This window comes from Microtus oregoni, unplaced genomic scaffold, assembly GCF_018167655.1.
Source record: "Microtus oregoni isolate MIOR12 unplaced genomic scaffold, Mior012 000052F_ref0000163, whole genome shotgun sequence".
NCBI classification, from domain to species: domain Eukaryota; kingdom Metazoa; phylum Chordata; class Mammalia; order Rodentia; family Cricetidae; genus Microtus; species Microtus oregoni.
Window position 1 is genome coordinate 10,317,734 of NW_024543828.1, and position 144,179 is coordinate 10,461,912.

The window sequence follows — 144,179 nt, forward strand, 5'->3', positions numbered from 1 at the left end:
TTCTGTTTTCTGTTTTTAAAGCATAACAGATGTACATTTATTAGCGAAAGTGAGAACAAACTCCCGAGAGAAGGAGGGGCTCCAGGAAATGGACGTCCTTGGTCCACTTGTGCGTTTGAGGCTTCCGAGCAGCTTTCTGACAGTATCAGAGGACAACAGTTAGGAGACCTGTGTGCTGTCATCACGTGGGATACCTCAGAGGACTAAATGCTAATCATCATTTGCATATGTAGAAAAGAAATCATATTTAACATGGATTTAACTCCTCCCTTGCTTCATCTGAATGGTCCAGAATACTCAAGCCCTGACATTGAAGTGAGGCAAGTAACTAACCGGGAGTTGATAAGCTACTGAATTAATGAATCCTGGAAGAGCTCTTAACCTCTGATCGCAAGTGATCTAACACATTTTATTACTTTTCCAGCTAGATGTACAGCTATTTGAAGTGATATAGCACATTTTATTACTTTTCACGTTAAACGTTCAGCTATTTGAAGCCAGAGGTACCCTAACGAAAGTAATGAGTAGCCGTTGACCACTGTCCTCCTTTTTCCTGGTTGCTATCTTCTAAGCTAGGGCTATGCTAATCAGCAATTGCAACCCCGCCTCTACCAGCAGCAGCTAGGCCAAGAGACTCAGCCTGAGGAAATTCTGTTCCCTCAGGCAAGGGCTCTTTCAGCGCTACTAAGAGAACTTACCTAAGTCTCTCCCCAACTAAAAACTCAAGATTCAAAGGTTCAGGTGGAACCCTGCTTTCCAGAGAGGCTGAATAGCAAGCTGCTCACCTCCTCACATCTCCCAAGAAGTCCTCATGCTTCTCCTCGCCCTTCCTTATAAACCCTTCTCCACCTGGCTCCTCCCTACAACTTCCTGTCAGCTAGTTGCTGACGCAGCCTCTGGACTGCAGGTGAATTTTATTTCATCAAACACATCTTTGCATCATTAAAAAATGCTCCAGAACATAAACAAAAGTAGCACCCATTAAAATAATTTTCTACACCAGTTAACATGGTCCCTTCGTCACCTAGACCACAGGCAGGAAACTGAAGAGCCCTTGTGTTAATGTTCTAGGCCTTGCTTATTTGTTTATCTACTTTTTAGCATTTCAGTTTTTTCCTTTTATTAAACAATAGATTCTTTTCTCATGTAATATAATCCGAATGGAGTTTCCTCTTCTGTTGACAGAAGTTTCTGTCCCAGCCAGTCCCGCAGCAAGTCCATCAAGACTTGTGGGGAATAATCCATGCAGGCCTGTCTTCCAAGATTCTGCTGCTTTTCTGACAATTCCCAGCATCCTTCCTTTCTGTTATAACACTCTAAGCTCTTCCTTCACCTTCTTATAGCGTTCCATTTATGCGTCTCCTCTCTCCATGTAAATGTCCTCTTCTTATTGTCTAGTCATACTGGACTAGAGCCCAGTCCACTGGCTTTATCTTAATCACCTGTATGCACTGACCCTGTCTTCAAATGTAGTCTAATTCTGATGAGTAGAATGTTAGGACTTGACCATATGAAATTGGAAGGGAGGACATACTTTAACCCATTACAGCCACAAACTTCAATTTTGTCCCTAGGAGAAAACTTTCTAAACCTACGTGTGTGGGAGGATATTTCTGAAAGCCACATTACCTGTTTTGACTAGCTATTCTAGTACCCACAGGAAGCTGCTCTAAGGAACTTGAAACAGTGTGTTGCTGCCAGAATTACCTTCATAAATCCTAGGGGAACTTGTTGTCAGGACAGCTTCCTAGACTCCCCACCATGTCAAAAACAACCACTCCACTTTTATCACCATGCCATCCTGGACCTTCCACACCAGATGTTCTCCCAAATTTCTCTTCCATTTCTGTGTCTTCAATTGGCCACTCTAATGGGACATCCCACGGTTCTCTGATCCAAAGACTTCACTCTTTTAGTCTGTTCCTAGAATACTTTTCAGTCTCTACCACTGAAAATATTGGTCAGAGATCTGCTGCCCAACCTCCTGAGATGGAGACATGAATGAAAGTCATTTATGAAGGAGACTGTCAGGACAGATGAGTGGAAGGAAAGAGAAGGAATCAGGAGTGGGCTGGGCTGTGGTATATCCCCAACAAAGACCTACCCATATCACAGGGACGTACAACCCTAAGATGGCCCGTCATGATTGTAGAGATTTGGGACAGGGACACCAGACCTTTATAATACTCTTGTAGCAAAGAACTCTGGAACTTGCCTAGTGATTTGTTCCTAATTAAATCACAAAAGGTGATAGACTGTAACCTTCATAACTATACAATGTTATATAATATCCTGGCTTGCTACCATAGTCATTGTAGAAGCTCCCCTTAATGGGATGACAAGGTAACCATGTTGGGATGCTAAATTCTAGGAACCAAAGGCAGATTCCCCAACCAATGAATAATAAGTTCTTTAAAAAAAACAAACAAACCAGAGGACAGGATGCCAGGTAAACCTGCAACAACAAAGAAATGAATTCCGCTGACCACCCAGCTTCAGACATGCATTTTTCCCCAGTCGGATATCTATATGAAAATAAAATCTGTCTGTATCTGTGACTGTAGCCTGGAAAGTTCCTAAACAGAAGACTTAGTTACACAATGTCAGAATTCCTCAACCACAGGAGCTAGGATGATTAATACGTATTGTTTTAACTCTTGTCAGATGCTTATTAATAACTAATATAAACCCCACGTTCACCAGTCTCTGGATGCAGGCTCTTTCCAGAAAGGGAACTTGACTTGGCCCCCTTTTCTACAGAGGCCATTCCCAGAAATGGCTGTTAACTGAAAGTCAGTGGATTACATAGGCCAAGCAGTTGGAGAAACAGGTCCTTTAAACCCGCAAGAGATGAAGACCGTGTCGCTGCACAGAGTCCACAGCAACCCTAGCCATCCTTCAAACCACGATCAGCAGTTTGCTGAAGATGTCCTAACATACAAACACAGAGCTGGTGGCTCAAGTAAATGGACCTTGATCACCTTGCCTTGAGTGGCAGAAGTCTGAACTCACAGTGTGGGCAGGACTGCATCAATTCTGACAGTGCTAGGGGAGAACCTGTTCCAGTTCCTGGTATCCCTTGAGTTTCCGTAGACTGTGGCTTCAGTGATCCAGTCTCTGCTTCTGTCTTCGCATTGCCTTCTTCTTTGTGTCTCTATGGTTTGTTTCCCTTTTCTGCCTCAGAAATATATGGCTTCTGTATCACTGAAATCCTTGGCTGGCACCTGCAGGATGAAGTTCCCCTTTGAACACTTTGTCCTACAGTCTTAAACTTGCCCAGCCTCGGCCTTATCCTTTAAGTTCTAATCAGATAATGGGCTCCAATTGTCTAATAAGTGCACTGTCAAATTCTTCCACTTGCTGGTGTTTATGATCTTGGAAAAGTCATTGATTTATTCATTTAACACACACTAAGTGTCTGCTATATTCCAGACACAAATGAGCAAAATCCCTTTAAGGGCTAATATTTTAAGAAGACAGACAATAAATAATACAAATGCACAGATTATATTTTATATACTCACATACTTTGTGTTAGAGAATGAACGAATGAATTTAGGAAGTTTGGACTGAGATGCAGTTTCAAATAGTTATTATTATGGGCCTTACTGAAAGATGGAGTCTAGTGAGCTAATGTCTTCATGGAGAAGTGAAGAGTTGGGTAGTAGTCCAGGGAGAAATCCATCTCGAGTTAACAGAACATTATGTGCAAAGGCCTGTCTTAGGGCCATGCTGGAAGTATTCAAGCATGACTGGATGGAGAGGCAGTAAAGATAAAGGAGAAAGAGACAAATTAGAAAATGAAATCAGAAGGGAAAAAGGAAAGTCTTAATTATTCAGAGCCTGTGGGGAATGTTAAGGAACCATGGCTCTTCCTCTGAGTGATGTGGGCGGTCCCTGGAGGACTGTGTGAGGCTAGAAATGAGAGGTACAAGGTCACACTGGCTGCTGAGCAGAGAAGAGACTGCCAAAAGATGCTTCCAAGGTTTCAGTCCTCTACTTATTTAACAAAACACTACTCTAAAACTAATTTGGCAAAAGTTTTTCAGTTCCAAGTTAGCAGAACTTATGACATAGAGATTATGTGGGTGGGCTAAACCCAATGAAGTGAATCTTTCCAGAGCAGGCGGTTTCCTTGTGTTGGTAGGAAAGGAGGACTCTCACGCTTCTTTGGAAAATGGAGAGAATCACATGAAGAGGAATATGGATAGCCCTGGAGAATCCAAGAGTGACTGACTGACCCCTGGTCAGCAAGCAATAACTAGAAAATGGGACCTCAAACCTGGGGACACAAGCACCTGGATTCTTCCAACACCCTGAGTAAGCTTGGGGGAGGATGCTTCCCCAATGGAATCTTCCAGGTAAGATCTCAGTTCTTCTGGTACCTGCATTTCAGTCTGGTGAAATCCTAAGTATAGAATTTACCCTGTCCCTCCAGACTCTGATTTATAAAACCAGGGGATAACACATGAGTGTTGTTCTAAGCAGCTAAGTTTGTGGTCATTTATTATGCAGCAATAGGTGCCAAGAAAAGAAGCTAGGAGACCAATTTAAAAGCTGTGGTAGTAATTCAGACAATAGGAGACCGCAACTAGGTCCAAAATAGTAGCCATGGAGACATTAGAAAGATGTGAGCATATCCAATAAGAACATGAAGATGGAATTGCCTAGCAGTTCATAGTGAGAATACAAGGAAATGATTTGAAGGTATGTGGGGGGCGACTTTGAGAACTCTTAACTAGGACCTGTCATTCTGGAGATACCTATTTAAGCCACCAAGTTCTTGCTAAAGACAGGAAACTAAATGAAGCCACAAAGAATATTATGACAAATAAATCCAAAGGCAAAGCCTGAGGCATTCGAGATTTAGGCGATCTATGAGATGCTATTGACAGGGGATGAAATGGAGCAGCAGTCAGCGCCTGTCTGAGTTTTGGTTCCCCTATTCACATAACAGATATTCAAATTATGCTTACTGATAGAGTTATTGAATTCAACAGTGATTATTTAGGTGCATAATTATTTAGATTCAATAACTTTCAACTCTTAGAGGAGAGAGTAGAGGCCATTTCTTGCCAATCTCCTCTTTCTTATCCCCTCCACTACCCTGCCTCCCTCCCCAGCCCTTAGCCAGCGCCGAGTGCAAGGGTTTTATATGCAATCATCACTGGATCAAGAACTGGTGGCGTGAATTTAGTGCTCTCTCTCTATCTTCGAATTCCAAAGCTAGGCTTGCTCTGTCATGCTGGGCAAAATGAGCAAATCCTTTTGGCCATTTGCACCTCCTCATTTGTGGACCCAAGAAGGAGAAGTGTCAGGAAATGAATTGCTTCCTTCCAACAGCCATTGAGGCCTCCTCACACTACATCTTCTCCCTAGGCTTCCGCACTGAAGCAGCAGTAAGTAAAAACAACATAGTAACAGAGAGAAATCTAATTCTGTTGACAAGACAAGGTTGCAGATACTTAGTTTTCAAATGAAGCATCCCTGCATGGAGTCATTTCTTTAGACTCTTGAGATATTTATAAACTCCTAACTCTGACAAACACTGCCCATGGCAAGTCATAATTCTTTCACACGTGTCTTGTTTGCAGTTCCAAACGGTGACCTGGACGGTGACTACTGAGAATGTTAGCACATTTTCCTCCTAACATCTCCTCTGAGACGTATTTACTGAAATACTTTATTGCCTCCGCATTGAAAATAATTTAAAACTGCAGTTAAGCCTGTAGCAGTTAAGTAAAAGCATGCATCATTTGGATTGAATTTGTTAAGAAAGAATCAGCTGTTCACTATCTGCTGTGAAATTTTGAAAATTCTGGGCAGTTGGATCCTTGAAAGGAAAAAACTGTCCTAATTTCCCCAGCTTCACAGAAATGCGCTCAGAAGGGCTATTCAGAACATCAACTTGGGTTGTCTGTGTTTTAAGGTAAGAACTCAATATCAGCAAAATGTGTGAATTTAATTAATGGTCCCCAAACAAAAGAAGCATTTCTAAAGTGCTCTTAGTCTATGTAACACCAGTACGTTGATTTGTTGATGTGAATTTAATTAGTGTCTTCAGGAATAATTTCCAAACCCCCTTTTATCTAATCACCATATGCTTACAAACCATTAGCACATAGTACTTGGTTTGAAATGGTTTTACTACATGATCCAAGCTGCTGTTCTACCCTGGGAGAGTGCCTAAGCTCAGTATGTTTCCATAGAGAAACTTTTGTATCTACCTTAAGTACATCTAGGCTCAATAGCACCATAGAAAGTGATGTAAAACCTGCTTTTGAGAATGTGGGATAGACGTGATTTCGTGTTCCTGCTGCCTTGCCATGTCTCTCCAATATGAGCAAAAGCAAAAAGGAATTAGACTGTGCTCTAACCAGTCTCAGGAAGTGTCCCCAATGAGTGACTAAACTGAGTCCCAGAGCTCCACATTCTGGAGTAACATTGACTAAAGAAGCCAGTTTGTCGGGCAATATTGGCTTGACAGCTTCAGGCTAAGAAATACGATTCTGGGTGTCCTAAGAATGACTTCCCAGTAATAAGAACATCTATCTCTCAGCTACTCCCAGTGAAAATAGTTCTTAAAAGCAAAGGATATTTCAATATGATTTTTATTAGCTACTGGATCTCTGTGCAGTTCTCAAACTCAAAGGGGTACATTTGGGTGGTGCTTCAACTCTTCAGGAAAAAGCAATTATATGTCATGTTTTTGTGAGTTTGGTATGTAACAAAACAGTAGACAGTGAGCTTCCTATAAGGTCAGAAAGAATTGAATTCCAATCCCAGCAAACTTCCTATTTACTTTATGACTTTGTACACACACACACAAACACACACACATTTATAGCTCGGTTTACTCATTTGTATATTGGATGATATGTACATTATCTTGTGTTAGTATGCTAGAATTGCCATTAAAAAGTAAAATACTGGAGGAGAAATTCTTCTCCTCCTCCTCCTCCTCTTCCTTCTTCTCTTCCTCCTCCTTCTTCTTTTGCTTCATTGTCTCTTTAATGGATTTGGATTTATTTTAACATATCAAGTAACTTCTATTTTAAGACTCATTAAAAAGTTCTGTGTTACTTTTTCACTTAAATAAAATATGTTATTAAATGAAAAAGTTGGTAAAAAAAACCCAATTGTGCATAAAAAAATCCCCCAGAATAAATTTATCTATTTATATGAAGAGTCATAATTTCAATGGTATCTTTTTTATTTGTTTTTGTTTATTTTTGAGATTGTATTTTAATTACAACATTTCTCCCTTCTCTTTCCTCCCTTCAAATTCCCATATACCCATTCCCACTCTTCTTCAAATTCATGGCCTCCTGGTATAGGAGGGTCTTCTGTCTATGTGTTACTTTCATTGGTCAAATAAAGAAACTGCCTAGGCCTTTTGATAGGGCAGAACTTAGGCGGGGAGGAAGAAGGCAGTCTGGCAGATGCCTTGGCTCTCCTCTCTGAGACAGACACTGGTTAGACTCAGTCAAGTGACAATACACATTAATAGAAATGGGTTGAATTAAGATGTAAGAATTAGCCAATAGGAGGCTAGAGCTAATGGCCAGGCGGTGATTTAACTAATACAGATTTTCGTATGGTTATTTTGGGGGTTAAGCTAGCTGGGCAGTGGGACACAGCCCACTGCTCCCCCCTACTACAGCCTGCTTTTTCATTAATTATTATTGCATGCATAAATGTATTTGTACATGAATATATAATAAAATATAACACAATAATATAATATATATTACAAAATATAAACTATTGAGCCCATATAGTGTTTTTTTTATTGAGAAAAGGAGAAAAAAAAACAAGTTTCCACCTCCTCCCAGCCTCCCATTTCCCTCCCCCTCCTCCCCCGCTACACCCCCTCCTCCCACCCTTCTCCCCCTCCCCCCACTCCTTTCCCCCTCCCTCTCCAGTCCAAAGAGCAGTCAGGGTTTTCTGCCCTGTGGTAAGACCTAGGTCCTCCCCCCTCCGTCCATATCTAGGAAGGTGAACATCCAAACTGGCTAGGCTCCCACAAAGCCAGCACATTACCTAGGTTCAAAACCCCCTGCCATTGTCCTTTGCGTCTCATCAGCCCTCATAGTTCACCATGTTCAGAGAGTCCAGTTTTTTTTTTATTTTTTAAATTTATTTATTTATTAAGGATTTCTGCCTCGTCCCCACAACCGCTTCCCATTTCCCTCCCCCTCCCCCGATCAAGTCCCCCCCCCTCATCTGCTCGAAGAGCAATCAGGGTTCCCTGACCTGTGGGAAGCCCAAGGACTGCCCACCTCTATCCAGGTCTCGTAAGGTGAGCATTCAAACTGCCTAGGCTCCCACAAAGCCAGTATGTGCAGTAGGATCAAAAACCCACTGCAATTGTTCTTGAATTCTCAGTATTCCTCATTGTCCGCTATGTTCAGCTAGTCCGGATTTATCCCATGCATTTTCAGACCTAGGCCAGCTGGCCTTGGTGAGATCCCAATAGAACATCCCCATTGTCTTAGTGTGTGGGTGCACCCCCTCGTGGTCCTGAGTTCCTTGCTCGTGCTCCGTCTCCTTCTGCTCCTGATTTGGACCTTGAGATTTCTGTCCGGTGCCAGGAATATTAACCTTCATCAGGCGATGAAAGGAGACAGAGACAGAGAGTCCAGTTTTATCCCATGCTTTTTCAGTCACAGTCCAGCTGTCCTTGGTGAGCTCTCAATAGATCAGCTCCACTGTCTCAGTGGGTGGGTGCATCCCTCGTGGTCCCGACTTCTTTGCTCATGTTCTCCCTCCTTCTGCTCCTCATTGGGACTTTGGGAGCTCAGTCCAGTGCTCCAGTGTGGGTCTCTGTCTCTATCTCCATCCATCACCAGATGAAGGTTCTATGATGATATGCAAGATATTCGTCAGTATTGCTCAAGGATAGGGTCATTTCAGGTTCCCTATTCTCAACTGCCCAAGGAACTAACTGGGGACCTCAGCTTGGGCACCTGGGAGCCCCTCTAGGGTCAGGTCTCTTGCCAACCCTAAAGTGGTTCCCTTAACTAAGAATTGTGGTTCCATGCTCCCCTGTCCAACCTTCCTTTATCCCAATCCTCCTGCTTTCCCAAGGCCCGACCTCCTTCCCTTCTAACTTTTCTCTCCCCATCTCCCCTTACCACCAACCCACCCCACCCCAAGATCCCAATTTTCTCCCCGGCAATTTTTTTCTACTTCCCTTAGCCAAGAGGATAACTGTATGTTTTTCCTTGGGTTCCCCTTCTTACTTAGCTTCTTTAGATTCACCTATTGTAGACTCTGTGACCCTTATTTATGGCTAGAAACCAATTATGAGTGAATACAACCCATGTTCATCTTTTTGGATCTGGGATACCTCACTCAGGATAGTGTTTTCTATTTCCATCCATTTGCATGCAAAATTTGAGAAGTCATTGTTTTTTACCGCTGAGTAGTACTCTAATGTGTAGATATTCCATACTTTCTTCATCCATTCTTCCATTGAAGGGCATCTAGGTTGTTTCCAGGTTCTGGCTATTACAAATAATATTGCTATGAACATAGTTGAACAAATGCTTTTGTCATATGATAGGGCATCTCTTGGGTATATTCCCAAGAGTGGTATTGCTGGGTCCAGGGGTAGGTTGATCCCGAATTTCCTAAGAAACCGAAACACTGACTTCCATAGTGGTTGCACAAGATTGCATTCCCACCAGCAATGGATGAGGGTACCCCTTCCTCCACAACCTCTCCAGCAAAGGTTATCGTTGGTGTTTTTGACTTTAGCCATTCTCACAGGTGTAAGATGATATCTCAAAGTTGTTTTGATTTGCATTTCCCTGATTGCTAAGGAAGTTGAGCATGACCTTAAGTGTCTTTTGGCCATTTGAACTTCTTCTGTTGAGAATTCTCTGTTCAGATCAGTGCCCCATTTTTTAATTGGGTTAATTAGCATTTTAAAGTCTAGTTTCTTGAGTTCTCTATATATTTTGGAGATCAGACCTTTGTCTGTTGCGGGGTTGGTGAAGATCTTCTCCCAGTCAGTAGGTTGCCTTTGTGTCTTAGTGACAGTGTCCTTTGCTTTACAGAAGCTTCTCAGTTTTAGTAGGTCCCATTTATTCAATGTTGCTCTTAATGTCTGTGCTTCTGGGGTTATACATAGGAAGCGATCTCCTGTGCCCATCTGTTGTAGGGTATTTCCCACTTTCTCTTCTATCCTTTTCAGTGTGTTCGGGCTGATATTGAGGTCTTTAATCCATTTGGACTTGAGTTTTGTGCACGGTGAAAGATGTGGGTCTATTTTCATTCTTCTACAGGTTGACATCCAGTTGTGCCAGCACCATTTGTTGAAGATGCTTTCTTTCTTCCATTGTATACTTTTAGCTCCTTTATCAAAAATGAGGTGTTCATAGGTTTGTGGGTTAAAATCCGGGTCTTCTATACGATTCCATTGGTCGACTTCTCTGTTTTTATGCCAGTACCACACTGTTTTCATTACTGTAGCTCTGTAATAGAGTTTGAAGTCAGGGATGGTAATGCCTCCAGAAGATCCTTTATTGTATAGGATTGTTTTGGCTATCCTGGGTTTTTTGTTTTTCCATATAAAGTTGATTATTGTCCTCTCCAGATCTGTGAAGAATTTTGATGGGATCTTGATGGGGATTGCATTGAATCTATAAATTGCCTTAGGTAGAATTGCCATTTTTACTATGTTGATCCTCCCAATCCAAGAGCAAGGTAGATCCATCCATTTTTTGGTATCCTCTTCAATTTCTTTCTTCAATGCCTTAAAGTTCTTGTCAAATAGATCTTTCACTTCCTTGGTTAGATTTACCCCAAGATATTTAATGCTGTTTGTGGCTATCGTGAATGGTGAAGCTTCTCTGATTTCCCTCTCTGCTTCCCTATCCTTTGTGTATAAGAAGGTGACTGATTTTTTGGAGTTGATCTTGTATCCTGCCACATTACTAAAGCTGTTTATCAGCTGTAAAAGTTCTTTGGTGGAGTTTTGGGGGTCGCTTAAGTACACTATCATATCATCTGCGAATAACGAAAGTTTAACTTCTTCCTTTCCAATTCGAATCCCCTTGATCCCCTTATGTTGTCTTATTGCTATTGCTAGAACTTCAAGTACTATATTGAAGAGGTATGGAGAGAGTGGACATCCTTGTCGTGTTCCTGAGTTAAGCGGGATGGCTTTGAGTTTCTCTCCGTTTAATTTGATGTTAGCTGTCGGCTTGCTGTATATAGCTTTTATTATATTTAGGTATGACCCTTGTATCCCTAATCTCTCCAAGACTTTTAACATAAATGGATGTTGAATTTTGTCGAATGCTTTTTCAGCATCTAATGAGATGATCATATGGTTATTTTCCTTCAGTTTATTTATATGCTGGATTACATTGATAGATTTTCATATGTTGAACCAGCCCTGCATCTCAGGAATGAAGCCTACTTGATCATAGTGGATAATTTTCCTAATGTGTTCTTGGATTCGGTTTGCCAGTATTTTGTTGAGGATTTTTGCGTCGATGTTCATGAGTGAGATTGGCCTGTAATTCTCTTTCCTGGTTGAGTCTTTGTGTGGTTTTGGTATCAGAGTAACTGTAGCTTCATAAAAGGAATTAGGTAATGACCCTTCTGTTTCCATATTGTGGAATACATTAAGGAGTATGGGTATTAGCTCTTCTTGGAAGTTCTGGTAGAATTCCGCATTGAAACCATCTGGTCCTGGGCTTTTTTTGGTAGGGAGGTTTTTGATAACAGCTTCTAATTCTTCGCGACCAACAGGTCTGTTTAGATTGTTCACCTGGTCCTGGTGTAACTTTGGTATATGGTATTTATCTAAAAAAGTGTCCATTTCTTTTACATTTTCCAGTTTTATGTTATACAGGCTTTTGTAATATGATCTGATGATTCTCTGAATTTCCTCTGTGTCTGTGGTTATGTCCCCCTTTTCATTTCTGATCTTATTAATTTGCGTATTCTCTCTCTGCCGTTTGATTAGTTTGGATAGGGGTTTATCAATCTTGTTGATTTTCTCCAGGAACCAACTTTTTGTTTCATTGATTCTTTGGATTGTTTTCTGTGTTTCTATTTTGTTGATTTCAGCCCTCAGTTTGATTATTTCCAATCTTCTACTCCTCCTAGGTGAGTCTGCTTCTTTTTTTTTCTAGAGCTTTCAGGTGGGCTGTTAAGTCTTCAATATGTGCTTTCTCTGTTTTCTTTAAGTGGGCACTTAGTGCGATGAACTTTCCTCTTGGCACTGCTTTCATAGTGTCCCATAAGTTCGAGTATGTTGTTTCTTTATTTTCATTGAATTCAAGGAAGACTTTAATTTCTTTCTTTATTTCTTCCCTAATCCAGGTATGGTTTAGAAGTTGACTGTTCAGTTTCCATGAGTTTGTAGGCTTTCTGGGGGTAGCATTGTTGTTGAATTCTAACTTTAATCCATGGTGATCTGATAAGACACAGGTGGTTACTAATATTTTTTTGTAACTGTGTATGTTAGCTTTGTTACCGATTATGTGGTCAATTTTCGAGAAGGTTCCATGAGCTGCAGAGAAGAAGGTATATTCTTTCCTCTTCGGGTGGAATAATCTATAGATGTCTGTTAAGTCCATTTGCTTCATTACCTCCATTAATTCTCTAATTTCTCTGTTAGGTTTCTGTTTGATTGACCTGTCCATTGGTGAGAGAGGAGTGTTGAAGTCTCCTACTATTAGTGTGTGTGGTTTGATGTCTGCCTTGAGTTTCAGTAATGTTTCTTTTACATACGTGGGCGCTTTTATATTCGGGGCATAGATATTCAGGATTGAGACTTCATCCTGATGAATTGTTCCTGTTATGAGTATAAAATGTCCCTCTCCATCTCTTCTGATTGATTTAAGTTTGAAGTCAACTTTGTTAGAAATTAGTATGGCCACACCTGCTTGTTTCTTAGGACCATTTGCTTGATAAGCCTTTTCCCAGCCCTTTACTCTGAGTAGGTGCCTGTCTTTGTGGTTGAGGTGTGTTTCTTGTAGACAGCAGAACGTTGGATCCTGTTTTCGCATCCAATCCCTTAGCCTGTGCCTTTTTATAGGTGAGTTGAGCCCATTGACATTAAGTGATATTAATGACCAGTGGTTGTTAACTCCGGTCACTTTTTTAGTAGTAGGGTTTGTGTGTTTCCCTTCTTTGAGTTGCGCTGGTGAAAGGTCTCTAGATGACTGAGTTATTGTGGGCATTGTTGGACTCCTTGGTTAGTGATTTTCCTTCTATAATTTTCTGTAAGGCTGGATTTGTGGCTACATATTGTTTGAATTTGTTTTTATCCTGGAAAATTTTGTTTTCTCCATTTATAGTGAACGAAAGCTTGGCTGGATATAGTAGTCTGGGCTTGCATCCGTGATCTCTTAGTTTTTGCAGTACATCTATCCAGGACCTTCTGGCTTTCATGGTTTCCATAGAAAAGTCAGGTGTAAGTCTGATAGGTTTACCTTTATAAGTAACTTGGCCTTTTTCCTTTGCGGCTCTTAATATTCTTTCTTTATTCTGTGTATTTTGTGTTTTGATTATTATATGGCGAGGGGATGTTTTTTTTTTTTTGATCCAGCCTATTTGGTGTTCTGTATGCTTCTTGAACCTTCATAGCTACCATTTTCTTGAACAAAAACGCTATCTGGTTTTTATTAATAATAAATAAGAAAACTGACTTTTTGTCTTGCTTTTGTGTGTTCCGCAATCAGTCCTTTTTTACAGTTGAGCTTCTAACCTATATTATTTTCTGTCTCTTTAAAGAACTGATTTTGGTGTTCCCTCTGAGGGAAGGGAATTGGCAATGCAGTCTTCCAATTTAGTTTGCTTGTGAAAGTCTTTAGTTTTCCCCCTTTGAAGAATAACTTTCCAGCATGCTAAGATCTAGGTTATACTTTTCTCTTAGTATTTTAAATATGCCATTGTACTCTTGATTGCACAGGTTTGGGGAAGTTAGATATAATGCCAGTCTTTGCTCACCAGCAGCTAAGGAAGATTTGTGTGTGTGTGTGTGTGTGTGTGTGTGTGAGAGAGAGAGAGAGAGAGAGAGAGAGAGAGAGAGAGAATGCAATCTCTGTGAATTCCATACATGTATACATTATATTTCAATCATATCTGTCCCCACTGCTCCTGAACTCCCCCAGATTCCTCCCCTACCACTTCCTCTCAAATTTATGTCCTCTATTTTTTCCATTGCTTTTGATAACCCCAAGAGTCCAGTTAGCGCTGCTGGTATGCTCATGGGTATAGGACCATCCACTGGAACGTGAGTAACTTACCAGTGGCCACATTCCCCCATTAGAAAAAAGTGGCTTTCCCTCCCTCAGCACCCATGAACTGCTAATAGCTCCTTAGTGAAGAGGGGGGGCTTCAAAGCCCCTCCTTTCCCCATGCTGGGATTTTGACAGGCTTGATCTTACCCAGTTAACCACTGCTATTGTGAATTCGCGAGCACAACACCACCAGACAACAGCATCTCAGTGCACTCCTCTCTATTCCCCTGTTCTTCTACTCTTTCAGTCCATTCTTCTGCAAATGTTCCCTGAGCCTGTCCCATTTAGGGCTGAGCACTCACAGTGACTTCTCCTTAGCAATGGGTGATGCATCTCTGCACTGACTGCTGCCCACCACAGACAGAGGCTTCTCTAGCAGGTTGAGAACAGCATGAACGCAGTTTGACAATATGACCAGTTAAGAAAACAACTACAGGGGGGCTGGAGAAATGGCTCAGTGGTTAATAGCACTAACTGCTCTTCCAGAGGTCCTGAGTTCAATTCCCAGCAAGTACATGGTGGCTCACAACCATCTGTAATGAGACCCGGCTCCCCCTTCTGGCCTGCGCGCACACATGGAGGGAATGCTGTACACATAATAAATAAATAAATCTTAAAAAAAAACAACTACACCATGACTCCCCTCCCCCCCCACACACTATGGGCTTATGACCAGGTTTAGAGTGGTAGCCATGAATTCCTTCCTTTGTGTTTTTCCTCAGTCTTGGCTTCCATTCATATATCATTTCCCTGATTTCATTTTGTTGTTTCTTGGTTCTCTAATTCATTGAGCACCTTAGAATGGTGACTTGTATTGTCTGACAAGCAACTCATATCTGTCTATTTTTTTCTCTTGTAAGTTCTGGTTTCAGAAGTTTCACTTACTGCTTTAGGGATGGGGGTGTAAGTCTGTATAGTGTGCTTGCCTAGTGTGTGCCAAGCCTTGCATCTGTCTCACGGGGAGAGGAAGAAAAGAGAAGAAAGAGGAGTAGAAAGAGAGAAGAGAAAGAGCAAGAGCGAGCGAGTAAGAGAGAAACAGACAGACAGACAGACAGATAAGAGAGAAGTGGTGGTGCTTTAAGTGCATCATATTTTCCTGTTTATCTGTCCTCTTAGCTTTGTTAGGATTTCAGCATCTAAAGTATTAGCTACCTCTCCAAGACCTTGTAGTCTGGTGTTGTTCAGGAAACATTTTAGCTATTCATTCTGGATAGTTTCTGGGTATCTCTCAAGCTTGTTTCTCGTTTTAATCCTTCCTGGGCTTGTGAGGGACTATACTTTTAGAGTGTTCTGTCACAGGCTTCCCCCTGGTGTCTGCCTGTAGTATGGCAGCCACAAAAAAAAATGCTGTGCTAATTTATAGTCCTGGGTTGCCACCTAGTGTTACCGCACATCCCGGCTCCTGTGTTTTGTTCAGTGACATCCTTTTCTAGGACATGGATGAGAATGGGAGAAACCAGTCCCTTAGTCAGCCCACCTTAAGGGGAGGAACAAAAGAGGTTCCAGACTGTCAAAGCTCCAGAAGAAAGTTATGCATCACATTTTCTCCAAGGATGATGTGGGGTGGCCAGCTGATAGCCAGCATGAAAACAGAGCCATCACCTTAAGGAACCATGAACACCAGAGACACTCAGCCAATCAGAGCTTTTGGGCTGGTAACCATCCCCCACCCCAACCCCCCGCTGAGATACAATACCATCTGTGTGGGTGCTGTTATTCAGCAGTATAAAAAAGAATGTGAGTGGTAACACCTGTTTTGCAGTCCAAGCTGCAACTCAGGCTCTAGTTGTATTTCCTAGGTACCTGGATAGAAGGACTGGCCCTTGAGCCCGCGGATAAGAGAACAGTGGTGTTCTCTTTTTGGCTAGAAGTAAAATCAGCAGGTTATTATAATAATTGGCAAATAGGTCACAGTGGTGAAAAAATTGGTTCCAAACATGTAAGGACTACTTATGAGATGGAGTTATAGACAGGCTATTGTAAGCCACGTGCTGTGGGTGCTGGAAACCAAACCCAGGTCCTCTGCAACTGCCAAGCCACTTCTCTGGCCCTGTCATCATTTTAAGCAGTCACTAAAGATGTTTACTAAATTGTGAACAAACACAATGTCATCTTATGACTGGGGCACATAGCTTCATACACCTACTGTGTGTTAAAGGAAACTGGGAAGCAACTTGACAAAGGAACATTGATTTACTGATAGTGTGGGCCAGTCCACAAAGAAAACTGTCTGGTTTCTCCAGCCTTCTCCAGGAGAGCTGTTACAATTTTATTGAAAAGATAAAAACAAAGTCAGAGAATTACGGGGCTGTGAATTCAAGCTTGCTGAGCTGTGTGGATTCCCTGACCTTCCCCTCCCAGCCCCAGCCTGGGATTCTTAGGGAAGTTTTTAGCTCTTTAGGAAACCATTGTTTTCAGGAGTCCCTTAGAAGAACGGAGCAGAATGTATCTCTCTTCAGAATAGTTCTCAGTCGTGCAAGATAGTTACAGTTACCCTGGTTTTGTGAAAATGTTTAAAATATGCCTGTGGGGCTGGAGAGATGGCTCAGTGGTTAAGAGCATTGCCTGCTTTTCCAAAGGTCCTGAGTTCAATTCCCGGCAACCACATGGTAGCTCACAACCATCTGTAATGAGATCTGGTGCCCTCTTCTGACCTGCAGACATACACACAGAATATTGTATACATAATAAATAAATAAAAGGAAAAAAATTTTAAAAATATGCCTGTGTCTGAAGCAAATATCATCCACATTCTACAGAAGATCCAATATTAGAAGATAATGGGTTAGTGTCAGGTAGCCATGCGGAACCACCATTACCTCTGGACTTCAGTTCCCTTTAGCAGGGCTGCCATAGCAATTCCATTTGGGTTGCTAGTTTCGAGACAAGGTCTTGCTACCTAAGTTCCAGGCTGAACTGAAACAAACCTTCTTGCTTTAATCTCCCAAATACTTGGACCATGGGCAAGAACCACCCCCCACCATGTCCCATTTAACTTGTTTTCGTCCTGACAATTGCCCTCCTTCTTCAGGGGGAAGCAAGTAGGCACCACTACATGCTGCTTGAATCTCCTTACATCTGGGTGACCTTTTGGAAGGTACCACCTCCTTTTTTTTTTAGGTTTCAATATTTTATTCAAGTTTTATTTTAAGTGATGTTAATTACAGCATTTGAAGGGGAGGAGCTAATTCCATACAAAATGGAACAAAATGGAAGACTCTCTAATGTACCTATTAAAGTGCTAAAAAAGAGTGGTGGGGCTTTAACAGGTCACTTTAGATCCCTGGTGTTGTCATGGTGACCACAATCACATGCCCAGATTAAAGCTGTCTCATGCTCTAGTGCAATGGTGAGAGAGGGAGAGAGAGGAAAGAAAAAAGAAGAGAGAAGAGAAACAAAAAAAACATGCCACAACACAAGGAAGAATGAAGTCCTAAATGACGGCTCCATTGGCCCACTCCTTCTACCCTAAAATGGCACAAAGGAAATAGCTAACCAGAAGAGTGCTTTTGGTGTAAAACAGGTAACTGGGCAAGGACGGGAAGAAGCCACGGAGATCTGTCTAAGAAAGGCCCTCTCACACAGGTGTGTGCGCACATGCTTCTCAGCAGTTAGGATCGAGACACCAAGGTTGCTCAGGAAGTCACAATTTCACCTATGGACTCGATACAGATTTACAAAGGGCCCGCATATCCTGAGCTCGTGGCCTGGCATCTCTAGAGGGTCTCTTCTCCAGCCCCCATCTACAGCTATAAAAGAACCCTTTCAGGAATGGGGTGTCTGCTGTACCTCTGAAATGGTAAACACCGGAAAGCCGAGTCACCCTTAACCTGGAGATCTAGCGTGGTATTTATCGATTCTCGCATCCCCCAACGTACAACATTAAAAGGTTCACTAAATTCTGAAGGTAGCTATACTGCAAAATAGTTTAAAATTAACAATTGTACAATATTCATTTATGCTTGAAATTCTAGTCCTAGACCAAGCTTGTGGCAACCCGCATTGACGTTCTTGCCATCCAGCAGAGCTGACAGCATCAGCTTGACACCTGGCCTGAGGGTCTGAGTGTACCCTTAAGCCAATTAGGCTAGAGTTGTTCACTTTGACCGAAAAGCAGGCGTCAGGGTCGACCTGGTACTTGGCTGCTATCCCAAAGCCAGTGTTACTGTTCCCGCTCTGTCCAGGCGAGGTTGACTGCAGTCTCTAACTTCTTGTTCACCTTCTGGTAGATGGAGCCACCAAACTCCGTCCCATCATTCACATTAGTATGAAGCTGGAATTCATCCGCCTTGTAGCCAACTGCAAAGTTGCTCTGGGTCACTCAGGACTTGGAGGTCTCAAAATACATTTGGTAGCCAACGAGCCAGCCCTCATAGCCAAGTACCAGGGCACCCCGGATCGAGGGCCCAGCGATGTCAAAATCCACATCACAGCCCAGGTTGATATGCTCCCTCTTGTACCCTGTCTTGATTTTAGCATTTTTCCCCCCGTGTTAGGTGAGAAGGATGAGTCAAAGGTCAGCTTCAGCCCATGTGTAAGCTGGTCTTCCACTGTGATCTCGGTACCCAGGGTGTTGTCTGCGTCCCACTTTTCTGTAAACGTCAGGCCGTACTCAGTCCATCGATACTTGGTTTCCAGACTGCCGTTCACTTTGGTGGTCTCTGTGTTGGTGGAGCCTGAACTGGTAAATTCCAATCCATTCTCCGACTTTGTTTTCAAATTAAGTTTTATTAAGCCAAAGCCATAGCCCTTGGTGAAGACATCCCTGGCAGACTAGCCAAGATCAGCATACGTGGGAGGCACAGCCATCTTCTCGGAGGGGTGCCACCTCCTTTGAGGGTCAGTCTCATTCCACCCCTGCCACAGTGAATCCTCTTGTCAGAAAATAGGGTATGGAATGTACTAGTTACTGGATGGGGTAGGGGAGCTGGGGGAAAGTACTAGGGCCACGTTAAAAGAAAAACAGTTCATATGGAGGTCATTACAAGGCTTAAAATAAAACAGATGTTAAATGAACCCCAACTTTGTTAAGACCCAAATAGTCAAAACCTGACAAAATCAGAGGAAAACATAGCAATTGTCGTAGCTGATTGAGATGATTCCATGGGGCAAGATGTCTGCCACCAAACCTGAGGACCCGAGGATGAGCCTCCAGACCCACGTGGGGAAAGAGAGAACCATTGCACACAGGTTGTCCTCTGATCTCCCTATATGTGCCAAAGCAAACGTACATGCGTACACACAGGAGCAACACTGTAAAAAGGAAAGCCTCGCTGGGCCAGCGAAGTGTTTCATAGGTAAAAGCACTTGCTGCACAAGCTTGGTCATCTGATCTATGGGCCCTACACTGGAATGAGAAAACCCACTTCTGAAGGTTACTGTCTGACTTCCGTATGCATTCTATGGTGTGTATATGGAGTGCACCTATACACATGATAAATAGATAAGATGGGAGGTGGTGGTGCATGCCTTTGATCCCAGCACTCAGGAGGCAGAGGCTGTCAGATCTCCGTGAGTGTGAGGCCAGGCTGGTCTACAGAGTGAGTTCCAGGACAGCCAAGACTATACTGAGAAATCATGTCCCCCCCCCAAAAAAAAATAAAGCTAAATAATAAAAATTGGAAAAATAATGCCTTGTTATACACAAAGAATTTGGCCCTCCCTAGTTTGACATAAATGCACTGAATTTTAATCATAGAAAATCCTCTAATTAAATTTATACTTTGTAACATATTTTAGAAACATTTTTTTATAATAACAACAATGAACATAAAAGAACTTATCTATTGATCATGAGTATACTTAACATGTGATGGCCCTATTTAATCAAAATTATAACATGGCCATCAAAATACATCAGCCTAAAGAGGAATTTTTTTAAAGATTTATTTATTTATTATGTGTACAGTATTCTCTCTGCATGTATGCCTGCAGGCCAGAAGAGGGCACCAGATCTCATTACAGACAGTCGTGAGCCACCCTGTGGCTCAGGACCTTTGGAAGAACAGGCAGCTCTCAACCGCTGAGCCATCTCTCCAGCCCCTAAAGAGGAATTTAAGTGAGCTCCCTGAGTCTGTTAAAAGCCTGACAAATTTACAGGAAACATAAAACATTAAGCATCTGTTTTTTAAAATTAAGCACTTTTTAATTTTTGCTAAAAGTAGATCATCATTTTAAGAAAGATTATGCCTTGGACATAAAGCATTAAACAAACAACTTTATAAGCAATGTCTTAGCCAAACAGTGGTGTTGCACATCTTTAATCCCAGCACTCAGGAGGCAGAGGCGGGTGGATATTGGCGAGTTCCAGGCCAACCTTGTCTACAGAGCGAGTTCCAGGACAGTCAGGACTGCTACATAGTAAAATGCTGTCTTGAAAAAACAAAAACCAACCAAACAACCAAACAACCAAACAACCAAACAACCAAACAACCAAACAAACAATGTCTTGGTTATGGTCAACTTTACCACAGTAATTTTATAATGCACATATATACGGAATTTGATATTAAGATATCTAATTTCTTACCATTACTTATAATACAATGTATTATCTGTTAACAATGAATTAATGCTGAGTAGCAACTTTATCATACCAATGGTGGAAACAACCAATCTCAACAAATGTATGAATATGAGAAAAATGTATGTCTATTTCATAGGGTGCGAAGCCCAGACACTACTCAAAAGTATCTATATACAAGCCAGTAAATTAATTTTTATGGTTTAAATTTAAATTTTAAATTTCCCTTCTATAAAGCAGACTATAAATTGTCTGCGCCTGTAAAGTTTAATCAACCTTTAAATGCAAGACATTATCTTCCTGGCAAAACCCAATAAGATAGCCCTTTTGTCTATCATATAAGGCTCCTAAATATTATATATAAAGGCATATCCTAATATTACTATGTGTAGGTGTTTGAATATCTTGTGATCCAAATATGAAAAAGGAACTTAGAGTGATTTGACAAATGTATTGTCTTAGGGTTTCTAATGTTGGAATAAAGCATCACAATGATAATCAAGTAGAGGAAGAAAGAGTTTAATTTGCTTACACTTCTGTATCACAGTCCCTCACTGAGGGACATCAGGGAAGGAACCCAAGCAGGATAGGATCTTGGAAGAAGGAACTAATATAGAGGAGTCTTACTTGCTAGCTTCCTCCTCATGGCTTGCTCACCCTTCTTCTTTCCTTCCTTCCTTCTTTCCTTCCTTCTTTCCTTCCTTCCTTCCTTCCTTTCCTGTTTGATTGTTTTCTTTGAGGCAGGGTTTTTCTGTGTAGCTTTCTGTGTAGCTTTCTGTGTTCCTGTTCTGGAACTCACTCTGCAGACCAGGTTGGCCTTGAACTCACAGAGATCTGCCTGCCTCTGTCTCCAATCCCAAGTTCTGGGATTAAAGGCATGAACCACCACTGCCTGACTTTCAGCTTGTTTTCTTAGACAACTCAGGACCACCTCTCCATGGTTGGTACCAACCTTTGTGGGATGGGCCCACCCACATCAAACATTAATTAAGAAAATGTATCACAGATTTGCCCACAGGCCATTCTGGTACCAGCATATTCTCAACTGAAGTTCCCTCTTCCAAAATGATTCTAGCCTGTAACAAGCTGACAGAAAAACTAGTCATCACACATGTGCTATCTTTGTTTGTTTTACAGCCTGTAATAGTTGGGGTCTTTAGAAGAACAGAATGAATATAGATAATTTATCTTAATAGAATTTATTAAACCTACTTACTTTGAAATAGCAACAACAGCTGTAGTTGCTCAATCTGGGTGGCTCTGCCATCTGAGTCATCCTCGCAAGGCTGACTCACACTAGAGAGGCTGACAACCTAGTAGTTGCTAGGTCCGCAAGGTTGGATGGCTCAGCACTCCCAATCTGGTGGCAAACATCTGGCGGGTTCCTGGAAAGCCACCAGTCCTCAGTCAACAGTAGAAGCCTGCAAGCTCCGGTTCTGACAGCGATGAAGGAATCAGCTACAGTAGCAACAGGGTAAATAAGCTTGCAGCAACAAGGCTGCCCTCAAAAGGCCATAATCTCCCGTCATGCCTTCTCTATCTGGGCTGCTGGTTTTCTCTGGTCTATTAAAGCAATCAGGGCAATTCAATGGCTTCCGACTAAGATAATTCTAATTCGTGGCAAGTTGCCATCAAAATCAACTAACACAAAATTGTAATAAAAATCTCATCATTAAGCCAGGTGTAATGGCCCATGCCTTTAATCCCAGCCTGGTCTATTTAGTGGATTCCAGGATAGCCAGAATGACATAGTGAGACCCTAAACCAAACAGAACCAAAAAGCAAAGAACAAAGAACAAAACAAACAAAAACCCCAAGTCATTGTTTCTTAAACTTCTCTTGAGGAGACGCAAATTTTTACTCACCTGATGCAGGGCGTCAACAACAGACCAAAGTAATGATTCCACCAAAGTCTAGCTCTGCAAAACAATGAGTTTACTGCATATTCTTGTATAGCATGGATGCAGAGTTCCTCACAGGAGCCTGGGTGATTCCCAAACAGCCGCCTCACGGAAGCATCTGATGATGGCTTCTCCACAGCTGTTTAGATGCCTTCAGTTACCTTCCATTTTAGCACCTCCTGGGAGCTTGGGCAAAATGTCATAGCACTGGGAGGGAGGTAGATAGGAAAGAGCGGCTGGAATCTCCATCGAGGGTCTAATGACTTTCCGGAACTCCTTATATGAAGGACCATCAACGGGCTGGATCTTGAAGGTCTCTTGAAAGTAGTCATGACTTCTCTGATGAAGGTAGTGACATGGTTAGAGGACAGCATTCTACAATAGTAACATTTTACTCATATTGAGTAGAATAGTATCGTATAAATACCTGGAAATTCCATTCATATTTATCATTAGTATATTTGAGACCTTCAGAAAAAGTAGCAATAGCCATAAGACACTTTCATTTTGTGACAGTCTCCCAATATCGCAGGTTGACCTGAACTCTCTTTGTAGCCAAGGACAGCAATGCGTTCTTTTTGTTTTATTTTGCTTTTAGAGACACGGTATCTCTCTGTGCTTAGCCCTGGCTGTCCTATAACTCCTCTGTAGACCAAGTTGGCCTCTGTCTCCCAAGTGCTGGGATTAAAGGCATGTGCTGCCACCACCTGGTGGCCTGGAATTCTTGATCCCCTTTACATCCATCTCTTGAGTGCTGAGACTTCAAGCATGTACCTATGCTATTACTTAAGAATCTTAATTTTTATCCCACAACACAGGCACCAACCAAATGACTATTTGGGCCTTAGATAGCACAGATAATTTATGTCATATCAACTGCTTCTACAAAGTTACTCCGGGGCCAGAGAGATAGCTCAGTGAGGAAATAAGTATGATTGTCGCCAAGCCTGACGCAACTTGAGCGTAACTACAGAACGATGTGGGTTACCCCACATATGTATGCTGTGCATATGTTTTATTATCATTGGTTAATAAAGAAGCCGCTTTGGCATGTGACAGTGTAGAATATAGCTGGGAAATCCAAGCGGAAGGAGAGAGGGAGAAAGAAGGCGGAGTCTGGAAGACATTAGCAGCTGTCAAAGAAAAAAGATGTATCTTGAGGTAACAAGCCACGAACTTCGTGGTAAAATATAAACTAACAGAAATGGGTTCATTTAAGTTGCAAGAGCAAGTTAATGATAAGCCTGAGCTAATAGGCCAAGCAGTATGTAATTACTATTAAGCCTCTGAGTGGTTATTTTAAAAAGCAGCTGCCTGATCAGGCAGAACAAGAACCGTCCAGTTACAACAGAACCCACGTGATGGGAGGGGAAAGCTGACTCCTACAAGGTGTCCCCTGGCTTCCACACCTGCACTGTGCGATACTCCCCTGCACTGTCTCCCAAATAAATGCTTCTTAAACACATTATTATGCTTATCTAGTGTTTATGGGGTGTGTGTGTGTGTGTGTGTGTGTGTGTGCCGGAACCATGCACACACATGAAGGTCAGAGGACAATGTTTGGTTTTCTCTTTCTCCTAGGTAGGACTCAGGGATTGAACTCAGGTTACCCAGCTTGATGGCAAGTGCCTTTCCCCCCAATCCATCTCAACAGCCTCCAAATCATTTTTTTAAAAAATGACTTTCACTTCCCAAACATGGAAATAAATATTAAAGTAAAACCTGTCTGGGATTTTGGGAGATAAAAGTCATCACCGCACCAACTGCAGGCTCTACAAGCTTCAGTGTTAAATTCCCTGGCAAGATATGCATACTGACGCAATAACGGCATAAAGATCCTGAGAGTGACCGACTGTTTCCTGATTGGAGCTGAGGCCTGCTGCGTGGGCAGGAATACATGCCTGGCACCGTTGAACTGACCAAAATCCTATGGTTAGGGAGGTCACGGGCCCTATGAGGGAATTTACTACTGATGTTTTGTTAAATGGACATGTTATCAAATTGTTCAATATCCATAGACTGTAGCATGGTTAATAAAAACCCAGAGACAGATATTGGGGTTCAACCTGAAGGTCAGAAAAGCAAAGCAGCCAACCACTGACTCTTACCTCAACCTAAGGCCAAAATGGCAATACTGCCTCCAGGAATCTCAGAATGAGACGGTGTCTGAGAGCTGTCTCCTCCATCTTATATTCCTCTCTAGGGCTGGGATTAAAGGCGTGCACTAAATAAATAAAGGCATGCACTGCCTGGTTTCTATGGCAACTAGTGTGACTACTGGGAGTAAAGTTGTGTGTTACCACTGCCTAGTCTGTAAGGCTGACCAGGGCAGATGTTTTACTCTCTGATCTTCAGGCAAGCTTTAGTTATTAAAATACAAATGAACTATCACTGCAATAGACTAATGGAGCTCTCAGTCTTGGTTAGAGAAGTCTCTCTTGGCAGCAGATAACTGTCAAATAGGGATCCATAACTGGTCAAAGTAGAGATAAGTGACTACTGAGTACTTGGCTCCAATGAGACGTCTCTGTCATGCCCGCCATGGCCCAGGGGACACTGAGGAATGGGGCATGTGGAAAGACAGCAGGAAACAAAGGCTGGGGAGTAACGCAGTAGGGTACTGTCTTCTGGAAATGGCACGGCCCTTGCGATCATGACCGCACGAGGCAGCAGTGGCTGCCTGCACAGGGCCTAACAGTTTAAAAGAAAAGAGTGAAAGAGGAGAATGATAGACATGATGACAGGAAAACGACAGACTTGAGAGTAAAAGGGAAGAAGGGAGTCAGCAGGAATGGAAAGAGGATGGGAGGGGAGGATAAATGTCACCACCATTCATTGTATACAAGTAGCATATGGTCAGAAACTATTTTAAATCTTAAAAAAATAAAAATAATTTTAAATCTCATAGACATATAGTAGAACAAAATCTATGTAATTCTCAAAACAAGTGTGACCGAAATAGTTTATACCAAATGAATTGTGACTGACAAATGAAAGCATGGGGGCTGGAGAGATGGCTGAGTGGTTAAGAGCACTGACTAGTCTTGCAGAGGACCGGGGCTGGAGTCCTAGCATCTACATGATGACTCACAACCATCTGTAATTCTAGTTCTAGGGGATCCCACATCCTCTTCTGGCCTTCTCAGGCACTGACTGCATGCATGTGGTCACATATATGCAGACACAATATCCATACATATAAAATAAAAATAAATAAACCTTTTCAACAAATTTTTAAGTTCTAACAGTTGTAAAAGGAAAAAAGAAAAACAAAATCTGGACTTTCTTGCCATGTAGCTAGACATTCAGCGAATGGATCAATGGAGGCTGGAAAACAGCAGGCGTCTGTTGTTGTTTGTTTCTTTTTTACTCTCTTGGCTCTCTGGGAGGTTCTGTCACCCAACTTCCAAATAAATACATGGAGATTTATTTTTCCTTATGAATGCCTAGTCGTAGCTTGGCTTGTTTCTAGCCAGCTTTTCTAACTTCAATTACCCTGTCTACTTTTTGCCTCTGGGCTTTTACATTTCTCTATTTCTGTGTATCTTTTATTTCCTTCCTAATTTGTGACTGGCTGTGGGGCTGGCTGTCTGGGCCTGGCATACTCCTCTCCTTCTCCCTTTCCCCTTGATCTTCTCTTTTTCTCCTATTCATTCTCTTTGCCTGGCAGCACCACCTGTCCTTTCTCCTGTCTTGCTATTGGATGTTCAGCTCTTTATTAGACCAATCAAAGTTTTAGACAGTAGTCCTCATTGTCCGCTATGTTCAGAGAGTCCGGTTTTATCCCAGGCTTTTTCAGACCCAGGCCAGCTGGCCTTGGTGAGTTCCCGATAGAACATCCCCATTGTCTCAGTGTGTGGGTGTACCCCTAGCGGTCCTGAGTTCCTTGCTCGTGCTCCCTCTCCTTCTGCTCCTGATTTGGACCTTGAGATTTCTGTCCGGTGCTCCAATGTGGGTCTCTGTCTCTGTCTCCTTTCATCGCCTGATGAAGGTTAATATTCAGGAGGATGACTATATGTTTGTCTTTGGATTCACCTTCTTATTTAGCTTCTCTAGGAACGAGGACTACTGAGAACTCAAGAACAATGGCAGTGGGTTTTTGATCCTACTGCACGTACTGGCTTTGGGGGAGCCTAGGCAGTTTGGATGCTCACCTTACTAGACCTGGATAGAGGTGGGCGGTCCTTGGGCTTCCCACAGGTCAGGGAACTCTGATTGCTCTTCGAGCTGATGAGGGAGGGGGACTTGATCGGGGGAGGGGGAGGAAAATGGGAGGCGGTGGTGGGGAGGAGGCAGAAATCCTTAAATAAATAAATTAATTAAAAAAAGAGTTTTAGACAGACAAAGAAACACAGCTACACAGAATTAAACAAAAGCAACATAAAAGAATGCAACACACAGCCCGGCGGTGGTGGTCAGGAGGCAGAGGCAGGCAGATCTCTGTGAGTTCGAGGCCAGCCTGATCTACAGAGTGAGTTCCAGGACAGCTACAGAGAAACCCTGTCTAAAAATCAAATAAAAAAGACAATGCAGCACAATCTTTGCATTATTAACCAAATGTCCCACAGCATAAAAAATGTAACACATCTTTAAATAATATAGGCATATTATACATACATTTACAAATTGGGGTCCAAAGCACAAAGAAAACCTTGTACTGCGGAAATTTAACTGTCCAAATTATAAAGCTGCACACCTAGAGTGCTCTTCCCAAACAAGACCATATCAGCATCCCCAAAGTCCCTTTCATTTATTATCAGCATGTATTCATAGGCAATTGATACCCGAGGACCAGAGAACCAGGACTATTGTCCTGCAGCTTGGAATTCTCCAGTACCTGAGGTTAACCAGTCATAGGTTTATTTCCTCTCTGCCTTGACCAAGGTTGTTACAGCAGTACTTGGATTCTTAAACCTGCCAAATCTTAAAAGAAATTCGGAAGCAAACTGGTGAAAAAATTTTATTTATTTACTGTTTAGCTAAACCAGAGACAGAAAGTCTCCTAGTTCCTCTCTGCCTCTTCTTTGGTAACGCTATAATTCTATAGAAAAGATAGACTAGAGGCTAACATACATATATGACTGTGTCTTACAACTGGGAACTCCCACTGGCAAGCAAAGTCATGGCTGATGTCAAGGCTTTTCATTCCACTAGAGTGAACTTCCTGGAAAACTTTACTTCTTTGGAGTTCATTGTTTCAACGGTAGAATAGTTGAAGAAAGGGCCACAAAGCGTTCTTTAAAATTATCCCCTCTCCTGCCCAGTGTAGTTAAAATTCCTGTTAGTAATTTTGTTTTTAAAAATATGGCTTGGGGGACTGGAACAATGGTTCAGTGGTTAAGAGTACTGGCTACTCTTGCAGGCGGCCCAGGTTCTGTTCCCACATCCACATGGTGGGTCACAACCTTCTGTAACTCCAATCCCAGAAATCCAATGCCCTCTTCTGTCCTCTGAGGGTACTGCATACACATGGTGCACAGACAAAATTCAGGCAAAAATACCCAAACATATAAAAATTAATTAAAATAATATATACATGTATAAATGTTATTTTCATAAGTCATATGAAATTGCTATTCTGCAATGCATTGTTCTTTTTCAATGAATCAAATATGTTTGCAGCTCTATTAATTTCTAATATGGAAAAAAAATAAGTACAGCACAGATCAAAACTTCCAAGGGCTTTATTCCAGTTTGATAATGTAAAGAGGATTCTGGGAAAAATAAGTTTGAGAATTGCTGGTGTAGCACAATAGAAGGGAGATATTTATAGCCCAAACTTTGAATAGATATGGCATCCTTGTGCATATTTCAGTGACTTTGTAATTTTCATATGTATATGTATTTTCATTTACTGTATATGTATATGCAGATTTGGGTATAAATGTTACTAGTGTCTGGTGGGAAATTTTTGAACACCATTCATTATTTATACTATCAAATATAATTTGTGGTAAACTGGAGTCCCAAATGTTTTTATACCTTCACCATTGAGCTGTTAGGCTACACACACACACACAAACACACACACACACACACACGACATCAGCTTTGGATTTTTGAAGGGGATAAAAAAAACAAGGCTCCCTAACCCCATGGAAGTCAGGAGCAGCACAAAGCACTGCTCTGCAAAGTTGGCAGCATCGTGGAACACACTTGGGGAACTGTACCGAAGTGAGAGTGCCATTATAAAGGTGACTATGTGTTCTACCCTGTAGTTTTCATTGCTTTGCCACTTCCTTTGGCTGAGCTCTAGAAAGTTCCCCACTCTTGAAAATGTAGGTGACCAATTCACAGTCTTCTATCTTTTGACTCATCCACTTTTTCTTCCCCTTTGGCCCTTGATTAAATTTTCTTTGCCCCTAGGAGTTCTTATTGGTGATACAGTAAGTCATACCCTTTATCCTCTTAAAAAAAAGAATGAGTCAGGTTCACCCAAATCTGTTCTGATTTGTGGCACCACCAAGGACTTGAAGGATGAAGGTAATTATCGTATCATCCATTTTACCTTACTTTGGTCCTGTGCAGAAACAACTGATCCTAGAGACAAGTAAGGGGATTATCATAAACCCAATCTGATTTCTGCCCCAGTGATACCTGCATTTCTGCTTGTGGTTTTGGTGCTTTCATGATCAGCACAAGCCTGGTGTCTAGCACAGAGCACCCATGGGATGAACGCTTGTTTCTCTCAGTAACACTTGCCACAAGGAATGCTTTGGTTCCACCTGAGAAGGGCAACAGTACACCATCACTTGCTGTTTTATGGTCATCTCAACTCTCCAGACTTGTGTCTTAAAAATGAGTCTTTAGAGTCCTGATCACCTTTGCCTTATAGCACACAGGATGCCATCTGTTGTGCCAACATCATGATTCTAAGTGAGAAAGATGGAGAAAGTAACCCAGGCACACTAGCAACACACTTGCAAGACAAGAATGCGAGAAATCGATCCTATACAAAATCGGGATCTTAGAAGCAAGTGAAAATGTGATGGTCAAGTGTTCTGAGGTGTGCTCAGATCATCCTTGTGAGGCTCAATTATTACAGCCCAGTAAGACCTGCTAACAATAGGTGGGAGGGGCCCACAAGAAGTTGGCCTACTAGAGATTGCTCACAGCATGAACATTCTATTCTCTATTTTGAGACAGAGTCTCATTGAATTGCCCAGGAAGACCATGAATTTTCAATCCTCTTGCCTCACTCCTTCCAAGTAGTTGGAATTATAGGTCTCAGCCATCAGGCCTGGCCACACAACTTCTATTCAGTTTCTATTGCTACGAAACAAAGGATCAAAAGTTCAGCATTCAGCATCTTACAAGAGCATGAACGTGTTGCTGAGCGGTTCTGTAGGTCAAATATCACAGCAATTATTTCTTCTGCCTAAAATCTCATAAAGTCAGTGCCAAGCTGTAACCATGATGCTGATGAACTGCATATTCAGTTGATTTGGGGTGTCAACTTGACCGGCTTAAAGAACACTCAGAATAGCCAGGCATTAACTAAAGCACTAAACTCAGCTCTTCCTTGCTGTAAGGAAAATCCAGGTGGTTTGGCATTCCATTGGGGTTTTGTCGTGAGACAAGGTCTCACCATATGGTCCTGGCTGGCCTGGGACTACATATGTAGACAAGACCAGCCTCCAAGTGACAAATATCCACTTCTCTATGTGTCCCAAGGGTTGTTGATATTGGATTTAAATATTCAAGATGCTCCAGGTGTGTCTTTCTATGGGGGTGTTTCTGGGGCAGACTGCCCTGTCTGTCTGTGAATACAGGGAAGAGGATTAACCCTTAGGGTGGTTGAGTACCACGCAATTTAGTTAGAGACATGGATTGACTAACAAAAGGGATATGGTTCAGTGGGTAAAGATGCCATCAAACCTGATGACCCGAGTGAATTTGATCTTCAGAACCTGAATAGTGAAGGAAGACTGACTCTCCTCTCTCTCTCTCTCTCTCTCTCTCTCTCTCTCTCTCTCTCTCTCTCTCACACACACACACACACACACACACACACACACACACTGTAATAAAAAGGGGGAAAGGAGAAAGGTGAAGTATTAGTCACATTTTCTGAGCACTGCAGTCCAGGCTCTCTCTTCCACTCTTCCGATCAGACTCTGTGGCTCTTGATACTGGACTAAGAGGTATCGAATCAGCTTCTGTGATTCTCGCTAGATACCGTGATCTCCACCTTGTTGTGGGACTTTTCAGTTTCCATGATCAAGTGAGTCAACCGCTCTACTAAATCTCCTGTTACACATCTCTCTGTATATCCTTTTTATTCTATTTCTGAAGAAATGGCTGAGACATGAGGCGAGCAGCTTTTACCTTCACTTGGGTCATTAGACAGGTCTCATTTCTTACAGCTTGTGGGGCTCATTTCTTTGCCTTTTCACCTTAAGGCAACATTGAGCATCTAGGACCAAGACCAGCACCCCATCCTTTTCTAAGATGCAATGCGGCATCTTGGTCACATGGTGAGAGATGGAGGTTATTTATGCATAGGCACGTAGAAAATGACTTTTATTCACTAGGATTGATGGCATAGTCACTGCCAAATGTTCAGTATGACAGTGGTAGAGCCAAACTGTGAACCTTACATATAGCACCGTGTCCCAGACTGATTAATCAGCTTCTGAGTAGCAGGTTGATTATTTTGGCCTGCTTCCATCAAAGGAAAGGTAGCTATTTACACTTAAATTGACACTTACTCTTGATATGAACTTTCTTTTTTACAGTATTTATATTTTTTAAAATGTGTGTGTATGGGGGGGGAGAGGAAGTGAGTGAGAGAGAGAGAGAGAGAGAGAGAGAGAGAGAGAGAGAGAGAGGTGTGTGTCGGTGCTCATGGAGGCCAGAAGAAGGGAAGGGAGTAGGGTTCTGTGGAGCTGGAATTTCAGATGGCTGTGAGCTGCCCTTGGTGTTGGGACCCAAACTCGGGTCCTTGCGGAAGAGCAGCAAGTGCTTTAGTCCAGCTCTCCAGTTCTCAATATGAATTTTAATTCCCATCCACTGTATTATGAGAAAACCACTTGTGGTCTTAGAAAGGTGATATTGACCATCAAGATATCCTTAATTATATCACTTTTAGACATGTAACTCACAAGAAAGGAAGCCCAGCAATGAGCATGTTGCCAGCTGTCACTGGTCTTGTTACCATACTCCTGAGCTTGGCAGCTCAGTGTGCCATGGAGTTAGTTACCTTTAGATACGTCATTTATAGTTCTGCCTTGGGAGGCCAGGTTGAAAGAACCTGGAAGGTGGATGGAAGTTTCCTTCTAACATCCAGGATATCTAATGGTTTCTTCAATAATCTAGTTCATGTCCTCAGCAAACAGTGTGGTGTTTCTGTCAGTGTTAATCCTTTTACCTGCTGTTTTTTTCAGACAGGTTCTCTCTGTGGAGACCAGGATGGCCTGCTGCTTACTTTATGTACAGAATGATCTTAAATTCAAGAAAATCCCCCTGCCTCATTCTCCCAAGTTCCAAGATTACAAACATGTGACATCATACCTGGCTTAAATATGAATCGGTTGTAAATTTTACTTAGTTTTGGTTTTGTATAGGTCATTACTTCAATAAATATTTTCACCAAGGAAATAAAAAAAATCACTGGATTTCGTGCATGGTAGGATTTGACTATAATTCTATCATCACTTTGGAGGACTGACACAGGAGAATTATTAAATTGAAGCCAGCCTGAGTGATGTGAAAATTTTAAGGCCAGCCTAGGTTACATACTAATGCTAACTCAAGAAGAAGAAGAAGAAGAGGAGGAGGAGGAGGAGGAGGACGAGGAGCAGGAGGAGGAGAAACAATCTTCATAGAAGTGCTCATCTGAACATTTTTGGAAGACCTAATCTATCTTTATCACAGTCATAAATGTGTTATTGTAAGTCATAGAGTGAGAATATTTTTTCATATGAGACCGATGCTACTATACAGGGAGCTAGGGAGGCCTGTGTGCAAGGTGTGGAGTCCTTCTTAGTACTCTTAGACTTTGTGACTAGAGATGATGGACATTTGCAGCAGTCAGATTCACACAGGACACTCACTGGCCCGGATGTTCAGTAAAGAGGGCTGGCGACAGCCCATAAAGGCAAGCACCATGACCTATTGAGTGGATATCTCTGGGCAATGGGAATATGAAATGGCTGGGGAAAAAAGATAGTTCTAAATATCAGAAATGACACTGGTGACCCGCTGCAAACTAGAGACTTGTCGTGATATTTCCACGATGAGACAAAAACATCAATCAGCAGAGGGAAGAGAAAAAAAAAGTCAACAAACCAGAGGTTATGCTTTTAAACAAAACACAAAGGACAAAAGCTTATTTTCAATAAGTGTAGTTTTCTTAACTATGGTTATCTTAGCAAACACGTGTTAGGAGACTTCAGCGTCCTCCTACTCTATTCTGGAACATACTAAACTATTTGTTCTATCTTGCAGACCGCAGTAGTAACTGGATTCCATCTCAAGTGGTGGATCATTGTTGCAGAAAAAGCTGAAACAACATCTCTTCACGTTTCCTCTCAAGGAATTGAATTAAGTGGAGCCTTTTAAACCTGAAAATAAACAACATATCATGTAAAAAGAGATACCCAAAGAACCTGCACAGTAGGAAGTGCTGTGTGATCCAAAGCAGGGGCTCACCATCTGTGGGTATAGTCAGTACATCCCGGGTACCATGTGCTCTAGCCAATAGGAAAGGTGTCTACTGAGGATTAGTGCCCAGATCAAGACAACTGTGACAAAGGAAGGTTGAGTAGGCCCGAAAGGATGTGCCAAACACCCGTGACATCAACCTAAATATCTATGTCATGAGCCTGAACTATAAAGTGGGGGGCAGGGACTGAGCAACTCCCAGTAGGCGCTGTTCTCCACCCCTCAGCCAACCACTGCAGTGAGTCAACAGCTTGAAGACGTGTGGTCCCTCTGGGCACCCACCTTGCTGCTTCCTTGATGGCGAACTCAACAAACTGTATCTGGACTTCCAGGGGTCCCTGCACTTCTTCAAGCAGCTCAAAAAGCCTTCCATATTCTGGGGAGAATACAAGAAGACTTCAGTATTTCACAGAAATGAAGACAATGGGTGTTAGTGGATCTGTGTGTACCTCAGTAATAAGCTTCATGGTCACAGATGTTCAGTGGTGTGTGTGTGTTCTAAATGCCTGTGCACAGATACAGATGCAGTTGTTACGAGCACTAACCAAGCAACATTGCAAATGCAAGATGGATCTACTGAGCTATTTTAGTCGAAGTAAAGAGTGACTGTACTCAATTATGTAGAACACCTCGGTTGTGGCCAAGGCTCTCTCTCATGGGGCAGTTTCAGGTTATTCTAATCATACAACTGGAGAAGCTTCAGAGAAGCCCCTCCCCCGTGGCAGTAGATGGGAACCGATGCGGAGACCCACCACTGGACAGTGGGCAGAGAGTGAGAGACTTTAGCACCCTCAGTTCTGAAGTTGATATATTTGTCCAAACCCTCCCGACAAGGCACAGTGCTCTCTGCAGAAGAGGAGACAAAAAGAGTGAAAGAGACAGAGGCAGTGGATGACTCCAAGGAAACAGAATTTTCCAGACCCACCAGGACTGCTGCACATTTGAACTTATGCATAAGACCTGCACAGGCCCTAAGCAGACGACATTCCTGTCTGGAGAGGGGTAAGTAATTACAAAGTTCTGCCCTTAGCAAAGAAGCTATGTGTAACTAATTCCTTCTAATAAGAAGAAACTCAGTTGTCTTCAGTGGAGTGTCACAGAGTATATCAACCACATTCCAGGGAAGGCTCCTGACACAAAACAGATTCCATATTTTGTTTGTTTGGTTGGTTTTGATGTGGGTTGTGTGTGTACAACTGCTTTTTGTTTTGTTATTCCCTGTCTTATTGTTTTGTTCTTATTTTTTGTTTGATTTCTTTGTTTATTGTTTGAGAGACAGAGAGATGGAAAAATGTAACAGAAACAGGGATACTTCCCTTCTCTGTGTGTAGTCATGGTCCCAGTACTTACTCCTTCCAAATCGCCGAATTTCCTTCATTAGCTGACGTTTTATTTCAGCGTTAAATTTCTCACGGCTTACCAGGTTCCCAGTGGGCACACCTTCACCCCCAGGCAGGGCGGCCACACTGGGAGCGCCTGCAGGGATCTCACTGCTAACCATTAATCCTGTAAACGTGGCATCGCCACCTTCAGGAAGGAGCCTGGCACGGCTAAGGTAAGTGGATTTGTCAGAAGGAACCCACTTTTGGGAGCCTTTGATTGCTGTTGAATCTCCTTCCATCAAACTGTCCTGGGTCTTCAGGCTGACAGTAGCACCTGGAAAGCAAAGGGAAAAGCTGACCTGTGAAGTGGGTGGGCTCTGTCCCCCAACACAAGCATCCCTGTGCTCCCTGGGGTCTAAACTTATTTCAGAGGAGGAAAGCATACCAGAGAGAAACCTCACCCATAGCAGACTGATCCCAGGATTCCTGAACACACACACACATACACACACAAACACACACACACACACACACACACACACGTAGCTAGACAGGACAATGAAGAAACAAAATGTACAGATCTCTGGTGTGCATGGTTTAGTCTCACCTTGATGTACTTTAGAGGGTGAAAATATCATGTGGTGTGAACATGTAAGGTATTTCTAGGGGCTAGAGAGATGGCTCAGCAGTTAAGAGTGTTTATTTCCTTTGCAGAAGTCACAAGTTCAGTTCCAGCACCCACACTGAGCCACTCACCATCACCTGTAACTCAAGCTCCAGAGGATATGAGTCCTCTGGTTTCTGAGATCACCTGCATTCACACACACACACACACACACACACACACACACACACACACCAAAATAAAAAAATAAATCTAAAAGAGATATTGCTGGGTGGCGGCAGCACACACCTTTAATCCTAGCACTTGGAAGGCAGAGGAAGGGGAATCTCTGAGTTTGAAGCCACCCTGGTCTACAGAACGAGTTCCAGGACAGCCTGGATTGTTACACAGAGATACTCTTCCACGAAAAGTCAAAAAAGAAAATGAAAAGAATTTTAAAAACAAGCAAGCAAGAACAACAACAACAACAACAAAAGATATTGCCACCCCTTCACCCCAAATCCTAATCTGTGAATGATTTTTCTCTTCCTTCTCTTCTATGTGAATCTTCCCCTCCTAGCTTGATGTTTGCTCAACTCCTGTGGGCCAGCCATCAGGCAGGATGTGGTGATAGCAATGACATAGACAAACAAGATCCCCCCTTGCCCTAGCAGAACTTGGAGTGCCATGAGGACATCAGGGAGCAACTGCGCTCAAACTTAATCATTGGGACTGGAGAGATGGTTCAAAAGTTAAGACTGCTTGCCACTCTCCCAGACGACCTCAGCTCAGTTGGGAAGTTCACAACTGCCTGTAACTCCAGCTTCAGGAGATCTAATCTCCTCTTCTTGCCTCCACACACACTGCCACAACATAGGACACACGTAAACTTAAAAAAATTAAAAGAAGTAGACAACACCGAGAAAGAGAAAGGGCAGAGAAGGCATTTTTGGTCCTTTGTGGTGGTCAATCTGGCCCGAGCAGACTACAAAGCAGTATACAAATGGTCTGGTTCAGAAAGCATTGCACACTCAAGCACGTAAATTAAAAAAAAAAGGGAGAAAAATAGTGGCAAAGAGTCACCAGTAAGGAACAGAAATGCAAAGTAGACCATGGAAACCCTGGTAAATGGCCATAAAGGAAGATGTGAACAGCTACGTGAAAACATGCTCCGTATGAACAGTAATGTCTTCTCAGAGCACTTGATGCCGCGCACAAGAGTCTCTGCTGTAAAAGACGCCGAGTCAGGAGACCATCCAAAGTACAGTGTGAAGGAGAGGTAAGGACAGGAAAGAAGACACATGACTAGGTGCTGCACGCAGGCCACGAGACACAGCCCTTCCACACTCTGCTAGAGTTTATCCCATCCACGGGCAGGAAGCTGCTTTAGATGATCTGTTTTGTGTAGGGCACGACATCGTGTTCATCTTTTCACATATGTCCCCTTCCACTTGCAAACACACTGGAATCTGTCTAGCCACAGGGGACCCGATTACCTTCTCCATTTGCAATGACTGAGTCCTTAAGTTGGGGTTCTCCCTCTTTTTCCTCTACTGGCTTTAGGGTCACAAGGCACCGCATTTTGATTAATGGAAGATCCATGGCTTCCCCAGCACGGTCCTCTTCTTCTTCAGAGCATATAGCAAGAACCTTGTCTTTTTCAGCCATCATCTTTGTATAGAAAACATAATCAACAGCTTTATTCCATCAGTGACAAAATCCAACCACACAACAAGGAAAAGAGAAAAGCAAAGCTTGTGGGCTGGAGAGAGAGTTATGTGGTTCCCCTTCCAGAGGATGTGAGTTTCATTCCCAGCATTCATATGGTGGCTCCCAACTGTCTGGACCTCCAGTTCCAGAGGATCTGATGCCCTCATCTGGCTTCTGCCAGCAACAGGCATACAAATGGAGTACAAACATATATACAAGCAAAATACTCACACACATACAAACTAAACTAAACTAAAATACAATAAACTAAAGCAAAAGTTCTGGGGTAACACTGTAGCTTAGAAGTTTCCTTTGTGTGATTGATTCCACAGTGAGAAGAGTCAGGAAAACACAGGAACTCCAAAATGGGAAAAAAATAAAGCAAGGCTATGTGGTTCATCTAAAAGCTTATGACTCCTTGATAAAAAAAAACTGAAAATATTTAACCATTTTCAATGCAGAAAATTTTCAGAAATTCAGTGTTAGATGGCCTCTGAGCTCAAAGGGGTCACAAGAAATGCAAGAATAAAGGAAAGAAGTGAATTCCTGAAGCAGGTGAAAACTTTGGCAATGAGATAGAGATCCCTCTGGGGGTGTGGTCGGGGAGCCAAACAGGTACCATGGAAATGCAACAGTTAATAAACCAAACAAACATTTCACAGAGAGCATCTATACCAAGCATAACAAAGAATTCCAGGGATTAAATACAAGATAGAAGAATTGTTGCACTCAAATAGCAAAAATCAAATTAAAAGAGCAGAGTCATCATGACCACAGCGTTCAGGGAACACTGGGACACGATCAAGAGATCAATCCTGGCTGGAGATATGGTTCAGCTATCAAGAGCACTTTCTGCTCTTTCAGCGGACTCTGGCTTGATGGTCAGCTGCAAATGGTAGTTACAGATGTCTATAGCTCCAGTTCGGGGGTAGAGCCAATGCCTTTTCGGAGCTTGTGCAGGTCCACACCTGATGCACATACATACATGCAGGTAAAACATCCACACACAAAATAAATATTTTTAAAAGACAATCATTCCTATGAACTTTGACCTTTAAAAATAAGCCAAGTTATAGTCTAAACACATAAACTCTATTCCACGAAAGTCCAGCAGAAAAATTTCCAAACCTTGGGAGAGATGTGGAAGAATGTGCAACCCTTACAAGACATGTCCAGAAAACCACCTCTCCATGTCAGTTTATGGTTTTAATGAGGATGGATCCAAACAAAGAAAAAAAAATACTGAAAGCTGTATGGCAGAAGCTCCAAGTCAGGTACAAAGGTAAACCCATCAGAAGCAGACCTCTGTGAAAAAACGCTAGAACCAGATCAAATACTGATAAACTTATAGCCCTGTTGGTTCTTTTCTTCCACCACATGAGTCTCAGGAATCAAACTCAGGTCATCAGGCTTGGAAGCAAGCAAGCATCTCTGCCTACTGGCATATCTCTCTAGCCAATATTTCAACGCTTGAAAGTTAGTAACTAGCTGGGCTCCATGGTTCATGCCTTTAACCCCCCTATGCAGAAGATGAAAGTAGAGTGAGTTTGAGGCCAGCCTGGTCTACATAGTGAGTTCCAGGAAGCCAAGGCTATATAAAGGGACCCTGTCTCAAAAAAATAAACAAAAAGCTGCATGGTGGTGGTGGCAGCGCTTGCTTTTAATTCCAATACTTGTGGGGACAGAGGCAGGAGGATCTCAGTGAGTTCAAGTCCAACCTGGTTCAGGACAGCCAGAGCTGTAAACCCTGTCTTGAAAGAGAGAGAGAGAGAGAAAGAGAGAGAGAAAGAGAGAGAGAGAGAGAGAGAGAGAGAGAGAGAAACTTCCAACCAAGATTATTACTCTCTCATTTTCTATCCTTAAAATCAGAAGAGAAATAAAGCCCTTCCATAATAAAGATGAACTAAAGCAATTCATCATCACTAAGATATCACCACTGAAGAGAGTTAATAGAATATTATACAGAGAAGATAAGATATGCATCAATATAAAAGCCTGCGGAGTGAAAAACAGAATAGAAAGCTAAGTGGGAATTTTGAAAGGGGCAAATATTTTTTATCTCAGTAAACCCACAAAGCTTTGAGATGAATATGGGAGAAATTAATACATACCTTATAAATAGAAATTATCTGAACTCTCCAACTACAATATGTAGATTGGATGAAGGGATTAAAAATAAGATCCAACTATTTCCTGTCTCAAGGAACTTCACTGTCAAGGATAAACAGAGATAGTGAACGTGAACGTATGGAATACCGCATTCCCAGGCAAAGAGAATCTATGCAAGAGCAAAGGCGGCTGTACTCATATCTGAAACACTGACCTCAAGGTGAAGGCTATCAAAAGAGATAAAGAAGATCACTGCATCTTAAGAAAGAGAACAATCTGGGGCTGGAGATATGGCTCAGTGGTTAAGAGCACTGACTGCTCTTCCAGAGGACCCGGGTTCAATTCCCAGCACCCACATGGCAGCTCACAACTGTCTGAAGATCCAGTTGCAGGGGATCTGACACTTCACACCAATGCACATAAAAATAAAGTTAAATGAAGCATAAAAAATTTAAAAAAAAGAAAGAGAACAATCTATCAAGAACCATGTAACAACTCTAAACACACGCAGCAAATGTTGATCACCTGATTTCATAGACTCAAAACTACCTACTGCAGGTAGGTCCCGATACAAAGATCCGTGAGACAAGAAAACCAATGAAGAAACTTCAGTGTTTAGCTGCACCACGGCTCAAGTCGGCTTTACAGACATGTACAGAATATGTCATCTAATAGCTAGGAAACACATTATTATTTTCAACAGCCCATGGAACATTCTACAAACAGATTACATTATCTGCCATAGAGTGAGTCTTAATAGATACAAGTCTTATGTTTTATCAGAGAGTGGTGGTGGGAAATTAAAAGGCAAAGCAGAAGAAACAGTTACCCAAGAGGGAGCAGCCAAACTGGCCCCAGGGTTCATGCTTCTTAGAGCAGCAGACGGAACCCAGACAGTAGGATTGCTACGGAAAATTCAAGGTCAGTCTCCTCTACTGATGAGACCATGGCTCAGAAGCAAAGCATGAGCAGACCAAAGAATGAAAAGACTAGCCCTCTCTCTTCCTATCCCACTCAGCTTACATCCAGATCCCCACACCCCCTGTCTCCCTCCCTCCTTTGGGGCATAGCGCCTCCCTCCCCAGCCTGCTAGGGCGCTGGGACCGAATCTGAACCGGGAGGACAAAGGGGTGGCTGGTAGCTCCTTTGTTCCCATAGCCTGCCCGCAGCAAGCGGGGTGGGCCCTTTGTTCGCGAGCTAACCAAGCAGCGCAGAGTTTCGATCTGGGCACCGAGTGAAACATCATTGTGAGCTACAGTAATGAAAACAGTGTGGTACTGGCATAAAAACAGAGAAGTCGACCAATGGAATCGTATAGAAGACCCGGATTTTATCCCACAAACCTATGAACACCTCATTTTCGATAAAGGAGCTAAAAGTATACAATGGAAGAAAGAAAGCATCTTCAACAAATGGTGCTGGCACAACTGGATGTCAACCTGTAGAAGAATGAAAATAGACCCATATCTCTCACCGTGCACAAAACTCAAGTCCAAATGGATTAAAGACCTCAATATCAGTCCGAACACACTGAAAAGGATAGAAGAGAAAGTGGGAAATACCCTACAACAGATGGGCACAGGAGATCGCTTCCTATGTATAACCCCAGAAGCACAGACATTAAGGGCAACATTGAATAAATGGGACCTACTTAAACTGAGAAGCTTCTGTAAAGCAAAGGACACTGTCACTAAGACACAAAGGCAACCTACTGACTGGGAGAAGATCTTCACCAACCCCGCAACAGACAAAGGTCTGATCTCCAAAATATATAGAGAACTCAAGAAACTAGACTTTAAAATGCTAATTAACCCAATTAAAAAATGGGGCACTGAACTGAACAGAGAATTCTCAACAGAAGAAGTTCAAATGGCCAAAAGACACTTAAGGTCGTGCTCAACTTCCTTAGCAATCAGGGAAATGCAAATCAAAACAACTTTGAGATATCATCTTACACCTGTCAGAATGGCTAAACTCAAAAACACCAAGGATACCCTTTGCTGGAGAGGCTGTGGAAGAACGGGTACCCTCATCCATTGCTGGTGGGAATGCAATCTTGTGCAACCACTGTGGAAGTCAGTGTTTCGGTTTCTCAGGAAATTTGGGATCAACTTACCCCTGGACCCAGCAATACCACTCTTGGGAATATACCCAAGAGATGCTCTATCAAATGACAAAAGCATTTGTTCAACTATGTTCATAGCAGTATTATTTGTAATAGCCAGAACCTGGAAACAACCTAGATGCCCTTCAATGGAAGAATGGATGAAGAAAGTATGGAATATATACACGCTAGAGTTCTACGCTGCGGTAAAAAACAATGACTTCTCGAATTTTGCATGCAAATGGATGGAAATAGAAAACACTATCCTGAGTGAGGTAACCTAGACCCAAAAAGATCAATATGGGTTGTACTCACTCATAATTGGTTTCTAGCCATAAATAAGGACCACGGAGTCTACAATAGGTGAACCTAAAGAAGCTAAGGAAGAAGGTGAACCCAAGGAAAAACATATAGTTGTCCTCTTGGCTAAGGGAAGTAGACCAAATTTCCGGGGAGAAAATGGGATCTTGGGGGGGGATGGGGGTAAGGGGAGATGGGGAGAGAAAAGGTAGAAGGGAAGGAGGGGGGACCTGGGAAACAGGAGAATTGGGATAAAGGAAAGGTGGATAGGGGAGCACGGAACCACAATTCTTAGTTAAGGGAGCCACTTTAGGGTGGGCAAGCGACTTGACCCTAGAGGGGCTCCCTAGTGCCCAAGATGAGGTTCCCAGTTAGTTCCTTGGGCAGCTGAGGATTGGGAACCTGAAATGACCCTATCCTAGAGCAATACTGACGAATATCTTGCATATCATCATAGAATCTTCATCTGGTGATGGATAGAGATAGAGACAGAGACCCACACAGGAGCACTGGACTGAGCTCCCAAGGTCCCAAGGAGGAGCAGAAGGAGGGAGAACATGAGCAAAGAATTCGGGACCACGAGGCGTGCATCCACCCACTGAGACAGTGGAGCTGATCTACGGGGAGCTCACCAAGGCCAGCTGGACTGTGACCGAAAAAGCATGGGATAAAACCGGACTCTCTGAACATGGCGAACAATGAGGGCTGATGAGACACCAAGGACAATGGCAGGGGGTTTTGATACTACTTAATGTGCTGGCTTTGTGGAAGCCTATCCAGTTTGGATGTTCACCTTCCTAGATATGGACGGAGGGGGGAGGACCTAGGACTTAACACAGGGCAGGGAACCCGGACTGCTCTGTGGACTGGAGAGGGAGGGGGAGAGGAGTGGGGGGAGGGGGAGAAGGGTGGGAGGAGGGGGAGAAGGGTGGGAGGAGGGGGAGAAGGGTGGGAGGAGGGGAAGGGAAATGGGAGGCTGGGAGGAGGTGGAAACTTGTTTTTTGTTTATGTTTTTTTTTCTTCTTTTCGCAATAAAAAAAAAAAAGAATGAAAAGACTACATAACCAGAAAACGAGAAGGCAGGGGTGAAATAGCAGACATTTTACTTCTGGTGTTTGAAGTGAAATAAAAATCAATACAATATAGAAAAAAAAACTACCTAATAAAATCTGTCCCTTCTGGGACACAAAATCAAAATGTCTTTTATTTGGTAAAATTTCTTAAAGCAAAATTGAAAACTTTCATATCCACAAGGCTTTTGTTAAGGAGTCCTCTTAAGGGGGTATAATATTTTAGGTAAAAAATCCAAAGGGGGTATAATATTATAGGCAAATTCTATCACAAACAGAAAAAAAATGAGTCAATTTTAAAGTATTTTGTGAAGTCAATAGAAAGCTAATGCCAATCAACACAAAATACATTAGAAGGAAACAAAACTATGGGGTATAATCTCTCCTGAAAATAGAGACAAGCATCTTAAAGAAGCGATTAGCAAGCAAAATCCAAGCGTGGGTGGAAATCACACAGCATGTCACAGTACAGTTCCGTGCACAGGGGCAAGGCTGCTTTAACCTCAATCAACTTCAAGCGCAGGAAAGGGTTAGGGAAGTAGCTGCTCATTTAAAAGATGCCTTAACCTTCAAATACTCTTCATGACTTGAAAGCAACCGAGAATACAGAACAACTTCTGTAACCCATTGAAGTCTTTCGACAGAAGACAAAATAGCCTGCTTTCTCTCATATGACAGTCTAGACTTAGCAGTTTGTGTACACAACAGGAAGCAGCAGCAGGCTCATTTGGGTGGAAGAAGTGCAGTAGTAGGGGGGCAAGAGGGAGAGGGGAAAGGACTGTATGGAGAACAAGAGTAATGTGCAACGATGCATGAGGGATGCCATCTTGATAACACCCATTATTGTAGCACAAGCCATTGTCACAATTAATAAAGTGTGTCCACAACAGAAACAAAAAACTAATCTGTGACAACATCAAATTCCATTTTAAAATCTCAGGCAATTTCTCCCCCAAAGTGCACACAATACAAGGATGCATACTCTCTATCCAACAATATGTTAAATATCCTAATAATATGGCAGAGTCAGAGCAATATGAAAACATAAAGGTCAGAAAAGAATTAATGCAAATATCATTACCCAAGGGACATTTATAATTGGACAGACCTTTTAAAAAGACACAAAACCATTGCAGTTACTAAGTGATTTAGCCAAGTTTCTAGACCTAAGGACAAGAATCACAAGCCACCTATATTTCTGTAGAGTAAACACGAACAGTTAGTAAATACATATCCAAGTATCAATGAAAGCATGTCCCAAACCTTTACCACCTAGTAATATACTGACAGACATGCTAATGCATTACATAGAAAGTATGAAGCATCATTTACAGAAAGTGAATATTTCAGCAAATTGAAAAGAATTATCTTTACATGGAGTAGAAGTTGGTCTTTAAAACTCATTAACATCAATTCCTTCTTTAGTCTATCCATTTATTATTTATTTATTTATTTATTTATTGCCCAGGCTGACACAAGATTGCTAGGTAGTCCAGACAGTCCTTCAGCTTGCAATATTCCTCCTGCCTCAACCTCTCAGGTAGCTCGGAGTATAGTCTTGTACCAACAGGTAATCCTAACTAAAGCTTTTCTTTTGAAGAAGAAGACCACTGGCCACAAAGATTGAATTTTAATTTCTATTCAACTAGAAGACATTAGTTCCACAGTGTTATTACTGGGCATGTTGACACATTCTTGCAATCCTAGCACTGGAGAGCCTATGGCAGGAGAATGCAGTTTGAGGCCAATTTGGTCTACACAGCAAGACCCCAACTGAAAACAGAAATTTAAAAGCAGAAAGGAGACAAAGAAGAAATTTAAAATTCTCTCCTTGGATGTGTGCATATATATCAATGCACATATGTCTAGAAAAAGGAGTGGAACTGTACAGATGTGGTAATATACATCTGTAACTTCAGCCCTAAAAAGGCTTGGGCAAGAGTGGAGTTGATAGCTCAGCTCTAAAGCAAATCTGAGGCCAGCCTGAGGGATATGAGAGCCTGAATCAAAAGAACTACAACAATAACAGCAGCAGCAGCAGCAGCAAATGAGCAGATTTCAGGATATATGCAGAACCACAAACTACATTTTTAAAGACAAACATCCCAACAAAATTCGTGCAGGAAGTCAAAAACACAATGGTTCTCAGTCTCCCTCATCATCAGAGAATTGCAAGTCCCAACACCAAGAGTGATCTACACCCTGCCACCTGAGTGGCAAAACTGGAAAACAGAGTGACAAAAAAATTCAACACACTGGAAGAAATAGGTGGCACCATTGGAAGTTTCCCAAATTACTGGATTCAGGTGCCCAAGACAACAGCTGAAGAGCTCTTAGGGAAACATTCCCTCTGGACCAAAAGGATCCAGGTGGAATCTCCCACTCCATGGCTTAAGCTGAGCATCCTGGTCTCTCTCTCTACACACAACCGAGGTTCAGGAAAGTGTTCACCTAAACCCCTAGGGCATAGCCACAGTTCTGAAGCTGAGTCTCTTGCATGACTGAGGTCAAGAATTTAAACAATATCAACACCTACGGGTAGCTGAGACATCCCCCCCTAATATTACAAATTTGAGTCCCCAAGAAAAATCACTAGCCCTGGGTAGTTAAGTCAGGGTCCCAGCCTGGCTGAGTTCAAAGATCCAAGGAAAACTTCCACCCCTGAGTAGAGTTGGGTCCAATATAGCTGGCATTAAGGACCCAAAAAAAAAAAAAAACGACACCTCTAGGGCCCAACACGGCTCAATTCCAAGACACAAGCAAAACTGTCACCCCCTCTGTAGCCGAGTCCAGGTCCTAGCTTGGCTGACTTTGAGGACATAAGGAAAACTCCCACCCCTGGGTTGATGACACCCAGCCCGACATGGCTGACTCAGAAAAAAGCCCCACCCCTTCTCAATAGACTAGGCCCTTCTCATAGTTAAGAACCCTTCTTCCTAGCGGAGACTTACACTAGATGAAATCCTTTCCACTTTTAAAAGTAGCAGAAGAATCACTGAGAAGGTAGCTGAAGAGAGGCTGAAAGGAACAAGATCCGTTGGGCCTCTCCGACTCTCCTCCCGCATCAGAGAATTCTATCCTCCTCGGGATTCTGTGTTCATGCGCAGAGACGGAAGCGTGCCATGAGCAGAGTGGTTACTGATTGGGCAGAAGTCCTTCAGAGATAGGAAGGAGAACCCCACCAGAGGGAAGCCCACCCAGGCCTACAAAAGAGTTGAGAGCTTGCAGGAAAGCCATTCTCTAGCTCTCAGAGGTGTCCTCAGAGAGCCATCGTAAATATCCTATGGCACAGGACCCCATGATAGACTGAGAATGCCCATCTTGGAGTTGCGTTCCACGCTAAATAACAACACTCACCCAGGGAACAGTGCATGCACCTTGGCGTTGAAATCCTGATACGGTGGAGCAGGCCTAGGGATTGTACAGTTGTGTGCAGTGTGGTTACCTGGAACTTTGTAGAAACCCATACTCTACGCACTGGTCACTGGAGAATGCTCCCCTGGTGCGCCTGGAACAGAATGAAATGAGCAGCACTAGTCTTGTCAAAGGACTCTGATTTATTAGTGGCCCAGAAGACCAGAAAGAAAGTTAACTGGCCAGCTACTGCTGCAGGGCTACTTGGGCTCTGCCCCGGTTGGGCCGTGGAGAAGCCGTGGGGTACTGATTAAAACTTGCTACACATAAGCCTGGAGATCAGAAAAACTGGCTACTACCAGCCAAGAAAACTAGGAAGCAGGGCTTTTTTGTGTCCAGGAGTGTTCTGTAGACAGACTTCAGTGGCAATTGCCACAACAAATATCTTTAAAGGAACCAGAATCTTTTCCACTGTGCAGGACAAAAGGGTGGTTTTGGAGCTGGTGAGCAAAATTAGCTGTCATCCTGATGGATGCACAGAATGCAATAAACTTAATGGGTGGTGTTCTGTAGGTACGTCGAATATAACTGTGGTTTGGTTTGGTTTGGTTTAGCACTGTTCAAGAAGTCCTGTTTCTTTGATAGTCTTCTGAATAGTTCTTCCTAATGGTCTCCAACTATCATTGTGGAGTTCTTTATCTCTTCATTCTCTCAATTTTTGTTTCATTTCCTTTTTCTCATTTACTGCCTGTGTTTGTAATTTTCCCATCTTGGTGAATTGTCCCGTTTATTAATATAGCAGGTCATTATTTGTTTCAGGTAACCATTTCCAGCTTCATACCTATTTTGTCTTGTATTGTCACCAACCTCATTGTTGATGATCATATGCAGCAAAGTAACTGTTTTTACCTTCTCATTTCCAATCTGCCTGTGACTTTGAATCTCAAATGTGCCCCTTGCACACAGCATATGGTTACATAATGTTCTTTCAAAAACCACCCCCCAACATTCAACCAACTTCTTGACACATAACTCTCACTATGCTCTCCATCCACTTTAAGTCACACTTCAATGGCTTTTGGTAGCTGACATTTTCAAAATCATGCTTAAATATGTATAACATATATTTGCTATTTTCACCCATTTTCAGTGTGCAATTCAGTGACTTTGCATGCGCACTATTGTGCGCATTATGGCTCTTTCCAATTGTGTTTGGCACACCAAGAGAAACTCTGGACTCTTTACTACCTCTATATTATCCTCACCTCCCAAGCCTTAACCTAAAAGCTAAAGGGAACTTGTGCAGGGACCTTCACTGGAGTTACCTTCTGAGGATTTCTTTATGTCTACCAGTTGCTGCGTTGTGTACGTGTATTCCTTTCAGCTTGGAGAATGGTGGTACTGCAGGCAGTCCCGTATGTTTTTGTCTACCTGAGACTTCATTAGTTGAAGGTTTGTTTGGCCAGAGATAACATTCTTGATGGATAGCACTTCCCTTCCACTGCTCTAATCCACCCCCCTCTCCCATTTCTGTGCAGTGCTGGGAACAAGACCCAGGTAGTTGTGCAGACTAGATAGTACTCTCCCAGAGCTACATCCACAACTCCTTTCTCTTTTAGCGTTTTCAGTGTTATTTTATTGCTTTTTGTCTTTCCATGCTTCTGATAAGAAAGCAAACTTTAAATTAGGGTGGGTCTCTTGTCTGGAACAAAATACTCTGGCGGTCTTCAGAATCTTCTATCTCTTAATGGTTTGATTATGTCAGTGGCTCTCTTCCTCTGCTTTGCACTTCCCTGGGTTGGATGGATATACAGATAAACATTTATTATTAAATTGTTTATAAATGTTTTTTTACATTTAAATGGGATATGATATAGATATGAATAATTTACATTGATATAAATCTTGGGTTACTAATACTAATTTAAGGTCATGCATACTTCTTATCTTGATTAAGGTCTTGTGATTGTGCAGTTCATTTAAAAATGTAACATATAATTTAAAAATATAGGTTAATAGATAATCATCTATAATAGTCAAGCTTGTAGTCACGTTAGATTTTCTAGATATACGAAGATATATTTCAGTTAGATCGGCATTCTTCATATCTTTCAAAGGCTACAGAAAATGGCATTTAAAATGTTTTAATAACTTAGGGTTTTTCATGACAATGAGACACATCTGCTCCTGGCAGCACCAATCTACTTCAAGAGGAAGATGGGCATCGAAGAGGCTCCTTATGGAGTTGGTTAGCCATTTGGGCAAGAAACTGCTCTTGCCTGCACTGTTACATAAACTGGACACAAAGAACCCACAGGGAGAGGACTGCTGAATTGGCCTAAGGGTGAGATGGTCCTTCAGGATTCCTGTTTCATGAAAGAATCTGCAAGACATTCTGCAGGACACAAAAGAAAGTGACTGAACTGTCTGTAAAATTTCCTGCTTCATGAAAATGTCTGCTGGATACTATGGGCCTATAGGCTGAAGATGGATTCCCCAATGGTACAGAAGAACTTTGGGTGACTGTCCAGGCAGCGAGATGTCTCTGTCATTTCTAGAGTTTTAGAAGTTGCTTACTTCTTGTTTACTTAGGTAATATTATATCCTTCTGGAGTCTGTGATAGAGTTGAAGAAGAGTTATAGTTTTCCTTTGTTACGATAAAAGATAAAATAGATATAAATATTGTAACTGTAATTCTTGCTTGATAACTGTTTTGTTATATGTAATTTTACTATGTTAAAGTTAAAGCCTTCCTTTTTGTTTAAACAGAAAAAGGGGAAATGGTGTAGGAGGGTATTCTTTCTATGTGTTACTTTTATTGGTTGAATAAAGAAACTGCCTTGGCCTTTTGATAGGGCGGCATTTAGGTAGGTGGAGTAAACAGAACAGAGTGCTGGGACAAAGGGCAGAGTGGCAGACACCATGATTCTCTTGCCTGAGACGGACGCTGGTTAGACTCATAAGCCACAGTCAAGTGGCGATACACATTAATGAAAATGGGTTAGATCAAGATGTGAGAGTTGGTCAAGAAGAGGCTAGATATAATGGGCCAGGCAGTAATTTAATTAATAAAATTTCTATGTGATTATTTCGGGGGCTAAGCTAGCCGGGTGGCAGGATGTGGCCCGCTCCCCTTACTCCAGTTTGGGACTACTGGATCTTTAAATATTTTCTTTACATATTCTTCACACTGCTTTCTCATCTTTTATTCCATTAATCCTATTAACGTACACTATGGTGGTTTGAATTAGAATGGCTTCATAGGCTCATATAGGTAAATATTGGTCCCCAGCTGGAGGAATTGTTTGGGAAGGACTAGAAGGTGTGACCTTGTTGGGGCTGTGTTACTAGGGGTGGGCTTTGAGGTTTGCAAAGACCACACCATTCCGGATTAGTTCTCTGTGCCTCTTAGGGCAGATAAGGATGTAAGCTCTCAAGCATTGCTCCAGTGCCATGCCTGGCTGCCTGCTGCCATGCGCCTACCATGATGGCTATGGGATCACCCTCTGAAATGGTAAGTCCCAATAAACGCTTTCTTCTATAAGTTGCCTTGGTCATAGGGTTTTGTCACAGAAAAGAAAAGCAACTAAAACATACATTGTCATGCTTGATTGAGGCCCATAGGCTACAGTGAGTCTGTCAAACTCTACTTACTGCTTTCGTTTTGTTTTGTTTTAGTAGTGAGGCTAGGAACCCAGGTCTTTGGACAGTTATATCCTCTGCTCTTTTCATTTTTCTTAACCCCAGTTTCTTTATACACCTCACACTGGATGATTTCTAACAAGTTTCTTCTGTCTTCTAAGGTCTGCTGTTGAACTCTCTTAGGGAATTTTCCATGTCAGGCTTTATACTTTTCAGGTCCATACCCTCTATTTGCTTTTTCTCTTTTTGTTTACCTATTCATTATCTTTTTTTTTTTTTTTGAATTTTTGAGACAGGGTTTCTCCATAGCTTTTGGTTCCTGTCCTGGAACTTGCTCTTGTAGACCAGGCTGGCCTTGAACTCATAGAGATCCGCCTGCCTCTGCCTTCCAAGTGCTGGCATTATCTTTATTTACACATAATCTTCCTGCTTTTATGCAGCTTTTTTATCCGTGTTTCCTTTAGCTCTTTGCTGTCTAAGATAGCTAACTTAAAGTGTCTCTATATTAAATCCAGTTACTATGCCATCTTAAAAATCATGGCTATATCTTGAAAAGGGTTGCACAAGTGTACACTGACGCACCACCAAGCTCTCCTACTATGTTTCCATAGCTTTTTACGTTATTCCACTTTCGTTTTGGTTATTACAAACCCAGAACAATACTCCAACTAAACACCCCATGCTAGCAAATAATGTGTTGCTGCTGTATGACAAGACTTTTCCTAGGAAGTCTATACACATCTCTACTCACCCCAGGCCAAAGTACAAATACCACCAAAGTCCAACATGATGAACCTTTGAGTTTTATTGAGATTACTTACAGAAATATGACGAGGGGTTACTTACAGGAGCAGAAATGACTCAAAGACAGTGGCATTGCCAAAGCCCACCCCAGCATGGGTGACAGCTCACAAAGTTGGGAACTTGGAGCACACCACACAGCCTGCAGGCATCTCAACAGGTTGAAAAGTGTCCATTGCAAGTGCTTCAGTCTATGTAAACCTCTTCCAGGTAGCTTCGCTGGTCTGTCTCTTCCAGGCAGCCGATCTGGTCCAAGGGTCTTCTTTGTAGCTTGTCTTTCCAGAGAGTGACTCTTATTTACTCTGATGAGGAGAGGCCTAGTCAGTCTGGTCAGTTTCAGGGACTGCTTGAAGCTATTTTCTTTGTTTACCTTCTTTTAAGGAGCTTTCCTGAATGATGGAATTTTTTCAATCTGGAAGGAACCTACTCAACAGCAGATACCATTTTTGTTGTTTCTCAATGGGGTGACATAGACTTCCAAGCATTATAGACTAGTGTTACTACTTGGCCATCCTCCAGAACTTGAAAATGAGATTCCATTCTTAAAGTAAGTCACAGAACATGGAAAAATCAACCTGGTACTTACTTGGTAGCTTCACCCCTATTAGCTAGCATCCATGGGGCTAGAAGATGCTATGCACGTTGCCAGAAAGTAATCCTCAAATCTCACTTAGATGTGAACCCTGCAAACTACAACAATGGGTGTGACAAGATGTGCCCACTTATGTAATGGTGGCACACTGTGGGAGTAGTCAATCACTTTCTGACTGGACCCAAGGCCACTCCATGAGAAGTAACCCATGCCCAGTACTGTGCAAGTAGCCAAGGATCTATGACTGGATAGGTCAGAGGTCCTAGGGAAGAAGCTAATACTATTATTCTTCTCAATGGACATAGTACAAAATTTCCTCCTAATGCCATGCTATACCGTAGATCAGTGCACCCTCTCACCTCTCATCAGAGAAGTTTATTGCAGCAGATGGTACTTAACAGAGCTACTCCACTGCTCAACATGCAAAAAATAAGAGACTGGAGTACTCAGTCCTAAATGATAAATTATATATATATATATATATATATATATCCCTCCCCACAATGCTCAGGGATCTTTGGGGAAAGAAAGACCATGAAAGCCAGAGAATAACACCAAGGAAACTGTCATCCAGACATAAAGGGCAGATACACAAATGAGTTAACAGCAATTGCAATAGCATACAAAAGACCTGTGCAAGCTCCAACCAGACAAAATCCCAGCACGGAGGGGGAAAGGTAGACACGAAATTCTACCACTAGCTGAGGAGCTACTGGGCATCTGATAGTTGCTGGCAGAGGAAGAGTCAGTTTTCTTTAAGGATGGGACTCCTGGGTAAGTTGACCACACACCAGGTCAGGCTGCACGCCCATGACCATCTGGGCCACACATACTGGACTTGATGGGTAAAGAATTAAAAAACTAAATCTCAAAGTTGGGTGGGAAGAGATGTGGGGTGGAGAGGGTAGGAATGGGAGGGCTTGGCAGGGGTGAGTATGTTCAAAATATATTTTATGAAATTTTCAAAGGAAAAAAGAGAAAAACCCTTTGGCTTTATTTCAGAGTTCCAATGAATTTGATTTTGGCAGTTTTCTCTCCCCAGATACTTGCAATTGGGAGGGCCTGGCCTCCCCAGACCCTTCTGATATCACCATTCAATCCTGTGAGTTACGCTTCCAAGATCAACTCCTTTAACATTTAAAACAAATATTCGTTCATTTATGTAAATACACACATGTGCTTGTACCAAAATGTGCATTAAAAAAGTCAGTGGACAACTTTTGGGAATTGGCTCTCTCATTTTACCATGTGAGTCCCAGGGATCAAATTTGAGTGACCAAGCTTGGTGGCAAGAGCCTTTACTGCTAAGCCATCTTATGGGCCCTCTTGTTAACATGTTAATTTGTTTGATAGTGTGTTGTGGAATATTTGTTTAAGTATGCAAAGATATGTTGCATTTGTTTAACTATGTAAAAAAAATGTGTTGCTGTTTTACCTTAATTGCCTAAGACACCTGATTGATCTAATAAAAAGCTGACTAGGCAATAGCGAGGGAGAAGGTATAAGTGGGACTTCTGGGCAGGGAAAGTAAGTAGGAGGAGGAATTTAGGGCATAAAGGAAGAAAGAAAAAGAGACACCAGGAAAAGGCTAGGAACCAACCAGCTAGACTTGGAGGAAGCAGAAAATCGAGTCATACATAATGAAAGAACGGTAAAAAGGCCCAAAGCAAAATGTAGATTAATAGAAACAGATTAAACTAAGTTAAAAGAGCGAGTGGGATAAGCCTAAGCTAAAGCTGAGCATTCATAATTAATAAGTCTCTTTATTTGGGAGCTGGTTGGCGTACCAGAGACAATTCTAACTACAATAATGTACAATTGTTTTTCTAAAAGGAATGCCATGACAAGAGACATACTAGAAATGTATTACCAATAAACTTTTGAAAATCAATAAAAGGATTTTATTTCATATATGCAAAGTGAAAATCTCTTTGATCACTTACATTTTTACAAATAAACAACAATACTGCTCCATATAAATTTTTATATAAACATCAAAGAAAATATACATATTATTTTTCCTTTTAGTGCTTCCAAAGCACAAAATGTCCAAGTCTACCTGAAGACTTTCTGTTGTCACATGCAAGAACAAGTGTCAGAGGTCAGTGAAGCCTCAGGTGCACTCTGCAATCTTTCTAGACACAATGGAAGAGCACTGGAGGTAGATTGCTTGGTTACTCTCCCTGCCCCTTCCCAGAGACAAATAAGTTACCTAAATAGCAGCTTTTTACTCTTTGATTCCAACTATCCTGAATATTACATGGTTTAAAAGGCACAGCTAGAAATTGTGGAAAATTCTGTTGAGCACATGATGACCACTTTGATTCTACACACCTACTTGTTCTACTGGACACAACGAGGACACTAGGCAGTGCTCTCCTTGCGGGTGGCCCCTGCCCACTCAGAAAACGTCTGGAATGGTAACGCTCCAATGAGAGAACTCTATTAGCTGTAACAGGAGCAGCAATGCTGTGTGATTTCACATCGCTTTTCCTAACTGGAAAAATAAACAATGAAATAAAAAAATACTTTCCATTATAACTCTTAAGGCAGAAGCCCAGCTTTACTTCCAGATAATCATTAAAAGCTCTAGTCAAGCGCTTTTCTTAGCCTGAGTTAGGTCATTCATTCCCTTCACTCAAACATTCTAGAGGGCTTCAGGAAGGTCCCATTCCAGCCTACAGCACAGAAAAGGCGTTTCTTTTTCCTCACTTGTCTTGGTATTAACATGATGATCTGCTGTTGATGTGATTCACATTGTTAAGAAGGGGATGGGAATCTATTTTTTCTAGTACCTTCTCAAGGTACTGAATTAAGACTCTTCTTTTAAACCTGAAAATAAAAAGAAATATTATTGACCATCATAGAAGACTTGACAGCGTGCAGAGTGCTGTGTAGTGTGCAACCCAAAGGAAGTGTAAGTCACTCTCATGCAAAGGTATGGCTTAGCAAATGTGAGGGCCATTCTAACACACACACACACACACACACACACACACACACACACACAAGCTAGGAGCCATGAATCAGGACTCTGGTCTTTCCATCTGAACACGGTAGGAAGCAGCTTTAACTCTGAGTGGGGACAAGTGTTTTCTTTCACAGATTAAGGCAGAGCCTATTCCCCTCTTTGTCTTTCCTTGGATCCTACAACTAAAGTAAACAAAAGAAAAGAAAAACAATACCCAAAACAATGAGAAAACCTTTAGAAGTTTCGTTTACACCCACCTTGCAGCTTCCTTGATGGTGAACTCAACAAACTGTTTCTTCGTCTCCAGAGGTCCCTGCACTTCTTCAAGCAAAATGAAAATCCTTTCATACTCTGGTGATAGTACAAAATTCAGTATTATAAAAATATGAATGAGAAATAAAATTCAATCATGCGTCCTCAGAAATCATTCCTCATAGGTAGAAAGTCATAAGCACAGCTGGTATGTTAAACACTAAAATAAAAATGTCTACATACATTCATGAGAGAAATTCTTATAAACAGTACTCAAATGAGGTACACTGAACACTGGTTGCCCCAAACTGCCCTAACCCATGAAGCCTGTGAATTTATTTCCATATATGCTTTATATGCTGATGGAATTAGATTATGGATATTGCGTTTGTCCCGGTTTACGCACAGGGTTTAAAGTAGCCATAATATCCTTTTAAGATGGAATAGTATAGACATTTGATTGCTTCTGGAAGAGGGAGAATCAATTTGTTTGAGAGTATTGCCCATGGTAGTGGACGACCTTGCACCCAGGAGTGCATGGTAGATTCAACTAGTTACTAAAAATAGAGGAGAGGAAGTTGAGAAAGTGGGAGGTGGGGTGGATCTAGAAGAGAGGAGTTGGGGATGAATATGATCAAAATCTATTGTATACAGATCTCAAAGATTAATCTAAGATTATAATTTTTTCCTTCCTTTTTTTTAAAGATAGGGTTTCTTTGTGTAGTCCTGGCTGTACTGGAATTCTCTCCGGCCTCGAACTCAGAGATCTATCTGCCTCTATCTTCCCAGTGCTAGGATTAAAGGTGTATGCCACCACCACCTGGCTAACAAATGGAATCTTAAAGGTCAGAGAGAAAAGACATTAAGAACAGAAGTGGAAGCCAAAGGAAAAAAGTATTCTGCTGCTGAGTTGATGCAGGAAGGGACCACGGGCCCAGCAAATGCAGCCAGCCGGCAGAAGCCAGAAAAGGCAAGGAAACAGACTCTGCCTTTATCCCTGAGAAGCAGCACTGGCCTGCCAGCTTGCCTTCACTTTAGTCCAGGGAAAAATAGTCTGAAATGCAGAGCTGTGAAGTAATCAGCTTGTACTGTCCAAAGCGATGGGCATCTGGTAACTTGTTAAAGCAGCAAAATGAAACCACTATAAGTTAAGGCCAGAAGAATCACTTTAAGTCATGTGAAAGCCCAAGACTGACCAAAAATTGTATGGCCAGACTCTACTCTGGAACTTAGGGTAGAGCTCAGTTGGTAGACCGCCTGCCTAACAAGGATGAGACTCTGGGTCCAATCCTTAGCGCCGCCTTAATTGACTGTGGCAGCATATCCCTGTAGTGTGAGCACTATAGAGTGAGTTAGACACAGGAAGATCAGGCAATATCAGCGGTCTGGACCACGTAGAGAGTTCGAGGCCAGCCTGAGCTGTATGAGAGCCTGTCTCAAAACCAACAGTAGAAATCTCTCGAGAATGATACAAGAGGGATTCTCCCATTGCATTTCTTAGAGATATTCCATCGCCACTTACTCCGTCCGAACTTTCGAACTTCCTTCATCAGCTGGTGCTTGATGTCGGCATTGATGCCTTGTGCCATCGCAGGAGTGATTTGCATTGAATTTGGCACAGTTTCCAAAGCAGACGCCATGGCGATTTTTCTGTCATCTACAGAAAGACCGCAGCTTTTGTCTCCTCCTAGGAGTAAACTGTTACTAGGTTTGTGAATGAGTCCGTCTTTCCTGAGACCAGTAAAGTCATCGGACAGTGAATCCAATTGGTTGGATATAAGGCCATCTTCTGCCACATTCATAAACTCTGCCGGAGCAGATTTTAATAAGAAGCCATGGGCTGCGCTTTGCCCATTTTCCATCTTCTCTTCATGGAGATCATGAATGACAGCGGCATCTGGAAAGCAAATTAAGAAGTTGAGCTGTGAAGTGAGCACATCATATCAGTCCCACAGGTACACCTCCATGATCCTCAGCTTCAAGAAAATGATGAGGAGGACAGAGCAGACGGCGCTCTGAGACTCTTCCCACTATGTATGCATACAGAAATCAAGACACTAACTAAGCACTCACAGGTCCCCGGCGCTCAGGGCTTAATGTCAACCTGAGAATTCAAAGTCACATATAAACTGCTACCCTTCCCTGAGTTTGAACCCCTATGAATTGTGCATACCATGCGCTTCCTGGGTAAAGCAAATATTCTGAGAAAACGGAAATGCCTACTAAGGCGGAACAAATTCTCTGCCCTCATCTGCTGATGGAGGTGGGTCTTGTATCTGTCTGTTGCTTTCATTGGTTAATTAATAAAGAAACTGCTTGGCCTTTAATAGGACAGAAAATTAGGTAGGCAGAGTAGACAGAACAGAATGCTGGGAGAAAGAAAGCTGAATCAAGGAGTCGTCATAGCTCTCCTCTCCAAGATGGACGCAGGTTAAGATCTTCCGGTAAGCCACCATCTCGTGGTGCTACACAAATTATTAAATATGGGTTAATCAAGATGTGAGAGTTAGCCAGTAAGAGGCTAGAGCTAATGGGCCAAGCAGTGTTTAAAAGAATACAATTTGTATGTTGTTATTTCGGGTAAAGCTAGCCGTGCAGGAGCCACACTACAATCTGCTAAGCAACTGCCTATCTGTAGATGATTCTGCCCGTTTCCCTTTCGACGGCAGAGTAATTATTTTTCCGTTCGTTCTCAGGCCAATTCCTCTATGCCATTTGCTTATCTTCCACTGTGCCAGGCACCAGGGCAGCAGCTGAGAATCTGCAGTGAACAAGAAACAAAGGAACTGACCCTGCCTGCCTTTACAGAACCTACAGTGTCACGGGGCCATTGGAGAGGAACTAAGAATGAGCCACGGCACCCTCAAAACTGCTTTCATTTGAGGAAAGACAGAAATAGGGCACGAGAGAGGGCTGCCAGGTGATGGCAGGATCTTCTGAAAGGATGCCAAGTTGTAGCGAGGGCAGGAGTAAGCCAGGGGCAGCAGAGTGAAGCTCTGGAACTAGAGGTAAGAGAGGACGGTGGTGTCAGGCTATGTGGAGCTGTGTGGACCAGGGTGAAGAGTCAGGCTGTATCCTGAAGGTTCAGAAATACGAAGGATGCATTTTCTGTATGGATGTGGCATGCTTGTATTTATCTGTTGACATCTTCACTCGGATTTCAAATCGGGAGAGAAGATGGGTAGGAACTAAATAAGAATTAGATGCAGAGAGGCTATCTAAGAAGAAAAACTTGGTAAAACTTCATGGAAGCATGGAGTGAAGGAATGGAGAAAAATAGTAAGAAGCAGGAATTGAATTGAATGTCAGATTACCTCACCCTGTTAATGGTCGTATGTCCAGGTGCCAGCATGAGAGTACGTGATACTCAGATCTTCCTGACTCTGGCTCAGTGACTTTAAGTCACTCAGCACTGACAAAACAGTATGAGCAACACTACATTCTAATATATGGTTTTTCAACCCTACGAATCATTAAAAATGACATAGCTTTTCCAGTAGAGCGAGGGATAACTTCACTAACTGCCATGCAGAAGGATGCCAGCAGAGCTCCTCTAGAGAGATGCAAAGCAGGCGTTTACTTGTACGACATCAAACAGTACTGTCTGTTAGACACTGTGGTTAAATACAGGCTTGAGAGCAGAGGAACAAACTGAACTGTAGTCTAGAGGTGTGAATATTAGGAGTTGTTCAAATAGAAATAGAGGAGGGCATGAGCAACTGAGCCCAAAACAACCGAGAGGGAAAGGCAATGAACGGAAAACACGAGTGATCTTGAGAATTGTTTCAGTGGGGTCAAGGAGAGAGACCCCAGAATTACCAGTTCAGTCACGAACAGGGGGCAACATCACAGAGAGCTCTTAATAGTGAACCTACTTAGACACTTAGTTTATCTTCCTGTCTTTTGAAGTTGATCCAAATGGTTACAGCAGGCATGCTTAGAACTCCACATTTTTGTACCAACATGTATTAATCACCAATTATGACATTAATACCACTTGTTAATTACTACAATTATTCATCTTCTTCCTCCATTCATATGGCTAAGACCACTGAGTCAGGGTCTCTGTGTCCTGGAAGGCCTGTTGTGCCTACCACAGATGCTCTAATTATGGTTTACTTAATCAACAACAAAAAAGGAACCCAGGAAGACAGACAAAGTAAAAACAACCACTACTCTGTACCTGGATGTACAAGGGTGGGTTTGAGGAAGGTTGGACAAGATGGGAACCATGAGGCTGAGAGTAGTCCCTTTCCGCCCAGATGGTTGATGACAAGAGGAGGTGTTTGTGGTTTCTTCAACAGCAGGGGCATGCTCCGCCTTCTCTTAGATGACATAGGACTGTTGGGCTCTCCAGGACGCTTCACTTTGTTTTGTGGCCCTACCACAAACTCATCTGCTTCATCAATCATCATTCCCTTAAAAAAATCAATGAACATATTTCATTCAAAACACCAAGGTCTACTATGTACTCAACAAATGACAGTTATTATTGTATTCAACTAACACAACTGGGTACAGTCGAACAACTCATGGAAAGAGCCATGTAGGCCTGGGATGCCACCTTCAAAGAGTCTGCCTCAGCATAAGTCAGGGGGCTTCCCACCAATGCCTCATTTGCCTCTTCTACTGACTATGTTCCAGAACAGTCAACAGTATCATTATGGGAAACAAGCGAGATCCATCTACACATAGGTCCTGATGGCATTTTTAGCTCGGATTTGTATACATCTGGCTAACAAGGATAGCGTTACAGTGAAAGTATCACAGACACAGAAATGGGTATACTACCTTTTTATCTTGCTTAAATGGATTGCCGAAAGTATGCAGTCTTTTTGGTTGATCCGGATCAATCTCTCGGAGTGGTGAAGCCAGCATCTTTAGATACTCCTGATAGTTGTCCATTTGTGCAACTGGGACACTATGAAGTGAATCTGCAAAATCAGCAGCAGAGAAACGAATACTTAGAGCTGAAGTATATGGTCCTTTTGAAAGGACATTGTCATAGCTGGTTCAGCAATGTGTAGTTTAGCATTATCGTCTGAAATCTCCAATCCAGTATCCCGGGATCTACCACCACCTGTAGGATCTAGCATCATCATCATTTATACCAGTCAGTGGTCTACAGTCACTATACTGCCTACGGGCTCACTTCACAAGGACTAGAAACTCCTTTACCTTCCAACACCGCATAAAAATGGGCTGGCCTCGTGCATGCCATCATCTGAGTTCAAAACCCTGTTGACATTCTGCACTCTGAAGCACTGAGGCTCCATGGTGTTCTAGTGTTCTCTTTTTCTATAAAAAGATTCATGTTCATTTTATGTGTCTGTTTTGCTTTCAGGTACATATGTGCACTGCACACAGGCCTGGTGTCTGCAGAGTCCAGAAGAAGGTGCCAGATCCCCTGGAACTGAAGTCATGGACAGTTGAAAGCTACCCAACATGTAGGTGCTGGGAACTGAACCGGGGTCTCTTGTAAGAGTAACCAGGGCTCTTCAACAGTGGGCCACTGCTACAGCCCCTCTCTCTGTATTCTGGAGCAGGTTTGCATTCTTTAGCCCAGGCTGGACTCAAATCCATAGACTCCTCCTGCCTCAGGCTCTTGAGTACTGAGCAACCATGCCCAGCTCCTCATGGTATTCTCTTGTCACAAAGAAAATGTTACCCTCTGAGGATTTGATTAAATATAAAAGTTGTCTTCCTAGGAAGCCTCTGTTCACACACACACACACACACACACACAAAGTATAATATCAGAGACTTGGCTAGGGGGTTAACTCATTTTTTTTTGTGGATAAGTAAACCCATTCAAAATTAACAAAATAAAATGAAGAAAAATTGCAAACCATCACAATATTCCTGTTTATCTGGAGTTCATGACTTTTGAGGGGAGTAGGTATTCACAGCTGACTTTTTCCAGAGGCAGCTGGGCATGATCAATGTCTGAGTGTACAGGTTTGGAAATCTGACAGACCTAGGTTCCACCACTTTGCAATGGGCTAACCCTGCCTGAGCAAGCTACTACAGTTCTTGCTCTTCATGTCAGTGCCTATCAGCTGGGCATAAAGTCAGTGTCTAGCTGAGAGTTTGAGACTTGCAAGAGCGAGCACGCAGAACAATGGCGATGGCGGTATGGCATGCTGATTAATACACACCTGAGGGGAAGAGAACCAGGGAGATGGGGGGGGGGCTTGAGTGAATGGGAATACTATGAGCATTAACAAAATAATTCTGCAATAAACGCTGTCATGCAAGTCATGTCTGCTATTAGCCTAAGAGCATTCCACTGTTAGGTTACCTTCATCTTGTCCAACAATGAACTTCCGTGTTCTCAGTAGATTGGATCTCATTCTGGTCAACTGGTCTAAAAGTCCTCTACGTGGAATATCATAAGCATTTCTATATGTCTGAGGTTTCACATCCTATGTTAAATGAAACAATCTCAGTTACTCCTAAGGCTTTTAAATAACAAAATGTAATACCTAAGCCTCTTAAAATCTTATTGAAGAGAACGATATTTAATACAGCCGATTATTGCTAATTTTTCCAAGTAGAAAACCTTCTGTTTCTTGTTCTGAATGCTAACATATCCAGAAGTCATTAAAATCACTGGGGAAATAATTTTCAAGCCTATCATTTAAAACTCCAAATCCCAAGGTTTATATATGCCTGTCTGTAGCTGTCTGGCAGGACTGCTGCTTGTCACCTGGATTGATTCCCCCTGCAGTCAGGGAGGTAGGCTGCAAGAGTCTCACTGCAGGATGACAACTGCAGACTGCACAGCCAGTGACATTGGCTGCAGGCCCAGCTGCAGTGCCTTTGGAGTCTGCTGCATCCCTGAGCATGAGCCAGGGTGCTGATGGCCAGGGCCTGACAAGTACAGCAGGGAGGGCCAGCTCCGATCCCACTCGCTTTCTCCGCGAGAATGCACGCTTCCTCCGCAAGAATGTATGCATGCTTCCTCCGCGAGAATGCACGCTTCCTCCGCAAGAATGCATGCACGCTTCCTCCGCGAGAATGCACGCTTCCTCCGCAAGAATGCATGCATGCTTCCTCCGCGAGAATGCACGGGGCCAGAGTTTTCCTGCGGTCTGGCTGAGGCATTCTCTAAGCTGCACGGAACCTACTTGCTACTAGTCTGTCTGTCGTAGGTGCTAGATCTACATGGCGGCCTGCCTATTGCAGTTTCCTTTCTAGTTTACTTTTTATAGCTGCTTACTTCCCATTCCTACCAACCAATATATCTAGTACGTTTAATTTCATTTTGGTATCTGCTGGCAGAATAATCTCAAGATAGTTTCACTAATAATCATTAATTCCAAGTTGTGCATGGTAGCACACACCTTTAATCCTAGAACTCGGAGGCAGAGGCAGGCGGATCTCTGAGCTTAAGGTCAGCCTGGTCTACAAAGCTAGTCCCAGGACACACAGAGAAACCCTGTCTCAATAAAGCAAAATACAACTACCAAAACAACCACTACTACTAATGATGATGATAACAACTCCGAAATAGGCCATTATTTCAAACTAAAGCAACACAAACCAGGCAAAGTCAGATTAAGGATGCCTTTTAGTGGCACAAGTTACCTTGTTGAAGAGCCCTATTTGGAAGCCAGCAAATTCTTTGGTAGTCAGTTCCATCAGTCTCGGTGCATTTTCCCCTATGATTTCTTTCAACAGTTTTCTAAAGTTTTTATTGTGAGCCAAGGCCAGGCCACTTGCAGAATAATTTTTCACTTTGATACCAATCTCCTGGGGGGGTTTCTTCCCCACTGATGCTAGTATTCGCTCGGACTCTATTTTGGTCTAAAATGAAAGGACAGAACATGTTATCCAAATATCTACCACATCATCACCATTTTATTATTTAAGAAAAATACTTTAAGAACCACCCTGAACACTTTTCATGTGCGAATCACAGTTCCCTATGCTTCTCTGTTCTACCACGGCAAACACAGAGGGGACTGGAAAGACAAATGACTTCATGCAAATTGTCTTTGCTAGTGTCAAAACTATGAACGAATCATGGAGTAAATAGAAACCATGGGCAAGAATTTCATTCATAGACATGAAAAAGCACATATTGTTACTGCAAAATCTAATCTAATTCAACACATTTGGTTTGCATCCAGACACAAAGGTTTAAAACTCTATATTCATACATGTAACTTATTGCTTAAATTCAGATCATATAGACTGGCATTGTATTTGAAAACATTAAAAATGTTTTTTAAACAAATTATATTATCCAATAAATCTTATAAAAATAAAGCTTAATTTAACAAATGTTACTAAGCAAATATTTTTAATGTCTACTCAGCAAGTTTATCATTCACAAACACTGGGAAATCCCCTTAATAGACATTGTATCAATTAATTTTCCTTGAATAAGTTAAAGCAGAGCATTTGGTATATTTTGTGTTTTAGATACATCTGAGATGGTTCAAGGAACACCAGTGATATAGATATTAAATTAGCAATAAGAGAAACAGAAATTAGCAATAATCTTTTCTTTTTCTAAAAGACAAAATTCCATCAATGTTCAATAAGCTTAATAATTTTTTTATTTCTTATGTATTGGCCAGAGATATTTATTTTCCTAAGTCATTATTTGGAATATATATGCTTCAGCAAATTCTTAAGTCATGAAATATGAGACAATAGTAGATACAGGGTCTGTTTCCTTGAATGACTTTGAAAGCTCATTCAATAAAAGAATACAGTTGTCCCAGAAGGTCCCAGCACTTGGATTAATTTCAACTCTGTCCACTTTTATTCCTTTGTGGCCATACCCTGACAAAGCCTTAAAGGCCAAACATAAACATCAAATTAAAAAAAATCAATAGATCAATAGAAAGATAAATAACCAAGGTCTTTACAACAACAACAACAACAAAAATCTATTAGCAGAGAGGAATGCGGGTTAGGGGGACTTGTTAGGTCAAAAATCTGGGCTTGTCTTTATTTTCTTTTGCACTTATGAGCACGCTGGACTAGTATGCTTCTGTAAGCTTTAGAAGGTGCTTTAAGGTTTTGGTCATTCCTAGCAAGGCCTGTCAGCATCCCAACTATGTAGGCCTATAGGTCCCTTAGAAAAATTTGAGATACTTTGTGTAATATTCAGTTTTCTAAAGGCCAAACTTGCAAACAGACTCAGCTGGAAATGCTGTAGTTGCTGCAAATGCTACTTCCTACTTAAAAAAAAAATGTATGTGTGAATAAGAGCGTTACACTGCTGCATTAATTTATCGCAGAACACAACTGTATGCAGCAGCGCTCTAACTCGGTAGTTTCCAATTATCTCCATCCTACAAGAATGGTCTAGGTACAAGTGAGAAATATGATAAGGAGGGCTGAGTGGAAGATGAGGTACTAATAGAGAGGGTCAGGCAAGGGACAAGGTGAATAATGGTGAATGGGGTGGGGTCTAAAGGAATAGACAAGGGCAAGAGAGGAGGAAGAACTCCACTCTTCTGCTCCCCTCGGGGCCTATCACCCTCCAGGTTGAAGAACACTGGTCTCATGTCCGCCCTGCCGCTTCTCCAGGGAAAAGCAGGCAGTTGTTTATTTAAGGGCTAGCATGTGAGTTTAAGAACTTAACATGCTGCCTGAAAGCGATTTCAGGCAAGGCATATTGAACCACACCAGACCTTGGTGTGCTGACTCACAAAAGGGGGAGGCTCTAGGCAAGTGAATTGAGGAGAAACTAGTTGGAGAACAGACAAAATATGACCCACAAGAGAACCCTATGAAGCCTCTGCCCCTCTTCGGCCACAAAGTATCAGCCAGCATATGAAACTGGCAGGCAGAAGGAGAAATGGCACAGCATCAAATGATACTGACAGACCCTTAACTGCATTTAATGGTGAAGCTAGAAGCCATAGAGAATCACATTATTACTAATCCATAAAGTGTAGAGATATATACACATTTAAGTTGAAAAGTTACAATTACACTAAAGAATAAGGAAATGCACTTCTGAGGGCAAAGGAGTTTGGTTTGTTCGTTTTTACCAATACTACCTGTTGGCTGAGTTTTTTAAGGTAAGAGATAACACTGTAACTAAGTCCACAATCTAAATTATCTGATATCAGATTTGGAGCTCCCATCATCCTTAGTGCTTTCTTTAATGGCTATAAGGAAACAAAATACACAACAGTAAGAATAGAATAAATCTTAAATACTCAAAAGTTCAGTTATAAGGGGCAAGGGGACATGATTCATTTCTTAGAAGTCAAGGTGCTGCACATAAAACCAAACATGGAACATTAAAAAGTGGCAATGAAAATAGCAGAGAAGTAAGGAGCAGAAAAAAAAATCAGAAGAAAATGGATAAGAAGAGCAACTAGCAGCCAATTCAAACAAGTACATTGCTTTCGGTCTTAACCCCCAACATCGACTCACTTCCCATAGCATATGATTGCAGAGCCCACACTTGCCATGATAAAAAGCAACACAGCCCACTTTCCCCTCCCAGCAACACCAATGGTCCCCTCGAAGACTCTGCCTTTTCACCTCTAGAAACTTGGCATTAAGTTAGGACAGCAACCCCTGAAACGGCCTCGATCATCTCCATTAGGATTACATGACGAGTTCAGATCATTTTCTCAAAGTATAAAAGCCAGAATGAGGCCACGTCATGCTTTCTTCTCTATCGCCAATGCCCCCCCCCCATCATGTGGTGTCAGGATGTAATTTAATTTCTTCCAGGTTTTGTTTATGTACTGAAAAGCCACATTGAGTTTCTAGAGCTCAAAAGGGAAGGTGATGTAACATGAATTGAGACATATTTGCTGTTACATTCCAGAACTACAGTTTTATAAGGTTAGTTTTTAATAAGAGAAACATAGATGTGCTCATAACAATGACCATGGCAGTTAAAACTAAAGGAAACAGAAGCACAATGAATGCTTTTTTGTGCGGCCACTTCATCTCCAAACTCTTTCATATGGCTCGAGAAGACAGTGGCAACACAAATATTCGTAAAGTAAGAAGAGTTAATCTTCTTGCAGGGGTAAAACTTTGGACTCCTTATTTCTTACGACAAGAATCATCAGGGCCAGTTAATATATATGTACACACACAAATACATACTATTAAGTAGTACGGAGGCAGGGTTTTTAAGTAGCCGTCAAAAGCCTGTCGCCACTTCACATTTGGCTTAAGCTTGTGAATTTTAAACAATTCATCTGTAACACAAAACCAAGGGATCCCCAGCACTCGGGAGGCAGAGGCAGGCGGATCTCTGTGAGTTCGAGACCAGCCTGGTCTACAGAGCGAGTTCCAGGACAGGCTCCAAAGCCACAGAGAAACCCTGTCTCGAAAAACCAAAAAAAAAAAAAATAATAAAAATAAAAAAACCAAGGGATCATGTTAGTCCAGAGCCAGCTTACAAGATCTAAAATCAAGCAACTAACATGTAGAAATAGGAGCTGATTCAGGCCAGATGAACATTCATCGCAATTTATCTGGCTGTCTTTCCTGGTCGTTGTAGCTACCAAAGTTCCATATAGATAGATGGTCTTCAAGTTACAATAGTTCAATTGAAGACTCTTTTAAACTTAAAGATCGTGGGGTACCCTGCCCTCTCTTAGGACTGGAGGGGGAAGGGGGAGGGTGAGTGGGGGAGTGGGAGGGAAATGGAGGAGGTGGAAATTTTGAATGGTATTACTTATAAAGCAAAAAATAAAATGTTTGAAAAAAAAAGATCATGGGGCACCACCACAGCTGGCTTAATATGACTCTTGAACACCATGGGCACCAATATAACTCTAGATATTTCCCTTAAATATGCAGACATTGCCTATCTCTTAAAATATAAATATAATTATTTTAGTACTCTAAAAATACATATTATACATATGGCATGAAAACTTACAAACACCCTCTTTATTTCCTTCCAAGTGTGAGAAAAAGATTTCTACCTTACTAATTCAAACTGGTATCCCCAGCTATCAAATCTACCTGCCATCCATCCGTACTGTAAAGACAGCAGATAGTATCAGGTCATCCTGTATTGTTCCTCTAAGCTCCATTAGGCAAATATTTTACTTACAGAGGGAAAAAATGCATATGTTCTCTCCAAATAGGTCTATTCTTTAAAAAGTACTTTGGTTAAGAAAAGCAACCGGATATTTTCTTCTTTTTATTACCCTAATAAATTATTTACTCCCTGTGAAACAAATTTTAATAAATTTACAGTAATAAAAAGTAGGTATTTTGTTCTTTTTATTTTTTGGCAGTAGAAAGCAAAAGAAATCAGAAGGTGTCCTTGATGGAAGCCCTCAGGCTTTTGACACACAACTCTTGTCTTGACAGAAAGCTACAGAAAGTCCCTGCTATCCTGTGCTGGTTCTTAAGTCTTTTGGGAATTCTGTGGAGGTTTGAAAAGTCTACAAGAGCTGGGCTGTAGCTCAGGGGTATACCACTTGTCTAGTCTATGAAATGGCTTGTTTTTGATCCCCAGCACTGGAAAAAAAATGAGACAAGACATAGACTACATCAGCTTCGAGGCAAAGCATTTGCCGTTGCTCAGTGATAAAGAACACTAACTCGCTCCTCTTCCAAAGGATCCGGGTTTGAGTCTCAGCTCAGAAGAGCACACAACTTTCTATACCTGCTGTTCTAGGGGAATCTGAAGTTCTCTTTTTGGCTTCTGTAGATATTACGCATGCATGTGGTACATAGACAAACATGCAGGCAAAACACCTCTTATACAGAAAATAAATTCTCTTTTTCTAATTTATTTATTTATTATGTATGCAGTGTTCTGTTTGCATGTATGCCTGCAAGACAGAAGAGGGCACCAGACATTCAGACAAAACACCTCTATACATAAAGTAAGAAAATCTCATTTGTTTGTTTATTTATTTATTTAGGATGCAGTGTTCTGTCTGCATATATGCCTGCAGAGCAGAAGAGGGCACCAGATCTCATCTCATTACAGATGGTTGTGAACTATCATGTAGTTGCTAGGAATTGAACTCAGGACCTCTGGAAGAGCAGTCAGCGCTCTTAACCTCTGAGCCATCTCTCCAGTACCGCCCCTCCAGCTGCAAATAATAAATTCTTAAAAAGAAAATAAAAACTAAAGGTATTACTTATTCTGTTTATCTGATCTGTTTACATCTAAAAGTCTCTACTATTTCCATCCTTGTCCGCATAGAGAGCTTGAGGCCCGCTGGCAATAAGCAGTACCATAAGACAGAGAAGAAGCTAGAGATGTAAACACTATCATGTATTATTTGTCTTTCTGAGTCTCCTTGGTTTCCTAGCATGACATTCTCCAGCACAGTGCCAATAGTTAGCAAGAGTGGTTTGTACATAAATATTTTACTCGGAGAATAGATCTTACGGCATATACTTTCATTATAAAAATAACAACAAAAGGGAAGCTTTTTGAAAGACATGAATAGGGCGTGTTTAGGGCAAAAATTGGAGTGATGTTTCATTGCTGTACACTCACAAATACTGGAGATTAAATATGTGTAGCTTTTTGTATGCCAATCCCAGTGCAATAAAGTGGATCAAAAAGACACTGAAAAATAGAAAAATAACAACAGTCTAAATGAAGATTACTCTATTGTCTTTACTATGTATTCGTGGAAATTGAGGACATATTTGAAAAAAAGGATAGATTAATACATAAAATAGAGATATATTAGTAATTTAAGAAGGACTTATTTATTTCTATTTTAGGCATCTGGCTGTTTTGCCAACATGTATGTCTGTGCATCTCGTTCATGCAGTGCTCTCAGAGGCCAGTAGAGGATGTCAGATTCCTTGGAACTGGAGGTCAAGGTAGTTGTAAATTGGTGAACCTGTGTCTTCTGGAAGAGCAGCAAGGGCTCTTAAAGGCTGGGCCACCTCCCCTGCCCCTTTATTGTAATCTTACCGTCCTCTAACATACAGCCTATACTCTTAGAAAGAACGTATGTTCAGGCTGGACTAAGAAAGAAAATAACTTAAATATACAAAGCAATCATGCTGATTGCTACTTTCAAATTTCTTAAATAGGAACTTAAATACTGCCTTTTAAATTCATCGTACATTAATAGTACTGTGATCAAATTTTTTAAAGGTTTCATCTTTTAAGCAGAAACTTAGAAACCCTCACATCCCCCCAAAAGATCCTCAAAACTTTACAACTAGGAGGGTGTAATGAAGTATATTACTCTAAAAAGATACCGCTCTCCAAATAAAGAGTACACATTTTTAACAGCATCGAGTAATGGCTACTTAAGTTGTTCCTTTAGAATTTTGTCATGAAATCAATCCATAACTTCTAAACCTGCTTAGTTGAATTGACTCTTGTGCCTCTCTTTCTTCTTCACTCTGTTTTTAAAGTATGTAATATTCTGTGGAGAAAGGAGTGTAGTACAGTCAGTAGCCTCACAGAAGCCCTGGCTTCTAACGAAAGCCATCCAATTCCTCTCCAACAAAAGCCCTAGTTTTAGAGCTAGAGAGACATTTGGGAAAGTGCTGTGTTTACAGTTCCAGATAGTCATTCAGCAAGTTCCAGATAGACCAAGACACTGGGTTTCAAAAACCAAAGTGGAAGGCGATTCACAAACCCATCTGACATCGACCTATGGCCTTCACACACACTTACATTAAGTGTGCACACGCGTGCATGCACACACACACCCCATCTAGTTTTCTGGGGGCATTCGAACTCATCTACAGAAAAGCCAAGATTCTCAAAACTGGAGAAAAGAGGGTGAATAATGGAGTTTGCAAACGTGAGGAGCAGTTAAGGTCAGGTATCTCATCTATTTCAGTTATAAGCAAAACAAGAAGAAAGTCAAAGAAAACGAAGTTCTAGCTTTCCAAATTAGTTTTCATACATTTATTATGCTAGTATTGGTTATTCTGCGATGGAATTTTAACTGCTCGTTAATTTCTTATCTACCGGGTATTTTTTTTTTTGCCATATTTTAAAAGTGACTAAGTAGCACATATTTTACTCACCTAAAAGAGGAAGTAAAACTGGGTAGTTGTAAGGCATCACAAAGAGGTTTACACAAGTTAAAGTCGTACTAGCTTTTAAATAACCAAATGGATATCCAAGCTCATTGTCTTTTCCACTGCTGGTGACAATCACCTAAGAAGAACAGGGAGCAATGTACAGTTATACAGTCATTATTTTCTGTAAAGCCAAACTTACGGCAACACTCCACAGCAACATCTGTGGCCCAGCAATTCAGAAAATAGACTAGGTATTTTTGCATAGGGTTATGTAAAAATAACATGTTAAATGGGCATATTCAAAATACAGCCATTCAATTATATTACAAATTAAAGCAGGTGATACAATAGCCACAGGACACATCAACAATACCCAGAAATTCACTTGGTAGTGTAATGAAAAATGATGCTGAAATAGTATTAAGAATGCCAGCTTCCCGAAAGAACGAGGCATGATTACAGGAGACCTAGAACAAAGGGACTATGGTTCCATGCCTAAAGCATACATTCCAAAAAGAAAGACCATTTAAAAGACTGCATAAAGAGTCCTCATGTGTACTGCTTATTAAATCTTGCTGTTTCCTTATTTAGTCATTTTTCACTCAATAAGTAATTATAACGTATTACAAGACAGAAACTATTGCAATCTTTCTGAGGCAGAAAGGAGATGCTTCGCTTCAATCCCAAATGCATTTTCTTGGCTACATCAACTTAAAAGACTGGAACATGGATTATACTCACATAACCATTTTTTGATTTATTTACTGGTACTCCTGAGTTGGTATGTACTATTTGTAAGCTTCCATACACTTGATAAGCTGTGCCAGAGTCCTCCAGTCACCATGCTTTCTCTGTGTTCCCTGTGTAGACCCTGACTCAAATGAGGACACCCAGTATAAGCTTTTAGAGGCCCGGGTCTATGCTTCCCAAAGACCTTTGGTAGGATTCCTTAATGACAGCAATTTGCCATGCTAGTTTTTTTGTAATGGCTATATAACCTACCGCTCAGGAAATTCTTCTTAAAGCTAGTTATTATGAAAATGTGCCAGGTATTGTGGCACATATCTTTAATTCCAGCACTTGGGAGGCAGAGGCAAGCAGATCTCTGCAAGTTCGAGAATAGTCTGGTCAACAGAGTGAGTTTCAGGACAACCTGGGCTACATAGTGAGATCCTGTCTTAAAAAACAAAGAACTAACCAAACCCCCCCAAAAAAAAACAACCAAACAAACAAAAAAACAAAACAAAAATAAGAGAAAGAAAAAGAAAAAAAAATCTCAGCTGGGCGGTGGATCTCTGTGAGTTCGAGACCAGCCTGGTCTACAAGAGCTAGTTCCAGGACAGGCTCCAAAGCTACAGAGAAACGCTGAATGAAAATCAAAACAAAAAAGCAAAAAACAAAACAAAACAAAAAAACCCCTCTTATGTAATTGATGACTCTATAAAACATTAGTGCTAAATGTGATTCCTAGATTTTTGTTGCAATTCAAACTTTAAACAGACAACTATAATAAAATAGAGTGTCTTTTGTTTCCTAAGAAGGAGAAATGATGCATCATGCAAAGTAAAGAAAAAACCAAATGTGTGTGTGTGTAAGTGCAGGTGCATATGTATTTATAAGTGCACATGTATGGACGTGTGTAGAGGCCTAGAAGTTACGCTGTGCGTTGTCTTCAATTGCTCTCTGCCTTATGTTCTGAGACACGATCTCTCGGTGAACCTGAAGCTCAACAATTCAGCTGGCCAGGCTGGCCAGAGAACTCCAAGTGCCCTGTCTCTAGCTCTCTAGGCTGGAATGACAGCTACATGTTCTTGATGAGCATTTAAATGAGTGCTGGGGATTGAACTGCAGTCCTAGCAGATGTGGGCAAGCCCCTGAGCGAGCCTTCTCCCAGCTCTAGAGAATACCTTCTCTACTAAGGTCTTAGGAAACGTCCTCGCTCCTGGTTTGTTCTTATTCAGTCCCACTGATCAATCAGATCAGATTACTACAAGATCAGGACAAAGACTATGACATTTGAGAGGCTGTGGAGGAGTCAGGACAGATTTCTCAGGTTTCTTTTTTTAATTTTTTTTTATAATTTATTTTTTATTTTGTGTTCATTGCCTACATGTATATCTATCTATATGAGGGTATCAGAAGCCCAGGAACTGGAGTCACAGACAAGTGTGAGTTGCCATGTTGGTGCTGGGAATTGAACCCAGGTCCTCTGGAAGAGCAGTCAGTGCTCTTAACCACTGAACAATCTCTCAAGCCCCTCTCGGGTTTCTTTGAAGAAGATTTAGAAGGAGTATGCTATATAGAATGAAAGTTTATTTGAGAGAAAAGATGTGATTTGTAATTTTATTTAATTCTGTTGTAGAAATTCAAACCAAAGTATTGAAAAGAAGAAGTTAGTCTTCTATTGTCTACATTTCTAGAATTTTAGGGGTAAGCAAGTACATGGCTTGGTGAATATTCCAGAAAAACGACCTACGTCAAGAAACCCAGCAAGACTGGCAACTCCTTCCTTCCCTTTCTGGCCACTACCCTGCAACCCTCAGGAGGAAACACTACTCTGCCTTCTGACAGAGAAGTTCATTTCAGCTGTCTGAATAGAGAAAAGTACAAGTATACAATGGGTAATCTTTTTTGTTTGGCTTCTGTTCAGTATTGTAGTTCTGATACTTTTTAAATTTCTTTTTCTTTTTGAACCAGATTTTCTCTGTGTAACAATCCCGGCTGTCCATGAAACTTGCCTGCCTCAGTCTCTTGAGTGCTGGGATTAAAGGCACATGCCACCACCACCCTGTAGTTTTGAAATTTTGTTTCTTACCCCTTCACATCCTTGACTCAAACTTGTTCCTTTTCTTTTGAACTAGCCTTAGTATCTTAAGAGAATTAAAGTAGCTTATAGATACAGTGCATCAGTGGTCTCACATTTTAGAACAAAACAGGTAAGTTTCTGAAAGTGTTCCCTGTGTCAAGAGAACCTAAAAATAACTGACTGGTCCTGTAGCTCAGTCATAGAATGAACATCCTTGTAATGTGGAGCTTTTTTGTATCTAAATAAAAAAGCCACGATTTCAAAAGTCTAGAATTTTACAAGTCAAACCCATGGACAAATCTACGAAGCCATGAGCAGATCCTTCTGACTGCAACACAGCACTTGGAAGAGCGAGCGTATGGTACCCTGCACTTGCTCATCTCAGAAAATCCCAGTTGACCAACCCATCAGTGAGGCTTCTACTAACCACACTACTGTCTCACTGCATTATACTCATGCATAAAGGAATGTCGAGTTTCTGGTTCTTGGCCCCAAATATACAGGACTTCTCATTTCTCAAGTTCAAAATAAGAGCCAGAGAGTCTTGCTCATACCTTAATCGAATCACACCCCATAGCTTAATGATTCGTAACCTGGGGAACAGATAAGAATGGGTCTACCCAACCCCAGCTCCTTGAATGCATGGGTTCGTCAGATTCTACTTCCATAAATGGCAATGTACAGTATGTTAATGGTTCATACCTTTCTAAAATTATTCTCTTGGCTATGTTGTTTGATAGCCTTTAAAAAATACAATGTAATTATTACCAAATTTAAAACATTTTAAAATAATTTTTGTAAAGATTTTACAGTTCTTATTTTTTAAAGATTTTATTTATTTTTATGTGTATGTGTATTTTGCATGTATGTATGTATGTATGTATGTATGTATGTATACCACATGCATGCCTGGTGCTCATGGAGGCAAGAAGAGAACATCAGATCCCAGGAACTGGAGTTAGAGATGGCTGTGAGCTACCACATGCCACGCCACGCCACGTGGGTGCTGAGTCCTGAACCTGGATCCTCTGCAAGAGCATTAAGTGTTGTTAACCACTGGGCCATCTCACCAGACCCTTATTAGTCCTGGCTGTCCTGGAATTTACTCTGTAAACCAGGCTGGCCTTGAACTCAGGGATCTGCCTGCCTCTGACTTCCAAGTGCTAAGACTAAAGGCTTGGGCTACCACGCCTGGCCAGTATGCATTCTTAACTACTGCGTTATCTCTCTAGACGCCCCCCCCCCACACACAATTTATAACCAATTTCCAGAATGAGTATAGACATTTGGATAGTAGGTAATGATAGCTCCCTGCCAGCAAGTATGAGGAGATTTTCTTTCCAGAATGTACTGAGTTAAGGGAGAAGGTTCAAGTTCATATTTGTCAAAGGGCAGTTTATCTATAACCATTGGTTCACAATCGACACAAGAAAACCTCACAACAGGATGAGATGTTCGTGGAGGCTAAAAAAAAAGGAGGAAATACGATCAGATATCAAGCAAATGCACAATTGTAACCATTCTGAAAGCCCGGTTACATTTTTGGCAAACCATCACTAAGATACAGATTAGTATTTTAAGAGTTTCTACAACTTTCTTCCCCTCTGACTCCTACTTGGGATTGGAAGAGGGAAGATGAGCTAAAGCAGAGCTAGAATTGCAGTGACGTAATAACTGCATTGATTGTGTTAAAGTAACCCTTATGGTCCATATGATGGACTCTCACGTTCAAACCCATTTTGTGAGCTTTAAGCATTCATGAGTGTCGGTCTTCGATATCAGGAGGTTAGATAATTGAGATACCACTGGACAAGGAGAACCTCTGGACTTTTCTAATGAGTTTAGGCTACTAAGAAGCAAATGGAAAAACAGCAAAGGTACGGAAGGACAACATACACAATGATAATACTCAGATGCCCTGGTCACAACTTCAGGGCCTCAAAGGGATTTTGTAGCACTGCTCATACCCACAGGTTTGTTTTGAATAGCTGAAACTGAGGGTGCTTTGGGTGAAACTTCAAAGGTCTGTGTGTTTGGGGCACCACAGTAGACTAAGGGAGAAGTGATTTTATCACCAGGTTTGTCTAAGTAGAGAAAGGGGGGGCAAGGGCTCAGAAAGGTGGGAGGCCAGTACAAGCATGATGAAAGTGGCTTGCCTTCCTTTATGCAAAGGGGAAACGAATGCATTTGGCTTTATCATTTATAAACTTATAAATGCTTGAGAGTTGACAAAAACGGCTCTTGAGTGAACTACATGCAGGGGTATGGTAACACAAACTGTGTATAAGTTACTGGAAATTTCTATGATTTTAGCATTCCCTTCTTTCAGTTTTAGTCAGTCTTGTGAACTGTCTCTGATTTCTTAGATCTGAATATCTTTAAAAAAAATAGACAAACACCTGGATGAAATTCCCTTGCTAGCAACAATGAAACAAATCTGCCACTAAAGGGGTTTGAAAGGGCGATGGGCTGACAGGTTTACCACCTCAGAGCCCTGGGGGAGAGAAGAGGAATAGTTTCCCTCACCCATACAAGTCGATTAAAAGCTGTCTGTTCCTCAAGCCTTGTATGACTTCTGAAAATCTAAAAGCCCAAACCAGTAGCCTGGGAGAAAATACAAGTCACTGTGGAAATTGTTAGAACCTAAAATGCAAATTAACCTGAATCAGGCAAGTCGCGCACTAGAGGAGCAATGCTAGGGTTGTATTCCCCATCCTTAGCCAGGGACCACACAGGAACTGCTCAGGCCTTCTTTCCTTGAGGACATGGAGCAGAGTGTTTTCCTAAACACTATCCCTGAAAAATAGTCAATTCAACTGGTACTAAGAATAACTATGACATTCAATTCTCTTCTACCAAATGCAGTTACAAGAAGACAAACCTTTGCTTATAGATAATTTTCTAAGCATTACATAATTACTAATCATTGAAAAGTAAATGGCTCACCAGGGTACTTGGGAAACTGAGTAAGAGCAGCTGTGAGTTCAAAGTCAGCCTGGACTACAATGTGAGAGCCCTTCTTAAGTTAAAAAAACAAATGTGAATTCATATGAAAGCAAAGTGCTTCGATTAATAACATGGAATCAATAGAGTTGTCTATCAATAGATGGATAAATGATACATAATGGAATTTCAGCCATAAAAATGAAACTGTCGCTAGGTGTGCTAGCATACGCCTTTAATCCCAGAACTTAGAAGGCAGAAGCAGGTGGCTCTCTGTGAATTTGAGCCCAGCCTGGTCTACAGAGTGTGCTCCAGGACAGCTGGGGCTATACATAGAAACCCTGTCTCAAAACACCCCTCAAAAATGAATCTGTCCAATTTGTAGGATAATGGGTGCAACTGGAAAACACTTTATTAAGCAAGGTAACGCAGGCTCAGAAAGACATATGCTCTCTCTCACAGTGAATCCCAGTTTTTAATGGTTAAATATGCATGTCTAGATAGGAGAGCTAGGTAGGTAAGGGCCAGGAAACTAGGAAGCCCATCAGATGGGGAAAGAAGAGGCCTTAAAGAAGCAAGGTGGCGAAGGCAACAGAATACACGAGCTATTAAAATAGAAGGGGGAACTCTGGGAGCAAAAGGCTAACATGGGGACAGGGCAAAGGGCTGTTAAAGAGGAACACAGGACCCTCAACCAAAATGAAGCGTGTGTGCAAACAGCATAAGGAAGCCTGTTACTTTGCAAGCGAATTTTGAAAAATGAATAATACTCTAAGGTAACCGAAAGGAACCAGCGAGGAAGAAATGAAAGTGCATCTAAATGGAAGCCCACATATTTTTATCTGCACTTCCCTTCAAGGACAGAAGACAGCTGTTTGTTCACATTTTTCTCTTGCTCTCATCATTGAGAGCAGCTGCCAACTGCCCATTTTTACATTTTCATGCTTTGAAGCAACATTAACTGCACAAACCAGTCTTCCATTATTTTTCATCATACTGTCCACAGTAAACACGATGACGTATTCAGTATAGGGCTATAGCCTCTTAGAATGTGTGAAGCCCTAGGTTCAGCTCCCAACATTGCCATGAAAAAACAAAACAAGCAAAGCAAATAACAAATAAATAAATAGTGTGAACCACAGAGAAACCTGTCTCAAAAAAAAAAAAACCAACCAAACAAACAAACAAAAAAAACAGTGTGAATGTTACTTGGAAAAATGTATCTTTTAGGAGGAAGAAGGCATTAAAATCATGCTCTCCTAATTTGCTTTCAAATGCATCAAAATAGCCATATCCAAAAATAGCTTCTTATATAAACTATAAAAATAAATAAAAATATTTCAAACTTTGATTACACACACACCAAGTAAATGTACAAAAATATAAATAAAAGCAATGCTTTAATATCCACATGGCAAAGGTAGCAGTACAAAAGACTAAAAAGTATGACAAAATAAAGGAGATCTTCCTCCTTTGCTTTAAGGCATAGAACTAGCTGTTCAATAAAAGATGGGAACCAAAAGACTGCAGTCTACTGGTCTGTGGCACAGCGTAAAAGCCTCGAGCTGTTTCAAAAGCTTCATTGTACTAAAATTAAAAAGCCAGATCGGTGCTTACCCTTTTTGTTTATAATACTTACTAGTGAAGGTAAATTCTGTTCTGGCCAAAAAGATTCTGGAATTGGCCAGTGTCCAACAGGAACACCAGTTTTCGAATTAGGTCGCACATAGATGAGTTTATGGCAGCTATGCCATGGCTGGGCAGCAAATAAGTTGCTTGGCTTACACAGATCCATCAGTCCGTCTGCAAGAGAAACACGGGACAGAAGGCATGACTGTTTTTACAGTTTCTCATCTTCTTGTGCACAACTTTCAGTTTCAGGCAAAGGACAAACTGAAATAAAAAATATGGCTTAGGAAAAATGAAAGAAGGAAAAGGCAGAGACAGAGAGAGAGAGAGAGAGAGAGAGAGAATGTTAATCTAATTTGCCCTTGAACTCCATGCCTCTCACTATTCTTAATGTGCTATGAAAATATGAAGTCGTGTGGAAAACAAGTGCAAAACTAGTTTTATATTTTTTTGAGACCTGGGCACAAAAACTAAGCACATCACAATACAACGGTCATTTTTCAAGAACTTATTTACCAAGTTAGGCAACTGAAATCATTTGTTCTCTGGGGTAGTCTTCACATCTTTGGGATCCCGCAAAATAGATCATGAATTCCATTTTTGCTCTACACTCAATGACCCCCAAAACAAAACATACGCTTTCTAAATGTCCTCGAAACTCGAGACTATGTTGGTGGTATAATCTGTGTGTACATGGAAGTGGGGAATATAAAACAAACGGATCAAGGTTGTTATGAAAAAATTCACCCCATTTTTTCCATGCACCATCAAAATTCTATGTAATCTGACCACATATAATGCAGAGGAATACACCGTTAATGCATTTTAATTATTTAATTATTTAAATTTGCTTGCTTTTTTGGAAAAAAAAAACCCTTATGCCATGATTTGCTAGTCTAAATTACAATTAGGAGGACATTTTAGTTACTTGGGTGCCAATTTTCTTAAATACCAGAAGATCTGATTTACTTATTTTTGCACTATTTTAAAAAAGTAATTACTTCAGATCAGGAGATTTTTCAGGGATTCACCAGGCTCTAGCAAAAACATAGAAATACATTTGAGAATCCCTCTGAAGTTGGGCACACAAGGCTAGGGATGTCCATCTTTCTGAGTAAGTATTACTTCCTTTTATCGGATTCTTTGAGTCTACAGAACTTTGGACAAAGGAAAAACTGGCAACAGAAAGAAAATCTGAGCTACTTATGTGACAGCAAATGCAGCTAGTATTTCCGTTCCTGTTCATGTTAAGGCAGTAAACAGAAAATGATGGGTGGGCAGTCGGTTGCCAGCGCTACAGCACACCCTTCCCTGTATGGTTGGTTCAATATACGCTGTGAGGCCCCAGTCTCCTTTGGCAGATAGTCCTTTTTTTTTTTTTTGGTATTTTCAAGACAGGGTTTTCTCTGTGTTGCTTTGTAGCCTGTCCTGAAACTAGCTCTGTAGACCAGGCTGGCCCCAAACTCAGAGATCCACTCTACCTCCCGACTGCTGGGATTAAAGGCGTGTGCCACCACTGCCTGGCTATTAAGATAGTCTTATCTTAAGAATCCAGGAAACTCCTGAAATTAGGCATAAAACATTATGTGTGTGACTTAAGCCCTTTTCTCCAGGGAAAGGAATCTAGATTTTTCCAACAGTTTTTCAAAGGGATACAAAGCCTAAAGAGTAAAACAAGTAAAGAAAACTGTATCCCTTTTTGCCATGGATAGTGAATCCCTTTGGTCTTACCAAAGGCAATCAGGGCAACAAAACACCATGCATGGTAATAATGAAATCTTAGTTTTTTGGTCTCTAGGTCTCTCTCTCAGTCTCTTGGTCTGTGTGTGTATGTGTGGTGTGGTATGGTGTGCTCTGTGTGGATATGTGTTTGTGTGTGTGTATGTGGTATAGTGTTTGTGTGTGTGTGTGTGGTATAGTGTTTGTGTGTGTGGTGTTACAGTGTAGTGTGTATATGTGTGTTTTTGTGGGGAGTCTATGTTTGTATGTAGCTGTGCAAGGTGATATGGTGTGCTGCATATGTTTGTGTGCATGCGTGTGGTGTGGTATGGTGTGCTATCTGTGTGTTTGTGTGTGGTGTGTTACAGTGTGGTGTGTATATGTGTGTTTGTGTGTGGAGTGTATGTTTGTATGTATCTGTGCAAGGTGATATGGTGTGCTGCGTATGTTTGTGTGCATGCGTGTGGTGTGGTATGGTGTGCTATCTGTGTGTTTGTGTGTATGTGTGGTGTGGTACAGTCTGGTGTGTATATGTGTGTTTGTCTGTGTTGTGGTACAGTGTGGTGTGTGTGTGTGTATGGTGTGCTGTGAGCTTGTGTGTGTGATGTGGTGTATGTGTTTGTGTATATGTGTGTGATGTGGTACAGTATGGTGTGTGTGTGTGTGTTTGTATATATGTGTGTTATAACATGGTGTGCTGTGTGTGTGTCGTATGGTATGGCGTGCTATGTGTGTGGTGTGGTATGGTGTACTGTGTGTGTGCACACACCCATGCTAAGACAATGGAGAAGCAATAACAAAGAAGAGCGCTTTAAGGAAGTCCTGGACGGTATCACCATAATGTCATTTAGTAACCCCCTGATCCTTCTGAAACCCATTCAGAAACATCCATTTGACAAACCATCTGGAGCTTCACTATGGTTTAACTTCCTTATGCAAAATTAGCCAATGATTCTGCACTTTTAGATGCCATATTTTCTGTAAGATCTCATTTGAAGAGAAAACAAAACATTCTGCAATTAAAGAATGGTCAAGAAAATACCAATATACAACCTTACAGAATACTGTAAGTTCCTGAATACACATTCACACTCTTTTGCTGTGGAATGGTAATTAACAGAGATTTCTACGTTTCTTTTTTTGTTTTGTTTTGTTTTTTTCAAGACAGTTTGTTTTTCTCTGTGTAGCTTCAGAGCCTGTCCTGGAGCTCACTCTAGACCAGATTGGCTTCGAACTCACAAAGATCCGCCTGCCTCTGCCTCCCATAGATGGGATTAAAGGTGTGTGCCATCACAACCTGGCTTAACAGAGATTTCATGAAGATACTTTAACATATTTAGTGATCACAAGAGCCAAATCAGATCACTACTCAAGTGACATACCATACTAGATATCCAAATATTCTGGGAGGAGATTGACAAATGAATCAGTTTTAACTAAAAACTAGGGCTAGAAAAAGTACTAATTTTCTTAGGACAATGTTTGCCATGAGGTGGACGTTGCGAGAATTTGCCCACCTAACACATGCATGGGTGAAGATCAAACATTGGTTGTTTAGATGTATGCTCATAAGGACTGGGATGCACAAGGGTACTGAAGATTCCACTGCCACGTGTTTAATATCTTTATTCTTCCACACAATATATTATGGTAAAAAAGTATAGTTGCTGAAAAATGATTACTGTACCTTCTCCAACAGGAAGCGGATCTGGCCCTGTTTTTTCAAAATTAATAACTACACCACTCTGCACTTTTTGAACTAGTGATTCTAAACACTGATTCAACATTCTTTGTGTTCTTACACAGTAGGAGCGACCTATGCCAGAGAGAAAAATAAAGAGCACAAGTTTCATCAAATCAAACAGTGGTCCATAATACAAGTATTTGAAAGCCTAAAATAGGATTTAGAACAATCGTAACTACATTAGCAGGAATGTGGTATGAACAATGACCCTAAGCAGCAGGGTTCACAGACTGTAAAGGCAAACAACCCAAGACTAGCTATGGCATTTAATAAGGGCTATACTCTCCTACCCCAAATTCTTCCTTTGGAAACCTGAAACAACAGCCGTTACCTCCTGTGACTTCACACATCTGTGTGATGGCCGATTCATCAGTTGGTACACTCCCTAGTTGCTCTGGTTCGGTGGAAGCCACTCCAGGCAAGCGCAACACCAGGGCAAATAACCTTTGATCCCAACGAAAAGGTTCTTTGGTTAGTTCACTTCCAGGCAGAGGAGAATTCAAAGGAAGATGAAGCTGATAAGGCAAAATTTGGAAAGGTTCATCATAACAACCCGTACAAAAAAAAAAAAGAAGAAGAAAGAGTTAAGAGTTAAAGGGTTCACTTTGCTTTCATGGAATGCTATAGAATTAAGCCATCTCTCAAGGAGTACCAAGATAGATTTGGGCAAACTTTATTCTTAACTGGAAATACATGCCTCCCACAGAAATAGCTCTATGTTCTGTGCTATTTAGATAAAATTAAAAAAAATTATATCTCACCTCTTCTTGAACGCTAGAAGTACTTGTTAGCTTGTTTCCATCTGTGATGGTAATTAAAATAGACGGCTCCAAGAAAAACGGATTTCTCCCCTAAAACACATTTAGAAAGCGTTAGAGCCGGGTAATGCCATACAACTGTACTAAGACAGTTGCCTGGCCAATGATCCCTCAAACATTACAACGTTTTCCTTGATAAATAAGAAATAAAAGCCTCACCCATACCCGTCAACCCATTCACCTGAGTTCAAATCTTGGCACAGATTAGGGGACACCTGTGGTATAGGCTCTGCAGCCTGGACTTCATGTCTGGGGATATACTGAGCAGAGCGTTTAGGATAGAAAAGAACAAAGGTGGCAGCAGCAAGTGCTTCGCTGACCTCTTCTTTTATCTAGAGCTTTAAAAGTCTTATATTAGGTCTGGGGTGTGCAGGGAGGAAGGGAGAAGTAGAGACAGAAGAGTCTGTCTCCATCTGACACCTTCCAGCATTTTGCAGCACCTGAGCATAGTCTCAGATTTCTGATGATCAAATGACAAGAAATTGTATTTATTATAAAATCTATTGATGAGTTGATGTTTAAGAACCAAAAAAAGTTGACCGGGGCTGGGCTGTGGTGGCGCACACCTTTAAGCCCAGCACTCAGGAGGCAGAGGCGGGTGGTTTTCTGTGAGTGCGAGACCAACCTGGTCTACCCAGCAAGTTTCAGGACAGCCAGGGCAAAAGAAAAATGAAGAAAAAAAAGGAACCAAAAAAGTTGCATTTGCTTTGTGATTCTTATGAAATGTACATCTAAAAGGCGCATGAACCTCTTTTTGGTTGACACTACAGATAGCACAAGTCTTGCCTAAATTTTGCACTCGTACCCTAAGTCATCAAAATAAATTAGCTGTACTCACTCAAAAATTGTTACCTGTCCATAATTGTCTATTCCAGATATTAATCTATTGAGATTTAGCAAATCGAATGAGGATCTTAGAGCCTGACCAAGAGTGGTCAGTCCAGAAGCCTGAAGATTTTTCAGTTCGTTCATGAATGTGGCATGATTTTCCTTTCAACCAGCCTGAAAAGCAAACATTGACAAAGAAATCCTCAATTATGCAACCATTAAGATAGAGCGCAAATAAGGACTAAATAACACAGTATCAAGCCTCTGACAAATTAATCCCTCTTTAAACTAATTCCATTATATATCTCAACTATTCAAGTGGAAGCAAAGTAAGCAGTCACTTTGCAAAAGTTCTACTAACTTTAATGATCAAAAGCAAGAAGTCAAGCAAACAATACATTCATTCATGATAACAAGCAGGAGGGCTTTGTTTCAAGAAGGTAATCTATATTGAGGCTCAGCCAAACCTACTGACACACATCAACCCCCTCATCTCAAGCCTGGGGTAAGGGCAGAGTAAGCACCAATTATTTAGTAAATGCACTGTCTTTGATGGAGGGGGAGGTCATTGAGGGTCTGAGCTACCGGAATTGTGATAACTAATACTCTTCTTGAGCAAGCTTCCCTTTTAAATGACAGTACAGAACTATACACATAGAGTGGCTTGAGAGATGGCTCAGTGATTAAGAGCACCTGCTGCTCCTGCAGAAAACTCAGGTTTGGTTCCCAGCACATATACTGGGGGGCTATCAGCTCACTGTAACTCCAGTTCCTAGAGACCAACATCCTCTTCTGGTTTCTGGGGGCACCTGCACACATGTGTGGCACATGTACAGACAAGCAAGCACACATAAACACACATAGTTAAAAACCAATCGATCGGCAAATAAATAAAACAGCCATATTTATTGGGAGACAATCCCGTTGGCACAATTAAAGATTCAGAAAGTCCCGAATCTAGAATAAGAAGGAAAAGAAAAGGTTTTGCAATGAAGTAACGGCTTCTAGACACCCCCAAAAGCTATAAATAGCAGCAGAGAGCCAAAACCTCAAGGTCAACAGTCAACTGTTGCTATGATTAATTAGTCGGCAGAATTGGAGGAAGGAAAGGATTGTACTGCCCGGTCAGCAGTGACTATAAAACAAAGCAACAGTGAAGTCCAAGAAGAGAAGTCAAAAGACGGCGGTGGCAGCTTTTAGTAAGTCACAGAGGAGTGTGTCAGCGAAGGTGAATGCAGATGGCGCAGCCTGGCCACATGGAAGAGCAAATGTCAGTCACTTGTGTCTGGAGGATACCGAGGACAAGGATGATAAGCTGAACCCTGAAGTTACACTAACCAGGGCAGTCACAGTTAGTCACAAAGAGGAAGCAATACAGGGATGAACCCGGTAATTTATATTTACTATTTAGCTAAAGTCATAATGCCCATTATCAATACAACTACAGCAAACACTGTTCTAGTCTCATCGTCTCTGAAAGCACAATAAGACACAGAAGCTAAAAGAACAAATGAGCACAGTGTGAAGGGAAAAAAGGACATTAGGACAAGCCTGAAGATGACATGTCTCATTGATGTGAGAAGTCGAAAGGACCATCAAAAGAAGAGAACAGTTCTTAAAAGGATGATCTTGCTGGAGAAGCACTAATAACATTATTAGTGCTCTGGAGAGGCTATACGGCTGAAGTCAAGGCTAATGGGATAATTTGGGCTCTGACTATTAAATGCTTTGCACAGCACACTCAGGACTTTGGATTGCATCTGCAGCCCTGGGAAGAGGAACTCAGTGTTCTTTTTAATTAGGGGAGTGGTTTGATCAGATCTGCATTTTAGCAAGATCGGTCTGCTAGGAGCTGGAGACTAAATTGAGGGGTGGAGGGAAGACTGGAACTTGAGGCAGGAAAACTGGTTTGGAGGCTGTTGCAGCAGCTAAGAGCAGAAGTGAGGAAAGCCTGAGCCAGGGCGGCAGCCTGGGCTAGGGCGGCGAGGAGGAGAGGGGATCGCAGACTAGTGAAGGACTTCAAGAGGTGGTGGAGTTGGACGGATTCAGTGCTGAATTTACTGGGATGGATGAGAGCAAAGATGTCATGCGTTAGGTTTGGGTTTCCAGCTTGGGAAAACACGAACAATGGAATCTTTATTTCAGTCAGTAGTCTTAGTAACACTACAAATTTACCTTTCTACCTATATTGAGTGTTGAACTCGGAAAAGGCCAGAGGACAGGCGTGACTAAAGAGAAATGACTGTCCTAATTTGGAAATCATTTCAAAACTCACCAATATTGTCCAATGTGGTAGGACATGCTTTAGAAGCCCAGCACTCATATGGAGGAGACAGTGCAGCCAGACTACAAATGAAACCAAAGGCCAAGCTGGACTTAGCTCAAAAGGAGGGAGCAAGATGGCTCTGAGAGGAAAAGTGTTTGCCATCAAGCCTCGCGGCTTGAGCTCAAGTCCCACGACCGACGTTGTCCTATTACCTGCGTATGCGTGCCATGACACACACACACACACACACACACACACACAAATGAATAAATAAACAAAATATGGGAGGGGGAAGGCTCTGCTGCTAAAGGCACCTTCTGCCAAGCCCGATGACCTGAGTCTAATCTTTAAGACCCACATGGTGGGGTGAGAAACACCTCCTAAAAGCTGCCCTTTGACCTCTACACGTACTCTGTGGCATGCTCACATCCCGCCCCGCAGGTACACGGCTAAATACATAAATAAACCAATAGCTATTACCAATTTCAATGGGCAGCTGGGCTTACTAGTGCACCGTTGTAATTCAGCACTCAGGAGACTGAGGCAGGGCTGAAAGCTTGAAGCCAGCTTAATCTACAAACTGAGGGCTTGTCTCAAAAACAGTCAAACAAGAAACAAAATAGGGAGACAAACCAACAGGGATGTAGGGCCATGGTACTGTTCGCCTAGCTTGCACGAGGCACTGGGTTTGATCACCAGCAGCGGGTTAAGAAAGGAGTTGACAGAGGGGACCAACTCTCTGGCACTTAAAAAATTGCACGCCTCCTGCTTTTACCACTCACACACCTATTTGTCGGGATACTTACTCCTTAACATTTCCTTCCATAGCACAGCTTGAAAGCATTGTACAAATGGTTTCAATGTCTAAATATCTAACATCTGTTTTAGGTCAATTTTTAGCCTTTATATTGAATTGAACAATATGAAAAAATTTTAATGTCATTTCATACTTGAGTGCTACAATGTGTTGAAAGCAAGGGGTTTCTTGATAGCTGCCTGGATCCTACTTCAAGAAAAAAAAAAGTAAATGGCCCTATATCTGTTTTCCATAAAGAAGAAGGGCTAGAAGATAAGAATTTTAAAATTTAGAAAACACTAACAATATAACTAATTCCTTTCTAAAAAGCCATTATAAAGAAACAGCAGGAGAAAGTACATGTTAATATTCTCCATTCATTGCTCGAGGTTATAGCTTTTACAGTTCAATCCAGGACAGCTAATGTGTCTTTTTCTTTTCAAAGTACAGATATTCAAACTCGGGTCTCTTGAATACTAAGTCCACACTCTACCACTGAGCCACAACCCCTAATGTTTCTTTTATCTGGACTGGGAACTGAACCTATGGCATCATGCATGCTAGACAAGCAGTATACCACCAAGCTGTATCCCCAACCAGGCATTTCTTTCAAATGACTCTACTTCTAAGACATTCTACTCTTGTGTGAAATTATATATATGGTTTTTCAAGACTGGGTTTCTCTATAGCTTTGGAGCTTGCTGTCCTGAAACTCACTCTGCAGACCAGGCTGGCCTCAAACTCACAGAGATCCACCTGCCTGTTTCCCGAGTGCTGGGATTAAAGGTGTGCTCCACCACTGCCCAGCACTTCCATATTCTTGCAGAACTATGCTTACAAAGTACATTCATGCTTCATAATGGCTCAGAACAATCCACCCAAATAGGTACATTATCATTCTATTTTGTTCAAACAAGCAAGGAAGAGGTGAGATTTGGTTCTTTTTTGTGGAAGGAGCAATGATGACAAGTAGAGCCTCATGTGGCTACTCTATGGAGCACTTGAAATGCGCAGAGTCAAAATCAAGATGTGGCATAAGAACGGAATCCATATAGGAGCTTTGCGTGGTGTCGCGGTCAGAACCCAGGGATCTTCCCATGCCAGGCAAGGAATCTACCACAGACTTACTTCCCCAGCTCTACACACGCGGTTTTGAGAACAGCGCCTCCGCCAGCAAATAATGCAAAATCTCAGTATTCATTTTATGCTGATTGTATTAAAATGATACCCTCTGAGACACATTCGGTTAAAATAAACTAATAAAGGGTTGGAGAAATGACTCAGTGGTTAGGAGCGCATACTGCTTTTGTAGAGGATACAAGCTGGATTCCAACAGCCATGTGCACAACCACCTGTAACTCCAGCTCCGCAGGCTCGTCCCCCTCTGGCTTCTGAGGGCATATGGGCTCATAGGCACATATCCACATATAGACACACGTTTATGTAATTGAAGAATAAAATATTTTCAAATGTACTAGCAAAGCTAATAGGACATAGTCTAATATAATCCAGGTAAGCTCCTGTTCTTTCTGTCTTAGCCTCCCAAGTGTTAGAACTAAATGTACATGCCACCACAAAGGGATTTTTTTTAAATGCTGCTACTTGACTATTTTAAATTTTATACGGCAGGCAATGTATTATTACTTTTGGTCACCGACGATCTGCCAGGGACTTGGAGGTCAGACATAAGGACTGGCCTTTGAGAGAACAAACAATGGAGTCATTACAGGTTGCAGGGCCAGGAGAAACCAGATAAAACAATGCCTCTGAAAGACCAGTCTGGTAGCAACAACCAAAACAGACCAAAGGAAAGGAAAATGGAAGTCAGAAAAAGAAACTATATAGCAATCCAGGCCTGGCACAATCAGGGACAGAAGCAGAACAGGATAGAGGCAGAGTAAATTGAAAAACCATACCAAATGCACAAGCCATGACTCAGTAATGGAGGCCAGGCCTAAAAGGGGAAGGAAGAGGACCACAGCGTTCCTATCCTGGGAGACCTAGAGAACGGAGGCTTCGGGTAAAGAAGTAACCTGGGATGATGAAATCCAAAATTAAGAATTCCTAGTCTTCACAGATCAAGTTTTAAAGTTGTCTCAGAGATAATTACAGTGGATAATGGCAGATAATATTTACCAGTATTTATTCTCTAGAAACACACAAATGCAAAGTGTAGAATATGATACATATATACATATCATTCTTAGCTTAGCCTCAGAAGCACACACAAGGCAAGTGGTATTATTATTTTTTTTTCGAGACAGGGTTTCTCTGTAGCTTTGGAGCCTGTCCTGGAACTAGCTCTTGTAGACCAGGCTGGCCTCCAACTCACAGAGATCCACCTGCCTCTGCCTTTCGAGTGCTGGAATTAAAGGCGTGCGCCACCACCGCCCGGCCAGTGAGTGGTATCATTATGTCCATTTTCTAGATGAAGACACTGAGGTTCATCCAGGCTAAGCCAGGATTTGAAGCAAGACAGCCTAACCTTAGAGCATCTCCCTCCATAGAAGCCACTACATACTCTTTCACATATTCTATATGCGACCCCATAGACAGGCTCTGCTAGATGAACTTCTAAGTTCAGGGTTAGTAGAGTTTTCAAATTTCATTTTCCCTAATGGCTAAGTACATAACACTTGAGGTGGGGGCAGTAAATTCAAAAGTATATGACCTTGGTCTAGCCTGTCATTGACTAACCTGGCATGGTCCAGAATAAGTGTCTGGGGCACTGTTTCTTCATCCAAGAAATGAAAGGGCTATAAAACCACTGCTAAGCCAGGCATGATAATACACGCCTTTAACCCCAGCACTCGAGAGGAAGAGACATCTAGGCAGTGAGTCTGAAGTCAGTCTGGTCTACACAGAGAATTCCCGGCCAGCCAGGGCTACACAGTGAGACCCTGTCTTAAATAAAAAACAAAAAACAAAACAAAAAAACTAACATCCCTTCTGATTTTCATATCCAATAATATCACGCCCCATAACAATCCTTATAAACATTTATTAACCCTATAGTTCTATGTCTTATAATAATCATTTAAGTAAAACTGACCAATAGAAGGAAAATACCTGCTGTCTTATAAAGTATGCTAATTTAGGCATTTAATTTAAATTTGCATAGCCAACTCAAAATATCTTTTTATATCAATAGAAAATTTCTGCATATCAGTGACCTCGGTTCTGTTCTCAGCTCTGCCTGACTGGTCACTAGCCACCTATTCCCAGTTACACCAGTACACAGCAGAGAGAATCTCCTTAGAGTTGGAAAGCCTAAGAGGTTTCTCACCGACATCTTCTCTGCCTTCTAACCTAACTGCTGGGTTTACCACCCAGCAACCAGTACTGTCTTTCCCAGATATGCTAAAGCCTCTTTTAATTGCCTTCTTTGTTCTCTGATATGATATACTTATGAGGGAGTCCTAAACAGAACAACAGGGGAGGGGGTATCATTATGTAATATTTGAATCAGGAATAAAGGTGTTACTTAGAACTCAGAGCTGATTGTCATGGCTGATGTCTGTAATCCCCGCACTTGGGAAGGCTGAGGCAAGAGGACACTTAGCTGGAGGCTAGCCAGACCCTGTCTCAAAAACAAACAACCAAGGGACTCTCACTGGTTCTTGTGTCTACTTCTCTACTGGCTTCGAATGGAGGAGGAAAAAGAAACATTTACCAGCCTTCACCTCCCACCCTCAAATCTCCCCATCCAGAACTGCATCCCACTTCTCAGAGTCCATTTCTCTCAGGTAGCGTTGTTTGTAATAGAGGAACTCTGCCCTCTGTTAAACCATGCCAGCAAGTATAACCAAGTGAAGGAGTTAGAAGATCAACTGTGCTTGAAGGGGAGGGATGAGGGAGTGGCATTAGAGCCCTGTCTCAAAGCGTCTGTTCCATTTCTAAAGGTCATTTGTAAGCCTTTTCCAAAATATCGGTGACCTTGCTTGACTTAGCATAATTCATAAGTTTAATCAACACTGTTAACATTCCCATCCAAAGTAATGTATAAAGATTGTTAAGCCAGCTACACTTAAATGTCCATGTAGGAAGTGTCCCTTACAGACTGTGCGTAAACTGAGCAGCTATAAAGATAAAAATAGATTATTGAGATTCTCTAGTATGGTTAGCTATTGAAAGGTACCCGCAGTGAAACTTTTCAGAGAGAAGAAAAAACCCTTACGTGTTACAGTTCTGTCACACAGCAGGCAGTGATCTCTCTAGAATAGCACAGCTTCCAATGACCCCCAGCTTAATGCTGGGCCACGGCACTGACTCATGTGGGGGCACATTCGTTCCTCAACCTATCTTGACATTCTCCTGCTGGTCCGGTCCAAGACTCCCCAGCTGAGGGGAGCCCTTCATAGAGACCGAACAACAAGAGCTGCTGTTGACACCAGGGAGACAATACACGGTGCTTTCCCTCCTAGGCGCACATTTTGTTTTGCATGAAAGGAAATGAAATCAGCCTGCTAGTATTTGTTCTTCACAAGGGTATGCTAAAGAGCTATTCTAGACTTTGTGCGTCTTTGTAGATGGTTACAAACTAGATGATTAACGGATTTGAGTATTTTCCCAGATGTCCCAAGTTAAAGCCACAGAGTCTAAATATAGCAGGGCCATCAATTCTCTTGTTGAAAGATAAACAGTTTTCCTTTTTTCCATCTGCTCTCCATAAGTTTAGGGAAAGCTGCTCTGCAGCAACCCAGACAATTGGAGTAAATCAATTGCAACAGTATTTTTTAACCAATTCACTTTCTTCTTCAATTTGATATTATATCATCTTTGTCATCACGAACAGTTTCGGTGTCAGTGAACTGATGAGAAGGATGGATTGATGTAAAAAATGATCTGCCCAGCTTCTCCAAGCAACCTTCTCTCTCCAGAAGACAAATGGATTCTCTCTTGGTCCCTGCCCTTAGCTTTATGCCAAATACTTCAACTTTCAGTGTCAAGAATTTTCTCCTCATCATTAAAATAGATTCTAACACTTCAATTCTCCACTCACACACCCCCACTTTGGGGGCTTGTTTTGGTTTGTTTTCGGGGGCGTTCAAAGTCCTTTTTGTAAAAATATTGATTTGCACTTGGTGATGGCAGCATGTGCCATTAATCCCAGCGCTCATTCGGGAGGCAGAGGCAGGCGGATCTCTGTTAATTCGAGGCCAGCCTGATCTACAGAACAAGTTCCAGAAGCTACACAAAGAAACGCTGTCTCGATAAACCCAAAAGGAAAATGATTTGTTTCATCTTATTCATGTTTTGCGTGCTGGTGTGTAGGGTACCATATGCACATGTGGTGTCCAGGGAGGCCAGAAGAGGGCTTCAGATCCCTTAGAACTGGAGTTACACAGATGGTTGGGAGCTGCCCTGTGAGTGCTGGGAACTGAACTCTGGTCCTCTGTAACAGCAACAAGTACTCTTAAATTGCTGAGTCATTTCTCCAGCTCCACTTTTAGCTTTTTTTTATGAGGCAGGGTCTCATTGTATAGCCCAAACTGCTCTGGAACTCAATATATAGAGTGGGCTGGTCTTAAACTCATGGCAGTCCTCCAGCCTCAGCTTCTGAAGCGCATGAAGTTTCTAGACAGACCCAGAACTGTTTTTGGACTCCAGTCTCTATATAGGAGATGTATCGATAACTGAACACCATGGCAGCTGAAATCACTAAAATAGCCACTTGAATTGTTTTCATCTAAGCTACCCATGAAGGGAGGTGTTAAACTTAGGAAGCCCATATTGGGAAGACACAAGATCATCACGAGAACGGAATTGTCACTTTGTGAACCTACCTCCTCCTAAAAGTCTCATTTCACGTGACATTCTGCCACCCTCTGTGACACATTATTTCCTTCAACACTGAGCTATTTAACTTGGTTTTCTTTGTGAAGATTTTCATTTTTTTTTCTTATTCGATTTTAGCCTGGAACCTGCTATGTAGAAGAAGCTAGCCTCAAAGTCACAGAGAAGCAGTCTTTGGCTCTTGCATTTGACTCAAGGTACTGATACTTTTAGGAGGCTCAAAGAGTGCATTTGGTTACTCTTTGATTAGTATAGCTCTTTCTTACAACATACTTGTTTAAGGACGGACTGTGCAATTCTCTTGGATTCCTTTTTGTTTGAATTACTTCTTGACGGCCTCTGTGTCTTCGAACTTGCTAAAATGTGAAAAGTTCATTCTAATTCACTAAATGACTTCTCTGCTTGAGAACACAGAATGCTATCATTTCATGGGTACGACTACTGATGTCCATCCACGTGCTTCAGACAAGACAAAAAAAAAAAAACAGATGGCGGCGGCACTCACCTTTAATCCCAGCACTCAGCAGGCAGAGGATCTCTGTGAATTCGAGGCCAGCCTTATCTACAAAGCGAGTTCCAGTACAGCCAGGGCTGTTACACAGAGAAACCCTGTCTTGGGAAGAGGATGTGAATTTGGTTCCCAGAACTCACATCAGGTAGCTCACAACCCCTTGCAACTCCAGCTGAGGAGATCGAGCACCCTCTTTTGACCTCTGTGGGCAGTTGCACTTAGATACACAAACACACACACACACACACACAAAGAAACAAATCAGTAAACATTTTTAAAAACTACTGTGCAAATTGCATGTACTTTTGTTTCAATATTGCTTTCAATATTAGACTTGTTTTCCAAGGAGTCTCACTATATAGCTCAGGCTAGTTTCAAACTCACAATCCATATGCCTTAGCCTTCTGACTACTAGAAAGCCAATTATGTGACATCCAGCCTAGCTACAGTGACATTTTTATGGAACACATATACATAATAAAAATGCACAATGGCCTAGGGGGAAACACACATGGTCAGGAATGAGACTGAGCAAACATAACAAAACAGCTGCCCAGAACAGAACGGTCATTTATGACTTTATAATATTACACATCATCTCTTCCCAATGGACTACTTGTTTTTAAATATATAACAAAAAAGTTATAAACTGATTTGCACAAAATAAAAGCAACATGTCTTCATTGTTGAAAATCCACACATAAAAAGAAAACGAGTCTGTTCAATCGACCTTCACCACCTGGATTCTGAAGTAATCGTTGATAGGAGTCGTGTGAAAACCAAACTTTGTAGCAGCAAACAGAAACAGTATAAATTGGGGTGCCACTTGCCAACTTAAACAAGTGTGCAGTGGAACACATTAAGCACCCCAAGGAGCTACTTTCCAAAACTTCAAGTAATTTCTAAATCACCTGGAATTCCTCAATTACTCCATTTCCTGCCATCCAGTCCTACAGTTTTCTCCAGGCCTTCTCAGGAAGGAACCATGGAAATAATCCAGTCAGATCCTTTCATTTAACAGATGAAAAACTGACACCATAAAAGGTTAAGTGACTTGCCCAGGGATCATGGGTGTAATTAGTAGCAGACTCAAGTTAAAAACCTAGGTCTCATGCCTTCCCGCCCAGCAATGTTCACACGACTAAAATGGCACGAACTGCAGGAAATCGTGGCAGTGGAAAACGTTGCTTTCCAGGCCGGATGTACTATGGCCAGGTTTTGAAATTTGCTTTATATAAAGATACCTAGGTACTGAATCTACTTTTAACATATAATGTAAAAGCATTACATTGAAATGCAGTTTACGCAGGGCATGGTGGCACACTTAAGTCTAGCACCTGGAAGGGAGGGGTAGGTTAGTATCTCTGTGTTCAAGGCCAGCCTTGTCTGGGTAGCAAGTTCCAGGACAGTCAGGACTATAGAGAGAGGCTATCTCAAAAAAAAATGAAATTTACAGCGTTAATATACCTGTGGAAAAGTTCTCATGGGAATGAAAGATCTGCTTTGTGCATCACTGGCATCCCTGTTTGAGAAATAGGCAGAAGGGATTCCTTACCGTCCAATGCCATGGCTGAATTAAATGTTTGATACTGTCCCAAGAATCCCACAGTCTATTGCCTAGTTATGCAGGCTCTCTTCCATGGAGACAGAAATGCAGAGACTGGGGCTTCTCACTAAACAAATGTGCTTCTAGGCAACTTCGGGGGCCAATATAAAGCAAACCATCTTGGTCTGGTTCAGGCTAACAAACCATTACAGGTCATACTCCACTCCCTCCCCCATTCCCTCAGCAGCCTCTCTCCCCCATCATTAGAAGAGCAGTTTAAAAGCACCTTTTGTCACATCATCCCCCCCCCAAGTCACACCCTTAATGGGATACTTTCAGTTCACTTCCTTCCCTCTCCCTTCCCCACCCCAGGCCTCCAGTTGCCTGGCTGTGAATCTCTAGCTCCTTTGTTAAGTGAGAAGCTAAGAGTTGTGAGCAGAGGGGCAAATCACACTCAGCAGGTCTAAGAGATGTTCTGGCTGCGTGTTAGACCCAAAATGGTGACGTATAAATTTATAGACAGACACACGGAGCAGTTACCAGGGAGCTCTAAAAAACCAAGCAAGCTAGACGTGACCCTGTAGGCATGGAGAGTCTTTGAAGGTTCTTGGGGAGGGTGATGTGATGAAATGAAATCTAAAAGAAAGCTAACATTCGGTGTGAGTGGAGAGAAGGACCATGGGAGGCCCCTGGTGGACCAATCCGACGGTTGGTATAATGTTCAAAGCATTCAAACATTGAGCGCTTGGACTGAAGTAATGACAGCAAAACCTAGTTTAAGACAGGCGTGTAGGAGGTATTTCAAAGGGATGCCAGCTAGGTCACAGGAAAAAAGATGGAAAGAAAGAATCAAAGCTGCATCACGGTTTGCTGTCAATCCTAAGTGATTAAAAAGTGGGAGTACAGAAGGTTTAGATCTGTGGATGCTCTACCCGTGACGGAAGACATATCAGAGTCAGCTGAGAGACCTGGGTGAAAAACAGAAAGTGGGAAGCATCCGTACAGACAGAATGGCTGAAACTATGAAAAGTGCAGGATGTTCGCCAGGCGGTGGTGGCGCGTGCCTTTAATTCCAGCACTCAGGAGGCAGAGGCGGGAGGACCTCTGTGAGTTCAAAGTCAGCCAGGTCTACAAAAAAAAAAAAAACAGAAAGAAAGAAAGGAAGGAAGGAAGGAAGGAAAGAAAGAAAGAGCAGGATGCATTCATTCCACAAAGAAAAAACTTAGGAGCTAAGATAGAAAAGCAGAGAAGCAGACTAGAGGAAGTGACAAGTTTCTGGAAAGAAGAGGCAGCTACTTTTAAATTTAGCTAAGGGCAAGGGGAAGAAACATTAGTAAACTCCTTGGGAAGTAATGCAAAAGCCCAAGGCATTCTTTTTTTGTAATATTTATTTATTTATTTATTTATTTATTTATTATGTATACAATATTCTGTCTGTGTGTATGAAGAGGGCAACAGACCCCATTACAGATGGCTGTGAGCCACCATGTGGTTGCTGGGAATTGAACTCAGGACCTTTGGAAGAGCAGGCAGTGCTCTAACCACTGAGCCATCTCTCCAGCCCCCAAGGCATTCTTTTTTAATTTGTATTTCTTATTACTGTGCATGTGTGTGAGACCATGTGACCCGGTACAAATGCAGAGGTCAGAGGACAACTTTGTGAAGTCAGTTCTTTCCCTCCACCTTCAGTGGCTTCTGAGGCTCACACTCAGGTTGCCAGGCCTGTGACGTCAGTGGTTTTGCCCAATAAAATCTCATCAGCCCTGCCCAAGTAGTTCTAAAGGAAAGAAACCCTAAGGCTTTAATAAACCATATTTTCTCAACAGTAGTATTTCTTGGCTGCACAAATAAAACTGCTGAGTCTTTTGTTCAAGAGCATTCACATCCCAGAGTTTGGCTGTGGGTACTAAGTTTACCTGGTTATTCAAGCCAAGGGGCAGGATGTGAGTAATTAGAACAGTGGTTCCCGATGCTGTGACCCTTTAATACAGTTCCCCATGCTGTGCTGACCTCCAACCCTAACATTATTTTCATTGCTACTTCATAACCGTAATTTTGCTACTATTATGAATCAATATAAATATCTGATATGCAGGATATCTGATAAACGAGCCCAGTGAACTCACTGCTGCCCCCCTCGCCCCCTCTCTGCCCAAGGGGCTGAGACCCACAGGTTGAGAACCGCTGAATTAAAACATGGCAAGTAGTAACGAATTGTAGAATCAGGAGAATTTATACAAAGCTCTGCTTTTTCTGTGAGCCTGTGGCACACTACCACAAAAGTCTGCATGTAGTGTTTTCCCAGTCAAGACCTCAGTGGTCATTCTGCCACGTTGGTTCTTCTTTGAAACCCTCCTCTCCATTGCAGGTCATCTAAATAAGTAAGAGAGAGCTGTGTCTGGTGCACGCTTTGAGGAGCATGGGAGATCTGGATGAAAGGAGGACCAGCAGGGGAGGCAGAGTGACAAGTGTCTGGGGTTGGAGAGAGATGGTTCAGAGGCTAAGAGCACTGGCTGCTTTTCCCAGAAGTCCTGAGATCAATTCCCAGCACCCACATGGTGGCTCACAACCATCTGTAATGAGATCTGGTGCCCTCTTCTAGTGTGCAGGCATACATGCAGGCAGAAGCTGTATCCATAATAACTAAATAAATTTTAAAAGCAAAACAACAACAAAAATCCTGCTTCAACTACAGGTTACAGATTAGAAGACGTCTACCAAGCGTCTTCTGTGGAGGGCACTAAATGCTTTTCTTCCCTCACAACAGTAATGTTTATCATTACTGGTAAAGCAAAGAAACAGTCATTTCTAGCCATCTCTGAGTAAGCCAGTTTGCCAACCTGCTGCTGTTCTTACCAGGCCTCCTCAGCTTCCCCACTTGCCAGAATAGACATAATGTACCCTATCTCAAGCTCCATCCGCTCTGCATCCGAATGACTCCACATCTGTGCTAAAGAGGGGTCCAGCTGGGAGATAGCAAAGGCAGAATATGTACACTAATAGTCACCTAGAAGTAGCCAACCAGCCAGCCAATAAAAATAACATTTGCCGCAGTCATTTCCCCTGGCTGGGTGGTTCCTACGCTCTATCATCTTAGAAGAGTCTCTGGACTGGAGGCACGCGGCTATCAGCTGTGTTGCCTAGCCTCTCTGGGCCCCAGATAAACGTCTCTGACTTATCAACTAAGTGCTGATAATAATACCTTTGACACAGGCTGACAGGGGAGATAAACTAAATAAACACCTTATATTCACTGGCAAACTGCCCTGTATATAAGCCTTGCTCAGTAGGCATCAGCTGCTATTATTAGAAAGCAAGAGTTTGAGTGCTCACTTTTCCAAGGAAGCAGATACAAGTCAATTCATATCTAAACTATATGGCATGCCATACGGTCTAAACAACACATTTGACCATAAGATAGGATTTAGGAGGACCTAAACCTTGGCTCTAAACTCTTCCTTCTAGTGCCGGGCCTCACACACTCAATTAATGCAGCACTGAGCCCCACTCTAGCCCCTCCCACATCTTTTGCATGTTATTAGCAGGCTTATCTGTACTTGCGGGCTCATAATTACACATTTATCCTTCAAATTGGAGCCTTTATAGAAACAATGCAATCAGATGGCCCTGGAAACCCCATTAGGAAGTCGAATCCCCAGGAGGCAAAACTCCTAGGTACTTTCTTGCCAGGTGGACCACCCCACCACTAGGAATCACTCCCCTTTCAGACCTCTGATGACTTCCCATGAGAAGACAGGGCTGTGCAAGGAGCATTAAAACCTCCGTGAGAAAACAATTCAAGCTCCCTTTGGTTTTTTAGGTTTGCACTATGCTGAGCTGAAAAGTGGATTCTTTATCATACTTTTCCCGGGGAATCTGAAGCCAAGTAGCTAGGGAACTCTAATAAGGGGCACAGTAAAGACCTTAATAAATACTTTAACAGCACTGAAAGCCTGAAACGTTTAGTGACACCAACGAAAACATGTTGCAAATGGAATCCTGAATTATCACAGTTAGATTCGTTCACATGTGTACTACATTATACTTAGCCCAGGAAAAAAATTCTAACCCAACCAGTTGGGTCAGCAACTGCATCCAAAAACCTAAGCAACCAAACTAGCTTTTGGTACAGCCAAGAATAGGATGCTTTCATATTTTGCCCCAGGGCTGAGGGTTATCGAGCCGTCAACTCTGAACTGTAAGACAACCTTTCATGTATAAATGAGGCCTTTATGATGGTGTTCATTTTAAACAGGACTCTGAGAGAAAGGATCCTCCCCTTCAGAACAATTTCCAGGGCCTGAACACCAGAAACTACATTCAGAAAAAGGACAGAGCGGCCCTGCTCACGGAAATGCAGTGTAAGTCATGTACGTCACTTTATATTTCCAGGCAGCCACTTTTTTTTTTTTAAAAAAAGTGAAAGCTAAGGATGGTGATATGTGCCTATACATCAGTCTCTAAAGGCCTCTAAACAGGTAGTTAGCAGCAGGAAAAATCACTTGATCCCAGGGGTTCGAGGCCAGCCTAAGCAACATGGTAAGAACACACACACATACATACACACACTGAGACACACACCAAAAAAGAAAAAAATAACTGGATTATTATGGAATTTATTTAACAAAAAATAGAAGAAAAATATATTTGCATTGTCCAGCACACTTATAAACCATCCCTTTTGAAGGGCTCAGCAATCACATGGCTTGTGGACGCTATGCTGAACAACAGAAAAATATAAAATCTTGGGCCACTGACATGGGTCAATACTTATTCCCAGCCTGCCGACCACAGTCCTACCCCTGCCTCCACACAGTGGAAGGGGAGACCCAACACCTTCTGACCTCCACACATGCACCAGGGTGGCCTATGCCAATGAGAACAAGGCCAACAGAAAAACACATAAGCCACTGTAAAAAGTAGGACTAGCTGGCATATTTGAAAAAGACATGCCGACGCCTCTGCCATCTCAGCCCCTTGCTGTCTCTATTGGAGCCTTTTCCAAATCCTCACCCAGCACTGGAAGAGCCAAGCCCTGACAGAAAGCTCTGAGGAAGAAAGGGGGAGTGGAGCAATGGATGTGTTTTTAACAAATCAAGCTGGAAACCCAAACTCATTTACCAAAAGAAAGAAGAATAAATACAATAGTTCTATGGCCGAGAGACCTCTATGGGTTAAAAGGCTTTCCTGGGGAGGAAGCTCTGGGAAGTCAACCATCACAGGCAACCCTGTAGTCAAGAGATAAGTATACCAGGCTTCCAACAACTACCCGTGGGCTTGGACTAGATCTCTAAGGGAACAGGAGACTCTCGTTTAAAGATCTAAATGAAAGGAGTTATGTTTTCTTTATTCCGATCCCACCCCCACCCCCACAGAGGCCCCTTCAATCTGGCCCTTCCCTAGAAAGCACATTTCTCCCCCACGACATAGAACAGATGCCTTGTTTGGCTACTATGGAACTAAGAACCCTGTGTTCTCGGCAGTTCGGATTCTCTTCCAGAAGCGAAGACAAACTGAAAAGGAAAATATTTGCCTTCTTACCTGCACCTGGCCCCTGCATCCCCGATCCCAGTGCCGAGATCAAATACTTTCCAGTAGCCAGCACTAACTGAAAAGCAGGCAACTTCAACTAAACCTCCTGCATGACAGCACCTTGCCACTTCCTCTCCACGCTGGCCCTGCTTCGACAAGTGCTGTGAAATACTAAGCAAACAGAGGCAGACAACACAGCTGCCCGTCTTTTCTCCAAATCCCCCCCAGACACCTTCTTCTCAGGAGAAATATACAAACAGTCGCTTGTCAGTTTTTAAAATTCGCATGCCTTCCGTCTGCACGAGTCAGAATTCGGATGAGACCACCTGAGTTCTCAGAGAATTACACACCCTCACTCCTTCACCTCCAGCCCTTTGGTTGAGTCCAGCACTCTAGGACTCCCGCTCTCCCCTTGAGCTGGCTGTTTCTTGGTATTACCCTAGGTCTGTACAACAAAGCCCGGTGCACAGAGGTTGTTCAATAACTCTAAATGCACGCAGAGACTGCAGAAGTGGGGAGGCACTGTCAGACCATCCTTGGGAAGCACCATTTTGATGGTATCACAGCAGTGATAAAAGTTGCATTTCCCTGAAGAAAGAGGGACTGCGGGCAGTGAGGGGAAATTAGCATTGTTAATGGTGATTACTATCTAGAGAGAAGTCTCAAAGATGGGGGTGAGGGGAGGAGGAGGCTTTTGTGTATACACATTGCCAGAAATATTCTTTCCTGTTTGAGTACCTACTAAGACCTAGGGCCTCTCTAGTACTAGAGGTACAAATATCCCTGTGTTCGAATACACGCCTTTAAAATGCTCGTATTAGGGAGCTCAAGATGAACACTAACACAGTTAACATGCTAGGAGATGTGGATGTATCTTGGCAGCAAAACGTTTGCCTAGCATGCATGAAGCCTTGGATTCTACCTCCAAAACCAACACAGCACCACGTACCACACACACACACACACACACACACACACACACACCACACACATACACACACATACACACATATAGTAATACAGTGCTAAATGCAGAAGGCAGCTAAGGAGAAAGTATTAAGAGAGCAGAGTTAGGGAATCACAAGGGGAGTTGCTAGAGTGCCTGGAGAGGGAGTGGGAAAGAGGAGCCAGATCACTTTGGAGAATGTACATTGAAGGGTGGACATTGACTGGGAGTGGCAGGCAGCAGACATGCCTTTAATTCTAGCACTCAGGAGGCTGAGGCAGACAGAAGAGAGAGAAAAACAGAGCCCAATAAGGTGCCTCAAGCCTGTAATCTCAGCACTCAGGAAGCTGAGGCAGGAGGACTGTTCAAAATTCAAAGTCAGTCTGGGCTACCTAGCGATACCCTGGATCAAACAGAACTAAATGAAGTTGAAATATGTCCAAGTTACAGAGAATGACATGGGCAATGACATGGAAGTGAGAGCTAAGTGAGCTTGGGGACGAGAGCTTCCTTTCTCCTGGTGACTGGAGCCTGGGTTGGTTTGAAAAGAAGAAAACGGAGAGACACTGTTGGAAAAGCAACACAGGTCCAGATCAAGGCCATTGCTAGTATCTAGCTCAAGGTTCATGTGCTTTATTCTGACATCTAATATAGAATCCTGAAGGATTTGAAAACACTTTTTTTCTCTTATTTTATTCAAGTTTTTGGAAACAGTATCTCACTTTGTAGCCCAGGCTATCTTGGAATTCACTATGCAATCCAAGACAGCTGAGAGCTCATGTAAATCCTTCTGCCTCAGCCTTCCAAATGCTGGATTCACAGGAGTATGCCACCATGCTGGGTTTGGTTTGGGTTTGGAGAAAAGGTATCAATACGTAGGTCAGGCTGTGATTACAAGCATGAGCCACCATGTCCAATGTCTGTCGGATTTCTCATAGGAGAATGACTAGCTCATTTTCTTTAAAGACCAACAAACTTAGCAATAAAGGGGAAGAACGACTAGCTACCACAGTGACCCAGGTGACAAGTGCTGGCAATGAATGGACACAAGAAAGGCTTGGGATACAATGCAGATGAATTAGTACAATGTCACCATTTTCTCCTAGAATCTTCCAGCTGATCCATAATCTGAACGCTGTGTTTTAAAAATTACACCTTTGCCAGAGATGTAGTCTTCTACAGTTAAGTCTTTTTCTCTCTTTTTCTTGTTTCACAATAACTACTGTCAAATGTTTCACATGGCTAGTGAGGAAGGAAAGTGAGACAGAAAGCCAAAATCAAGCTAGGCATGGTGGTACATACAGTTCATCCCAGCACCTGGGAGGCAAAGGCAGGCTAATCTCTGTGAGTTCCAAACTAGCCTGGTCTTGCATAAAGAGTTTCCAGGTAGCCAGGGCAACATAGAGAAAGATGTTATTCCAAAGGGGAGGGGCAAACAAAATCATGGGGCCAACAATTCATCACCAAAGTGAGTGTGTGCTGCTTTTGAGCATTTGGGGATTTTGAGTTTGAAAAGTGTCTTGCATTATTACCTAAGATGGCTCTCACAGGTTAGGTTGCTGCTATTTCACCCCCAAAAACATTTCTACAGAGTCTTAGTCATCATAATAGAGGACTCCCTTAAAAGATGCCCCTTTAGGCAGGCCACGGTGCTGCACGTCTTTAATCCCAGCACTTGAGAGTCAGAAGCAAATGGATCTCTTGAATTCTAAGGCCAGCCTGGTCTCCAAAGCGAGTTCCAGGACAGCCAGGACTGTTATACAAAGAAACTCCATATTGACTCCCCCCGCAAAAAAAAAAAAAGAGTTGATCCTGTAATCACCTACTTAAAATCCTAAGAAATGTCTGTTACAGGTATCATTTCTTAAAAACTTTAGTTTACTTCCTTAGTCTATAGGCCAGAATTCTTCTGCTTTCCAGTTCCTATTGACAAAGGCATGCAGACACCAATACGCAAAAGTAGCTACCCAATGCATTAGAGAGCGACACCCAAGACAGTCGCTCACGTTTTTCAATGGGGTATGTTTTCTAATTACTGCTTTAGAGGGCTTCTTTGAAACATTACCTCCTCTTATTTATAACATACTTCTGACCACTATTTATACATGTATTTCAACTATTTCGGGAAAAGCGATTCTGGGTTATGTTAAAAATAATTTCCTATAAATAAAAATAATTTTAATAAAGTAGCTTCCAATATGAAACCACTTTGAATACTTTTAGTAGGAGAGAGCTCAGGCTAATGGCTTGCTTGCCTCTGACAAGCCCGCCTCTCTCGGTCACAGAATAAACAGAAATTATGATTCATAACAAAACAAAACATACAAGACAGCAGAATCTCAGCCAAGACCATTAAGAACTATGCCACAAAACCCCTCACACAACATTTTTACAGCCCTGTACTATATTCTTCTTCTAAGGACACACTGGAAATTACGAAATACTAAACAGTGGTATCCTAGCGATGTACACTGAAAATATACTGCACATTATATATATATATATATATATATATATATATAGTGTTAATACTTGTAACACAATGTATGAAACATGTCTACAAAGCAACACTAACACAGATTTAACACACGATATTTTCAATTCTATGTGGTCCCTAAACCAAGCTTAATTCCACCCACAGACAGAGTGCTGCAAAAGGAACAGGTATGAGCAATATTAAAAGAGCCGACAGCTATGTGCCAAGAGGTATGCAATGCAAAGTTACTACGTCTTTGGTGAAATGCTATATATTACATACCCAACAGCACACGTTAGTGAAAAACTACTCTTGCAATAATTTCTCCCACAGATTTGGTCTCAAAGCTTGTAAGTGGATATACTGGGAAGAGTTGCATGCCTGTTAAAAAGAAATCTCCCAAGCAAATGCACCATTCATGCCTATTACAGCTGCAACAGAAGAGGGCCTGCTAGCAGAATAAAAGTCATTTGGAGGCATTCAAAGCTGGATATAATCCAGATCTGAGAAGTAAACTGTTACACTGTTTCTGCAGCCTCGGAGACCGTGAAAATAAGACTCACTCCATCTATTCTGCAGAACAATTTGCTACCAATAAAACACTAGCAAACCATCACTTTGCTGCACGGGCCTCCGGCCCCTAGCAAACAGTGAAGTTTCAAGGAGGAACTAAAATGCCTGCTGACAATCAGAGAAGGACCTGTTTGTTAGCAGGTGTGAGAGAAAACAGACCTACAGGGTTCTCAGGCACTAGCAAGTGAAAATCTATACTGAACTTTGCAAAGAAAATATCACCAGAAGCTCTGAGGTTTATGAATTTCTAAGCCAGCTACAACCCTAAAAAGCAAAAGAGCTAAGTTCTTACAGGCAGAGGAGAGAGGTGGGCTAGGCAGGAGGTAGTGTCCAAAAGAGAAATTCAGAAAACTCTTACCCAGATATGATTTATCAATAGTAATGTTGGTGAAGGACAAGAATATTATTAGATTCTTAACCTTTCCTTTCACCCGGATAAAATGAAGACCCTGAAAAGGCTCGGGAAGGCATAAAGACTAAGATGAAGTGATTAATAATTAAACATAGTATACTAAGTATCTTCTCACATTTGACCTACAGGGAAAAGATATCAAAGGAGAGCTGGGCAATGGTGGCTCATGCCTTTAATCCCAGCACTAGGGAGCCAGAGGCGGGGGGATCTCTGTGAGTTTGAGGCCAGCCTGGTCTACAGAGAATGCTTCTTGTTTAAGGCAAAAAATGAAAATGAAAAGTGGTAGGATAAAAAGAGCTAAAGAGAAATTTTCACTAAAATAATATTGAACAATTTCTTCTGTTCCATATACAAATACTGATAAACAAGTGCCTAAGATACACAGCTATTGAAAAGTACATCGTAAACCAGGCGGTGGTGGTGTACGCCTTTAATCCCAGCGCTCGGGAGGCAGAGGCAGGTGGATCTCCGTGAGTTCGAGACCAGCCTGGTCTACAAGAGCTAGTTCCAGGACAGGCTCCAAAGTCACAGAGAAACCCTGTCTCGAAAAACCAAAAAACAAACAAAGTATGTGGCAACTCAGTATAATTCACTACATAAAAGAAGTAGGGAAAGCAGAGTATAACTAAGCACACTGGCTGGGAATGTAGCTCAGGGCAGAACACTTGCCTAGCACTCAGAAGGGCCTGAGTTGTGTCCCTCACACTGAAGAAACTAGTAGGACCACGGGATTCCACTGCTAGACTTAACAAGATACAAGAATGGCTGTCAAAGTGGAGCAAAACAGTCTATTCCTTTCAAGGGAAGGAAAGACTGTAAACTGTGATGTAATTCTTTTCTCTCTCTCTCTCTCTCTCTCTCTCTCTCTCTCTCTCTCTCGAAGTGTCTCACTATATAACCATGGCTGACCTAGAACTTCCTGTGTGGACTACACTGACTACACTGGCCTCAAACTCATAAAGATCTGTCTTCCTCTGCCTTCTGAGTGCTGTGATTAAAGGCATGCAATACCATGACAGGCAGTCATGTCATTCCTATAACTCCAAAACTGTTTTAGGAACTGTTATGAGGCCTCACAAAATGCTCAGTAAGTTGTACCTTTAAAGAAAAAGATAGGGAGTTCTAGACCAGCCTGGTCTACAAGAGCTAGTTCCAGGACAGGCTCCAAAGCTAGAGAAACCCTGTCTTGACAAATAAAACAAAAAGAAAAAGATAGGTCCACAGTTTTGTAGCTTAGCCCCTCCACTGCTTCAAATTACTGAGTATATCTTCAAATAGGCACACTACAAATGGCATAGGCTCTTACTGTTGTCAAAAGATGGAAACATTCGGACTCTGATCAGATTTTATTTTTCTCTGGTGACGACAGAATGTTTGCAAAGCTTCCTATTTGTAAGTGCTCCCTCCGTCACTGAAACTTAGGTCTCCAACCCTATGCTTGCAATTATGTTAGCCCAGACTGGCCTGGAAAGCTGCCATTTTCTAAAGACATATGGCATTTTGCAAGATGTCTAGTAGCTCGATTTGGGGGGGGGGTAGCTAAACAAAAATTGAAAACAAAGCAATAAAGCCAGAATAGGGTTAGGAGGAGCCTACAAATTAAACTTTTAATCAAAGCTGAGACTTACCAAATAAGTCTCTTGGCTTTCATTATGTCTGAAAGAATATTCTTTGACTAACTTACTCACCTTGAGAGGTATTTTTCATTAGAACAACCCACTAGACCAAGGCTTACAACACATCCAGACTGAACATCCTCTTAATTTACTGAGATGATTTGGGATGGAGAGAGAGGACACACGCACTGGCAAAAGACATCAGGGATAATGGTAACAACCTTCTAAAATTTCAACATGCGAGCTCAATCCTCATGCAGGATGATTTAACAGTTTGAGTCCCTCTTATCAAGCCACTACAGGCAAACCCGTTCTTTATCTCTTCATTATGGGAACACAAAAAACTACCCGACGGAGGCTAAGGGTCAGCCCCTGCGAATCAAATCATCGAATTTGACTAGTGCATCTGCTCTGAGTCCAATCGTGCCCTTGGCAAATCCCTATGCAGCTAAGAGCAAACCTAATTTCGGATGCAAATAGGTAGGCCAGCTCCCTGAACCTCTGGCCCCTGTTAAACCAGTTCCCTAAGAAGGTTCTGCGCAGACACCCCCCCCCCACACACACACACATTTGGTGGTTTTTTTGCAGGAATTTCCAATGAAACAGCAACGGTCGCTAAGGTAACTGAGAGCCGGACTAAACCTGACTGAGCTGAGAGCAGAAAGGAGCAGGCAGGGTCTGGGAGCTGGGAGCAGCATAGGCTTACCATTTCCAAACGGGTGGGGGCGCAGGAGGAGCGGGAGGGGCCGGGGAGCGGGAGGGGTAGAAGGGGCGGGGGCGGGGTCCACGGGCTCGAATGCAAAGGAGCAGCTCCCAGAGGCCCGCTCTAGTGCCACCCTGCGCTGGGCAGGAAGAGGAGGGGAAGATGGGGTGGAGGAGAAGCGGACGAGAGCGGGAGGAGGGAGAGGAAGCCCAGGCAGGGCGGGCCGAGGGATGGAAGGAGGGTCCAGAGGAGGAGCCCGGGCAGCAGGAAAGCCCGCGCTGGGCTAGGAGCACGTTGGGGCGGAGTCCCAGGCGAAGGGGCCACAGCCTTACCAAGGGCCTTGAGCCCTCCTTCCTTGGCCTCCTCCCCTCCCTCCTTTCCATCTCAGCAGCGCCCTCACCCTGCCTCCGGCTGCCTCATACAAAAGCAAAATGTCCGCCATCTTCCGCGGCCGTCGCTCTAGGAGCTCGGCCCTCCTGTGCCTTCTCTGCACGGGCTGCCCATTCTCGAGCCCCTCTCTGCGACCCCCTGGCCGCCTCTGACCGCCCCTGTGCCCCCTGGCCTTTGGCGCCCGGCACCCAAGCCTGTCCCGCAGGGCGACGCAGAATCGCCACGGGCGGAGGCAAAAGGGGATCAGCAGCTCAGGCTGGCGGACGCGCACACTCTTCCCGCCCGCCGCTCCCCCGCTGGCCTGTTTACCTTGATGCAGTACGGAGGCTCATCATAGGTGACCAGCATGTACCTATCTCCGCGGCTGGCTGGGTCCCGGGCTCGCAGCTGCGGGGCGAGGGATGACGGAGGGATCGCGTAGGAAACGAGGGGAAGCGATACAAACGTTACAGAAGCACCTCAGTCCAACCCCCCCATCCCGCAGGAGCGACCCCCCATCTCTCCTCTCCCCTCCTTTTACCTTCAAGAATAACTCCACAGCGCCTTTGGCAATGTCCAAGTAGGAGGTGCCCAGGTCAGTGCGCTGGTTCATGGAGGCGGACGTATCTATGAGGAACAGCAGGATGGGCATCTTCCACTACACCTTTGGTTCTGGTCCCCACTCTCCCGGTCCCTTTGCCCTCGCTGCCACGTATGGCTACCCAAATCCTGAACTCTCGCAGAGCCAGGGAGCAAGAGGAAGGGGGGGATGGAATGGGATAGATGGGACCGCTCCTGGCCTCCTCTTTCTGCAGCCCCAACTCCTCTCCCTCCAAGGGAACTTGAAAGTGTGAGTGTGTGTAGGTCTCGGGGCCGTCCCTCTTCCCCTCTTCTGCCACCACCACTGCCTGCCGCTGCCGCTGCCAGGACTACTGCCAAAGCATCCGTCCACGCTCACTAGAGCGCTCGCCCCAGACTGAGAGCCCTCTCTGTGCACTGACACAACTTCTGTCTGCTCACCTACCATCAGTACCATGTGACCAGGACCCACGCCATTGGCTGCCAATTATGTTTAATTTGCATATTCATTAGATGACAGGGTAAGGGGAGGGACTTGGGTCAAGCCTCTGAGCTGAAGTTTGAACCCTTGCTGGAGGTAAGGGGCGGGGAGTAAATGACCCTCTTTAAGCACAGATTCTCCTTTAAAGGATTGGGAAGCCGTTAAGGGTAATTTGTTTGGTCGTTTGGATGGATTTTCTTTTGTGCTTCAAAGATGGTGATTCGAAAGGAAGAGAGAATTGAGCAACAATTGTACAGAAACAGATGTTTAGGCAGGCTGCACAGAAACGTTGTGCTAACTACAATCAATCAATCCTGCCAGTGGCTAAGACCAAAACATTTCAGTAGCAGCAAACTTCGTTCCTGGCCAGACTTGCTCGAATTCCTTTAGCTTAGTCCTATTCCTGATCAGTGTTTATGTGTCGCTTTCTCAGCTGTATTCGGCATGTAGCTACTTAAAAAGGATACTACCGCTGGAACGGTTCCACTAAGCTGTCTTTTTGTAAAGACGGGCTTTCTCAGGCTTTGAAACATTGGCCAGCCTGTGATACTTCAACCACTTCTGTGACATTATTTTTACTATGACTATTTTTGGGTAGGGCTGAATCACAGTAGAACATGTGAGGCCCGGGTTTGATTCCCCAGCACCGATGATGATAATAATGGTGATGATGATGCAAAGGATGTCTAGCGATGTGCTGTAAACGTTGGAATCTTGGGATTCAATGAGTGCACAATTTTTTTTTTTTTTGGTTTTTCGAGACAGGGTTTCGCTGTAGTTTTAGAGCCTGTCCTGGAATTAGCTCCTATAGACCAGGCTGGCCTTGAACTCACAGAGACCCTCCTGCCTCTGCCTCCCTAGTGCTGGGATTAAAGGCATGGGCCACCACCACCCGGCTGAGTGTACAATTTTAATGAGAAGGCCACACACATATCTGCAAATGTTTCCTATATTGCTTGTAACCATCCTATGTATATGTTCTCTCTCTCTCTCTCTCTCTCTCTCTCTATATATATATATATATATATATATATATATACATACATATATTTATATCATGTTTTCTGAGAAAGAGGATTTCAGAACTGATTTCGTGATAGTTTATAATCCACTTGCAAAAAAAAGTAATGCAAGTAAAAACACTGTGTAAACAATTGTCCTTGGTCTAGAAGTTCGGGTTTCATGGACAAAGAACAAGGTGTAAAGGAGGGATTCTGGGTTAGACAGAATGGGGTCGACAAAAGTGAACCAGAGGCCATACTATGCATGACATATTTCAGGCCAATGTGTTGAAATACAGAGAATTATTGGGGAAATAAGAGTGGAAAGATACGAATAGCCCCCATTTTCATTGTTTTAATTAATATTGGAAAGGGGGCTGGGGACATTGTTCATTGGATAGGAATGCTTACTGCTCTTGCAGAGGACCCAGTTTGGTTCCCAGCACACACGTGGAGTGACTCACAACTACCTAGTCAAGGTCTGGGGAATCCGACATCTTTTTCTGGCCTTCATGGGGAGCATGCACATGTGCGCGCGCACACACACACACACACACATACATACAGACATACATACACACACAGGCATGCACATGTGCGCATGTAATTGAAAATAAAAACAAATCATTAAGTATTGCTGAAGAAAGTGTCTACATGGGCTAGGGTGCACATAAAAGTTTATGGCCAGTGGATGCCTGTGTGCTAGTTTTTGTATTGCTGTGTAGTAAATTTTCACAAATTCAGCAGCTTAACACATACTTAAAGTGTTATCTCATAGTCTGATTTAGCTGGATTTCCTGCTCCGTCTCAGAGCTGTGGGCAGGGTATTGGCCAGGCCACATTTCATCTGGGAGCTCAACTGGGAAAGAATCAGCTTGGTAAAGCTCAGGAAGGCTGTTGGCAGCATTCATCTCGTTATGACTGTACGCATATAGGCTGAGGGCCACCCACAGATCTGCCTGCTGCTAATGTCCCCTGCCACACAGCCCTCTCCATCACCTGTTCACAACGCAGCTGCTTCTTCGGGGCCAGCAGAGAAAGCTCTCTCTCCAATCTGCTGACACAGAACCTTATATAATGTAACATAATCATAACAGTGACATTCATTATCATTTCTGTTGACTAGAAGCGAGGCACGGGTCCGAGGGAAAGAGTTTATACTGAACGGGTGCAGATCCTAGGGCTCATCTGAGAATTCTGCACAACTTTGGGCAAAGACGGAACACGACCTAGGAACTAGTTTTGTCTGATTTAGTATTTTCATTAAAGTCATTTATAAATAATGATAATAATTAATAATAATTAATAAGTCACTCTCATCTAGCCGAATAAATGTATTGGGTTGATTTATCATCTTTTGATTGAATAAATTACAGTCCTACTCATGAGGAGTTTACATTTTACTGTGACATTATTTATTCATTTTTATATAGGACTATTGAGGCATAATGTGTACTAGTGCACATATGGCATTTAAAGATGACTTTGAGAAAATCTCCTCAGGGCTGGAGAGATGACTCAGTGGTAAGAGCTTCTATTGCTCTTGCAGAATAGCTGGGTTCAGTTTCTAGCACTCAGTCCAGGCCTATAAGCCCCTGTAACTCCAGTTACTGGGAATCTGGCGGCTGTACGCATATGCATACACCCACATGCAGAAACACACACATACACGAAATTCAAAATAAAAATAAGTCTTAAAAGATCTCTTCTGCATTTCTCCCAGCTTTGCTTATGCCTTACTTTTCTAATCAACAAAGGATCTCTCTTTAAAATATCACACATTTAGTCTTACAAAAAGGGCTTCGGATGTGAATGCTGCGGGATCTTTCGAAAGCGACTTGCCAACATTAGCAAAGCGCAAACAGCTTCAGTCACACAATTTCCCAGCAGTTGAGGACATGCAGGTCCTGCAGGGTAGAGAGTCTTCCCTCACAGGCAAACTCCTTATAATGTGTTTGCTTCCCTTCAAACAGGGCATGTTATGTATTCTTTTTTGGCATAAGCCCAACTTTAACTGCGGTGATGCAAACCTAAAACTCTGAAAACCATGCACATCACATTCTAAAATGCAGAAGTGCAACACACAAACAGTAGCAGCTTAGTGGGTTGATGTACTTACTCAGATTTGAGAAGCCAAAACCTCAATTGGCTTTCTCAGTATGAACCCTATTGCTGTGCAGACCTCTGTGCGGCACATCAGTGCTAAGCCCCTAGAGGTCCTTTCCGCATCTTTCCTTGCTACAGGCCATCCACTCCTAGGCTGCACTTTAAGTGCCTAGGATGGACTTGTCCCTCCTGTCAGAGCATAAACATTTTGAGAACACTCAAAGCCTAAGACTGCCACCTGGTGCAAAGTACTTGCTCAATAAATGCTTGTTTTAAAATAAATTATAAAATTCCTCTTAGTTTTCATTCTTTCTTTGTCTTCTCAAGTGCTTGGGCACTATTGCCATATCCTTTCCTAGGGCCATCCAGCCCTGTATCACTGTCCTCTCCCCTCCACCCTCCACCTGAGGGGGGTGTCCTTATGATCTAGAACCTTGTGCATTTGGGCCCCAGTAAGGCGTCTGCAGACCAAACCCTTCAATTGTTACCTTGGCAGCTGGCCTTCTGTCTCTTACAAAGTCGTTCTGAGGAGTCAATAGCACACTGGTTATCTTCCTCTGTCAAATATTTACTATTTTACCAATTTCAGGTTTGTTTTAATTGCCGGCCTTCCGGAAACTAAACAGATCTTTTCCATTGTGTCTCTGAGAACTGTATTGCCCGTCCAGTCTTCTCAGTCTTCTCGTGCTCTTTGAACTCGTGCACTCTTGAAAATCATTTCCTATTTCCTCACATCTCCGTTCATTGTGTGCTCTTTAGTTGCTAATAGGCTCTCATACGTCCTCGTTCTAGATCTTCCTGGCTCATGTCTGGTACCACCAGATGCGTCCTAGGAAGGAATTCCTGACTCAATACTGCTTGTTCCCTTTACGGAAAAGCTAGCTGACCTGTGGCACACTTACATTTTACAAGCTTGGGCACAGTATGTGTGCTGCCCCCTAGAAGTGTTGGCTTGGTCCAGTATAAGCCTGTTTCACCTCTCACTTTCCATGCCATTAAGCATGCCCTAGTCATCACATCTTGGGAAGATTTGAGTTCACCTCTCCAAAGTCTGCTTTTCATGGCTCAGAGAGGAATAAAGTCTCCCTACATGCTTTCTCTATATCCTCACATTCCTTAAGCCCATAGTGTCTGCTTCCTTTCTCTAGAACTCCATGGGAAACTGCTTAGCTGTCCTCAGGGGCCTGTTTCTGAACAAGTCCAGTGGTTTGTCCTACGTTGGTGACATTACTATTTTCCCGTTGCCTTTCTGAGCTCCCCTCCCCTCCCCACCTGGCTCGTGAATGTACTTTGGGGTTGAACTAGTGAGTAGACATAGTAGTAAATGCGGGGGCAGTACTATACCATTGAGATATCTCCTGATCCATCACCTTCCATTTCTTCTACCGTCATCCTGTGCTATTGACTAAGTTGTTTGTTTGGTTTTCTGCCATGGCTGACACATAAACATAATCTGTCTCCCTTATTCTGTCCTACATCTTTTCTTCCCACTGCCCCCCCACACACAACTGTGTTATTCCTGTTATCTTTATTCACGTAGTCATTATTTCTTTGTTTTACTTAAAATTTCTTGAATGGGCCTTCTATATGAAAGGCAATGGAAGAACTGTAGCTATAAGAGCTTGGATTTTTGAGTTATTATTCCAACTTTTTGGAATATGTGGCTTTGGTCTGTTCCAGCTTCATCATCTATATAATGCTAATCATAATAGCACCTCATATGAGATTTATGAATTAATATTTATAAAAGGTTTTATAGCTGGATCTAATGGTTCAGGTCTGTAATTCCAGCTACTTGGGAGTCTGAGGCAGATGACCGCACATACAAGGCCTTGTAGGTCTACAGAAAGAGTTTTAAGTTTGCCTGTGTAATTTAATGAGAGCCTTTTTCAAAATTATGTAAACACAAAATGGGCTGGGAATATAGTTCAGTAATCGAGAACTACCATGCAGTAGACACTGGGTTCAGTTGCCAGTACTGGAAAAATAATAAAAAGTTTATACTATGTACAGATTCAATAAAAGCAAGAATAGATATAGTCCGTGTCTTTATAAAGCTTACATTCTAGTGGAGGAATAAGCAAAAGCACAGATGCACTTTTATAGCAAGTGCTGTATGAGAAGAAGTACAGATGTTCTAGAAGCACTGAGGAGGAGCCTATACTCTAGAAGTGGCAGTGGGGAGCAGAGGTTTCCTGAAGAATCTGACTTTGTCACTGACATGAACATAGACCATGAAGGAAGGCCACTGGAGGCAGAGAAGGGAAGGATAGGATTCCAGGTAGAAAAGGGGGAGAGGAGTAAGATGGTACGAGAGACTCAAATGGACATCTAGAAAACACGAGAGTTCTGTGTGGCTGCAGAGTAGGGGAGCCTGGATTGAGGAAGCAGGGAGAAAGGAAGTAGAAATGAACTTGGAAAACTAAGCAGGACCTAGGTGAGGTAGGGCTTAGCTGGCCTGGTTAGGAGTTGACTGCTGTCCTAGAGGCGTGAAGGGCCTACTGAAGAGTGATCCGCGGATTACGGTTTGGTAATATCATTATATTTGCAGTATGGTGACTGAGCTGTATGGGAACAGAAGCGGGATCCAGGAGACTTAAGCATTACTTCTGTAATGTAGGTGCAATAGATTTATGACTAAGGATTAGAGAGGAGCGAGTGGGTGCCGGGTGCACTGGAGCAGGAGAATATGATAAAGTCTTAACTCTGGATTGAACGTGGGTGTGAAAAAAAACTTGGGATGAAGGACAAACAGTAGTTTGGCTTGGGCAATAGGAACAAATGGGCTAAAGTGGGGACTAAGGCAATAAATGGATTTATTCAGCAAACATTTAGCAACATCTATGTGCCCAGCATTGGGGTGTTTATTTATTTGTTTGTTTATTTATTTAATGTGAGCGGGTGTTTTGCCTGCATGTATGCTTGCATCATGTGAGTGCCTGGTGCCCAAGGAGGCCAGAAGAGAGCATTGGATCCCCCAGGAACTGGAGTTACAGACAGTTGTGAGCCACCACTTGGGTGCCGAAAATTGGAAGCAGGTCCTCTGAAAGAGCAGCAAATGTTCATAACCACCGAGCAATCTCTCCAGGGCCCCCTCCCTGAATTGTTTTACAACTTAGATAGACATTCATCGACAGATAAAACAGGTCAAAGCCTTTGGGGCCAGATAGTATAAAACAAGGAGATCTCTCGTTTATTAGTTGGAGATAAAAACTGTAGGAAAAGCTGGGTAAGGTAGAGAGGGCTAGTCTGTGTGAGGTGGGCAAGGTGTGTTTGAGTTCTCTGTTAGCCAATTAAGTAGAAATAACCGGGAAACGAGTTAGAATAGCAAAGTGTAAAGATAAGATTCAGAAAATGAATAAAGCGCCTGGCGGGATCAAACTGGTGGAAAGTGCTCCATCTCTTAAGCACACGCAAGTCAAGGCACTTGCCCTCCGTGTCTGTGTATTTTAGCTCAGTTCCATAGTCCTGTCGGATAAGGCCTGTCCTTCCTCTTAGGTAAAGGTGAGGAGACTTGAGGCCCCTAAGCTGATTAGCTAGCTGTCTCTCTCAGAACCCAAGTGTCCCTTCTCTTTAATAATAGCAATAGGACAAATAGCCGGGAAGAGTCAAAATGCAGCCCAAGAAGCTCCAAAGAGAAGTAGTCCAGGAAAGTCAGAGTAACAGGCCCTGGAGCTGTAGGCCACTGGGACCTGGCTTTGGTTTCACTTGCTTGTAGACACCTGTCCATCTACTCCTTCCCCTAGGACCCTCTTTTCTGAAACCCGATGGGAAGCTGGCTGGGGATGGTGACGGGAAGCCCGGAAATTTGAAGCAAGATCCAGGCATTTGCTGATCAAGTGCATTTAAGAGCCCATGACAAGGCCTAGCATAATCCCTTTTTAGCTACTCCCTTCTGCCTGGGGCCCAGGCATGGCAAGCTGTATGGACATTTATAGACCTGATTGCTCTAAGATGTGGCATAGGCTAAAAATAAAAATAGCTGGTGATGAAAGCTGGCCCAGTGCAGTCCCGACACAAGCTTCCCAGCGGGTTCTGCCACTTGGGTAACTTCCTGTCACAAGTACGGTGTAGGAGCCCCTGGGCAAAACCCTTGAAATCTCCATCTTGCCTCTTCCTACCTACTCTGGCATTCTCTTTCTAGCTCATACCCAGAGGCAGTGGCAGCATGCCCCCTGTGGTCCGTAGGGACAGGAACACAGAAGGGAAAAGAATCCTACTCTGTGGGTGATGGCACCAGGATACACCTGGCAGTCTAAGTCCTGGTGGGGAGGCCTGGCCCAGACAGCCTTGGGCTTTCCTGCTTCCAGAAACCCAGAACTTTCTTTCGGTTCTTTCTTGCCCCTGGTGCACAAGGCTATCAAATCCTGCCAGATGTTTGCCTTTTAGATATTTTTCAACTTCATCTCCTTTCTGTCGCTCGCTCTCCTCCCCCCGCCCCCTGCTTTAGTCAGCCTCTGCTGGATGACATTTCCTGGAGAGATATGAACCAAAAGTCCACTCACCCCAGATAAGGTTCTGGCAACAGGCCAAAAAAATGAGCCCACCCAAGTCTTAGTGACCCAGCGAGTTTATCAGGTTCCTTACAGAAGTCTCAGTGAGGAGTTACTTAAAGGAACACGAGACACCAATAGGCCACCCCAGCATGGGTAACCACCCGAGAAAGCTGCATCCTTGGAGTGTTGAGTGCTGGGCAGCAATATACTCGGCATGAAACATTCCCTCCTAGGGAGAGTTGGGAGACTGAAAAGATGCTGATGAGGCTTGGGAACCACAGATTCTGGAGATTCACAAAGCACCCCGCCCCAAAGTTTTACAACTAGCAATGCTTGCTGGCAGAGGAACGTCTTCTGTCCTCTGGTTTCTGAACAGCTGATCTCTGACCAGTTGAGCTACGTGCAAGTCATGCAGAGAGCTCGAAGAATGTCACTCACACTGGAGCGGGCTTCTCTGGTGATGCAGCTGCCTTTGTGTGTGTCCACACTGTTCTAAGGAGCCCTAATAGCTTCACTGGTTCACTATGCCGGATCTGGATAGAGTTCTACCTTTGGTCTGCCACTGGTACGCTGTCAGAGGTGAATACACATTTGTTCGCATCGCCTCATAAGAGACAAAGCTGCTGGGACAGATTTGCATTGTTGTGGCAAAATGTGTGGAAGAAACGCACTCACAAGGAGGAAACATTCATTTGGTTAGTGGTCACAGGTGTCAGTCTGGGCGCTGACTGAGGTTTCTGTCCCACCTGGTCCATCCGGGGCTCCTCGGTCTACTCGGGTTTAAGCCTGTGGAGGCAGTACATGATGGTGGAGGATGTAGCGAGGAAAAGCCTCGTCACGTGGTGGACAGGAAGCACAAGTGTTGTGGGGGGGGCGTTATAACCAAGTCCTTCCCCTATGGCTAAGTATGCTATGAATTCATAGATGAATTCATTCATTCATTCTGTGACCACCTTCCAAAGGCCCTGCCTCTGATTGCTGTTTTTGAGCTCCTGGTGTTGACACAGCGTTGCTTTCCTCTTTAACTTCTGGGGGGAAAAAAAAATCACTGGTGTGAAAAGTTCTTAACCAACTCTTACACCAAAGTATTTCCACTAATCACTGTGGGTTTTTTTTGAGACAGGGTTTCTGTATAGCTTTGGAGCCTGTTCTGGAACTCACTCTGTAGACCAGGCTGGCCTCAAACTCACAGGCCTGTCTCCGCCTCCCAAGTGCTGGGATTAAAGGTGTGCCCCACCACCTGGCTCACTTTTCTCCTCTTCTTCCTCCTCCTCCTCCTCCTCCTCCTCCTCCTCCTCCTCCTCCTCCTCCTCCTCCCCCTCCTCCTCCTCCTCCTCTTCCTTCCTTTCTCTTTCTTTTCTTTTCTTTTTTTTTTTTGCTTTTCGAGACAGGGTTTCTCTGTGTTGCTTTGGAGCCTGTCCTGGAACTAGCTCTTGTAGACCATGATGGCCTCAAACTCACAGAGATCCGCCTGGCTCTGCCTCACAAGTGCTGGGATTAAAGGCGTGCACCACCACCGCCCAGCTCACTTTGCTTCTTTTATCATTCTTTTCTCTTCCTTGTGGCTACTCTAAAGATCAACAGCTCTGACTCCTTGTTATGTTAAAGTGCATGGTATGTGCTTTAAATGGGACAAGAACAGAATTGTGACTTGGCCAGTTTGTCACAAGTCACTTACTTTGTCTCAAATGTAGTCTTTCTGTTTTCTCGCTTGTCACTTGGAGACAGAAGTGCACTTGGCAATAGAGTTGCTTGTCTTTCCATGGCCACCCAGGAAGTTACTTACTTTGTGTTTGGTTCATCAGATATTTCTTTAGGACTGCTCTCCTTGGCATGTGCTACATGCTCAGGGTAAGGGGCAAACAAGACATGATTCATGTCTTGGGAAGCTCCTACTCCACGGGAGAAGGCTGGGCAGATCATTTTCCAGATCAAATGGTAAATGTTGGAAGGGGTACATAAATACATACTGAGGGGTAATAAGTTTTTCAGCCCAACAAACCTCTCTGCCCACACAATAATCCAAATCAGACCAAATTAAACCTTCAGGCCCCCCTCCCCCCTCCGCCCCAGGAAGACCAGGAAACCATGAAGGGGGGGAGGAGAACCAGAGAGAGACCACATGTTTGGACTCTGGGGGACAGTTTAAATAGCCTGTGGGAGTGGTCTTGACCCTCTCTGCGGAGGGGTCGCCATTTGGCAGGCTTTCTTGGAGGTGGAGTCTGGACTGTGGCAAATCCCAGGGGAGGGGGCTTGAAATGGAACTTCCCAACCAACATTCCAAAATGGATGTCAGGGGCTGGAGTGACACTTTTTTTTTTTTTTGGTTTTTCGAGACAGGTCAACTAAGTCCTACCTTCATGTGCCCCGTTTGGTTGGAAGTGTCATCTCAGCCCCTAAAAAAAAAAAAAAAAAAAAAAAGTCTGGGATGTTTGGTTGAAAGTGTCACTCCAGACTTTTTTTTTTTTTTGACAAGGATGTTAGGGGCTGAGATGACACTTCCAACCAAACGAGGCACATGAAGGTAGGACTTAGTTGACCATTTTCATGCAAAGCCTCTGAAAGAAGTGGTACCTGAACCTGTCCTAAGACAAAGGAGAATTTGGAACAGACCAAAGAGATAAACATCTCCCAGGAAGAAAGAAATAGTAGGAGGAGTCAAGGTCTTAGGCTATGAAATTGCCCTTTCCTTTCCTAACCAGGGGACCCGCCCTCCCACAGCTGCTGGGAAGGTGGCCTGAATCCCCTTCTCTGGAAAATTGCTCGGAGGACTGGTAACTGCCTTGCACGGAGATCATTAAGCATTATTACATCAGCAGCCTGCCACATCCTCCCACCCAACCTGAAGGCAATGACAGCCTAGCAAGGCCCCTTTGCTTTTGTGGTATTAATCTGCTTTTGCCATTCAGCTGAGACCTACATTCTTGCTCAGCTCTCTCCCCTGCCCTATTCTTCTCCCTTTACCCCATTCTTCCTGAAGGCTCTTCTGTAGCAAATTTTTAAAAGCCAAATCCCTAACTTGAGCTTTGCTTGTAGAGAAGCTAGTGTGTTTACTAAACGTCTGTGCACTTAACATACCTTGAAATCGAGGTGAGTCAAAGACTAGATGGGAGATTAAATCTAGGGATCAGGCAAAAGCCAGAGTATAAAAGCCCTGACCCTGGATGTCCTTCAATCAAAGAACGGTTAAAGAAAATATGGTACATTTACACAATGGAGTACTAATCAGATGTTAAAAACAATGACATCATGAAATCTGAAGGCAAATGGATGGAGCTAGAAAAAAATCATCCCGAGTGAGGTAACCCAGACCCAGAAAGACAAACATGGTGTGTACTCACTCATAAGTGGATATTAGTGGTTAAGCAAATAATAATCAAGCTACAATCCACAGACTAGGGGAAGTTAGGTAAGAGGGCTCTAGGGAGATGCATGGCCCTCCCTGGTGAGGGGAAATAGTATAGATTTTGTCGCTGGACTGTGGGCAGGTGGGGATGGGAGTAAGAGAGGTCAGATGAGGGACTTGGAGGAGAGAGTGCAGGGAGAGACAGTTGAAATTGGGGGACATGGGGGGGCAGTGTGGAAACTTAGTGCAGTGGGAACTTTCTGGAATCTATGAAGGTGACCCTAATGAGGACTCCTAGGAATGGAGGATACAGAATCTGAACTAGCACTATTTTGTAGCCACGCACGGCTTCCAGTGGAGAGACTGGGTTGCATTTGGTTGTTTTATTGGCTGAGGGGGTCCCATGGAGATCACTAAACCCAGGCTGATGCTGGGACATAGGGTTGCTCTCTGAAAACTAACAGTGGGGCCCAAATGACAAGGACAACATCCTCACAGCTCATTGAATGTACAGAGGTCAAGCTGGTACCTGCATGGAGCCTTCACCCCTATGTTCTGGTCTCTTTCATGTAAGAAGATACTCTGCAGGCTATGGAAAGAGAAACCTGGATAGCGTCCTAGACACAAAACCCTCGACCTGGGAGATGGTGGCAGAGAACTTGTGGGAGTGGTCAGCCAATGTTTGGTTTAACTTGAGGCCCATGCCTTGAGAGGGCGCCCATACTGGATATGGCCTGGATGGCTGGGTACAGGAGACTGGATAGCCCAGAGACCCAGAGCTAGGGTAAAACCAAACATGACTGGCAAAGTAGTCAAGGAAATAATTCCTAATGCTATTCTGCTGCACTCGTAGATCAGTGCCTTGTCCAGTTGTCATCAGAGAGACTTCCCCCAGCAGTGGATGGGAGCAGGTACAGAGACTCATAGACATAATGTGGAGAAAGTGTGAACTGGAGGTCTCCATTGGGTCCCTCCCCTCAGAGATATGGGAACCCCATGGAAGAGGGCGAGAAAAGACTGTAGGAGTCAGAGGAGATGGAGGACACAAAGACTACACGGCCTACCACATCAACTAAGCAAGGCTCACATGGGCTCACAGAGACTGAAGCAGCAGGCACAGGGCCTGCATGGGTCTGAACCAGTCTTCTCTGTACGTTATGGCTGTTAGCTTGGTCTTCTTGTGGGACGCCTAACAGTAGGAACAGGTGTGTCTCTGACTCTCTCTGGCCTGTTTTCCTTCTATTGGGTTGCTTTGTCAAGCCTTAATAAGAGGGCTTTTGCCTTGTCTCATTATATCTTGTTTTCTTATTGTCTCTTGGAGGCCTGCTCTTTTCTGAAGGGAAACGGGAAGTAGGTCTGAGGGAAAGGAGAGATACAGGAAGGCTGAGAGGAGCAAAAGGAAGAGAAAACTGTGGTTGGGATGTTTGTCTGAGAGAAGAATCTACTTTCAGTTAAGGAAACATGCAAGCAAAGGCACCCTGGCTCAGCTGATCATGCCTACTATGCACTAAACTGTGTGTGATTATATATTATATATACTATATATTATATGTGCCTGGAACCCCAGCATTCAGGAGATACAGAAAGATCGGTCTAAGCTACATAGTGAGTGTGAGGCCAGCCTGAGCTACATGAGAGACCCTGTATCAACTCACTCTAGTCCCCATACAAAAAGATAAACCTAGTGGGGCAATGGTGGCACATGCCTTTAGTCCCAGCACTCAGGAGGCAGAGGCAGGCAAATCTCTGAGTTTGAGGCCAGCCTGGTCTTAAACCATTTGAGTTGTTTAAAGTTTCCTTTTAAAAAAAACAAACTGAGTCTTTAAGAGCTAGAGCATGCATTTGGAAACCACACCCCTCACTATTGCTGATGCAGCCTCCTGTTCTGGGACATTATCCTAGGGACTGTAAGGGCCACTGCCATCTTAATCAGAGTAGCTGCTCTACTCACAAGCGACCCTCGAGATCAGGCCTATTGACATTCTACTAAGTCAGACCTGAGAGAGGAACAGGAGAGTCACTAGACACCCATTGGAGATTCCAGTCGTGTGTTCCTACACCTCCCTCCCAGTTGACTATAATTCTGCCCAAGCTGCTCATGATCTTAAGGTCTCAGGGGGTGCTAGGGTGTACAGTGTACAAGGTTAACTGAAGGGAAGGTGCCATCTACATGGCCATTGGGGAAATTGTCACCTATAGTAGGGAGAGACTCAATGTGACTGTTTAGGAAATCATGCACACTCTGTAGCAAATTCAGTAAACAGCGTTTCACCCAGATAGATCCACATGGAGCTATTAGTTTGTTCTCTATCTGAGGTGAGTATATAGACATTGGTTTACATTTTCCCTGAGAGAAGTTAATACAAAACTTCCCCACCCTTGAATAATGGAGCCTCCAATATCTTGACTGACTTACTCATTTAGGCTAAAGTCTTGGAAACGTTATATAGCTATATCCTACAAATAGAAACGTTCCCTTTTGGAAGGAGGCTCACGAAGGATCAGAAAATAAAGTAATAAGTCTCAGGAAGTTTTGAAGCTTACAAGATTCACACCTGGCTCCAAAATTCTCCTTTTGATGTATCAAATTCATTGGAGTGACAGCGTCTGAACTCTCTTCCCACAATTAAGCCCAAACAAGGTACCATTAATTATTTTTAATTTTTTCAAAGCTAATATGCAAAGTTCAAGTTGCTACATCGTTATTTTAATTTGTATTTATTTAATTAGTGTAGCCAAACAGCTTGCATAAGTTTATGGGCTACTTCTATTTCATTTCCTGTAAAGTAACCCATATCCTTTATTCATTTTCCCATTGAAGTTTGAATTTTAAAAATATTTTCCATGAGCTTGTTATACAGTAACACTATTGTTCCTGTATGTTGTAACGATCTAATCCAATTTATTAATACATGTTTTAACTTTGCTTATAATGCCAGCAACAATTTTTAATTTTTCTCCCATTAAGTTTGGTTCTCATATTCATTATGGCTTCTGAATTTCTTGTCAGAAGTTAAAAGCTCTCCCTAATTTGGTGTCATAAATGCATTAAATAGTTTCTCTTAGTACATTCATAGTTTTGTTTTTTAATGTTTGTATCTGTATTCCAAAGGCAAAAAATGGGAGAAAGGTGGATTACAACTTAAGTTTTTCAAAAGAAGGCATGCTATAAATTATATTTTATACATGAAAAAAAGAAGTATCATTTAGTTGTTAGCTAGGATAAGGTAGGACTGAAATAAAAAATATTCACCATTTTATGTGGAAAGAGATAGAAGAGACATTTGGTGTTCAATTTTTGTGCATCTGTATCAAAAAATGTGTGAAAATGCACGTTCCATAGTGTCAACAGATGTTGATATTGGATAAGGCCAAGAAAATGATTTAAATGTCAGGAATGTGCTCCACGGGTATTAAGGGAAAAGGAATAGAATGGGGCAAACAATGAGACAGCATTTAGACATGTGCATTGCACATAAATTCCCATCCGCTAACCACAAGGACTATGGATCCATAACTAGACCTAACATCAAATGCAGTTTACAACTCTTAGCTGAGTATGGAGATTGCAGACCTTTAATTCCAGCACTGAGGAAACAGAGCAGGTTACTCACCACAAAGTTCCAGGTTACCCTGGTTTGCATTGCAAGTTCCAGGCCAGAGAGGGCTATAGTGTGAGACCCTATCTCAAAACAAACAGACAAATAAAATCCTCACAACACAAAGCATAAAAACCAAGTAGGCAGACCATTTCTTACTGTTTAAAGCAGATCAGACATGTGAACAGTTAATTGCTGCTTGAAAAACACAATAAATGAAGATTCTGATTAAATTAAATGTGTTCTAATAAGACACCCAAACATTTCAGGAAATAGCGTTTGTTTTATTTTATTTTATTAGCGTACGGAGAATTAGGTTTCATGATGGTATTTTTCAAACAAAACTTATTTTAGCTGTGTCCTTCCCCCTTTCTCCCTACCCTTCTCCCTCCCAATAACAGTTCCACTTTCATGTCTCAGGTTCCTTTTGCCCTTCTCCCTCTCCTCATCACTTCTTGTTCCCCTTGCATGGCCTCCATCTAGTTTAATAATCTATACCCTCTTGCGACCTCTTATTTACGTAGATAGAAACTCTGAAGGTTAGGGTCTGCCCATTTTTCCATCAAAGTACAGAAGATGCCTAAGAAGCTCCATCCAGTGGTGAGGGGCTAGCAACCGTTAATGGTTACTGGAGGATAGGATGCCACTTTCTAATGTAACCACCAAGAGTCAGGGTAGGTGAGAAGGGTTTCATAGGGAAAAGAAGAGGCATAACAGAGGGTAATGGAGTGAATATAATCAAATTGCGCTGTTCAGGAGTGTGCAATAGTCAAGAAATAAAACAAAATTAAGGTCTGCCTATGAGAGAGAATATGGAATTTGTCTTTGTGAGTCTAGGTCATCTCCCTTTTCAGATCCATTCATTTCCCCGCAAATTTCATAAGCTTATTTTTTTCTTTATGGTTGAATAATATCTCATTGTGTACATATGCCACATTTTCATTAGCCTCTCTTCTGTTGATGGGTTACTTGGCCATTCCTATTCCCTTGCCATTGCAAATAACGCATGTTGTTATAAACATGGGTACTCAAGCATTTCTGTGACAGAACAGAGCCCTTTGACTATATGCGCAGGAGTGACGGCTGAGTCATACGACAGTACTATTTTTAATGTATTGAGGAACTTCCATAGTGGGGGGGGGCATATTTTTTAATACACCGAGGAAAACTTTAGTTGTTCCTTATCACCTGAGGCTGTTTTCTAAATTTCTTGACTATCATAGTCACTTCAGGTAATGCTACAAGAAAACGCAGCAGACACAATTATAGTGCCAGTTACTAGATTGTGTTGGCTATTACCTGGTGAGGGTTTTTATTGACAGAATGCACAGACCATAAAAATCCATCCTTTTAATTTTTTAAAATTGCTTTGCTGTTCTAGGAATTGAATCCAGGGCCTTAGGCACACAAGGCAAATAGCAGAACTGAGTTAATCCCCAGCCCAGAAAGTCAACCATTTTAAAGGCTACAATCCTGTTGTATAGAGTATGTTTATAACATATTATCCAACCATCACAGTCTCTAATTTCAGAACATTTCACTCCTCCCAAAGGAATTCTTTAGCTATTATACCTCCCCATTTCCCCAAACTTCATCAGCCCTAAGTACTAGTTCTGATTAGAGTTACATAATATGTAGCTTCTTGTGACTGGTTTCATTCTTTACCAACTGTTGTTTGCTTGTTTTTTTTTTCAAGACAGGGTTTCTCTATGTAACAGCCCTGGCTGTCCTAGAACTCACTCTATAGACCAGGCTGGCCTTGAACTCAGAGACCCACCCGTCTTTGCCTCTCCAAGTGCTGGGATTAAAGGCAGCACCTCCACCGCCTGACTCAGCTGGTCATTCTAAAGAGCAGGCAGTCAGTTCAGAATAATTGGGTAGCTATCTCAAGGCTTAAAATTGTAATAGTGAGCCATTAGCATTGGCTAAGACATGGTTAGAAATTCAGATTTTCCAAACACTTCCCATTCCTACCCAATCACAACATCTTAAGAATGAACCCAGAAATTTATGTTAGTCCTCCAGCCAACTTAAGTTTGAGACCTAATATATATCTCAATACTATTGTTTACGTGTGTGTGTGTGTGTGTGTGTGTGTGTGTGTGTGTGTGCGCGCGCGCATGCGCAAGCTTGCATGTGTGGAGATTAGAGTACAACCACATATGTGGGGGTCGAAGGGAACAAGTTCTTGCCCTGCAGTGGTGGCACATGTTTTTAATCCCAGCACTTGAGAGGCAGAGGCAGAAGGATCTCTGTGAGTTTGAAGCTAGCCTGGTCTACAGAGCTAGTTCCAGCACTGTTGACTGAGGTTTCGTCCTGCCTGGTTCCTGCAGTCATTAAGTCCCAAAGAAATCGCATAGAGGTCTACATTAGTTATAAACTGATTGGCCTAGTATCTCAGGCTTCTTAGTAACTCTTATAACTTACATTAGACTATAATTTTTGTCTGTGTTAGCCACATAGCTTGGTACCTTTCTCAGTGGGGCAGTCACATCTTGCATCCTCTGTGTCTGGGTCACGACTGCAGCCTGAAACTTCCCTCTTCCCATAATTCTTATTGCCCTGCGTCTATTTCCTGCCTGGTTGCCCCGCTTATACTCCTTGCCTAGATACTGGCCAATCAACGTTTATTTAAAATACAAGTGACGGGGTACAGACCAATGTCCCACAGCACTTCCCCCCCTCTTTTTCAAACAAGAACTCTGAATTGAATCTCCTTTGTTTAGCTTTTCTACTGACCATTATCCATAACAACTTGTAGCCAACATTCTAAACAAAGGCAGTATCCATAATCCATTTTTTTGGGAATGTGAGCATAGTTTTCCAGGCTACTTCCTGCTAACTGGGGGCTCTGATAATCTTATGGGTACCTAAAGAAAATTTAGAATTATGATGAAGTCCTGACTGGAGTATCCTGTGAGGCTTGATCATCTTGGTCAGCAGTTTTTAAACTGTTCTGGATGTAGAACTCAGACATCTGGGTCATTCCTCCTATTGGAGATTTCTCAGGGGGTCTTCCTTGATCAAACCTGAGTTTTTTTTAATGCAGAATAAATCCACAGTCCCTCATTTCCTGTGGAAATAAAAGCAAAACCTCTTCTCCAAAGTAACATCTTTCGACTTAAATTTTGATGTCAAGGCATTTTCAAAATATATATGATGGATTAATCCAGCAGCATTTATAATCAAATGTCATTTAGCAACTGTTGCTCCTTCCTCAGCATTCAAACAATTCACAAACAACACAATAACATACAGTATCCAGACTCTCTGTGCATTTTTCATCTTTACATGGCTTTATTTTAACTTCCATTTCTTTTATTTTTATTTTTAATTTTTGGCTTTTTGAGACAGTGTTTCTCTGTGAATCTTTGGTTGTCCTGGAACTCACTCTATAGAACAGATTATCCTTGAACTCACAGAAATCCACCTGCCTCTGCTTACCAAGTGTTGAGGTTAAAGGTGGGTGCCACCACACCTTGAACTCATAGAGATCTCTCTGCCTTTTGAAGAGGCCAATCTGGATGCCAAGATTCTGGAGTAATGATAGTCACGTCCATACCTGTGTCTAGTAATCCCTCAATTACAATGTCATTTATATGTTTTAGCTTTGGTCTTTGATCATTTATAGAAATCTGCCAAAATATACATTTCCTATTTCCTACCGGAGTTTTTGACTCATCCTCCAGGTCTATTCCATCATCCAGAACAGTATGGTTTTTTTTTACAGTTGGCACTGGATTGTTTAATTTTTCTGATGAGACATGTTCTCCACAGTGACTGGGAATGACTGGGCCTTGTTTGACATCGGGGCCTGAAAGAGGTCCCCCAAGGAGTTTCCCGGTGATATTGGGTTTACCTTGTCTGTCTCTTGTTGACCTACATTCATTATTCCAATGTTGGCTTTTGCCATACCTCCTACATATACCAGAAGGCTGAGTCTTCCTCTTCTTGCCATACCTAGAAGAAACATTATTCCTAGGAATTCCTTGTCTAAAGTCCCTTCTCAGATTTCCTGTTCTACTACAATTAAAACACTTGGCATTGTGGTGTCTTCTCATACCACTGGAAATCACTTCTCCGACCCAAGCTTCAGTCAAATGTTTCAACATTCATTGAATGCATTCATCTATGGGGGCTGATCTAACCTTTAAAGGGCCAAGGATCTTCTTACATTCTAAGTTGGCATTTTCAAAGCCAGGGATTCAATTAATACATGTCTAGCTTCAGGGTCTGTCACTCCTAATAACACAGCCTTAGTTAATTTTTGTAAGAAGTCAGTAAAAGGTTCTCTCTGGCCCTGTTTAACCCTAATATATGACTCAGTTCTCTTTTTGCACCTTCTTACAACGTTCTGGTCAGAATATTGTAATTCAGCATGGTCAGGACTGTCCCACAGAGAAACCCTGTCTTGAAAAACCAAAAAAAGAAGAAGAAGAAGAAGAAGAAGAAGAAGAAGAAGAAGAAGAAGAAAAGAAAAGTGGGGGGCAGTTCTCTCCATCACCTTGTGGGATCCACTGACCAAACTCAGACCAGCAGACCTTCATTCAGGCGCCATCACTAGCTGAGCCATCTTGCAGGCTGTCATTACCATTTTATTTCATTTCAATTTATTCTTTGAAAATGTCGTACATGTATACAATGTACTTTGATCATATCCACCCTTTATCACCCTCTCCAACTTCTTCCATAACCTCTTTATCACATCTCCTCCCAAATTCATATTGTTCTTTTATTTTGGTTACTTTGTAACCTTCTGAGTGCAAGGTTAGCGCATCTCTATGTGCTTGAATGGGAGATCATTCACTGGGGAATGGATACCTTTCCAGTGGTCACACACCTAAGGACAAGTGACTCTTCTCCCTACCAATGGTCAAAAGCTCCTCAGCTAGAGGTGGGGCTTCAGGAACTCCTCCTAGTCCATGATAGGATATTTAGTTGGCTTAATCTTGCATAGGTCTTCGTATGTAACCCATGCAACTGTGAGTTCATGTGTACAACAGTATGTCACATTCAGAGGACAACATTCCATGGCACTTCTCCTTATTCTCTGGATTTTTTATACTTTCTGCCTCCTCTTCCATAATGTTCCAGAGCCTTGGTGGCCATGGGTGGGGTGGGGTGAGGTGTGCTGATATAGATATCCCAAATAAGCACTCAGAATTGCTTATTCTCAGTGTTTTGAACAGCAATGTGTCACTGTGTTAACCACTATCCATTGCAATAAGCTTCCCCAATCAAGACTGGAAGTAAGATGAACCTGTGGATATAAACCTTCCTTAACCATGGTTTTTGAGCATGTTTACAGTACCAGGCATGAATTCCTTCCTGTGGAGCAAGCTTCAAATACAATAAAGAGAGTTCTTGGTTGTCTCCATGAACACCCTTGCCACTATTGCACCAATGGGTACATATTGTCTGGAAGGTCAGTATTGTAGCACACAGGGTTCAGTCCTGGATAATAACTTTGTTTTTTTTTCTGCAGTAGGTTGAATAGCACCTTCTAGCACTATGCAAACTAGCCATCTTAGAATAAAATAAAGCTGTCTTTTCTTTCTTTCTTTTTTTTTTGATTTTTTGAGACAGGGTTTCTCTGTTGCTTTGGAGCCTGTCCTGGAACTAGCTCTTGTAGACCAGGCTGGCCTCAAACTCACAGAGATTCTCCTGCCTCTGCCTCCTGAGTGTTGAGATTAAAGGCGTGTGCCACCACTGCCCAGCTCTAAAACTGTCTTTTCTTATTCTTACTGAGATACCTCAAGCACCTTCCAGCATTAGCCAGAAAGGAGAGTTTTCTGGTTAGTTCAAGACTGATTTCTCCATGTCCTGCAACAAAAATATATGGCATCTTCAGCAATAGAGTCTTACTATCTAGTTAAAGTGGGTAAGCAATAGCAGTGTCCTCTCTGATCAACAATTTGTAAGAAGGTAACCTAAACCTAGAACTGAGATTTTCATGACAAGAACCCATGTCTTCTGGAAGCAGCATTGTTCATTAACGTAGGTATTTCTGTTCAAACTCCTTTAGAAAAAGACATTTGTATTACCTTATAAACTAGTTAAGTTTAGTAAGGCTTCTTCATATGTCCTTAGTTTAGTTTACACATCACTATCTCTGCTTTACCTACCCATTGTTCTCATCTCTGCTAAAACCTTTAACTCCCAATATACTCCGTGTGTGTGTGTGTGTGTGTGTGTGTGTGTGTGTGAGTGAGTGTGTGTATTTACTATTCCCTCTTATTGTATTATTTACTTGGATTGCAAGATCATAGGTTCTAGCCAGGCAGTGGTGATACACACTTTTAATCTTTTAATCCCAACACTCAAGAGGCAGAGGCAGGCAGATCTCTGAGTTGGAGGCCAGACTGGTCTACAGAGTGAGTTTCAGTACAGCCAAGGCTACACAGAGAAATCCTGTCTTGAAACCCAGCCCAGAAAAATAGATCATAGGTTCCCAAGTGGCTTCTTCACGCACATTTCATTGTTTTTAAGCTTCCCGGGTCCTTATTTCCCTCTCACCATATCCCACTACCTATTTGAACTCTTCTGCCCCAGTACTGTCCCCTTTATTTTAACTTTAAATTGATTCTAATTTTTCCTCCTTAAATGAACCCCCAACCCTAACATTAAGGGCCCGATTCTAGTTTCCTAGAGCATATGTTTTTTTGTTTGTTTTGTTTTGTTTTGTTTTTGTTTTTGTTTTCCGAGACAGGGCTTCTCTGTAGTTCTTGGTGCCTGTCCTGGAACTAGCTCTTGTAGACCAGGCTGGCCTCAAACTCACAGAGATCCGCCTGGCTCTGCCTCCCAAGTGCTGGGATTAAAGGTGTGCGCCACCACCGCCCGGCCTCCTAGAGCATATGTAGCCATACTAAATGCACAAGGGAGTCAGCATCATTATGTAAGAGAGAACATGCGGTCTGTGTCTCTTAGAGCCTGGGTGACTGCACTCAGTTTAATATTTTCCAGTTCCATCCATTTACCTGCAAATTTCATGATTTCATTTCCTTGATAGCTGAATAACTTCTATGTGCATATCTACCACGTTTTCACTCTCCATTCATCAGCTGGTGGGTTTCTGTTTTGATTGCACACATGGTAGGAGAGGACATCTCTGGAAATTTGTCCTCTGACATGTGCACTCTGACAGGCATGCCACATAGATACACACACTTAAAAATAAAAAACAACAATTTTTTTTAGATATCTGAGAACTAAGTACAAAAAGAAAATCATGAATTCATGGAGAACTGACATCCCTATAGATGGTGAAAATTATTTGCATAATGGCTATTTTCTCATCAGAAACCTGAAGGGGAAAAGTGACTTTTTTTTTCTTTTTGATGTGTGGCGACAGGGTCTTGCTCTGTAGTACAGGATGGTCTTGAGCTCAAACACTTAATCTTCCTGTCCCAGCTTCCCAAGTGCAGGGATTATAAGTATATGTCATTATTCTCAGCAGGAAGAAACAGCTTTAAGGGTTGAAACGAATAACTGTCAATTCAAAATTTCTCTCTGGGAATCAAGGTGAAATCAAGACATTCTCAGTTGAAGATAAACTAAAAGCCTGTGCAGCCGGCAGGAAAGAATGATCACAGGAACTTCTATAAATAGACAGGAAATACGAAAATAAGTATCATTGTCAAGAAGAAAGAATAGAATGTATAAAAATAGGATATGTACGTTTTGTCCTCTCTTGAGTGTTCTAAATCATATTTCATGTTGAAACAAAAATTCTAGCGCTACCTTGAGCTGGTCATCAATAAATGTGGAGGGAACTATTTAAGGCAATTATAGGGGCTGAAATTATAGCTTTTTGGTAGTGCAGTTGCCTAGCAAGCATAAAACCCTTGGTTTAGAGTCAATACCACATAAAGAGAAAATTATATTCTAAAGCAGGGAATGCAAAGGGACACTGGAAGCTAGATCTGCAACAGTTCACCTGAATTGGTACAATGACGACAGCAGGGATCCATTATGTATGGATGGTAGAATACTTAAAGCAACTACAAACCTAAGCTGCAATGTTCTACAGATAACCAAAGTTAAACTCTCCAAATGTTCAAATTACCAATAGGAAGTTAGGAGCAATAAAAGAAAAATACCAGAGCCAGAGGATGTGCAAAAGAATCAGTCCGCTCCATCCTAAATGAACACATGCCGAACTGCAGAGCAAACGTGTCTGGAAAGCAAGCACTAACACAGTGGAAAGGAGAAAGACAAACCCACCATTGTGGCTGGAATTTCAACAAGCCTCCCTCAACAACTGATAGAGCAGCCAAGCAGAAAACTAGCAGGTGGAGAGGAGCTCAACAGCCTCATCAACCCAAAGGATCTTAGAATCTATAGAAGATTCTGTCCAACACCAGCAGGGTGCACATTCTTTCTATATCACCTTGGAACATCACACAAAGATACACAAGACTCTGGACCATAAAGCAAATGTCAAATCTGTAGAAGAATTGCAAGAATTTACATTTTACTATCAACCATAATGAAATCTGCAGTTGATCCTAACCAAAAGTCCAAGTAGCAATCCCTAGTGAAATGAAGAAGAGAAACTACACAAGAAAATTGCTAAGCATTTGGAAAATACAGAACATGCTTCTAAGTAACCTGCAGATCAAAGGAAAAGCCTCAAGGAAACATTTTTTTTTTAATCCCGAAGTGGCTTCAAATGAAGTCTAGCAAATCACAATTTGTAAGATCCAGTTTTATAAATTAAGGAGAAAATGTCTTACTAAATTATTCTTACACTAGAAAAATAAGGTATCAAATCAACAATCTGAACCCCAATCTTAAAAGATCTAGAAAAACAAATCCTGAAACAAAGAAAGAAATATAAACGATAATGATCAGTAAGTCATGAAACTGAAAAAAATACACACACAATACTTAAAATCAATGAAGTAAAACTGGGTCTAGTGGCTTACATTTACAATTTAAGTATTGGGGAAGCTGAGGCAGAAGATCGTCATGAATTCTAGGCCAGCCTTGGCTACAGTGTCAGATCTTGTCTCAATAAAAGGAAAAGCCCAGTTAGCGGTGGTGGTGCATACCTTTAGTCCCAGAACTCTGGAGGCAGAGGCAGGGGGATCTCTGTAAGTTTGAGGCCACCTGGTCTACAGAGTGAGTACCAGGACAGCTAGGGCTACACAGAAAAAAAAAACAAGGGAAAAAAAGCCCAAATCATAACTGGACAGACAAAAACCAAAACTCGATGACACTAAACTTTATGAAGGTAACAAAATGAGAGAGAAGAAGAGAGAAGAGAAAGGATGAGAGCTAGAGTAATAGAACAAATTGAGAGCCAGAGAGATGGCTCAGCTGGTAAAGGTACTTGGGGCATATGTGGGAGGGAGAGAACTGACACCTGCAAGCTGTCCTTTGACCTCCATGTGCATGCCGTGGCACTTGTACCTGCATCCATACACATATTCTTCAAAATCAATAAATCAAAATGTACGTTTTAAAAAGTGGCACTGTTGGAATTCGAACTCGAGGCTGGAGAGCCATTAGAGAAGGAGTTGCTAATGCCAAGAATGAAGCAAGGTGTATCATAACAGACTGTAGCCATTAAAGACTAGAAAGAAACACTACAAACAACTCCACATACACACGTATTTGGGCACTTAGTAAGATCAATCAGTTCCTGGGAAAAGCACAAGTTAGCCAAACTCAGTCAATGTAAACTAATTTAACCAGCACTGCAACTCTGAAGGAAATTGCATTTGTAATTTTCAAATTCCCTAAAAAGACATCTCTTAGCCCAGATGGTCCCTTTGGAGAATTTTGCCAAGTGTTTTAATAAACAACTCACACTAATTAGCCAATATATCTTTCCAAAAAGAAAAAGGAAGGCTTTCACAATTTTTTAAAAGTACAATTGTAGCATAACACCAAAACCAGAAGAAGATGGTTTAAGGACAAAAGCTCCAGAACACTGGTGCTTTTGAAATAAGTGTTTAATGTAGAAAGCAACTGAGGAAGGCCTGATGTTGACCTTTATCCACCACAAGTATATGTGCATGCATTTACTCACACTCACATGCAAAGGCACCCAAGCACCACGTGTATACACACACACACACACACACACACACACACACACACACAGCTACAGACTAGATGAAAATATTTGGAAGTTTCTTATTGGACAAAGGACTAGTGTATATATATATATATTAAATTTCAAAAAATTTAAAGCAAAAATTCAGTTTAAAACATGGGCAAAGCACACAAAGGCATTTTAATAAGAGCATATACAGCTTAAAAAAAGCAGGATGTGGTAGCACACACCTTTAATCCAGGCACTTAGGAGGCAGAAGCAAGTGGATCTCTGTGAATTTGAGGCCAGCCTGGTCTACATAGTGAGCTCCAAGACATCCAGGGCTAAAAAGGAAGACCAGATTTCAAAACCAAAGAAAGAAAGATTGTAAGAATCAAAACACCTTGTGATCCTCCTGTCTCCACCTCCAGAAAAAACCTACTGGTGTGTGCCACAAGGCTGACCATTCTCTCCATATCTATTCAATATAATCCTTGAAGTTTTATCTAGAACAATAAGACAACAAAAAGAGATCAAGGGGATACAAATTGGAAAGGAAGACATGAAACTTTCACTACTTGCAGACGATATGATAGTATACATAAGCCACCCCAAAAATTCTACCCAGGAACTCCTACAGCTGATAAACACCTTCAGCAACGTGGCAGGATACAAGATTAACTTAATCAGTAGCCTTCTTTATACAGATGATAAAGTGGCTGAAAAAGAAATGAGGGAAATATCACCCTTTACAATAGCCATAAGTAATATAAAATATCTTGGGCAATTCTAACCAAACAAATGAAAGATCTGTATGACAAGAACTTTAAGTCGCTGAAGAAAAAAATTTGAAGAAGACATCATAATATGGAAAGGTCTCTCATGCTCTTGGTTAGGTAAAATTAACATAGTAAAAATGTCAATCTTACCAAAATCAAACTACATGTTCAATGCAATCCCCATCAAAATCCCTTCACAGTTCTTCACAGACCTCCAACTTCATATGGAAAAGCCAAAAACCCAGGATAGCCAAAACAATCCTGTACAATAAAGGAACTTCTGGAGGCATCACCATCCCTGACTTCAAGCTCTACTGTAGAGCTACAGTAATGAAAACAGCCTGGTATTGGCATAAGAGCAGACAGGAAGAACAATGGAACAGAATCAAATACCTGGATATTAACCCACACACCCAAAAAAGTACAAAAAAGTCAATATTTTACAATGGAAAAAAGAAAGCATCTTCAACATATGGTGATGGTATAACTGGCTATGAACATGTAGAAGAATGCAAATAGATCCATATCTATCCCCATGCACAAAACTCAAGTCCAAATAGATTAAAGACCACAGTGTAAATCCAATTACACTGAACCTGATAGAAGAGAAGGTGAATGTAGCCTTGAACACATAGGCACAAGGAACCACTTCCTAAATATAGCACCAGTAGCACAGACAATGAGAGCTACAATTAATAAATGATACAACCTCCTGAAACTGAGAAGCTTCTGTAGGGCAAAGGACATGGTCAACAAGACAAAACAGCAGCCTACAGAATGGGAAAAGATCTTCACCAACCCCACAGCTGACAGAGGGCTGATCTCCAAAATATATAAAGACCTCAAGAAACTAGGCATCATAATGCCAAATAATTCAATTAAAAATGGAGCACAGGTCTAAACAAAGAATTCTTGACAGAAGAAACTCAATGTCCAAAAGACTTTTAAGGAATTGCTCAATACCTGTAGCCATCAAGGAAATGCAAATCAAAATGACTCTGAGATACCATCTTATACCTGTCAGGATGGCTAAGATCAAAAACACTGATGACAGCTTATGCTGGAGAGAATGTGGAATAAGGGGAACACTCCTCCATTTCTGGTAGGAGTGCAAACTTGGACAGCCACTCTGGAAAATCAGTATGGTGGTTTCTCAGAAAATTGGGAATCAACCTACCTCAAGACCTAGCAATACCACTCTTGGGCATATACCCAAAGGATGCTCAATCATACTACAAGGACACTTGTTCAACTATGTTCATAGCAGCATTATGCATAATAGCCAGAACCTGGCAACAACCTAGATGCCCCTCAATTGAAAAATGGATAAAGTAAATGTGCCACATTTACACAATGAAATATTACTCAGCAGAAAGAAAAAACAATGATATCTTGAAATTTGCAGGCAAATGGATGGAACTAGAAAAAAACATCCTGAGTGAGGTAACCCAGACCCAGAATGACAAACATAGTATGTATATTAGATGTAAATAAAGAATAACTAGGCTACAATCCACAACCCCAGAGAAGCTAGGTAACAAGGAGAACCCTAAGAGAGACATGCATGGATGACCCTGGGAAGGGGAAATAGATAAGATTTCCTGAGTAAATTGGGAGCATGGGGGAGAGAAGGGAGGGGGGAGTGAAGGAGAGGTAGGGGAGGAGAACATGAGGGTATGGGAATGGTTGAATTGGGGGAGGGACAGGGAGAGAGAGCAAGCATCTTTTTTGTTTGTTTGTTTGTTTTGTTTTTCAAGACAAGGTTTCTCTGTGTAACAACCCTGGCTGTCCTGGAACTAGCTCTTAGAGACCAGACTGTCCTTGAACTCATGAAGATATGCCTGCCTTTTGCCTTCTGAGTGCTGGGATTAAAGGCGTGCGCCAGCAACCCCCAGCAGGAAAGAGACATCTTGATAGAGGGAGCTATTTTGGGTTTAGGGAGAAATCGGGTGCTAGGGAAACTCCCAGAAATCCACAGGGGTGATCCCAGCTAAGACTCCTAGCAATAGTGGAGAGGGTGCCTGAACTGGCCTTCCCCAGTAATCAAATTAGTGACTACCATACTAGTCATCATAGAATCTTCATTCAGAAACTGATGGAAGCAGATGCAGAGATCTAAAGCCAAGCACTGGACTGAGCTCCTGGAATTCATTTAAAGAGAGGGAGGAGGGATTATATGAGCAAAGGGGGTCAAGACCATGATGGGAAGACCACAGAGACAGCTGACCCAAGCTAGTGGGAACTCATAGACTCTAGACTGACAGCAGGAGGTGGGGGGAACCTGAACAGGATCAAACTAGGCCCTCAGAGTGTGGGTGACAGTTCTGTGTCTTAGGCAGTCTGTAGGTCCACAGGATTTATCCCTAGTACATGAACTGGCTTTTTGGAGCCCATGCCCTATGGAGAGGTACCTTGTTCCGCCTAGATCCTGGGGGGCAGGGTGCTTGGTCCTGCCTCAACTTGGAATACCAGACTTAGTTGATCCCCATGGAAGGCCTAACCCTCTCTGATGAGTGAATAGGGGTTGGGTGGGTAGAAGGTGGGGGAGTGAACATAAGGAGGAGAGGAAGGGAACTGTGGTTGGTATGTAAAATGAAAAAGAATTAAAAAAAGATCTATTTTATTTGCAAAAAAAAAAAGGTCAGAAGACTAAGAAAGCACCTGCTAGATCATGTCTTCTGAACAAGTCACCAACTGCACCAATGAAATCCAACAATATGGCTATTAGTCAGGGTTCTCTAATGGGATAGACTGTCAAAATGAAAACACACACACACGCGCGTGTACACAGGAGCTTTTTTAGATTGACTTATGCGGTGGTGTGGTGTGGTCTAGGTAGTTCCACAATGGCTCTCTCCTGATGGAAGGGACCAGAATCCCTTAGTTGTTCAGCCCACAGTCTCCCTGCGGGGCTGAGGTGCTGGAGGACTCCTGGAGAGGTGCTCGTCTTCCCTGTACATTGGAATCCTGAAAAAGCTGGGCTCAAGATTGGGTGGAGCAACAGAACAAGGGAACCGCCAGTGGAAAGGGAGGGCAGGCAGGCCAAAAGCAAAGCTCCCTTCTTCATATCTGTATCCTGGGTTGACACCAGAGGGTGGGGCCTAGATTTAGGGTGGGTCTTCCCAGTTCACATCATCTGATTAAGAAAATCCCTTCACAGGGGTGCTCAGCAACTTGGGTCTCACTTAGAGATGTTGTCAAACTGACAGCCAAGATTAGCCATCCCAGTTGTCGAGACACCAGCTGATCTGCCAACACAGACAGGGTACAGTTCCCAAGGCCCCACCCCTAGATGAAGAGTGCCAGGCAATTAAAAGTGATGCATCTGTATCATATACGTGTATGGATGGTATATATCATATACATATATGTATATGTGATACGTATGTATATGATATATATGATACATATATACACACATATGTAACAGTAATTAAAGAACACGAGGTCACAACTTTGAGAGGGAGTTGGGGGGTCATGGGAAGAGATGGAGGGGTGGAATGATGTGAATACAGTGCTCATGCATGAAGTTCCCAAAGCAATACATTTAAAAAGGCATATAACATGGTGTGAGTGTGTTATAAGAAGAAAGAAGAGGACCTACCGGATGGGGGCCTCTTGGATGACCTTTCTGACACAGTGTTAGAGTTAGTCAGCTGAAGGAAGAACAGGGAAGAACTTTCTGTACAATCAATGTCTGGAATCAGGAAGCGCTTGGGGCTTCAGGGCTGAAAGAAGGCCAGGGTGGCTAGATCACAAGATAAAGGGACAGGGTGGCTAGTGGGGAGGGCAGGACCTGTTCATGCAGAGCGTTGTAGGACAAAAAGAAAGAACATGCTTTTCTTTCTAAATGTGCCAAGCAAGCACGGAGAGGCTTAGGCAGGAGAATGCTGTGGTCGGATGGCCATAGTGGATTTACAGAGAAGGGACTGTGGACGGCAGGCTGGCAGGTGGGGACTTTGTGTGGGAACAGTCAGATGGAACGGTGGAGGCTGAGAGTGCATGGATCCTGGATGATTTGCTGACGAAAGACGTCTTTTTTTCCCACCACAAATGGTGACAGTCTTGCTTCAGACTTCTCATTTGGAAATGAAGTATCTGGGGTCAAAGCTATGTGGGGTGGAATCCAGGACACTATACATATGGGGATAGCTCTCTGCTACCACCGACCTACACCCAAGGCAAAGGTTCGACATGTATAGCTGTATAATCTTCGACAAATGAATGCATCCACATCATCAATCAAATAACCCTAGGAGGTCTCCCTGCTGCAACCCGCTTCTCTCCTCCACCGTTCTCATCTCCATTTTGAAACGCACTGTGCAGCTCCGTTTGTCTACCGGTGAACTTTACACAAGTAGAATCTAATTGGAATCATGTATGACACACCTGTGTGCATACACAGTGCCAGTGTGGGGATCAAACACAGGCCCTTGGACATTATTGTCAAAAGTCTACCACCGAACCATATCCCTGTCGACAGTGGCACCATGCTGTTTGGATTCTTTGTGGCTAGCTTTTTTAAAAGTTACTTTTAATGTTGCTGAGATTCATGCAATGCTGTGTATCATCAGGAGTTGGTTCATTTCTGTTGCTGAATATCATGCATATTGTGTGTGTCTGCTGTAATTTGTTTAGCCAGCCTTCTGTTACTGCGCATTTGAATAGTTTCCCATTAGTTAGTTTTCAGTGTAATTATTAGTATGCTGAGGTGTGGCTTCCTTTCATTTCTCTTTATTTATTCATTTTAATCTTCAAATTTCCACACATTTATTATTTCTCTATCCTCTATGCATTAATTTCCATTTTAGCTTTTTTTGATTTGGGGGGACTGAAGACATGGTTCAGCAATTAAGAGCAATAGCTACTCTTACAGAGGACCCAGGTTTGATTTTTAGCACCCACGTGGTGGCTCACAACCATCTATAAGTCCAGAGAATTCAACACCCTCTTCTGGCCTCCCCAGGCACCTGGAACACATGAGATACACAGGCATACATGCAGGTAAAAAAGATCCATACACAGGGAATAAAATGTTTTAAGAATTATTCTTGGGGATGGAACGCTGGCTCAGTGTCTAAGAGTATTTTCTGCTCTTGCAAAGGAACCACTTTTAGTTCCCAGCACTTATATGGTGGTTTACAACCATCTAAACTTGAGTTCTAGGGTACCCATCGCCCTCTTCTGGCCTCTGAGGGTACTGAATGCATGTGGTACACATACACAGACAAAACAGATACACATCAAATAAAAATAAATATTTAAATGAAACTTTTTATATAGAATGCTCTTCTATTTTTATCCAGATAATTCTAGTTGAATATTTCCATAAGTCCTCATCTTCTAACTGTTGTTCTGTCTACTCATAGAAAACTGACTATAAAATCAAGTAGAGTTTTTCGTTGGTTTAAGATTCCTCTATTATGCACACAGTGTTCTACCTGCATTTACGCCTGTACCACAGAAAAGGGCACCAGATCTCATTACAGGTGCTGTAAACCACCATGTGGTTGCTGAGGTGTGAACACAGGACTTCTGAAAGTGCAATCTTAACCTCTGAGCCATGTCTCCAGCCCTCAAGTAGATTCTTATTTAGAATATATTTCCTTTCAGAATAGTGATGATTCATATGTGTAACCAAAATACAGATCGGTGAAAAGGGCTGTGGCCCATCTGTAATTTTAATCTTATAGTGAGTGTTTTATTTTTTAAAACTGTAAAATTAGTTTTATTTTAAATCCTGCTATTTTCAGAATAGAAAAACATTAAAAAATTAAATTATTCTGTGTTTTCAATTTCTTCACTATCTGATATAATAAAGACAATTGGAGTCTCATGTGCATTTGTGCTCAGTCAATTTAAGGTTGGTTGCAATGTGTGAAAGATGACCAGGACTACACAAATCTATGTTGGAATAAAAACATTATTTTACTAACTTTTGTAGATAACTGTGGATATTCCTCTCTGATACTATACCAAAATTCAACAAGTGAGTTTTTTCTTTTTCTTTTCTTTTCTTTTTTTTTTGTAACTTCACCGAGTTATGGCTTAAGAGTAGAGGATTTGAGTATCAGGTGGCTCTCTAGCATGGCTATGGAACTAAAGAAAACTTGTTCCCTGTCTTATAAATCCACAGGACTGTTTGAGCACCCTCCTGCTGTGGTGGGTTCCCTTGGAGTCAGAGAAAGCTGAGAGACAGTATTCTAGGGAAGTTGTGATGTTCTTTAAGATTTAATCTTGGAATTAATGTCGGAAGTCCTCCCACATACTATTCAATGCAATCAAATTGTTAATACTGACTTGTACTCAACAGAAGTAAGCTACGTATCTTCAAGCGAGGTGCTATCAAAGAAGTAGTGGACATTTTTTTTTAAAGCACTGTACTTGTCCCTTAGTATTCCTGGGGCTTGACTCCAAGAACTTTCAAGAATATAATAGTTAGTGGATAAAACAGTCTTGAGCAAAAAGAAGGGGGAAATGTAGTAAGCACACACTACCCAAAGTCTATGTATACCACTAAGCCATAGTGATCAAAACATAGAATTCGCATAGAAGCACATAGACAGCATTCCATGCAGCCACAGCCAGCTAATCCATGACAAAAATGCCCAGAACACAGTGGAAAACAGGCGCTTTCTCACCAAGTGGTGCTGTTCAGAGCAAACAGATGTCCAGAAGAAGAATGCAGCTGGACTCACAGCTCTATAGTAATTCACAAAGATAACTGAAACTGGATTCAGGATTTAAGTGGAAGATATGCCACTCATGGAAAACATATGGGAAACACTTTGGAACTTTGGAATAGGCAGTCATTTATTTACATGACTCTAAAAGTACAGGAAAAGAAAGTAAATATAGACAGATGGGATAAAATCAAACTAAAAAGCTTTTCAACAGTCAAAGAAATGAGCAAAGAAATAGCACAGACGGCGAGAAAACATTGAGAAGCTATGCTTCTGACAAGGAAGTGATATCCATGTTATACTAGGAACTCGGGAACCTCAAAAATAGGGAAAAACAACAACCTAATTAAAAATGGGCACTACATCAAAATAGGCATATCTCCAAACAAAAGCATACAAAAGATCAATGAGGCTGGGCAGTGATGGCGTGCACCTTTAATCTCAGCACTCAGGAAACCGTCTCTCAAAAAAAAAAAGAAAGAAAGAAAGAAAGAAAGAAAGAAAGAAAGACAAGTATTGCATGGTGTCATTCATCTTAGGGACTAGAGAGGTGACTCAGTAGGCAAAGTATCCACCAAGCATGAAGGCCTTCCTTAGTTTGGATCCTTATGTAAAGGACTCATGTGGCACTGTGAAAGCTTGGCACAGTGATGTCTGCCTGCAACCCCACAGCTGGGAGTGGTGGAGCTCGTTGGGCAGCTATTTTAGCCAACTGGATGAGCCCCAAGTTCAATGAGAGACCCTGTCTCCAAAAAGTGGGGAGCAAGCAATGAAGACATGTGACATTGACCTCTGGTCTCCCCATGCACGTGTGTTCCCTTGCATGCTCACCTGCATGCAGCTATGCACACACCCACATGAACATGTACATGCACCACACAAAACATGCCAAAGAAGAGTTGATCTCCAAAAAGTTTAGAGAGAAAACAAGATCATTTGTGGCAGGGGAGAGAGGATGGGGAAACTGATAAAATACTGATCCTGTTATGGTCAGAAGTAAGAAGTCCTGGTAGGCCGTTGCAAAATAATAGAGAGAATTTTCAGTATTTTCTCCATAAAAAAAGATATATTTGAGGAGATAAGTGCTATCCTGATTTAAAGAGTACATAATATACAGGTATAAAAACAAGATACTTCTATTACCACAGATACTGAGGTGGCATCTTCTCTCTGGGAATAGCAGGAGACATTAAGCTGCAACTTAGATGTTCTCTATTCAGAGACATATTGGTTTTGACCAAATAGGGCTTCTAGAAAAGATAACTGTGGTGGTCAGAAAAGATTAAGCTATGAACAGTAAGAATAAGTTCTAGCAAGACATCTCCCACTCAGGGAAATTTGAAGTGAAGGAATTGTTGGTCACAGCTCCTTAGTTGTATGTCTCTGAACCTGTTACATAGGGTGTAATGGTTTGTCCTGTCCCTTTAAGAGACAACTCCCCCCAGCAGAGGCAGGCAGATCTTCCTTCCTGCCTGCAGCCTAAGCCCCTTCCTTTTCCATCACTCACCTCTCTCCCAAAGAGGTAGCTGCTGCCTTGGCTCCTCTTCTCCCCTCCTCTGTTTCTCTCTCTCTCCCTGTCTCTGCTCTTTCTCCCTTCTCCCCTTTCCCCTTCCCTCTCCATAACTCACTAAATAAATATTCAACCTCACTCTGCATAGCGTGCCTATTCATATCTCTCTCACCCACCCGAGGCTCAGAATGGGCATTTATCAACCAAATATCTAAGGCCTAATCCAAACTGCTCCCCAATACTTTTACTCCTGCATTCCAAGTTCTATGAAGCCACAGGGGACAAGGGGACCTGTGTGAGAGGGCCCTTGTATTAATCTGCGTTCTCTAGAGAACAGAGCTGATAGAATGTATCTGGCATATGTCTCTCCTTGTGGGACTGGCTGTCCCACCCACCACATGGCTCCCTGCCCACCTTTAGAGACCTTCAGTCTTTCTGCCGCTGCACCCCTTGGGGAACCTGCAGCATTTTATTTTTACCATAACATAGTGTCGCCTCAGAAGAGGAACGGTTAAGTCCTCAATGGCTAAGTCCTCTATCAGGACTCTCTGCTGCATCTCACCATGACTGCTTTCTGGAAAATATATGCTAGATACATTCTACAAGCTCTGTTCTCTAGAGAACGCAGATTAATACAAGGGCCCTCTCACACAGGTCCCTGTGTCCCCTGTGGCTTCATAGAACTCGGAATGCAGGAGTAAAAGTATTGGGGAGCAGTTTGGTTTAGGCCTTAGATATTTGGTTGATAAATGCCCATTCTGAGCCTCGGTCCACATATAAGTCTCTGCTGACCAGTCCTGATCAGAGTCATATATCATAAATTGTTAAGAAATAATTTTTAAGTTTTCTTTTTCATGTGTGTGTGTGTGGTGGGGTGTTCCGGGATATGAGCATATGAGTGAAGGTGACCACAGAGGATCCCTTGGAACTGGAGTTAGGCAGCTGAGAGCATTGATAACTGAAATTGGATCCTCTGATAACGCAGTATACCTCACTGCTGAACTATTACTCCAACCCCCATGAAATAATTTTTTTTTTAGAGACAAGATCTCACTGTTTAGCCTAAGTTGGCCTTAAAGCCCACATGTACCTCTGCCTCAGACACTGGAGTGCCGAGATGAAAGACACCCACCAGCACATTGGACAATATGCAGTAAATATTTCAGACTTTACCAAACGTCCTACATCTCTGATTCACTGTCAAATTCGGGTTTTGCATTTTCATATAAATAATGGAACAGTCTAACTAAGTTGAGGGGGGCTCTAGGTCCTAACTGGACACCGACGAGTTCTCAGCTCTGTGCTTGCTGACTTTGCATGCCCTAAGCCAACCACGGTGCTCAGAAATTTCAGCTTTTTCAGGGAAAACGGTGTCTTCCACACCCTGACCTCACATCACCCCCACCCAAAAACAGGTATTGCTCTGGGTCTGCAGGTGCCTGCTGGGTGGCATTCGACTGTGCACCTTGCATCACAGTTCCTTGGGAGTCTTGACCATGCTTGCCTGCCACAGGGACGTTGCTGGGAGCTGAGAATGGAGGTTTCCAGGTGAGCTCGTACTGCCTCCTAGTGCACATGCCCTGTAGTGGCTACTGGTTTCCTGACGGCCCTCTTCCTGTCCTCCCTGGGATTTTTCTGGGACCTTGTTGCCACTACTATCCAAGACACTCAAAATAGCTTTGTGATACCTGAGTGGACTCTTTCGGGTGAGTGGGCTGTGATGCTCTGGAAGGCTGGAGGGTAACTGTATTCTCGATTATGGTCCGGCGCTTGGCTATGTGGCTTCCAAGAGCCAATGGGTCCTGTCGAGGAGGAGCCCTTCCAAGCAGGTCTTGGGTCCCATCATGTCCTCTTCATTCCTGAGCATGAACACCTTTGTGTAGTTAAGGGTGCTCATTCATCCGGATGCCTGGAACCGGCCCTTGCAATTTCCTTTAGAGAGAACTTGGTTTCTGTTCCCTCGACACAATGCGGAAAAGCTAACTGATACACCAGGAAGTGGACTGATTGTTATCTCAGAATAAGTGACCCACAATGAGAATCTTCTTTCGTATATTGGGAACTCACCAAGGCCAGCTGGCCTGGGTCTGAAAAAGCATGGGATAAAATCGGACTCTCTGAACATAGCGGACAATGAGGACTACTGAGAAGTCAAGATCAATGACACTGGGTTTTGATCCTACTGCACGTACTGGCTTTGTAGAAGCCTAGGCAGTTTGGATGCTCACCTTACTAGACCTTGGACTCCCCACAGGGCAGGGAACCTGGACTGCTCTTCGGGCTGATGAGGGAGGGGGACTTGATTGGGGGAGGGGGAGGGATATGGGAGGCGGTGGAGGGGAGGAGGCAGAAATCTTTAATAAATAAATAAATAAATAAAAATTTAAAAAAAAACCAAAAAAATAAAAACAAACAAAAAATAAAAAGGCCGGGCGGTGGTGGTGCATGCCTTTAATCCCAGCACTTTAAACCCAGCAGAGGCAGGTGTTCTCTATGAGTTCAAGGCCAGCCTGGTCAACAAGAGCTAGTTCCAGGACAGACTCCAACGCTACAGCTACAGAGAAACCCTGTCTCGAGAAACAAAACAAAACAACTACAATAATAAATAAAAAGTATAAAAATGAAAAAATTAAAAGCTTGATGCTGGGCGGTGTGGGTGGACTCCTTTTAATCCCAGAGCTTGGGAGGCAGAGGCGGGTGGATCTCCGTGAGTTCAAGACCAGCCTGGTCTGCAAGAGCTAGTTCCAGGACAGGCTCCAAAGCTACGTACTGATATTAGATGGCATCAGATATCAGATGTGTAGATTCCTCTGGGGAGAATTCCTGTCAAGTGGAAAGTTTTGGACTCTCCCTGTCTCCAAGCATGGTCTATTCCTACATTTGCTTCATCCCACTTCTTAACCTTATTGAAAACTGCCTCTCAGATTAATTCTTTTTCTTTGGGACAGGGTCTCCCTCTGTATATTTGGCTGATCCGGAACTTACTTTACAGACCAGGCTGGCCTTGAACTTACAGAGAACTGCCTGCCTTTCCCTCCCAACTGCTGGGATTAAAGGAGTCCACTGTGTGTGACTCAGATTGATTTCCTGCATCCCATATTTCTGTGCGTCCTTTAATCATTTTGAAGTTGAAAATAATTGTGTATGTGTTTTGTGTTTACTATATACATCTGGGGATAGGAGTGTACTTGCCCACACAGGAACTCTTGCTCAGGCATGTTGAAGCCTGTAATTCACATCCAGATGTGAATTCTCTTCTCTTCTCCACCTTATCATTACCACTATTTTTATTATTATTATTATTATTATTTTGTGCATCCATCTTAAAAGATTATTTATTTATGGTTTTTCAAGACAGTGTTTCTCTGTGTGACAGCAGAGCCTGTCCTGGAACTCACTTTATAAACCAGGCTGGCCCCGAACTCACTGAGATCCACCTGCCGCTGCCTCCCGAGTTCTGGGACTAAACATGTGTGCCACCACTGCCTGATAACTTATTTTATTTTTATTTTTTTTAATTAATTTATTTTTATCTCATGTGCATTTGTGTTTTTGCCATGGCTGTCAGACCCCTGGAACTGGGATTACAGCTGTGAGCTGCCATGTGGGTGCTGGGAATTGAACCTGGGTCCTCTGGAAGAGCAGTCAGTGCTTAACCGCTAAATTATCTCTCCAGCCCAATTTATTTTATTTTAAATGTTGTGCATTAGTATGTATATGTGTGTGGGAGTGTGCATATGAATATTGGTGTCAGGCAAGAGGCCTTCAATTCTTTACAGTTACAGATAATTTTGAACTGCCTGATGTGGATGCTGGGAATTGAACTCATATCCTCTGCAAAAGCAGTCACTCTCCTAACCACTGAGCCACCTCTCTAGTCTGCATTTTTATTTGAGATTTATTTATTTATGTGTATGGGTGTTTGGTCTCTATGTATGTCTATGCATCATGTATGTACCTGGTGTTCTCAGGGGCCAGAAGAAGACATCAAATCCCCTGGAAATGGAGATACAGAAGGCTGTTAGCTTTCATGTAGGTGTTGAGAATCAAACCTGCATCTGTTGGATTCTAGCGTCCAAACACCAAGGAGGAGTCGCCCCCAGAGACCACCTCACACACCACAGCCGATGCAAAAGCATGAGGATTTTATTAATTCTGTCATGACAGGGTCCCTCAGCATTCAGGAAGCCAAGAGACCTCAAATAGCTGGTACAGTCTACTTTTAAAGGGGCCACAGAAGCAACGGGGGTTGTTCTTTGACTATTCTGATTGGCTTATTCGAAAAGGCTATTACCAATAATTGGCTGGAGAGCTGTTTCCAGATCAGATGAGGTAAGAGGTCATTTTGACCCCGTTTCCCAGGCAACCGA

General features: G+C 42.4%; 1 protein-coding gene and 2 pseudogenes across 1 annotated transcript; all 3 read right to left on the bottom strand.

The window, feature by feature from the left end:
- Positions 1 to 18,114: 18,114 nt before the first annotated feature.
- On the bottom strand, positions 18,115 to 19,076 carry LOC121437433 (annotated as a pseudogene).
- Positions 19,077 to 33,177: 14,101 nt separating this feature from the next.
- Positions 33,178 to 36,953, bottom strand: LOC121437479 (integrator complex subunit 6-like). The gene is made up of 4 exons (XM_041637347.1): positions 36,779 to 36,953; positions 34,707 to 35,012; positions 33,639 to 33,732; positions 33,178 to 33,256 (listed from the first exon to the last, which is right to left on the bottom strand). The coding sequence occupies exons 1-4, from the start codon at positions 36,951 to 36,953 to the stop codon at positions 33,178 to 33,180; spliced, it is 654 nt and encodes a 217-aa protein (XP_041493281.1).
- Positions 36,954 to 52,850: 15,897 nt separating this feature from the next.
- LOC121437435 lies at positions 52,851 to 105,948 on the bottom strand (annotated as a pseudogene).
- Positions 105,949 to 144,179: the final 38,231 nt, after the last annotated feature.

Bases quoted from the DNA above. Each gene is read 5' to 3' on its own strand.
- LOC121437479 (XM_041637347.1), bottom strand. From the start codon at position 36,953: ATGATGGCTGAAAAAGACAAGGTTCTTGCTATATGCTCTGAAGAAGAA. The intron at 35,013-36,778 runs GTAATCGGGTCC...TTTGCTTTCCAG, and splicing joins AGTCATTGCAAATGGAGAAG to GTGCTACTGTCAGCCTGAAG. The intron at 33,733-34,706 runs GTAAGTACTGGG...TATTCTCCCCAG, and splicing joins AATTCGGCGATTTGGAAGGA to AATATGGAAGGCTTTTTGAG.